We start from the raw sequence: 144,179 nt of genomic DNA, 5'->3' as shown, positions 1-144,179 counted from the left end.
GTATAGTCTTAGGTTTGGTTGGTTGGCTTTCAAGATTTGTGATTTTAGAATCTCCTTTCTGGGGACTCCTGTTTACACAGCTATCTTCTGAGTATTACTGAGTATTAGTGTTCTTTTAGACAATCCTGTGTGATCATAGTTTCCATATATAGAGGGCCTATTATGTTCTGGGGCTTAACATCTGTAGTATTTTGTTGTCACAGCAACCCTGCAGGTAGTTATCATGATCCTCAGTTTACAAATAAGGCTCCGGGTACTAAGTGAGTTTGACTAAAATAATAAGTGCTAGGAAGGATGGGAGTTCACACCCAAGGCTATCCAACTCTCAAGTCCAGGTCTTCTTACTATTCTACGCTACTTTCTTCTCCCTTCAAATTCTTTTTTTTTTAATTTTTTAAATGTTTATTTATTTGAGAGAGAGAGAGAGAGTGACAGAGTGAGAGAGCTGGGGAGGGACTGAGAGAGAGGGAGACACAGAATCCAAAGCAGGCTCCAGGCTCTGAGCTGTCAGCACAGAGCTTGATGTGGGGCCCGAACCCATGAACCATGAGATCATGATCTGAGCTGAAGTCAGATGCTCAACTGACTGAGCCACCCAGGTGCCCCTCCCTTCAAGTTCTGAGCTAGGTGAAGGCATTACTCCTTCATGTGTGGGGAAATAAGATCCTTTATTTCCTGTCCAGTTCCCAGGGATTCAAAGGAATCATGTTTAAGGTTTGAAGCATGTTGAAAGACCTTAGATCTCTAGAGGCCCCAGTGTTATCACTTGACCCAAATGGTACTAGCCTCTACTACACTAGGCTTGAATCGGGGACACCCAGGCAAGGAATTCCTTCTCTGACACACTCATGGTAGAGAGGATCACAGAAGCCTCCCTTCTACTGCAATTGTTACTATGATGGCTGGACTGAGAATCAGCTTGCATGTATTGAACAGGTACTATACATTAGGCTCTCAGCTCATGTCCTTTGACCCAATTTGTTGTCTTTGCACCACGCCTCACAGCTAGCTCCTTGCATCACAGGGCTCCACTTTAGGTGATCACACAGAGGAGGTGCCTCACAGATGGGAATAAAGAAGGATCAAGGCAGCAGGGGGAACTTTGCTTCTAGCCTTAGACCTCAAGGGAATGTGAGCCCTGAGGTAAGGGGAAGGTACCTCTCGGCAACTGTCCATCTTAACCTGGGATTGTAGGTTCAGACCTACAGTCAACTAGCCAGATATTAAATAAATCAGACTGCAGTCAAGAACAGATTTGAGGGAAGTAGGAACTGACATATGGATGTCGGCTTTTTCCTGCTGTTGGTGATTCCTGGCACCAGGCTCTGTTAGCCGAAGGCAGAAGTTGGTGAGCCCTCTGAGGAAAATTAGAAATGTCCACTGCCAGTCACTCTTCACACACTAAGAAACAGCAAGGCCATTTTCTTCTTTGCTGTCAGGAGCAAGGAAAATAACCAGACTAGAACAAATAACCTTCACTGCAATTTAATCTGATGAAAAGCTATTTGTAGGGCATTGGCAATACCTTGTATCTAGAGTGACCATTTATCCCAGTTCAACCAGTTTCACAGTTTTTGCTTGTTGTCTCCATATAATTAGAAAAAACACTCCTCTTTCTACTAACAAGTGTCCTGATTTTGACCATAAATACGGTCACCTTGCTAACACAGGAGGTTTCAACTTCCTGTTCCTTTGGCCTGCACACAATAAAATGGGCTGGATATATTTCCTGTGCTTAAGGAAAAGTTAATCTGCATAGACTTCCATTTTGTGAAAAAGAAGCCAGTGCCACTAAAGAAAATTCCACCCTATCCATCTTCAACCTACTGTGCGAGTGCATACACGCACACAGTGTCTAGTGTCATTCAGCATTCTTTGAACAGTCCTGAATGCTTTTGTGAATCTCAGTTCCATGGCCAAATGTCTATTGGAGTCACAAGAAGGTGCAAATAAGGAAACATTGAGTGGATTTGATATGACATACCAAATCTGGCACTGGGCGGAAGACTATGGGAAGCGAGGTGGGGGGCCTCCAGATGCAAAGTAGTCACAATTCGAGCTGTTTGTTTGTGATATGGGGACAGATTGACCTCTCTTCTACCCCTTCCCATCTTTCCTACCCCCACTCCTGCCCCAGATGACTCATCCCAGGATCCCTTTCCTATTCATTCCAAAACAGGATATTCGATTTCCTCAACCGGCCAAGATAAACTGGCCAGATAAAAACTGAACTGACCAAGACAATGGAGATTCCTTGGCTAGTTGTTGAGGACTTCAGCATGGCAAGAGTCCGCTCTGTCATCAAGATGGCTTTTCATTTTGGATACACACCTACATTCTTAGATCCTATCATTTGCAGCTTTGAAGGCCAATCAAAAGGATTTGGGGGTGCTCCTGTTTTCTTGTAAATGTGAAAAACAGCCCTCCATAGCATCGACTACAACAAACAAGTAACAAAGAAATGATGGGACAAGAGTGTCACCTAGCGGCAAAGGCATGCCTTCATTTATTTCTTTCAATAAAGCTAGTATCAAAAGCCCATAGAATGTGACCAGTGCTTACTGGGGATTATTGTTACTATTTTAATTAAGTATAGTTGACACACAATGTTATATTAGTTTCAGGTGCTCAACATAGTGATTTTTGCAAGTCCATATGTTATGCTATGCTCACCACAAGAATAGCTACCATCTGTCACTATACAATATAATTAGAATACGATTTCCTATGCTGTACATTTTATCCCTGTGACTTACTCATTCCATTACTGGAAGCTTGTATCTGCCACTCCCCTTCACCCTTTTTGCTCATCCCCCTACCTCTTCTCCTCTGGCAACCATCAGTTTATTCTCTGTATTTATGAGTCTGTTTCCACATTTTGTTGTTTATATATTTGTTTTGGTTTTTTAGATTCCACATATCAGTGAAATCATATGTGGAACCTTCTCTGTTGACTTATTTCACTTAGCATAATACCCTCTAAGTCCATCCATGCTGTCCCAGGTGGCATGATCTCATCTTTTCTTATGACTGAGTAATATTCCATTGTATGTATGTATATGTATATATATGTGTGTATATATATATACCATTTCTTTATGCATTCATCTATCAACAGACATTTGGATTGCTTCCATATCTTGGTTATTGTAAATAATGCTGCAGGAAACACACGGGTGCATATATCTTGTTGAATTAGTGTTTTTGTTTTCTTTGGGTAAATCCCCAGTAGTGGAATTACTGGATCATATGGTATTTCTATTTCTAACTTTTTGAGAAAACTCCATGCTGTTTTTTACAGTGGGTGTACCAATTTACATTCCCACTAAGAGTGCACAAGGGCTCCTTTTGCTCCAAAACTCCCCAACATCTGTTGTTTCTTGTGTTGTTGACTTTAGCCACTCTCACTGGTGTGAGGTGATATCTCATTGTGTTTTTGATTTGCATTTCTCTGATGATGAGTGATATTGAGTATTTTTCCTATGTCTGTTGGCCATCTGTATGTCTTCTTTAAAGAAATGTCTATTCAGGGGCGCCTGGGTGGCTCAGTCGGTTAAGTGGCCGACTTCGGCTCAGGTCATGATCTCACGGTCCGTGAGTTCGAGCCCCGCGTCGGGCTCTGTGCTGACAGCTCAGAGCCTGGAGCCTGTTTCAGATTCTGTGTCTCCCTCTCTCTGACCCTCCCCCGTTCATGCTCTGTCTCTCTCTGTCTCAAAAATAAATGTTAAAAAAAAAAAAAAAAAGAAATGTCTATTCAGGCATGTCCTCTACTCATTGTCTAATTGGAATATTTGGGGGTTTTTTGGTTTTGAGTTGTAGAAGTTCTTCGTATATTTTGGATATGAATTCCTTATCAGATATATCATTTGCAAATCTCTTCTTTCATTGCATAGGTTGCCTTTTTGTTTTATTGATGATTTCTTTTGCTGTTCAAAAGTCTTTTAACTTGATGTATTTCTATCAGTTTATTTTTGCTTTTGGTTCCTTTGCCTGAGGAGACATGTCTAGAAAAATGTTGCTAAGTCTGATGTCAAAGAAATTACTGTGTATGTTTTCTTCTAGGATTTTTATGGTTTCATGTCTCACATGTAGGTCTTTTTTTTTTTTTTTTAACATTTATTTATTTTTGAGACAGAGACAGAGCATGAACGGGGGAGGGGCAGAGAGAGAGGGAGACACAGAATCCGAAGCAGGCTCCAGGCTCTGAGCCATCAGCCCAGAGCCCAATGCAGGGCTCGAACTCACAGACCGCGAGATCGTGACCTGAGCTGAAGTCAGATGCTTAACCGACTGAGCCACCCAGGCGCCCCTCACATGTAGGTCTTTAACCCATGTTGAGTTTATTTTTGTGTGTGATGTGAGAAAGTAGTCTAATTGCGTTTTTTGCAAGTGGCTGTCCAGTTTTGCCAGCACCATTTCCTGACAAGACTGTCTTTCCCTCGTTGCATTTCCTTGCCACCTTTGTCAGAGACTAACTGACCATAAAAGCATGGGTTGATTTCTGGGCTTTCCATTCTGTTCCACTGGTTTGTGCCAGTATGATGCTATTTTGAGTATTACTCCTTTGTAGTATATCTTGAAAGCTGGGGTTGTGTAACTCCAGCTTTGTTCTTTCTCAGGATTGCTTTGGCTATTCAGGCTCTTCTTTGGTTCCATACAAATTGTAGGACTATTTGCTTAAGTTTTGTGAAAAATGCCGTTAGTATTTTAATAGAGATTGCATTGAATGTGTGGATTGCTTTGGGTGATGTAGACATTTTAACAATATTTGCTCCTTCGGTCCATGAGCATGGAATGTCTTTCCATTTGTGTCGTCTTCGTTTCTTTCAGCAGTGTCTTATAGTCATCAGAGTGCTGGTCTTTCACTTCTTTGGTTAAGTTTATTCCTAGATATTTTATTCTTTTGGGTGCAATTACAAATGAGATTGTTTTCTTAATTTCTCTTTCTGCTACTTCATTATTAGTGTTTGGAAACACAACCAATTTCTGCAGATTATTTTTGTAACCGGCAACTTTACTGAATTCACTTATTACTTCCAATAGTTTTTTGTGTATAGTATCATGTTGTCTGCAAATAGTAACAGTCTTTTTTTGTTTTTGTTTTTGTGTTTGTTTGTCAAATAGTGACAGATTTACTTCTTCCTTGCCAGTTTGGATGCCTCTTATTTCTTGTCTGATTGCTGTAGCTAGGACTTTTAGGACTAGTTTGAATAAAAGTAGTAGTGAGAGTGAACATCCTTTTCTGATTCCTGGTCTTAAAGGAAAAGCTCTCAGTTTTCACCATTGAATATGATGTTAGCTGTGGTTTTGTTACATGTGGTCTTTACTATGTTGAGGTATGTTCCCTCGAAACCCACTTTGTTGAGAGTTTTTATCATAAACAGATGTTGAATTTTGTCAAGTGCTTTTTCTGCATCTCTTGAGATGATCATATAGTTTTCATCCTTGGTTTTGTTGATGTTGTGTATCACAGTGATTAATTTGTGAATAGTGAACCATATTTGCATCCCTGGAATAAATCCCACTTGATCATGGTGAAAGATCCTTTTAATGTATTGTTGAATGTGGTTTGCTAATATTTTGCTGAGGATTTTTGCATCTATGTTCATCAGGTATATTGGCCTGTGGTTTTATTTTTTTATTTTTTTAGTGTCTTAGGGTAGATTTGGTATCAGGGTAATGCTGGCCTTTGTTGCTGTCTTGGATTGGAACCTAGGGATTATTTAATGTACACAGCACAGAGGTGCTTTAGAATCAGGAATTTTAAAGGAATAGTCCCTGACCTCAAAGAAACCAGCTTTAATAGAGGGACACTGACATGTAAAAACTTTAGAATAGCAGGTGATAACTGATGAGGAGAACAAAGGCAAGAGCAATGCAGTAAAATTAAATTTCCTTACAACTTACAGGCCACTGATGATACCTGAGACCTGCAGAGTGTGACTTCCTCAAGGAACTCATGGCTGCCTTAATGTTAATGTTTTGCTAGAGACTGAAAGCAACCTTATCCTGACAATTAGACCTCTAGACCTTTAAGATCCTACAATTCTTTAACATGAGGACATCCCTTTAGAGACTTAGATGATCTCTACCCAGCCCCCCAAACTTAAAAGTATATGATCAGTTGCTTGTCAGTCGTAAGTGCAGCTCCTGCTGCCCCCGGATTTTGTCCCCATGTATAATAAAAGCACCTTTTTGCACCATAAGATGTCTCAAGAATTATTTCTTGACCATTGTATTCAATGGCCCCACATCATTTTTGGTGGCCCATAAGTACAGGCATTCTTCATCTTCTTTCACTGGACTTGGAGCCTTTGTGGAAATCTGGCAGGTTATTCCCTCTTCTCCTTTTACATTTGTGTATATGTGTATGTAGTAAGTGATATCTATACCCAATGTGGAGTTCAAATTCATGACCCCAAGAGTCCTATGCTCTTCCAACTGAGCCAACCACGTGCTCCTTACAATTATTTTTTATTTACTTTTATTTTGAGACAGCAAGTGAGCACGAGTGAGGGAGAGAGATGGAGGGAGAGAGAGAATCGTTTTCTATTTAAGGTTTTTTTTTTTTTTTTTTTTTTTTAAGGTTAGTTTATTTTGAGAGAGAGAGACCAGGGGTGGTGGGGCAGAGAGAGCAGGGAGGAGAGAGAGAATCCCAAGTAGGCTCCACGCTGCCAGCACGGAGCCCAATGTGGGTCTCAATCCCACAAGCTGTGAGATCATGACCTGAGCCGAAACCAATAGTCAGATGCTTAACCAACTGAGCCACTCAGGTGCCCCGAGACTGAAAGAATCTTAAGCAGGCTCTGCCTGCTCCATCCTTGGAGCCAAGCATGGCTTGGATCATGACCTGAGCCGAAATCAAGACTCAGATGTTCAACTGACTGAACTACCCAGGCGCCCCTAAAATTATTTTTAAAGCCTTTTAAGGTAATCCGTACACATAAAATGGTGCTCGAACTCCCAACCCCGAGATCAAGAGTCACATACTCTTCATACTGAACCAGCCAGATGCTCCTCTCCTTTTATTTCATTTCAGAGTTTATTCAAGGAGTACAGTCTTATTGGGACAGTTTCATGTTGTTTGCTCAGGCTGCAATCCTCTCACCCATGGCTGCTCTCTGGGGAGGAACAAAAAGCCTGCCTTTTGACTGGAAGCTAGTACCTTGGCCCGAATGGTAATCAAGACCCAGAAACTTGATGCTCTCTCTTTTTTCCTGTACTTACACAAAGCTGTCTTTCTTGGGCGTGGGATGGCCACTTAAGTCACTAGGATGGTTGCTAATCTTTTTTTTTTTTTTTAATTTTTTAAAACATGTTTTCAAATTTTTCAAATATTTATTTAAATTCTAATTAGTTAACATACAGTACACTATTGGTGTCAGGAATAGAATTCAGGGATTGATAATTTACATATAATACCCAGTGCTCATCATAACAAGTGCCCTCCTTAATACCCATCCCTGACCTACCCACCCCCCCCCACCCCGCCCCAACAGATTGTTGCTAATCTTAAGACTCCCATGTAAGATTTCCTCCTCATTGGTCTAATGTGATCCCCTCCACATCTCTGGTCTAGCCACTTCTGGCCAAGAGACCTCCACCTGGAGCCAGCCAAAACTCGTACCCAGTTGAACTAAAACCCAACCAGGGACCATTTCCTGGAGAAGTCAGTTATAAAGACTATGTGTGTTGAAATGTCACTTAGACCATAATGGATTTCCATTTTACTATTCTTCATCAGTGTCCCGTACTGACTGCTTAAATTGTAACATTAGGTATGTCCCCCTGCAAATTCTTTACATCTCCATGTATTAAAATAGCAGGCTCTCTTGGTCTGTCTACAGGCACTCAGTGTGTCATGGGAAAAACAATAGGGAAGTGAAGGGATGTTGACATCCTTTTGGTAAACAAGTCAGCATTCATAATGGCTTTTTGAGGGATGCCTCTGGTCTTTGAACACTTAGAACCTTTGACATTATCCTGAGTGGAACACCACTCAGCAATCCAGGAGGGAGTATGGTAATGGACTTTTCCACTTTTATAAGACCATGGGATCTTCCTCTTTAGTCCCCAAGAACTCCCCCTTGGGGTGTCTCTTAACCCAAACTGGAGCCAATTTTGATTGCAAGATTTAAAGAAGAAAAGATTTATCTCCTTCAATAACGCATGGCCTCAGTATTCCTTAGGAAAGGAGGAAAATGGCCTATTAATGGGACAGTAAACTTCAGTATTATATACCAATTTAATCTCTTCTGCAGGAAATAAGGCAAATGGACCAAAGTGTCCCATGTCCAGGCCTTTTGACCTTAAATCAAGATACTGACCTAAGGGTGTCTTGCAGGATATGTTTAGCCACTAAGCAGGCTAATAACCCTCTTCTCAACATATTGGATGATGATTGTTTAAAAAGGCTGCCTCCTTGTAACAAACCTGAACTACTGGAGGAAACACCAGCCGGTTTGGACAAATAAGACAGTGGCTCTGTTACCATCCCTCCTCCTTACAAGCTCGGGACCCTTCTGCTCCCAGCCCAGATGGACATACCAGGAGCAGAACTCCCTATCTTCTAGGAGTTCCTCCTAAATCTGAACAATACTCCTGTAGGGAGGCTGCTAATGGAGAAGTGGGCACTATTAGAGTCCACGTCCCATTCTCTATGGCAGACTTGGCTCAGATAAAACAACAATTAGGATGATACTCAAAAACCCTTCTCAATTTATTGAGGGTTTTCAACGATTATCTGTTATATGTGACTTGACCTGGCAAGTCAAATATATATATATATTTGATCAGCCAGATCTGAGATCATTGTCCTACCAGGGGCCTGCAATCCCACATACCAAACCACACTGGAATTATCAAGAGGATAAGGAAGGGAAAGACAGACCATATGATCACTTGTTTCATGGAAGGAATGGAAAATGTTCCTCTTAACCTGTAAACTTTGATAAAATTCAGCAAGTTACTCAAATTGCAGATGAAAATCCAGCTCTATTTCAGGGTGGTTTGATAGAAACCATCTGTGAATATATAAATCTGGACCCAACCTCACCTGAGGGAACAATTATATTAAGCATGCATTTTATAAGTCAGTTGGCACCTGGTATCCACTGAAAATTGACTAAAATGACTTTAGGCCCTCAATCCCCCACCCAGTGCCTACCAGAGGTAGCTGTTAGAATTTGTAATAATAGAGATAGAGTTTTAAGACAGGAAAAGGACCAGAGAGCTAAATTGCAGGGTAAAATAAAGGCTCAAATATTGGCTTCTGCTATTGCAGATTTACCACAATGCCAGACTAACCAGGGGCCAAAAAAAAGCCGGCATCAGACAAAGGACCAGGTAAAACCCCATGCTGTAGGTATGGCCAGATCGGACATTGGAGCAAGGAATGTCCAAACAAAAGCTCTCCACCAGGGCCATGTCCTGTCTGTAAAGAAGAAGGACATTGGAAGAGAGACTGTCCTCGTCTCCAAAGAGAGAGGAAGACAGGAACTCACTTTGCTGCCCAATAGTGGAAAACAGAGGATATGGCATGATGGGGCCCTGAGGCTGGTCCGGCTCCCTTTGACATCAAGATGACTGAGCCCCAGGTTACCCTGGACGTGGAAGGTAAGTTTGTCCATTTCCTTATTGATAGAGGAGCCACTTTCTCTGTTCTTACTCAGCGCTCAGGCCTTCCTTGTCTTTCTAACTGTAACATTGTTGGCATAGAAGGGGAAACTAAAATGTGCTGTCAGATAATGCCTATAACTTGCAAATACAAAAGTCAGTTGGTTATTCATGTTCTTCTAGTCCTTCCATCTTGTCCCACTCCATTACTTGGATGAGACTTAACATATAAACTAGAGAGCAGATGTGCTCTTACTAAAGAAGAGCATGGCTCATTCTCTTTAATACTTGGAGAATTAAAACTTTGCCTTGATATCCCTTCTAATATCTGGAAAGAAGTGAATCCACTGGTCTGGGATTGCAGTGTCCCAGGACTGGATCCTTTTTTTTTTTTTTTTTTTTTTTTTTAATTTGAGAGGAAGTGTGAAGAGGGGTAGAGGGAGGGAGAGAGAGAGAGAGAGAGAGAGAGAGAATATCTTAAGCAGGATCCATGCTCAGCACACAGCCCAATGTGGGGCTCAATTCCACGACCCTAGGATCATGACCTGAGCCGAAATCAAGAGTCGGATGTCCAACCAACTGAGCCCCCCAGGATGCATCTTAAAGCCCAACCATTAAAGTGACCTTAAAGGACCCAACCACTATACCTCATAAAGAAATATACATCCCTTAAAACCTGAGGCAAAATCTGGGTTACAACCACTTATTGATAAGTTTCTCAAACATGGTATTTTAAGGCCTCATGAATCTCCTTATAATACTCCAATTTTACCAGTAAAAAAGCCAAAGGGAGAATATCAAATGGTACAAGATTTAAGAGCAATAAATTAAGTGGTTGTACCAATTCATCCCATAGTGCCAAATCTATATACTATTCTCACCCAGGTCCCTGGCGATGCTAACTGGTTTACAGTACTTATTTTAAAAGACACCTTCTTTTGCATCCTTCTACGTGAAGAAACACAGCCAGTATTTGCTTTTTTTTGAATGGGCCTCACCTTCAAGCCCATAGACTGCTCAATTAACTTGGACATTCTTGCCATGGGGATTTAGAAAGAGTCCTCACCAATTTGGAGCTGCATTTAGCAAAGACATCTATGATATATCCTTGCCTTAAGGGACTATAATTCAATATGTGGATGATATTAAAAAATTTTTTTAATGTTTATTTTTGACAGAGAGAGAGACAGAACATGAGTGGGGGAGGGGCAGAGAGAGAGGGGGACATGGAATCTGAAACAGGCTCCAGGTTCCGAGCTGTCAGCACAGAGACCAATGCAGGGCTCAAACTCATGGACAGCGAGATCATGACCTGAGCCGAAGTCGGATGTTCAACCGACTGAGCCACCAGGGGCCCCCAATATGTGGATGATATTTAATCTGTAGTCCCACAAAAGAAACGTCTGATAGTAATTCTATAACCTTAATATCTGGGGAAATGGGATATTGCATCTCTCTTAAGAAGGCACAAATTTCCACACAAAAGGTACAATATCTGGGATACGAAATAACAACAAGTCACTGTACCCTGTCTACAAACAAGAAAATGGCTATATTAGATCTTGGACCCTCAACTACAAAGAAATAACTCTGTGCTTTCCTAAGTATGGTAGGATGTTGCTGCCTATGGATTCCTGGATTTTGGCTGTTAGCCAAACCATTGTATGATTCAGGTGAAGCTTGTGGGTTTTACCTGGAAATTAGGGAACAAAACAAGACTGGTGGGCTGCTTCTTCAAAGACACCTGATAATGTAGCTCAGAGGTGGCCAGCTTGTCTTTGAGCAGTGGCCAGAATAATCCTTCTGGTAGAAGAAGCTTCAAAAACTCACCACAGGACAGTCCTTGACTGTAATGACTCCACATCAGGTCCAGCATGTCCTAGAGACCAAAGGCCACCATTGGATGATAGGAGGTTGACTTTCTAAATACCAGGCTATGCTTTTAGATATGCCTGAAATAATACTTAAAACCTGTCAAACTTTAAACCCAGTTACCCTGATGCCTAGACCTGACCATCATACTTCTATGTTAGGACATGACCTCTCAGAAATGATCAATCTTGATTATTCTAGCAGACCAAACATAAAAGATTCCCATATTGAAAATGCACATGACAGTGGGTTTACTGATGGTAGTAGCTTCATGGATAAGGGAGAAAGGAAAGCTGGATGTGCCATAGTTAGCCTACTTAAGACCACTGAGGTAAAAGCCCTTCCAGTAAATACTTCTGCCTGAAAGGTTATATTACTAGCACTTACTCATGCTCTTCAATTAGCAAAGACCCAAAAATTATATTTATACTGACTCCAAATAAACTTTCCTGGTGCTACATGCCCATGGAGCAATTTGGAAGGAAGAGTGACTATTATCAAATCGTAATTCTCCAAATATGGGCCTGAAATCATTACCCTTCTTGAGGCTGTGAATCTACCTATGGAGATGGCTGTAACTCATTCAAAGGACATCAAAAGAACATGACCTTGGAATCTAAAGGAAACAATTTGGCCGACCATGCAGCCAAACAGGCAGCACAAAATAAATATTAAGCCTTATACCAGTTTTAACTCCAATAAGTCCGTATCTCCAGTATATTGAGATCAAGAAATTTACACAGCCCAGAAATGGAGGTATTCAAAAAATACACAGGACTATCTTGTTAATGATGAGGGAAAAATCTTCACACCCAAAAATAACCAATGGAAGGTAACACAGGTTTACACTAAGCTAAGCATTTGAGCAAAATGCTTTAGAACATTTGATTAAAAATATATTTGGTGGAATACATTTAACAACTATAAAACAGGTATATCAGCCCTATATTGTTTGTGTACAAGTAAATCTGGAAGGTACAATCCATCCCCCTCCCCCCCAACTTTTGAAATCAGTCCAAAGAGGTGGAACATATCCAGGAGAGGACTGGCAGCTTGATTTCACACAAATGCCTCCTTGCAAAGGCTCTAAGTTCCTACTAGTGTCTGTAATACTTTCACTGGATGGATTGAAGCCTTTCCATGTAAAACTTGAAAGAGCCACAGAAGTAACCAAGGTCCTGTTGTGAGAAATTATGCCTAGATTAGGCTTTCCGTGATCCCTTCAAACTGACAGTGGACCTTCTCTTACTGCACAAGTAACTCAACAAATAGCACAAGCTTTAAAAATTAAATATTTTCTACCTTTACCCTGGCGTCCACAATCCTCTAGAAAGTTAAAGAAAGCTAATCATACTTGAAAATGACACTTTCCTAAACTTAGTCTAGAGACCCAAGAAAATTGGGTTACTGTCTTACCATGAAGACTTCTCAGAATGAGAATTGCTCCAGAAGAACCTACAGGCTATGAGTTATTATATGAAAAGCCATTTTTTACAATGGACATGTTATTAGATAAAGATTATAATACTTCATTAAATTATTCACTCAAGGCCAGTTTAATTCATAAGTTACTTAATGACTATGCTGATCACATGCTCCCAAAACCTGATTGAACTATAACTGAATGTCCACCCCATGTAAGCCCTGGAGACATGGTTTACTTAAAAGGTTGGAATTCAAATATGGGGGAGGGAGGGTACCTAAATTCAAAATGTAAAGGACCTCATCAGGTCATATTAGGTACTCTTACTGCAGTAAAATTAGAGAGATATTCTTTCTGGACTCATATCTAAAATAAAACCTGCACCTCTTTCACAGGAAACCAATGAACAAACTAATATGCCTTCTTACTCTTGTGAACCTGTGGAAGGCCTCAAACTCCTCTTCAAACGACAATGAAGGTTGTATATTTTCTCTTTGTTCTCTGTTCACACATTATGACAGTTCCTTTCTACAATGGACACAGTATTATACTGAACTTCAAAATGAAACAGCTTGTTGGATATGTAGAATTTTTCCCATGTCAAGTACTTCCAGGTTACCCTGATGGGTTTCTCCTTTACAAAGCACTGATTGACATCCTTTAGGTACTTATATTTTAGATGTGATACCTAATTCTAACACTAGCATATATCGTGGTAATTCTGTCACTAGACAAAATGTTTCTTCTTGTCCTATGATCCATATGACTTGGAACGTTCCAAGCCATAACGAGAATTTTTCATTTTTCAAACTATTAGGGTTTTAAACTGAACTCACAAGCCTACAAATTAATGCCTGCCAATGAGTGTAATCTTAAAAACCCTACATATCGATATCTCCAGGATGGAATATACCAAATCTGGGATGAATATTTATGGCTCACACCAAACATTGGACAACTCAATCAACAGATGAGTTTATGCTGGGAACAAAGAAATCATACATGTGATACCTGGACAAATAGCACATGACATTTGGGATGGCTATCACTAGAAGTATATTCTCAAACCATTGTACTCCAGGTTACTGATTGGTTTGCTACTGATTGGGCAGAGAAACCCAGAATTAGATGGCTCACTCCAAATGGAACCCAATGGTTACTTGGGTCCAACATATGGCCCTGGCTTCCTCTAGGATGGATAGGTCATTGCACCTTGGGTTTTGCTTGGGTTTTGGTTTTGGTTTGGGATTCATGGGTGCATTACCAAAACCATCACTATTCTGCTAATCTTCTAAATTTAAGACAACGATGGACACAATCAGTATTCCACTGGTATGATCATTTAACGTCCATCTTTGTTCCATCAGTGGGTCTGAAGGATGTCATCTGGCATATGGAATCCTTTAACAAATACACTATAAAAACATAAAATGACTCAAAAAAACACTATTTCCTTACCTAATGCTGAAGTTACACAGATGTTCAAAGCAGTTCTACAAAATCAAATGCCTTAGGTGTTTTAACAGCTGCACAGGGTGGTACATACGCTACTATTAAATGGGATGTTGTGAATATATTCCACATTATGAAACAGGATTGTGAAAAGATATGAATACTCAAATTGGCACTTTACATTATCCCTCCCTCTCCTTTAATGATTGTTTAAACTCCTGGGCTGGAGAAGGATTTTGGTCAACTATCAAAGGTCTTTTTCTCAGGTTTATTTTTATCATAATAATCTTATTTTGTTGTTTTCTCTGGTGTCTCCCCACCTGGTGCTGAGACTCCTTCAGTGCCATAAATTCAAGCCGACAGATGGTTCTCTCTACTTGAGATTCATACATGTTGTCTACCTTGGATTCAGCTGTCTCTGCCTTCTGTAACTCCTATATAAAAATTCCCCAACTGACCAATGTTGACCCATAGGTAGGGACATCTCTTCACCCCTGTTCAGCAGGAAGAAGTTACAGAAGAGAAGACCTTCCACCTTCAGCAACCTTAAAGATTTAAGGGTCAAAATTGTTCAGGGGGGAAAAGATGAGGACAACCAAGGCAAGACAAATGCAGTAAAATTAAATTTCCTTACAACTTGCAGCCCAGTGGTAAATACCTGAGACCTGCAGAGACTGATATTCCTCAGAGAATTCATGGCTGCCTTAATGGTTTCCTACAGACTATGAGCAACCTTACCTTGACAATAATAGCCGGATCTACAGGCTCCTAGTAGTCTTCTTTAACATATCTATTCTCCCTCCCCCCAAACTTAAAAGTATGTAATCGGTCGCTCCTCACCATCAGAAGAACATCTCCTTCTGCCTATAGGGGTCCTGTCCCCATGACATAATAAAAGCACATGTTTGCACCGTAAGATGTCTCAAGAATTCTTTCTTAACCATTGCGCTCCATGGCCCCACCTCAATAACTGCTAGGATAGAGACATTATGGGGGATTTAGGAAACACAGGAAGGGGTATGTTCTGGTAGAGTCTCGGAATCTATCACAGAGTTGCTGAGCCCGTTAAGAGGGCATTCATCAGCTCCATGATGGGCTCATTGACCTCTGCCGCCAGTTGCTCAAGTGGAGAAGCTGTGGGGATTGAGCTCAGCCCAGATCACCCTCTTGCTCTCATTGTTTTACCATGTGCCTATCCGTTAGTGTAGCCCCCCACCCCCTGCCTCAGGTAGGTATTGAGCATTTGAAATACAGCTAATTGGAACTGAGATATGTGGCAAATGTAAATTATATTGCAGATTTTGGAAATTAATAAAAAACAAAGTGTAAAAAAATTCCATTAATGTTTTTGTATTACATGTAGAAATGATACTATTTTGGATATATTGAATTAAAGTATACTATTGAAATTAATTTTACTTGTTTCTTTTTTTTTTTTTTTTTTTTGTTAGTGTTGCTCTAGAAAACTTAAAATTATATGGGGCTGGCTCGGTCAGTTGAGCGTCTGACTCTTGATTTTGGCTCAGGTCATGATCCCAGGGTCATGGGATCCCAGGCTCAGCAAGGAGCCTGCTTGGGATTCTCTCTCTCTCACTCTTCCTCTGCCCCTCCTCTCTCTTGCTCTCTGTCTAAAATAATAAAAAACTTAAAATTATATATATATATATATATAGTTTAATTATATTTAGTTTATATATATAGTTTAATTATATATATATAGTTTAATTATATATATATAGTTTAATTATATATATATAGTTTATATATATATAGTTTAATTATATATATATATATATATATATATATATATATATATAGTTTAAATTATACTTGAATTAGGCAATACTAGTCTAAGTCATTGGTTCAACTCCAGTGGGAATTCTAGCATGTTTGAGTTTTGATGTGAGTCCTTTAGAACTGGGCTCCTGGCTCTGCTACAAGTAGGTGTTCTGGAGTCAGGCTTACTTCACTACTCAGTAGCTAGGGTAAGCTTGAAGAAGTTTAAATAAACTCTTTTAATGTCAGGGTTCTTAAAATTTGTAAAGTGGGAACAGTAATACCTACGAATTATGAGCATAAACACGATAACCCCTATCAACCAAAGCTTTTTGCTCCATACCTAACACATTTAAGTTCTTAAGAAAATTTAAAAAAAAATTTTTTTTAACGTTTATTTATTTTTGAGACAGAGAGAGAGGGAGACACAGAATCTGAAACAGGCTCCAGGCTCTGAGCTGTCAGCACAGAGCCCGATGCAGGGCTTGAACTCACAGACAGTGAGATCATGACCTGAGCCAGTCGGACGCTTAACCGACTGAGCCACCCAGGTGCCCCTTAAGAAAATTTTTAATGTTTATTTTTGAGAGAGATAGAGCATGAGTTGGGGAGGGGCAGAAGGAGAGAGGGAGACAGAGGATCAGAAGGAGGCTCTGTGCTGACAGCAAAGAGCCCAATGCAGGGACTGAACTCCCAAACCATGAGATCATGACCTAAGCCAAAGTCAGATGCTTAAGCAACTGAGCCACCCAGGTACCCCTAAGCTCTAAAAATTTTTAAACAGCTTTATTGAGGCTTCATTTACAAATAATATTCTTAATACTCTTAGTGAACAATATTAAGACTAAAATTTTGTCTAGTGCTTCCTACTGCTAAGCCCTTTGTATGAATTCCCTCTAATTTGTGCGAATTCTACTTTTACCACCTTAGGCAAACCAGGTCACCTTGCTAGATCCCCATTTCCTCGCCTCTACACTGGGATGATCAATAAATGATTTCTAAGATCAATTCCAGGTTGTTCTTATTTCCTGGTTCTATTTCTTCTTTCATCTCCCGAAGATGTGTAATTTTGGTTTGTTTTTAAAATTTTCTTCTACTACCCATACTTTTCTGTTTCCTCTGTGTTCCTCTTCTCTGTTGAGTAAGTTTGCTTCTCTATCTTTTGTGTTAGACTTTCCCTTCACATGTCTGGTCTCCCCGGCTTGTCCGTTGATATTTGAGAATGAGACACTGAATGCTAACTGGAATCTCTGTGTGTTGGGTGGGGTGTGGAGGGTGGTGTTGACTGAGCAGTGAGGGATGAACATATTTTGTTGAGGCAGCTCAGTGTCAGTATCTATAGGTCTTCATATGGAGGATATTTATCAAAGAGGAAGCCTCCACATTCCTGCTTGATGGGGGTAAGCCTGGTAATTTGAATTCTAGGGGCTAACTAGGGATCCTTCCTGCCAGGTCAAACCGTTTCAGTGTGCTGCTTTACCTTCCATTGGAGGTCAGTTGAGTTGGTTTGCTCTTTTTAGCTTCCCCTACTTCCAGCCAAGGTCTCGAGTCTCTGTGGAACAACAGCAGTAATAATAGTACATACAATGGCTGCCACTTATTAAGTACCAACTCCATCAGGCATTGTCTTAAGTGGTTAACATGGAGTGTATCATTTATTCCCCTCCACTCTCTGGGTAGGTACTATTTTTTGTTCGGATATGGAGAGTTTAAGTGGCTTGCTCAAGGTCACAAAGCCATGGATCTAACACTTCTACCCGGAGCCCATGCTCAAAGCCACTATGTCATTTGTCCACCTGCTTTCTATTTCCCAAATACTACCCTCTCTTGTCCATTGATGGTGCCTCTCCTGTTCTTGTCTTTGAAATGTATGCTTTATTTCCTTACTGTCACTTTAGGAGGGTTTCAGAAAAGAGTGGGGACAAATGTGCAGGTTCATTCATCATATATAACCCGAGACGGAAATCCCTTTTTTGGATATAGGCAGCTATCACAATTGGTCACACTGACTGATGGATGGCCAGTGTGAGACTAAGGCCAAACCTGCTGTCCCAGCTTCTGCTTCTGACCCCAATTAGACTTTGTAGCCACAGATGCCTCAGGGAGCCCTGGCTCATATATATATTGGTATCATGGTCAAGTTATCTGGAACTGTTGCTGACAGAATCCGCCACTGAGGAAATGATTGCTAGGTTGCAAGATTCAGAGCATGAGACCATCAGCTAAAGAAGACAGAACTGGAAGTATTTTACTGTGGGAGTGAAAAATCACACATATATATTAGAGGCCAGAACAATTAACACCAAAAGGTAAATAGTAGATTTTGTTGGGTGATGTGACTATAGGTGATTTATATTTTTGTCTTTGTGTTCATCTATTTTCCAGATTTTTATGCTGCATGTGTTATTTAACAAGAAATGATTAAGATATTTAAACACATTCTCCCTTTGATTTAGCATTTCTACTTCTTGGAAGTATCCTAAGGAAATAATTAAGGATGTGTGTTAAGATTTAGCCACAGGAATGTTCATTCCAGAAACATTTATACCAGCATTAAGTTAGAAAACAGAAATGTTTAAGGGGAGATTAAAGTTGGATTATATAGCCATTAAGAATATATAATGAAATGTACATGATATTACTATGTGAAGAAAGCAAGCCTACAAAGCATTATGTACAATACAGTCCCAGTTTTTTATTGAAGTATATTTAAGATACAATGATATATTAGTTTCAGGTATACAGCATTGACTCAACAGTTCTATACATTACTCAGCACTCACTGTGGTAAGTGTAGTCCCTCACCATCTGTCACCTTTTGATATTATTACAATACTATTGACTATATTCCCTATGCTGTACTTTTCATCTCCATGAGTGGTTTATAACTGGAAGTTTGTACCTCTTAATCCCCTTTATCTATTTTACTCAAACCCCTCCCCCCACTTACCTCCCCTGTGGCATCCACCAGTTCTCTGTATTTAAGAATCTTTCTTGTTTGTTGGCTGGTTTGGCTTTTTTTGTTGTTGTTGTTTATCTGTTTTGTTTTTTTAGATTCCATATATGAGTGAAATCATATAGTATTTGTCTATCTCTGACTTATTTCACGTATCATAATAACCTCGTGTTCATCCATGTTGTGGCAAAGGATTAGATGCCATTCTTTTTTATGGCTGAGTAATATTCCATCATGTGTCTATAACACTTCTTTATTATCCATTAATCTATTGACAGACTCCAGTTGCTTCCACATCTTGTCTATTAAAAACAATGCTGCAGGGGCAAATGAGTGGCTCAGTCGATTAAGTGTCTGAGTCTTGATTTCGGCTCGGGTTATGGTATCACGGTTCATAAGATTGAGCTCCACCTTGGGCTCTGTGCTGACAGCATAAAGCCTGCTTGGGATTCTCTCCCACTCTCTCTCTCTTCCCCTCAACCTCCCCCACTCTCATGCGCTCACATGCTCTCTCTCAAAATAAACAAATAAAAATGCTGCAGTAAACCTAGAGGTGCATATATCTTTTCTAATTAGTGTTTTTGTTTTCATTGGGTAAATATCCACTGGTAAAGTCATTGGATTATATGACATTTCTATTTTTAATTTTTTGAGAAACCTCCATGCTGTTTTCCACAGGGGCTGCACCAATTTGCATTCCCATCAACAGTTCATGGGGGTTCCCTTTTCTTCACATTCTTGTCAACACTTGTTTCTTGTCTTTTGGATTATAGCCATCTGACTGGTGTGAGGGGATATCTCATTGTGGTTTTGATTTGTATTTCCCTGATGATGAGTAATGCTGAGCATCTTTTCATGTGTCTGGTGGCCATCTCTATGTCTTCTTTGGAGAAATGTCTATTCAGGAAGATCCTCTGCCCATTGTCTAACTGGATTATTTGGGGTTTTTTGGTGTTGAGTTTTAAAAGTTCTATATATATTTTGGATATGAACCCTTTACCTGATATATCATTTTCAAATCTCTTCTCCCATCCCATAGGTTGCCTTTTTGTTTTGTTGATGGATCCCTTTGCTGTGCAAAAGCTTTTTAGTTTGATGTAGTTCCATCAGGTTATTTTTTGCTTTTCACCCCCTTGGCTGAGAAGACATATTTAGAAAAATGTTGCAAGACTGATGTCAAAGAAATTACTGCCTGTTTTCTTCTAGGATTTTTATAGTTTCATGTCTCACATTTAGGTCCTTAATCCAGGTTGAGTTTATTTTTGTGTGTGGTGTGAGAAAGTTGTCTACTTTCATTCTTTTGCATGTGGCTGTCCAGTTGTCCCAGCACCATTTATTGAAAAGACTGTCTTTTCCCATTGTATATTCTTGCCTCCTTTGTCATAGACTAATTGAACATAAAAGTATGGGTTTATTTCTGGGCTCTTTATTCTGTTCCACTGGTCTGTGTGTCTACTTTTGTGCCAGTACAATATTGCTTTGATTATTAAAGCTTTGTAGTAGATCTTGAGATCTGGGGTTGTGATACTTACATCTTTGTTCTTCTTTTCATGATTGCTTTGGCTATTTAGAGTCTTCTTTGGTTCCATACAAATTTTAGAATTATTTGTTCTAGTTCTGTGAAAAATACTATTGGTATTTTGATAGGAATTTCATTGAATCTATAGATTTCTTTGGGTAGTATGAACATTTCAACAATACTAATTCTTCTAATCCATGAGCATGGGATATCTTTCCATTTGTGTCATCTTTAATTTCTTTCATCAGTGCTTTACAGTTTTCAGAGTACAGGACTTTTACCTCCTTGGTTAAGTTTATTCCTAGGTATTTATTATTTTGGGTGTAGTTGTGAATTAAATTGTTTTCTTAATTTCTCTTTCTGCTACTTCATTATTAGTATATGGAAACACAAGCAATTTCTGTGTGTTAATTTTGTATCCTGCAACTTTACTGAATTCATTTATTAACTCTAATAGTTATTTGGTGGAGTCTTTTGTTTTATTATGTATAGTATCATATCATGTGCAAATAGTGACAGTTTTTGTTGTTGTCATTTTAAATGGTGACAGTTTCACTTCTTCTTTGTCAATTTGGATGACTCCTTTTTTCTTTTTCTTGTCTGATTGCTATGCTAGGACTTTAAGTACTATGCTGGATAAAATTACCAAGGGTGAATGTCCTTGTCTTGTTCCTGTTCTTAGAGAAAAAGCTCTCATTTTTCACTATTGAACATGATGTTAACTTTGGGTTTGTTACATGTGGCCTTTATTATGTTGAGATGTGTTACCTCTAAACCCACTTTGGTGAGAGTTTTTATCATAAACAGATGTCGAATTTTGTCAAGTACTTTTTCTGCATCCACTGAGATGATCATGTGGTTTCATTCTTGGTTTTGTTGATGTTGTGTATCACATTGATTAATTTGTGAATATTGAACCATCTTTGCATCCCCAGAATAAATCCCATTTGATCATGGTGAAAGATCCATTTAATGTATTGTCGAATGTGGTTTGCTAATATTTTGCTGGGGATTTTTGCATCTATGTTCATCAGGGATATTGGCTTTTATTTTCTTTTCTTTTTTTTTTAGTGTCTTTGGTTTTGGTTCTAGGGTAATGCTGGCCTCATAGAATGCATTTGGAAGCTTTTCTTTCTTCTTCTTTTTTTTTCAATAGTTTGAGGAGAATAGATGTTAACTCTCCCTTAAATGTTTGGTAGAATTCACTTGTGGATCCATTTAGTCCTGGACTTTTGTTTGTTGGGAGCTTTTTGATAACCAATTCAATTTCATTACTGATAACCAGCCTGTTTAGATTTCCTATTTCTTCCTGATTCAATTTTGGAAGATTGTATGTTTCTAGGAATTTATCCATTTCTTAAGTTTTCCAATTTGTTGGCATATAATTTTTCATAGTAGTGTCACAATCCTTTGTATTTCTGTGGTGTCAGTTTTACCTTCCCTCTTTTGTTTCTGAGTTCATTTTTTTTGTATCCTCTCTTTTTCTTGATGAATCTAGCTAAAGGTTTTTCAATTTTGTTTCTTTTGAAAGAGCCAGCTCTTGGTTTCATTGATCTTTTCTATTGTTTGTTTGTTTGTTAATTTAATTTTATTTTTAATAAATTTTCATTTTTTTAATTTTTTTTTAAATTTTTTTTAACGTTTATTTGTTTTTGAGACAGAGAAAGACAGAGCATGAACAGGGGAGGAGCAGAGAGAGAGGGAGACACAGAATCTGAAACAGGCTCCAGGCTCTGAGCTGTCAGCACAGAGCCCGACGTGGGGCTCGAACTCACGGACCGTGAGATCATGACCTGAGCCGAAGTCGGACACTTAACCGACCAAGCCACCCAGGCGCCCCTCATTTTTTAAATTTTTAATGTTTTTTATTTATTTTTGAGAGAGAGATTGAAAAAGACAGACAGCATGAGCAGGGGAGGGGCAGAGAGAGAGGGAGACACAGAATTTGAAGACAGGCTCCAGGCTCTGAGCTGTCAGCACAGAGCCCATCACGGGTCTGGAACTCATGAACCATGAGATCATGACCTGAGCAGAAGTCAGACACTTAACTGACTGAGCCACCCAGGCACCCCTGTTTTTTTAATTTTAGAGAGAGAACACGTGTGAACAGGGGAGAGGGACAGAGAGGGAGAGAGAGAGAGAATCTTAAGCAGACTCCACACCCAGCATCACGCCCAACGCGGGGCTCAACCCCATGACCCCAAGATCATGACCTGAGCCAAAATTAAGAGTTGGAGGTTCAGCTGACTGAGCCACCCAGATGCCCCTCTGTTGTTTGTTTTTTTGGTCTCTATTTCATGTACTTCTGCTCTGATCTTTATTATTCTCTTCCTTCTACTAACCCTGGGTTTTGTTTATTCTCCCTTTTCTAGTTCCTTTAGGTATGAAGTTAGATTGAGATTTTTCTTGTTTCTTTTTGCCCTTTAAAATTTTTTTATGTTTATTTTTGAGAAAGAGAGCAAGACAGAGTGCAAGTGGGGGAGGGGGGCAGAAAGAGTAGGAGACACAGAATCTGAAGCATGCTCTAGGCTCTGAGCTGACAGCATAGAGCCTGATGTGGGGCTCGAACCCACAAACTGCAAGATCATACCTGAGCTAAAGTCAGACGCTTAACCAACTGAGCCACACAGGAGCCCCAGATTTTTCTTGTTTCTTGAGGTAAGCCTGTATCACTATAAATTTTTCTCTTATAACTGCTTTAACAAAGATTTTGGAGAGTTGTGTTTTCATTTTCATTTTTCACTGGGTATTTTTTAAATTTCCTCTTTGATATTTTCATTGGCTATTGGCTATTTAGTAGCATGTTGTTCAGTCTCCATGTATTTGTGCCTTTTTTTAAAAAAAAAGTTTTTTTTTAAGACAGTCTCTTTAGCAAATGGTGCTGGGAGAACTGGACAGCAACGTGCAGAAGAATGAAACTAGACCACTTTCTTACATCATACACAAAAATAAACTCAAAATGGATGAAAGACCTAGATGTGAGACAGGAAACCATCAAAACCCTAGAGGAGAAAGCAGGGCAACAACCTCTTTGACCTCATCCGCAGCAATTTCTTACTCGACCATATCCAAAGGCAAGGGATTTAAAAGCAAAAATGAATTATTGGGACCTCATCAAGATAAAAAGCTTCTGCACTGTGAAGGAAACAATCAACAAAACTAAAAGGCAACCAATGGAATGGGAAAGGATATTTGCAAATGACATATCAGATAAAGGGCTAGTATCCAGAATCTATAAAGAACTCACCAAACTCAATACCCGAAAAACAAATAATCCAGTGAAGAAATGGGCAGAAGACATGTATAGATACTTTTCCAAAGAAGACATCCAGATGGCCAACAAACACAAGAAAAGATGCTCAAAGTTACTCATCATCAGGGAAATACAAATCAAAACCACAATGAGATACCACCTCACACCAGTCAGAGTGGCTAAAATTAACAACTCAAGAAACAACAGATGCTGGCAAGGATGTGGAGAAATGGGAACCCTCTTGCACTGTTGGTGAGAATGCAACCTGGTGCAGCCTGCAATGATGTGGAGGTTCCTCAAAAAATTAAAAATAGATCTACCCCATGACCCAGCATTAGCACTCCTAGGAATTTACCCAAGGGATACAGGAGTGCTGATGCATAGGGGCACTTGTACCCCAATGTTTATAGCAGCACTTTCAACAATAGCCAAATTATGGAAAGAGTTAAATGCCCATCAAATGATGAATGGATAAAGAAGATGTGGTTTATATATACAATGGAACACTACTTGACAATGAGAAAGAATGAAATCATGCCATTTACAGCAACGTGGATAGCACTGGAAGGTATTATGCTGAGTGAAATAAGTCAGAAAAGGACCGATATCATATGTTTTCCCTCATACGTGGATCTTCTTAACAGAAGACCATGGGGGAAGGGAAGGGGTAAAAATAGTTAAAAACAGAGAGGGAGGGAGGCAAACCACAAGAGACTCTTAAATACAAAGAACAAACTGAGGGTGGATGGTGGGGAGAGGAGAAAACGGGTGATGGGCATTGAGGAGGGTACCTGTTGGGATGAGCACTGGGTGTTGTACGTAAGCCAGTTTGACAATAAATTATATTAAAAAATAAAAAAATAAAAATAAAAATAAAAGGTTTTTTTAGTGTTTATCATTTTTGAAAGACAGAGACAGAGCCTGAACGGGGGGGGGGGGGGGTGGGGGGGGGGGTGGGGGGGGCAGAGAGAGAGGGAGACACAGGATCTGAAGCAGACTCCAGGCTCTGAGCTGTCATCACAGAGCCCAACATGGGGCTCGAACCCACGAACCGTGAGATCATGACCTGAGCTGAAGTCGGATGCTTAACCGACTGAGCCACCCAGGCACCCCTGTATTTATGTTTTTTAATTTTTTTCTTGTGATTCATTTCTTGCAATTCATTATGTTATATGAAAAGATGTATATGAGGGGCTCTCTCTGCTGTCAGCATGGAGCTCGCTTCAGAGCTCTTTCTCTCTCTGCCCCTCCCCTACTTGTGTGCACACATCTCTCTCTCTCTCAGAAATAAACATTAAAATTTTTTTAAAAGATGCATACAGTTTCAATCTTCTGAAACTTATTTACTTAATTAAATTTTTATTTTAGAGCACATGAGTGGGGGAGAAAGGCAGAGGGAGGGAGGGAGAGGGAAAGACCGAGAGAGAGAGAGAGAGAGAGAGAGAGAGAGAGAGAGAGAGAGAGAGAGAATCCTAAGCAGGGTCCACACTCAGCACAGAGTTTAACACAGAGCTCTATTCCACTACCCGGGATCATGACCTGAGCCCAAATCAAGAGTCAGACATTCAACAGACTTAGCCACCCACGCACTTCAGTCTACTTAAATTTATTAAGACTTGTTTTGTGACCCAACATGTGACCTATCCTGGAGAATGGTCCATGTGCACTTGAAAAGAACATGTATTCTATTGGTATTGGATGGAATGTACATCTCTGTTAAGGCCTTCTGGTTTAATGTGTCATTCAAAGACACTGTTTCCTTATTGATTTTCTGCTGGATGCTCTAGCCATTGAAGTAAGTGGAGTGTTAAAGCCCCCTACTTTTATTATATTACTGTCAGTTTCTCCCTTTATTTCTGTTGACATTTCCATTATGTACTCAGGTGCTCCAATGTGGGGTGGACAGTTATTCACAATTGTTCTATCTTCTTGTTGGAAGAGCCCTTTATCATTATGTAATAATGCCCTTCTTTGTCTCTTGTTACAAAGTAATTTTGTCTGATCTAAGTATTGTTACATTGATTCCTGCCTCCCCATCCACTTCTATTTACATATATTTTTCCATGCTTTCACTTTCAGTCTGTATGTGTCTTTAGTTATAAAGTGAATCTTTTGTAGGCAACATATAGATGGGTCTTTTTTTTTTTTAATCCATTTAGTCACCCTGTTTCTTTTGATTGGAGCATTCAGTCTTTTTCCATGGAATTATTGATAAGTATGAACTTATTATATTATTATTATTATTATTATTGTTATTATTAATTTGCAGGTACTTTCTGTTCCTTTATTCTCCTCTTGCTCTCTTTCCTTGTGGTTTGATGGCTTACTTTAGTGTTATGCTTGGGTTCCTTTCTCTTTTTTGTGTATCTATGATATGGTTTGATTCGTGGTTACCATTTCATTCATATATAATGTCTCATGTGTACATCAATTTATATTATGTTAATGGTCACTTAATTTCAAGCACATTCTAAATTTTTATTTGTGTATCCCCTAACTGAATTTTGTGTAAATAACCAATTTTACTACTTTTTGTTTTAAACTCCATACTGACTTTATAAGTGATTTTATCTGTTACCTTTACTGCATGCTTTAACAGTGATTTTTTTTTTTTCTTTCATCATTTCCTTCTAGCTATGGCCTTTTCTTTCCAAAGGATTCTCTTTAATGTTTCTTGTCAGGATATTCTAGTGATGATTTATTCCTTTACCTTTTGTTTGGGAAGTTCTTTCTCTCTCCTTTTATTCTAAGTGATGGCCTGCTAGATAGAATATTCTCAGTTACAAGGTTTTGTTTTTTTTTCCTTTCAGCACTTTGAATATATCATTCTACTCCCTTCTGGCCTGCAAAGTTGCTGCTGAAAACCAGCTGATAGCCTTACAGGGTTTCTCTTGTACGTAATTTTTTTTTTCTTGCTGCTTTTGAAATTCTCTCTTTACCATTACTTTTTGCCATTTTAATTATTATGTGTCTTGGTGTGGACCTCCTGTGGTTCATCTTTTTTTTTTTTTTTTTTTTATGTTTATTCATTTGTTTTTGAGAGACAAAGAGTGGAGCACAAGCAAGGGAGGGGCAGAAAGAGAGGGAGAGAGAGAGGATCTGAAGCGCTGCACTGGGAACACAGAGTCTGATGCGGGGCTTGAACCCACGAGCCACAGGATCATGACCTGAGCCAAAGTCAGATACTTAACTGACTGAGCCACCCAGGTGCCCCTCCTGGGTTCATCTTGCAAGGGGCTCTCTGTCTTTCCTGGACCTGGAAGTCTGTTTCCCTCTCCAGATTAGGTAAGTTTTCAGCTATTATTTCTTCAAGTAAATTTTGTCGCCTTCTGTTTCTTCTCCTTCTGGGATCCCTATAATGCAAATGTTATTATATTTGATGATGTTGAGTTCCCTTAACCTATTCTCATTTTTTATTTTTATTTTTTATTTATTTATTCTGTTTAGCTTGGTTGCTTTCCATTACCACCTTCCAATTACTGATATGTTCTGCATTCTCTAATCTGCTGTCAGTTCCCGCTGGTGTAATTTTTATTTTGGTTATTGAATTCCTCACCTCTGGTTCTTTTTTATTATTTTTATTCTTTTTGTTTAAGTTCTTCCTGAGTTTATCTGCTCTTTTCTCAAGTCTAATGAGTATCTGTATGACCATTACTTTGAATTTTTTATCAGGCATATTGCTCATCTGTGTCATTTAGCGCTTTTGCTGTGATTTCCTACTATTCTTTCCTTTCAGCCATATTCCTCTGCCTCCCCATTTTATCTTAGTCTTTGTGTTTATGGATTAGGGACGTCAGCTGTGTCACCTGGTCTTCATAGTAGTGGCCTTGTGTAGAAGATGTCCTGTGGGGTCCTGGAGCACAGTGTCCCCAGTCACCAAAACCAGGTGCTCCAGGGGTGCCCCTTGTGGGGGCTGAGTGCACTGTGCTGTCGTGGCTGAGTGGTGTTTACCTTCTCCTAGTCAGCAGCAATGAGCCACTTTGCCGTGGGCACACGGCAGAGTTTGGTTCTTGCACTGTTGAGGGGCCTAATACCGGTTTGGGACTTGCAGGTGATGTGCTCAGTAATCAGGTGTCTGCATTCAGCCTTTCTGCTGCGGCTGCGGGCCCTCAGAAGGCCGGGTTTTCTCCCTGTGGTCCACAGAGGCTCTCATTCACCAGCAGGGCCGGACGTCAGAATAAATGTCTGCAGTTCATCCGTCTGCTGCAGTTACGGGTGCACCAAGCAGCAGCGCTTTTGCCTTGCACAGCCAGCCAAAAGGCTCTGCTAATGGAACTGTAGGCACACCGGCATGTGGGGTTCTCTCTCCCTCTCCCCGTGCCAAGAGTCACTTTCGAGTGGTGCCAGTCCCTGCCAGAGCTGCTTCGGTGGGCACCTGCTGAGGCAAGAGGGTTAGGTGATGCAAGGTTTGCAGGGGAATTCAATTCAGGGGTGGCACACAGGGGGCCAGCGAGGTAGGTGGGGAGTTAGTGCTGGTTCCCACCAGTGTCTATCTAGTCTAGGGGAGGGAGAGCCCCTAGCACTCCTACCTTGTCCTCCACTAAGGTGTGAGAAGGGGGCTGTGGAGGAAACACAAGAGGGAGAGAAGCTGTCTCCACAGTTAGTTCTTAGGCCAGATTCCCTAGAAGGGCATCTGGACATCTGAGCAGTTCAAGCAGGATATAAATGCAATTTCTGGAAAATGTTTTGATTTTTTAGGAGTCGACATACTGCTCTGTCAGCTTTCCATAGTATTATTGGTTTGTCCAAATAGAGCAAAGGAAGGACATTCCTGAAGTTGAAAGGCTTCTGCGACAGGACTTGCAGAGAATAGGAGGAAAAGGTTACACAGCAAAAATTCCTCCTGGTTAGTTTTCTTTGGGTGGTAGGATTGCTTTTTGATTCTCTGTATATATTTTTTTATTTTAATTTTTGTTTTAATAAAGCACAGGAGCAGGGGAGAGGGGGCAGAGGGAGAGAATCTTAGGCAGGCTCCACACTCAGTGCAGAGCCTGGCGTGGGGCTGATTCCTACAACCCTGGGATCGTGACCTGAGCCAAAATCCAGAATTGAACGCTCAACTGACGGAGCCACCCAGGTGCCCCATTGTTTGTACATTCTAATATTCTCACAATACAGGTATATTGCTTTTGTATTGAAAACCTATGTACATAAAATTTGAAAAAATAGTATTTTCAGCTGCAAGGTAAATACGTAAAAGTTGCTTTAGTGGTCACCAGAGGGAAGCTTTGAACTTGGTATCCACTGGCTATATGCAGCAGGTCTTCTAATCCAGGCATGGGTGGCAAAGCAGAATCGACTCCCACTCTCCTTAGGAATCTATTTTCCTAGCTCTATTTGATTACGTCCAAATCAGATGTCCTCTTAACCTGTATGTCAAAACTAGTAGTCACATCATAAAGAGCTGCCTTCTCTAAGGCATTTTGCTTCTCTCTCTCTTTTCTACCTTGAGGAAAACATCATTTCTCAGATTGTTACACAAAGCCAACCTAAGCAGAAGTCTCTTCTCACACACACGCTGGATGCTTGGTTTTCATCTTTAACATAACACGTAGTAACTTTCTCCCACACCGAATTGTAGGAACTTGGGAAGCATCTCTTAATGTCAACATGAACTTGAAAGCAACTGGCTGCAGATGCTGATTTCTGAAAGGACGGGAGTCTTCAACCCCAGCTGTGTCTGAATGTCCAACAACAAAGCTGAGTCCAGGAGAGTTCTGCCACACACAAACTCTGAGACCACACAGCAATGGCATCATCATCAGGGAGGTAACACAGCACAGTGGCTGACTCTCTCCCCACTTTAATTCTGGACAGAGTTGGGCGTGGGTTGATATGATCATCTGCTGCTCTTTTAGGAACAAAGGTGCCCAGCTGAGTTTGTTGAAGGGCTCCAGGCCAGAGTTCAGTCTTTCTCAATGTCACACATCTGTAAGGTGCCTAGATGAGGCTGGAGTATGGAGAGTGACAATCTGTGGCCACATACGGAGACCACAGATACAAGGAGGCAGATTCCTAGACCTTCGCTGGCTACCCAGGGCTATGTTTTATTCCAACATTTAAAAAAGGCCATCTAAATACATTTTCTTGAAAGAAATGTTTATTATGTTTATTGGTCAAACAGTTTCAAACAAATCCAGAACAAGTTTTCACATTTTGAGCCTTTAGTGCAGAGAGACTATGTCATGCGTGAAAGAAATGCTGGTCCAGTGGAGCCCTTCCCTGATGCAATTAATATTGGGATGATCAGGCAGAAAGAGAATTATGTGACAGAGCTCTGCTCAGAAATCCTCTTGAAAAAGAACAGGATTTAAAGCTCATTTTAAGGTTTGTCACAACATAAATGTGCTTAAACAACTTGTAATCTCAACTTCTTAATTTCAAAACAAAATACCCCAGGTATCAACTATCCCTTTAAATAAAAAAAATAATCAATTTATACTCTTCTTAAAAGAACTCTAACAATGTAAAATAAGTTCCAATTCCATATATATATATATGTACATTTATAACTTAGGTGCTCTTTTGCTCTATATACTTTGATTCATGCAACAGTGACAGAGGACTGGACGGGAGGCCCTAGAGAGGCCTCTCCGAGAAAGCAGTGTAGCTCCTCACTCTGGCGAAGAACAAAGGGGTGTACATCTTGTCAATCTCAAAAGCAGTGACTGCAGTCTCACCAGTTGATCTGCAAGAAAGCACAAAAACACCAGTTACAAGGAAGTTGCAACTTATTTAAAATTCTTCCATCTTTATAGGGGAGGGCTTATCTTATATTTTAGTATTTTTAATTCATCTCAGTAAATTCTACATAACAGAGGCATGATAAAAGAAAACCACAGGCCCCAAATGGTGTCACTTAGACCGAGTTCCCAAACCAGGGCCTAATACATAAGCGAAATGCAATTTCAAATCAGTCAGGAATTTTATGATGGGCGCCCATGCGTCTGCCACATGGGCCCTCTCCATCCCCCAGAGGACGAGGTAATCTGCATGGGAAGACTCCCTGTTCTTTCCCTCTAAGTGAAAGCAGCATTGCCTGGGACAAGCCTTTTCCTTTGTTAATAACCTTCTTGTCCCCACCCTCCTACAAAAACCTTCCATTTTGTGCAACTCCTCCGACCTCCCCTCTACTTGTTAGATGGGATGCTGCCCAATTCGTAACTTATTTAAATAAAGCCAATTAGACATTTAAAGTGTACTTGGTTGAATTTTTGTCATTTAACACATTTGGTGGCAGCAACAGGATCCCAGGTGAATTTCCAGCAGCACTTGGGGACAATGAGAAACAGGTATGGTACCTGTGACCCTTTGAGTTCACTGCCTTTCTCACCATTTTCAGGGCTGTGGGTAAGTTCCTCTCAGTTCTGAGTTTTTTGTTGTTGATGTTCAAGCTCCCCATCTAGCTGGTTTTCCTTTACAGGGCAGGTCAGCTTGAGGTGGCAGAAGGGTCTGCCTGAGCCAAGCCCCTAGCCTTGCAGACCGCAATTTCCTGGTAGAAAAGCAAGGTTCCTCAGGAATTGGTGGTGGTGTGCACAGGGCCTTCTTACAGGCCGAAACACTGAGGTGCACGTTTGCCAGGATGGTTTTGTGCAGAAAAGGCTATCAATAGTGGGGATCTTGGAGGCCAAAAAGCCGCACGAATTGGTGGGTATGGGTGGAGCATTTAAAGGCTGTTAGAGGGCTCCCCACCTCAAGAAGTCTCCTGGGATAGAAGTTGGTCATGGAACAGGTTAGACAGGCACTAGGTCACCTACCAACCTCAAGAAACCTTCCAGGCAACAAAGTAGACTGTAAAACACACAGTTCCCAACCCCATGGTGCATCCCTTTTAGGTGTTGTTTCAACTTGGAGAAACCCAAAGTCCTAGCTAATGGGATCCTTAAATCCTACTAAGTCAAGCGTGCCATGTTCCAGCACACCTGCTTATTCCCTAAGAACTCTAGTCCCAGAAGTTTTAGATATCCAGCAAAAATGGCAAAATCCTCCTAAGCTTGTTTTGTATCTGAGGAACTTGGCTTGGTAACCATCAGGTTGGGTGCCCCAAAAGGCAGCTGAACACAAATGTGGGTTAACTCCGTGGCTAGGGTCCTACCAAACTGCCACCAGCCCTCAGAGGAATTACAACCTAGAACTACAATGGCCAGTATGGGGAACATGCCTATTAGATAAGATCATTTAAGAAGTACACTTGCAAGCAAGGGTTTCCAAATTAAACAGGATGGGAGACCTGTTTTCTGGCATGCAGAGGCTTTCAAAAGGTTTTAAAATTCCAAAATAGTTTCACTGAAAGATTTTATCACAGGAAGTTAATGAAAAATTAAACACAGAAAAGGTAACTATCTAAAACAAGACTTTTAAGACTGACATGACTCCTACTGCTTCCTCTCTGTCTTCCTTTGGGTACTCACTCTAGTCTGAATTTTTTCTTCCACTCTGAGAAGGCTAATAAAACCATAAACAAAATTCTGCCAAGTTAATGGCCTTACAGGTTCCCTGTTATCTACCTTCAATATCTACCTTCAAAGAAGGGCCCTCATGTGAACCTCTCTCAGAGTTGATGAAGCTGAGGGATTTTTCTCATAAGCTGCTACATTATTCTTTAAACAGTCAAGGGTAAACTGGCAGATACAGATACAGATCTTGCCAAAGTGATCCTAGAAAAACTGGCAGAAGCCAGCAAAAGGTGAAAATTCTTACTGGAACCAGCTCTTCCAAATCTGTCTGCCCAATTAAAGAGAAATAAAATCACACTGTCCCTTCCCTTCTAAATCCAGACCCATTGGTTATTGATCCCTTCTCTCCCAGGGACGGCTATTGCCTCCTTGCTGGTCTTGTTTTGTGTAACTGGTCTTGGTTTTCTGCCTGCCTGGAACATACAGGTTGTTGGTTCTTTCTTTTGGCCATCACTGTGAGTGGTTCTAGATTTGGGAAAGTTGATATCCCCTGCACTCTCTTTGGTGACCCATCTTATACCCGAGGGAGGCTGTTCAGTATTGCCAAAAATACTTAGAATTATGTACCGAGAGGGGAAAAAAAGCAAATTGAGGGCACTGTAGTTGGATAGATGGAGCAACCTATGATTTCATTTAAATTACAATCCAATTCTTTGAAGAACTGAAAGCAACTGGTCCTGATGTTACAAATCTTTACAAAACCAGAAATGTAGCTCTATAGGCAATCATGAGTTCACCTATGCCTCTAGCAATCCCCAAACTTGCCCTGTTTATCTCAAACAGCTTGTACATTATTGGCCTTAAGAAACCGAAGTTCCTCTAAAAGGAGCTTGCATTTTCCCCTGTACCTTTTAAATCTAAATGTTCAATGTTCTACCTGGTCTTCTCCAGAAACTCTTTAGTCCATCTCGTTAAAATGAAAATTTAAGGGAGATAATTCTTATCAAGAAAAAAATAAAACAAAGATTTTTTGGAATTTTAATTACCAAGGACAAGCACAAAACTTAATATCCAAAGACAGATATTAAAAAAAAAAAAAAAGCTTTACCCCCTAACCGGGTAACCTTAACCTATTCATCATCTACCAGAAAAACAAACTCACATCCAACTTTCATTAACTAGTAAATCCTGTACTGATTTCATAGCAGAAATTTCAAAACCAGCTCTAAGTCCCTGAGCCTGTCTGTTCACATGTGTCTACAAGTGTGTTATGTGTTACTTTCTATCTCCACATGGTATTGCTAAAATGAATTTCTTTTTTTTTTTTTTTTTTTTTTTTAATTTTTTTTTTTTATGTTTTATTTTATTTTTGAGACAGAGAGAGACAGAGCATGAGTGGGGGAGGGTTAGAGAGAGAGGGAGACACAGAATCCGAAGCAGGCTCCAGGCTCTGAGCGGTCAGCACAGAGCCCGACGCGGGGCTCGAACTCACAGACGGTGAGATCGTGACCTGGGCCGAAGTCGGAAGCGCAACCGACTGAGCCACCCAGGCGCCCCGCTAAAATGAATTTCTAAAAAAGCTCTACGTAGTTGGTTTGAAGGCAAGTGCCTGTAAGGATGGGTAGTCTGAAACTCAGAAAGAAACCCAAATGTTTAAGTTCACAGGTTTTGGGAAAATATTTGATACAAAAACTAGATTATGGTTGATGGCTTAATTAAAACAAACATGTTTTTAGTTATCAACATTAAATATAAAACTTACTCTACCTGAGTTTACTAGCTATTTTAAGTTCACGTTCTCTCTTATAAGATGTAGCCACACAAAACATAATAGCTTAGGATAATGGCTGACTTTAATGTCTAATGTTTAATAAAGTTCTTGTAGGTAATCTAAACATAATTCAGGATATTTCAAAAATAAAGACAAAAGTTTACAAATGAGCTTTTCAGCAATATTTTCCCTAAGTTTTTTATTTTTTATTTGGATAGTCTAAAACCTTGAAGTTTTACTGAGTTAGGTTAAATAAGTTAAAGTCATTAAATATGTAGGTCATTTCTAAATAAGAGAAAATTCTAAAACAATTAGTAAACATAGGCTTATCTACTTTTGGCTTCCTATTACAGAGAAACAAAAAGATATTTAAACAAGCTAATGCTACATTAAAAAATTTAAAAAGGTACATGCTTATAGAAATTCTAAAATATATTCATAAATATGCAAATTAAAAAAATCTAAGCTCACTTCTTAGTTTTCACTAGAAATTAAGGTTTCTTAAGGGTTAAGAATTCTAATATACGTAATTAAAGCCACTAAAAATAATTAGGGAAACATCTGTATATGCCAGGAAAAGTAGGATGTGTTTTTAGTAACAAAAGGTATGAGAAATGGAGATGTGTTTTTTGTTGAGGAAAAAGAAGTTTTATCCTAAAATGAAGCTGGTTGTTTAAAGGGAAAAAAAAATTTTAAAAAGGACAAAAAGTGTACAAAGAAGTGGTGGGGCCCTTGGGTAGCTCAGTCAGTTAAGCGTCCAACTTGGGCTTAGGTCATGATCTCACAGTTCATGGGTTCAAGCCCCGCGTCGGGCTCTGTGCTGACAGCTCAGAGCCTATAGCCTGCTTCGGATTCTGTGTCTCCTCTTCTCTCTGCCCCTCCCCTGCTCCTGCTATGTCTCTCTCTCTCTCTCAAAAATAAATAAAAAACATTAAAAAAAAAAAAAGTTTGTAAAAGGTTTGCAGAAAGAATCTTTGAAAAAGAATTTTAATGTGTGGTCAAGCTGGTTAAGATTAAAACTTATTTTAAAAAATGAGTTTTAGGGGTGCCTGGGTGGCACAGTCAGTTGAGTGTCCAACTTGATTTCGGCTCAGGTCATGATCCCAGGCTTGTGGGATCAAGCCCCCTGTCGGGCTCCACTCTGAGTGTGGAGCCTGCTTGGGAGTCTCTCTCCCCCTCTGCCCCTCTGTTCTCATGCTCTCTCCCTTACATAAAAACTAAATAAGTTTTAACACCAAAATAAGATGGTGCAAAATTAGAGTCTGGCTTTCTGTTAAGAAAAACAAAGTTTTCTTGGACTTTGGTCTGCTTTTGATAAGTTGCAAAAATGTCTTTACCTTTTAAATATTAAGTTTCATAATGATTTGTAATCCTATTTAGGCAAGTGCTTTAAAACCCTTTTTAAAAATTTTTGAAAAACTTCCAAAGGACCTGTTAAACTAATGAGGCTTACTTAGTATGTAAATTACATGGAAAGCATTGTCAAATGAGTTAACACTAAGCCTTCTCTATGTTTGTAAAATTGTGGCACATATGGATAAAGTCTACTCTGCTTCCATAAAAATGGCCCCTCATCACGAGACTCTTGTCATCCTGATGTCCTTGTGACATGGCAGCAGCCTGCTTCTAAACTGGAGAAATGGAGCTGAGTAAGCAATGACTGCAAATGAAACCAACACTTGGGCTATGGGAAACCCAAGATGGCCTCGTTCTTTCTGGCTCCCTGGCAAATCCCATTTTTTTTTTTTTTTTTTAAGTTTATCTATTTATTTTGAGAGGAAGACAGCAAAAGCAAAGGAGGAGCAGAGAGAAAGAAACAGAATCCCAAGCAGGCTCTGCGCTGTCAGCACGGAGCCTGATGCAGGGCTCAAGCCCACAGACTGTGAGATCATGACCTGAGCCGAGATCAAGAGTTGGACACTTACCTGACTGCACCACCCAGGTGCCCCACAAATCCCATTTTTCAATTGTTGCATTCCTACCACAGGACATTTAAAAAGACTCAAATTATAAACAGACATTGATAGACTGGTTTTGTAATTTTATAGATGTTTATCAGCAATATTTGACCTGACTGGTCACCACCACTCCCCTCCTCCCAAAAATCTACTTTTGTTCCCAGAAGCCTTAAACCTCCACCCTCTGGACTCAGAATACTTGCAGCTGGACTTCATTCAGTTGCCACTTAGAATGGGTTATCAAGAAATGTGTTTTTGTTATTATACGGGTGGTTTCTAGATGGGTCATGACTGCTGTAAGACAGATGCCCTCGCAGGAAAAAATAAGTAACATTAAAAAATGTGTTTCCCGGGGCGCCTGGGTGGCGCAGTCGGTTAAGCGTCCAACTTCAGCCAGGTCACGATCTCGCAGTCCGTGAGTTCGAGCCCCGCGTCAGGCTCTGGGCTGATGGCTCGGAGCCTGGAGCCTGTTTCTGATTCTGTGTCTCCCTCTCTCTCTGCCCCTCCCCCGTTCATGCTCTGTCTCTCTCTGTCCCAAAAATAAATAAAAAACGTTGAAAAAAAAAAAAATTTAAAAAAAAAAAAAAAAATGTGTTTCCCATTTGGGGTATACCTTCCACTTCATCTCCAGTGATCAAAGCAGCCATTTCACCTGACTAATCATACGAGCCTTAATGAAAACCCTACAAACTTCTTGGAATTCTTAATGAAACCTTACAAACTTCTTGGAATTCTATTAGTACACAACCTTCTGCTGAACCCCTGTTGTCTCATGCTCATATAACCAGCTACTACAAGTCTCTAATGTCTTGTGTTCAAGCCTGACATCAAAAGGTTCAAGAAGCTTCTGGATCCCAGTTCAGAGAAACCTGTTGATCACAGTTTAGAGCTTGGTGACTACATAAACGTCAGAGGAAAACAACCCTCCAGCCCCACTGGAAAAGGACCTTACCAGGAGTACCAGGTGCTCCTGACCACTGACCCTGCTCCAAAACTAAAAAGTATTAAGCCCTGCGTACACATCACACAATTAGAGAAGGCTCCACCTGACACCTGGTCCTGTACAGATGCTGGAGACCTCTGTATCAAATTGACAAGGAAAAGACGTAGCTGACATCAAGGTAGACTCCTTCCTTCCCAGATGATGGATCAACACCTCATATGCTAACTAAACGTAAACGCCTTTCTCCTCTTCGCCTTTCCTTCACTCTGGCATTGGCCTGGAAAGTTAACACCCTCATCTGTATCTCCTAGGCCATTGCTAAGGGAGATGGGGTGTATAACCTCTGGAATTTCTCTAAATTTACACTGTTGAATTAAAGAAGACCTATGAAGAGACATTCATGATTCAGATTCACTCCTTTTCACAGGTCCCTATTTTCTTGGTTAGGGATAAATATAAATGAGGCTATGATCAAGAACTTCTTAATTCTCAAAAGTATTGCAAAATCTGCTGCTAAAGCAGTAGCACAACAGAGATCCTTAGACTCTCTAGCCAAAATTGTCCTTGATTATCTTTTAGCTGAACATCTTGTGTTGTGGCCAACACCACCCACTGTGACTGGATTAAGAACACTTAGGGGGAAGTTAAAACTCAATTATATAAGATCACTGAGCAAGCCCCTGGGCTTAAAAAGATGACTCCTTCAGCAGGGTCTCTGACTTGTTTTTTCTTGGTTTGAGTCTTGGAGACCATGGCTCTAAAGTATACTCCCACTATTGGGTATTATCCTTATAGTAATAATCCCTTTGATGCATTATCTTCTCTCAAAATCTTTGAATGTATGTTCACAGCCACTGATCAGCAAGCAAATAATCTCCTAAGACTGGAATGTGAACCTGAAGCTGTGACCTAGCAACATCACAGAGATTAAGGAAAAGAATCAGGAGCTATAGGTACCACACAAAGGATCTACAAAAGCTGTGAGAAGTACAGAATGGTAATTGACAGTTGGTGCTAATGCCTTAAATTTTTAATCACATCTCTCAGTTAAGCTGAGAGTCTGATCAAAAGGGGGAACTGTTAAAGGGGGAACTATTAAGAAAACCACAGGTCCAAAATGGCATCATCAGAATGAGCTCCCAAACTGGGGCTTAATACGTAATTTAACTGCAGTTTCCACCTCCCTCAGAAATGTAGTCTTAACTGGTCAGTCAGGAATTTTCTGATGGTACCAAGGAGTCTGCCACATGGGCCCTCTGCAATCCCCAAAGTAAGATGAGGTAGTCTGCATAAGACACCTGGCTTTTCCCTCTAAGGGAAAGTGTCCTTGCTTGAAACAATCCTTTTCTTTTGTTAATAACCTTCTTGCTTGGCTCTCCTATAAAACCTTCCATTTTGTACAACTCCTCAGAGCTCCCCATTCATGAATCTTTCAATAAAGCCAATTAAATCTTTAAAATTTACTTGGTTATCTAATAGGCATATTATTAAAAAATTGATAAATTTAGGGGCACCTGTGTGGCTCAGTTAAGCAGCCAACTTCACAGCTCAGGTCATGATCTCACGGTTTGTGAGTTCAAGCCCCATGTCGGGCTCTGTGCTGACAGCTTAGAGCCTGGAGCCTGCTTCAGATTCTGTGTCTCCTTCTCTCTCTGCCCCTCCCCTCCTCTTTCTCTCTCCAAAATAAATAAATATTAAAAAAAAATTTTTTTAACTGACAAATTTAGAAAAGTACAAAGAAAAATCACTCATAATTCCATCACCTAGACATAGCATATGAATTACAGTTGACCCTTGAACAACGCAGGGTTAAGGGTGCCAACCTCCCACACAGTCAAAAATCTGCATATAACTTTTGAGTCCCCCAAAACAGAACTATTAATGACCTACTGCTGACTCGAAACCTTTCCAGTTACAAACAGTCGATTAATACATATTATGTATGCTATATGCATTATACACTATAATCTTACAATAAAGTAAGCTAGAGAAGAGGCAAAGTTATTAAGAAAATCATAAGAAAAATACATTTAAAGTACTCTATTTATTGAAAAAAATCCACATATAAGTGGATTCATGCAGCTCAAACCCATGTTGTTCAAGGGTCAACTGTACTTCCTTCCAAGGACCTTAACCTGTCTATTGAGCTTTTCTATTGAGATCATACTGTTAGTAATCCTGCTTCTAATTTAACATTCTGACATATGCATTTCCTCCTATCAATAAATACACTTCAGAAGTCATTTTTAGTTCCTGTGTAATATTTCACTGTCTGCCTATATCACAATTTACTTAATAACAATCCCCTTTTTTTGGAGATTTAGGTTGTTTTCACTGTTTGGTAATTAAAAATAATATGATATTTTTTTATTATATCCTTTGAACAAATTTCTAAGAATAGAAATTCTAAGTTAAAGACTATAGGCATTTTAAGGATCTTGTTAAAATGTAATTTATAAAGAATTATAGTCCTATAATAGAATTTAATGACTTAAATATTTGCATGATCAACAGCATGATCACAGTTCAGAGGGAGAAGAAGCAGGTGACAAGTTAAACTACTATAGCCTTTTATTTGTCTCCAAAAAGGTGAGAAATAAACAAAGGCTGAAAATTCAAGTGACTTTATAAATACTGTAAGGAAATCAATGTTATCATTAGCAGTTATAGATGACACCTATCATGTCCTTTTTCTCCTAAAACGTGATGCTATTTGTTTGGTTTTACTCTGGGTTTGGTATCTTTCTTTAAAAAGAAAAAAAAAATTCCACTGCACAATTTTACTAAGTGAAGCAAAAGAGGAGGTATAGGACTGGTAGGTAAGAATTAAAAGAAAGAAAAATGCTTTCTCAGTTCTCAGGACCTTTCATATGAGTGGGGGGAAAGTTCCTTGTAAGGTGGAAAAAAGACGCAGAAAGTTTTCGACCCTGTGAAAACTCAAGGCTATGAGGTAGGTTAATAGGAGATGACCTCAAAACTTGTCTCTGAGAATTTTGGATTCAATTTTGGAACGGAGAACCCTCGACCACACACCAATATTCCTTTAAACCTAGCAACAGTGAACCTCAACATCCACACAAATTGCTCTTTCTCTTATCTCTGTACGCTCCTTTCTCACACACATTCTTCTGCTCATTAACTATTTCACACAGGTAATCCTAACATGAAGAGCTTTAAATTAGGAATGACCTGATAGTTTTGGCTTTCGAACACAGATCTTTTTAGAAGACTTATTACTCTTCTACCTACCATTTTATTAAAATCAGTGTATAATCCCTGAGAATAAACACAATGGAAATAAGTAAAAAAAATGGTAAGACTGAAACCCAGGGGAAGAAAACAGATCTAGTGTTTTAAAAGTGCCTTGAGTAAGTCAACGAGTAAGTAATGCACGGATGGCTTTGAGTGACTGAGTACCATTCTGCTTGAGGAGCTCGACTTTCACTTCCAAAGTGGCGGCACCGGTTCCCATTCCCAGGGGCAATGGAAAGAGCTCCGCCTCCTGGTCCACTCTCAGTTTATCTCCTTTCAGCAAGTTTCTTGGTTTGCAGTTGTTGTTTTGGTTTTTGAATGCCTGACAGAATAACACTGCCATAGAAAAGACTGTCATTTTCTGGGCAGGTGACCCCCACCCAGAAAACGGAAGAACATGACCAGCTTGAACGAGCAGCACTAACTACCACACTGAGAGTTCTCTAGGTAAGTACAACAGACTTGAGCGCATCTATGGGAGCACGTAACACTCTGTAACGTAATGCTGTTTTACAATGTAATGTCAACTCTGGAGGAACTTGAAAGCTATGTGAGGGTTTTCTAAGCCTGACATGAAGTACACATTTATTGTGTAACTCTAGTATTTGTATCACATTCACCTACTTGTATGTAACATGACAAGAATGATGTATCCAGATGAGTTTGTTGAACCTCTGGTGGCCACTGGAACACAGCTGTAGCCCCACATGAAAACTCTGATCTGCTTCTGGTACGGGGACACGACGGAAGTATCTGTATTTATAGTCAAGTGGTTTCTGTAAAAGAAAAAGTATGTAAGCCATAATGAAACCTCAACTCACTGACACGTAGAAATATCATAGGAATACATTATGCAAGAGTGATGCTAAAAGTAACATGGCATCTGCACAGAGCAGAGGTGTCCTGAGTATCAAATAAGAATGTGTATGAGCGCTCTGACAAATGTTAAAGCACTCTAAAGTAAGGTTTTCTATCATCGACTTAGTTAATCATCACAGTAACCCCAAGTGTTAAATATGATTGTACATTGCTAGTTAATGGCTAAAAGAATGAAGACCTAGGGAGGTCAAACAAGTTAATCAAAATTACACAGCAGTTGCAGCGTTGGAAATGAAAACTGCTATCTTCTACATGTAAGCCCAGTACTTCTTTCTACTGAAAACACAATTTTTAAGGAGGCAAAGGGATGAACTGGTGAAAGATGTAGAAAAAGCATAGAGTAGAACTTAACTTTTGTGGTAAGTCAATGAAGAAATAGATGTGGACAAGGTTCATTAGAATCACACTTTTGCAAATACTATTGCTAATGACACAAGAATGCCATCACTATACATGGTTTCAGTGTATCATATTCTGAAGAGAAAATTGGAACTCAATGTAGGCAGTTCCTAAACTCTTTTATTAGATAAAACCTAAATAACAAGGGCCTCACATTTTGACCTTAGGAAGCTCATGGCCAACATCACAACCATAGCAGCCACCTCTGCCCCTCAGACTGCTGCCCAGATTCCTGTAGCCTACCTGAGGCAGGCAGAGAAGCCGGCAACAGATGGCCACAAGGTGAAGGGACTCCGATGAAACCCTGCCCTAACTATCTCAACACATGATGCCAAGGAAGAGAGGAGGATCTGATGGGAGGAAAACGTTCAAAAACTACATTAATTATAAAAGCATTAGGCAAGTCTTTATTCCAACTACGTCACAACCGACTACTCAGGTGTATGGACTCCTTGGGCATACATTTTTAAAACCAGGACTGAAAAACACATATGGAGAAAAGTTGTGAAAAAAATTAGGCCCTCAATGTATTAAAGACAGTTAAAAGTAATCTGGAATGTAATAATTCAATAGTCACATTTGCTTGGCATTTTTTTCCTTATATAAACACAGGAAGATGGCACAAAAACAGACACATAGACCAATGGAATAGAATAGAAACCCCAGAACTAGACCCACAAACGTATGGCCAACTCATCTTTGACAAAGCAGGAAAGAACATCCAATGGAAAAAAGACAGTCTCTTTAACAAATGGTGCTGGGAGAACTGGACAGCAACATGCAGAAGGTTGAAACTAGACCACTTTCTCACACCATTCACAAAAATAAACTCAAAATGGATAAAGGACCTGAATGTGAGACAGGAAACCATCAAAACCTTAGAGGAGAAAGCAGGAAAAGACCTTTCTGACCTCAGCCGTAGCAATCTCTTACTCGACACATCCCCAAAGGCAAGGGAATTAAAAGCAAAAGTGAATTACTGGGACCTTATGAAGATAAAAAGCTTCTGCACAGCCAAGGAAACAACCAACAAAACTAAAAGGCAACCAACGGAATGGGAAAAGATATTTGCAAATGACATATCGGACAAAGGGTTAGTATCCAAAATCTATAAAGAGCTCACCAAACTCCACACCCGAAAAACAACCCAGTGAAGAAATGGGCAGAAAACATGAATAGACACTTCTCTAAAGAAGACATCCGGATGGCCAACAGGCACATGAAAAGATGTTCAACGTTGCTCCTTATCAGGGAAATACAAATCAAAACCACACTCAGATATCACCTCACGCCAGTCAGAGTGGCCAAAATGAACAAATCAGGACACTATAGATGCTGGAGAGGATGTGGAGAAATGGGAACCCTCTTGCACTGTTGGTGGGAATGCAAATTGGTGCAGCCGCTCTGGAAAGCAGTGTGGAGGTTCCTCAGAAAATTAAAAATAGACCTACCCTATGACCCAGCAATAGCACTGCTAGGAATTTATCCAAGGGATACAGGAGTACTGATGCATAGGGGCACTTGTACCCCAATGTTTATAGTAGCACTCTCAACAATAGCCAAATAATGGAAAGAGCCTAAATGTCCATCAACTGATGAATGGATAAAGAAATTGTGGTTTATATACACAATGGAATACTACGTGGCAATGAGAAAGAATGAAATATGGCCTTTTGTAGCAACGTGGATGGAACTGGAGAGTGTGATGCTAAGTGAAATAAGCCATATAGAGAAAGACAGATACCATATGGTTTCACTCTTATGTGGATCCTGAGAAACTTAACAGAAACCCATGGGGGAGAGAAAGGAAAAAAAAAAAAAAAAAAGAGTTTAGAGTGGGAGAGAGCCAAAGCATAAGAGACTGTTAAAAACTGAGAACAAACTGAGGGTTGATGGGGGGTGGGAGGGAGGGGAGGGTGGGTGATGGGTATTGAGGAGGGCACCTTTTGGGATGAGCACTGGGTGTTGTATGGAAACCAATCTGACAGTAAATTTCATATATTAAAAAAAAAAATAAATAAATAAATAAACATTAAAAGAACAAAAACAAAACAAAACAAAAAAAAAACCACAGGAAGAAGGAAATTATCTTTAGCTTATTTCCAGTATAAACTGATTGATTCTCGGGGTTCCTGGGTGGCTGAGATAGTTTCGCATCCAACTTTTGATTTTGGCTCTGGTCACAATCTTATGGTTCATGAGTTTGAGCACTGCAACAGGCTCTGCGCCGACAGTGAGGAGCCTTCTTGGGATGCTCCTCCTCTCCCTCTCTCTGCCCCTCCCCTGCTCATGTTCTCTGTCTCTCAAAATAAATAAACTTAAAAAATTGAATTCTCTGTAAACGTATCCTTGAGAAAGAATCATCTGTGTGAGCTAACTTAAGAACAAAATCCCTTATGATTCAAAATGAGAACAGCTAAAAACATATTCAGGTATGATTTTACTAGTTATTTCATAGGATATTTTGGGTTTACATTTTCATGTGTAAAAAGCCTGGACTAGAACAAGAAATCATTTAGAGAAAAACAAGCGAATCCATAATTCAAAATACCCCACATTTTAGAAAACCTTCCAGCTCTGTTTAAAGAGATGCTATAAGTCAACATACATTTTGTGAAACGTATAAATTATAAAACACAATTTTGTTATCCTTTCTAATCAAGAATTCTTAAATGAGTAGGGTACTGAAATGAAGAGAGAACTGCCAATTCCACCTTGTATACTCACTTCTTCTTTTTTCTTAGTTATCACAGCAAATACTTTGGTCTGATTGTCTGTATCTTGTGACAAGCGGTAATGACCCAGTAGAATTGCATCAGTTCTAAAAATTAAAAAATACAAGTTAAGTCCATTAATCAGTTATTGTATGTATTTAAATAACCTAGGAAGTAATATATTACAATAGTAGTTACTCAACTTGCCCGAGAAGAATCAACTAGGATGTGAATAAAGCTAGTTTGGTAAGGTTCCAAAGACCTACTGAACTGTCCTCTCTAGAGCGATGCCCAGGAATTAGTATTGTTCACAAGGGCTCTTGCGGAGTGCTGTTTTAATCATGCAGTACTAACTTAAGGAAGCACTGGATGACATTAACCTGCAGGTATCCATATAAAATGTGGGCTGGATAGAGAACTACAGAAAAATACTACCTGGTATTCCTAGTTCTTAAACGAGGAACAATGGACTGAGGCTCCTCAGGGGTTGTCAACATCATCATGTGGCCATCAGGGAAGAACCTTATGTACCTGTGTAAAAAGAAAAAGAACACCAAAAAACACCACACACACACAAAGTATAAAACATGTCCTTGTTTTCTAGCCCTAAACCTGTTCTCTGCTGTGAAATCAAAACAGAAATACCATGGGTCAAAAACTGACAAAACATCATTAAAACAAACACTATTGACAACCTGTGAGGCCAGCACAATAGAAGTGAAGGCATTTTATTATCTTTCTCAGAGGGAACTGTTTAACTTTCAGTTTTACTCCTGAATAAAAATATTCCTCTATTAAAGCACTTTTCCTAAAGCACTAATTAATATAAAAAGTGAGCTCTAATGATAATACACAGTAGTTAACAGGTCTACTTATTCCTCTTTTTTATGTTTATTTATTTTTAAGAGAGTGAGATAGTGCGAGGTGGGGGACAGAGAGAGAGAGGGGGACAGAGGATCCAAAGCAGGCTCTGCACTGACAGCAGAGAGCTCGATGTGAGGCTCAAACTCATGAACCACGAGATCATGACCTGGGCTAAAGTCGGACGGTTAACCAACTGAGTCACCCAGGTGCCCCATGTCTACTTATTTCTCAATGATGATAACATCTGATGGATAGTAAAGATGAATAATAGCAAAAGCTATGTGAAAGGCAAATGAATGAGTACACCAAAAGCAAAAAACAAGAACTCTAGAACATAAAACAATTCTGGGGCACCTGGGTAGCTCAGTCCGTTAAGTGCCTGACTCTTGATTTCAGCTCAGGTCATGATCTCACGGTTTCTTGAGTTCAAGCTCCACATCGGGCTCTGTGCTGTGTAGAGTCTGCTTGAGATTGTCTGTCTGTCTGTCTGTCTGTCTCTCTCTCTCTCTCCCCCCTAACACTGTCTCTGTCTCTCTCAAAATAAATAAATAAACTTTAAAAAATTTAAGAAAAGAAAAACATAAAACGATTCTTAGATTTAGAGGCTAGGAGGAATTAAATCATGTGCATTAACCTATTAGTTCTTCAAGTGCAGGTCCTATTATAATACTGGATAAAAAAATACTGAGGGTCATTCTATAGATAAATGCAAAAGCCACAGAGAACAGCTTCCTACTAATGAACTAATACTTGGAGAGAGAGAATTTTTCACTCACTCAGTTTACTACAGTTGTACCTGTAATATTCCACTTGGTGCCAGGCTCTATAGAAACCATCAAGAGACTGTTCCCCTTGACGAATATATGTCGTTTTGCTGATATACACTCCTATAAAAAAGAAAGTTGTTTTTTTTTTAAGTAGGAACACAAACAAAAATTTTATAGTTACAAGCACATAACATGTTTCTAGTTTTAATTTTACTGTGGTTTCCTTTAAATATGATCAGAGGACTAACGTCTGTTACAGAAAATGAAGACTATGTATTTATCAAAATCAGCAGGACAGACCACTATTTCTTCTCAGTTCTAAAGAGTTCAACTTACCATCAAACCGGACACGGGGCCTTTCTAAAAACATCTCTCTCCAGGATGTGTATGGAACAAGTTTAACACAGCTTCTGCCCCAAACTTTCAAGCAGGCCAAACGCCATATTTCAGGGTCTCTAGGTGATAAAACATAACATCAATTTATAAAAAAGGCTAAGTCCATCTATGCAGATACAAGAAATATCTCTGCTACTAGCAATCATCTTCTATTCAGCAAGAACTTGTTGAGCTCCTACAAGTCACTGTCTGGGTTCTGGAGATAGACTGATAGACATGGCTAAGGCCCTGCTGGTTTATTGGTGGGAAAGCAAACAAAACTAAGAAAACAGAAAAGTTTCAGGTAGTGTGCCCAGTGTAAGAAAAAATGAAGCAGGGTAAACAGACAAGAAATGCAGTGGGGAAATAGAGACAATTTCAGATATAGTGGCCGGGAAAGAACCCTGGGCAGAAGCCATAGCAAGTGCAAGGCCCTTGGGTAGGAGTGTGACTGGCACACTCAACAAGGACCATGAGGTTGCAGCAAACTAAGCAAGGTTAACAGACTACATGATTAGAGAGGCAGTCAAGGGCAGGGGAGGTAACAGCTTGCAGGCTATTTAGGTGAGACAGATGCCACTGAAGAGCTCTGAGTATGATTTAATGCTTTTACCGGGTTTTGGGGTTTTTTTCCAATTTAAGTTTATTTATTTTGAGGGAGAGAAAGCATGGGCAGGGGGCAGAGAGATGGGGGAGAGAGAGAAGCACTAGCAGGCTCCACACTGTCAGTGCAGAGCCTGATGTGGGGCTCAAAGTCACAACCCGTGAGATCATGACCCTAGCTGTAACCAAGAGTTGGATGCTTAATCAACTGAGCCACCCAGGCGCCCAGACTTATGCTTTTAAAAGATCACTCTGGTAGTCTGGAAAATATGCTCTAGGGGTGTCACAGTGGAAGCAGGCCACTGCCGTAACTCAGACCAGGTATAACTGTGGCTGACCAAGAAGGGTACTTGGAGAAGGGTGAAATGGTCAGACTGGAGGTCTACTTTTAAGGCAGCACCAACAAGACTGTTATGGGGTTAGTGTAGAAAAACTAAGCAAAAGATATACTGAATATCGACAGGATTCCGATACAGCTCAAAATACTTTTAACTCTATCTGTAACTTGAAATATTCAGTTTTAAAGATGTAAAAAACTACTTGTATCTGAGCCGGGCTGCAAAAAAGGATTAACTACCTCCCCAATTTTTTCTTTTTATGATTATTTTTATTTTATGAAAACACACAGAAGTTTTATCCCTGAAAATTCCCTTTATAATTTTTTTAATGTTTATTTATTTTTGAGAGAGAGAGCGACAATACGTATGGGAGAGGCAGGGAGAGAGGGAGACACAGAATCCAAGGCAGGCTCCAGGCTCCAAGCTGCCAGCACAGGGCCCCATATGGGGCTCGAACCCACGAACTGTGAGATCATGACCTGAGCTGAAGTTGGATGCTTAACCGACTGAGCCAACCAGGTGCCCCTATAATATAATTTTTAAAAAAGTTAATAGATTAACAGTTCTAGAGACTCCAATTTCAAAACTGAAATCTACTTGTTTAATAAGAATTTGTTAAATGGAATAGCACACAGAATCACCAAAAAACAAAGGCATCAGGCAATTCAAATATTTTACCCAAAATACAAGACTCCAAATGAAATTAGGTTGTTAAAAAATAATAAAGTTTAAGAAGTTATAAAAAACTTCTAGATGCTAAGGACAAAGTATGTATTTTTATGTAAGATATCCATGAAAGATGACCAATCTCAAATAATTTTATACTAAGCTAGGATTATTCTTTATGTAGCAATATTTTAAAAGTATAGGATGGGGGTGCCTGGTGGCTCAGTACATTGAGCGTCCGATTCTTCTTTTATTTTGAGAAGAGAGACTGCGCGAAGGGGAGTGGCAGAGGGAGAGAAGGAGAGAGAGAATTCCAAACAGTCTCCATGTTCAGGGTGGAGCCGGTGAGCATCAGACTCTCAATATTGGCTTGGGTCATGATCTCAACATCATGAGATGGAGTCCCACATAGCATCACAGAGTGGAGCCTGCTTGGGATTCTCTCTCTCCCTGTCTGCCCCTCCCCCACCTCAAAATTAATAAACATTAAAAAATAAAAGTATAGAATAACTTTTAATGGGCCAAAAGAAAGTTCTAGTGCAATCTAAGTTTAAATCATTACTTAAAAAAATTTTTTTTTAATTTTTTTATTTATTTTTGAGAGAGAGAGAGAGAGAGAGAGAGAGAGCGAGCGCGCGCGCCAGCAGGGGAGGTGCAGAGAGAGGGAGACACAGAATCCAAAGCAGGCTCCAGACTGAGCTGTCAGAACAGAGCCTGACACAGGACTCGAACCTGTGAACTACAAGATCATGACCTGAGTCAAAGTCAGACATTCAACCAACTGAGCCACCCAGGTACCCCTAAATCATTATCACTTAATGGGTTTAGAGTTATTCTGAAAATGACTTGAGTTTATTTTTCTAGTGCAATTTCTTTTCCAAATCAGCGAGACTAGCATGCAAACTACCCTGTGGAAGTAATGTGTGTGACTACCTCTGTTCTACGTAATAGTCTATACTCTGGAAACCTAGTGCATTCTACCTTTAAATGCTAAGTGGTTTGAGAAAATCACACAAATACAACTTAGGCCAAACTGTTCATTCTAAATTTTTACCCAGAACATCAATCAAGTTTTTTATCAAAACCAGCAAAAGACCATAATTTTTTTTCACCACTGCCCAAGTTGTTTTAAAACAGGTGAAGTACCTGGCACAGATATAGAATCCTCTGCACACCTGTGACAGCTGCTCTAATGATCTGAGATCCAAGTCACTAGACACCACCCATCGGAAGATGTACATCAGGACCTCCATTGGCAGCACTGCAAAAGAAACCAACCGTTCGGCGACTCTGTTATTTTACCATCTCATTCTCGGTGCAGGTAGCTCTCTGTACTCCCACACATTTGTGAATCACACCCTTAGTACTGCTCAGAGCTGTGCACGCGTGTATTTAATTATCCAAAAGTAATAATGGTTTCTAACATCAAGACACAAATCTTTGTTTTTTTCACTATAGAGCGAATCAGAAGTCACCTTTATAGAGCACCCTTTCCCTCAAAGGATCATTTTACCACCAAGATATATTAAAATACAAGTGTTAGAAAAATAGTCTGATACACACACACACACACACACATAAAATCCATATTCCATTCGCTAACACTAAAAACTTATTTTCATCTCCTTGAATCTGGAAAATCCCATAACTAATTAAATAACATTTAACATATGAAAAGAAAAACATTCATTTTTGAACATGTGCCTATCTCAGGCTAAAATGCCTGGTGACACCAATATTCCTCTAATTTTCTTGGACTGCTTCAACACCCTCTTAGATCTTCACTGAACCAAGTTGGACCTCCTTGAATTGTGCTACAAACTGCTTTCTACTTGAGGTTTTGCAAACAGTAATTGTAACTAGCTCTCCCAACATATCTTGAACTAAAGCAATTACCTGGCAAGTTATCTGACCTTGTAAGTCAGGAAACCTTAAATCTCTGGTGAAAGTGTGCCTCGCCGAGTTCTAACAACCTTGAACTCATACCTGATATGTGAGTCTGACTGCTCTCCAGCTCAGGCTGGCACAGTTTGAGCAGAGACTCCTGAAACGTGAGCTGCTGCTGGAAGCAGGACAAGAGGTCTGCCATCTTGCTGTCGTCATCATTATCTTCCATGCTGAAAAAGGAGGGAGGTGAATAAACTAAGTGCCTCAGTCCACAACAGAGCTCAGAAACTGAGTTTTCATAGTAGTTTTAAAATCTGCTTCAGAAAAAGTCATCTAAAAGTAAACTATCTTTACTTTTTTGATTTGAAAAAAGTTTATTCTGCCTTGCAAAGGAGTATCATACCCAGTCTTTTGAAGGAAAAAGCAATTTTCATTCTCACCCAGGAAGAACTAGAATTCAGAGGGGCAGGGGCGTGCATGGGTGGCTCAGTCGGCTAAACGTCTGCTTGGTTTCAGCTCAAGTCATGGTCTCACAGTTTCGTGAGTTCGAGCCCATGATGGGCTCTGCTCTGACAGTGCAGAGGCTGCTTGGGATTCTCTGTCTCCCTCTCTCTCTGCCCCTCCCCAACTCATGCTGTCTCCATCTCTCTCTCAAAATAAATAAATAAAAAGAAAAAAAAAAAGAACTAGAATTTGGGATACAATTACTGACATTTAGTCCATTTTATTGTAGAGATTTCTTGAATTAGTGAAAAAGATCATTTCAAATGATTTAAAAAAACTTGTGTAAATATATTCCATACTAGTATGACTATACTCCATTCTAACTGGATAAAAATCAAACATACAGATGTCATCTGTGGTACTTACTTACCAAGGGTTTTGTAACAGATGTGCCTTATCACCCTACCTTAAGAGAGGAAAATATGTAATTTAAAAAAATCTTAGCAGGGTCCACAAATCATCTACCAACATAAACAAATGTGCAGTTTAGAGTTCTGGGAAAAGAAAAAAAAAACCTCTAGCTTTCCATTTTTGCTGAAATTAACCTTAAAAGTGATCAGACTACAAAAAGGCCTAGAGGAAGAGTGAAGTCAAAAGACCAGGAAAGGTTTATTATAATACAACAAAGGCACGTGTGGTTGAGGCCAGATGGACTCAAAGGCTTCTCTACTGACATTTCAGGGAAGGCAAGAAACCAAAACAAAGCCAGGAAAGAGACTTTCAGGGATTACTAGATCAGTAAGAAAACAAAAAAACAAAAGAACAGCTGTATCTTTAAAAAACCTTCATTGCATATGGGCTTGCAGAAAGGGATGGGACAGAAAAGAAATGCTTCTTTCATGTTTTAAGGCAACCTTTCTTAACAGTACCTATATCTATTCATAAAACTGGCTAAGAGCTAGGTCTAAATGACCACCTGAGTTTAAAGACGGTTTAAAAAAGTCCAAATGACTCATTTTGAATATGAACTATTTCACACTGGTAACTCTCACTTGGTGAACAATATACTATTAGCTTCAAAGTTCAAACACACAATTAAGACTGACTTCATTTGGATGTTTTTAATATCCAAAGCCTGTGTGTTAATACTGTAAGCAGTTAAAAAAACAGTGGCAATAAGTACATCATCCATAAGGGGAACTTAATTATTTCATGACAGAGGTAATATAATAATCATTACCAAAACATGATTTTCCTGTGTATTGCTCATTTTAAAAACCTGACATTCCCTGGAAATGCAAGCTGGTGCAGCCACTCTGGAAAATAGTATGGAGGTTCCTCAAAAAACTAAAAATAGGGGCGCCTGGGTGGCTCAGTCGGTTAAGCGTCCGACTTCAGCTCAGGTCATGATCTCGCAGTCCATGAGTTCAAGCCCCGCGTCGGGCTCTGTGCTGACTGCTCAGAGCCTGGAGCCTGTTTCAGATTCTGTGTCTCCCTCTCTCTGACCCTCCCCTGTTCATGCTCTGTCTCTGTCTCAAAAATAAATAAACGTTAAAAAAAAAAAAAAAAAAAAAAAAAAAAAACAACTAAAAATAGAACTACCCAGGACCCAGCAATGGCACTACTAGGCATTTATCCAAGGGATACAGGTGTGCTGTTTGAAAGGGACACGTGCACCCCCATGTTTATAGCAGCACTATCAACAATAGCCAAAGTATGGAAAGAGCCCAAATGTCCATCGATGGATGAACGGATAAAGAAGATGTGATATATATATACAATGGAGCATTACTCGGCAATCAAAAAGAATGACATCTTGCCATATGCAACTACGTGGATGGAACTGGAGGGTATTATGCTAAGTGAAATTAGTCAGAGAAAGACAAAAATCATGACTTCACTCATATGAGGACTTTAAGAGGTAAAACAGATGAACATAAGGGAAGGGAAACAAAAAGAATATAAAAACAGGGAGGGGGACAAAACAGAAGAGATTTATAAATATGGAGAACAAACAGAGGGTTACTGGAGGGGTTGTGCATGGGGGGATGGGCTAAATGGGTAAGGGGCACTAAGGAATCTACTCCTGAAATCATTGTTGCACTAGATGCTAACTAATTTGGATGTAAATTTAAAAAATAAAAAAATAAAACAAGTTAAAAAAAAAAAACGAAAACCTGCCATTCTCTAATGGGTACAGACACTCCTCCCTTCTCATTTCAGCAAATTAAGCTTTTAATGATGGATTAAGCCAAAAACAGTTTTATAGAATTGTTTTGCAAATAGCTTCAAAAGTACTGGTTTAAAATTCTCTTGAGCTCTGTCCATATAAAACTATCAATGCCACTTCATGACTTTCCTGCAAGTGGCATCTGTCCAAAGAAACAGTTTCTTTCCTGTACCTGTGCTTTTAAGCAAATGTTACAGTCTCAATGTCCTCCTAGACACCTTAAAAGAATAATAAAGTCCTGTTATAATTCAGCATTTTCTTAATAAAATGAAAAACCTTTTTTTAAAAAAATGTATAGCTTCTAACATATAAAAAAGGAGAAAGACTAGTTTGATGAAACCCCGTGTACACATCACCCAATTTCGATGATTATTAACATTTTGTCAACTTTGGCCTATTACATTTTAAATAGGTTTGACTTTTTAAAACAGGTTTCAGAAAGCTGAAATGTGTCTTTTAATTTACTTTCAATAATCACTGGTTTTACTTAAAAAACAAAACAAAAAACTCTTGTTACCTTGTCTTCGTTATATCTGCCTAAAATGTGCATTTCTATATTTTAATCTTAGTATTTCCCTAACTAAAAAAAATTCTACAACTGTATAAACAAGTCTTTACACTAAAGACTATATAATTCAACAGAATTACCACCATCTTCTTATCATGTTAAGAGTCAACAGGGCAAAGATGCTTAACTTTAACAAACTCTATGTATTACTGTCTATCGAATTATATACGCACTAGCTGTTTCCAACGCCATCACCATCTGGAGACCGGGTATAAGTAATCTTGAACTCTATATCAGGTACAAGTTGCATAGCCCTACGATAAAACTTGATGGCTAAAAGAAGAAATAAAGCTAAATTAGCTATGACCGCACATTTTTGTCATTTCCTTTACCTGTAACTGTGGTTTAATTTGGTAACTTTCTTTACAAAGAGCCAAATTCCTTTTTTTCTGTATGCAATAGTTCAATGAACAAACTTATTTCCAAACCTCACTACTCAGAAGTAACCTTTCCTTTTTCTAAAGCTAACACATTATACAGGCTTAAGGATGCTGTATTTCATTCACTCTTCGCTTTTTCCCACATTTTCCCTCAGCCTCTTAAGCATTGTTAGAAGTGATCTTTAAGTGGTTGTCTTTCTTGGGCTTTGAAAAAGCAATTGTTGTAGCCCCAAGAAAAACACTTTTAAGCAACCTTTTCTTTCTAGGTTGCAGAGTTGAGGATAATCAAATGCTTCCTACTAGGTAGAATAAAGAGGTTTTTTTTAATTTAACCTTCAAATCCAACTTCCTTTAATCAAGCTATTATTTAGCTAAATAACCTTTAAAAGCTACTTTTTTATGAAGTTCCTGGCCAGGTGGTTTAGAGCTGTAATACTTAGTAATCTCTCCCACAAAGCTATACCAACAGAACTTGAGACTTCAAAAGCCTACCAGCTCTTTTTCCCTTAGATGGAGTCTATTCAATTCAATATATTCTGCTGTGTTCTATCACTCTGGGTGAATTACTATACACTAAGTGGAAATGGGACTCTCACAAACTAATGAAGACTGTAGAGGGCTTTCACCATTTGGGCTCTTTTAATATCTCAGGGTAAAAATATCGCTAGAAGAAATGTGCAAATAAAATGCAGTAATCCTGAAAATGTTATTTTTGGGGCATTTTCAAATAATTAAAGCAAAGCATCTTTCCCACACCCCAATTATCAGCTTTACTTTCACAAAATGGAAGCCTACTTACATGCCTAATACAGTAAAATGCCCCATCACTTTATTTATGCATTTCTAATGGATTAATAAGAGACAATTAAAGCTGACAATTATTCCTTTGTGTAAATGTAAATTAGAAGATAGGTTCTTGAAACTATCTTTTATATTCTCCTCCTCTGAAGTCATTTTCATCCATAAAAGAATACCCTATTTTTAAATGAGAAACAATTATTTTTAAGACTTTAATAATGAAGAATTAATAAATAGTAAAACCTAAATGTAGACCAATATGATGATGTGTCACAGCAATATTCTGGAAAATGTTACACAGAAATATAATTTTTAGTTTTGATTTGTTAAAAAACAATTTCAAATATAAGGTGACTGATGTTTATATACCAAATATAGTCTAGTTAAAAAAAGAATTGGTCAATAAGAGCTGTTATTCAGAAATGTCATGACCATATGATCCTGGGCCCTGAGTTTTACCTTCATAGAGAGCTCCATTCTGTTCTTCTTCTACTGCTTTTAGGAAGAGTTCTCGAGCCTATAAAAATAGTGAAATGCAATTTTTGAAAGTCTGTATTAAAAATGAGTATGCATGTGGGAATGCAAGCTGATGCAGCCACTCTGGAAAACAGTATGGAGGTTCCTCCAAAAACTAAAAATAGAACTACCCAGAACCCAGCAATGGCACTACTAGGTACTTATCCAAGGGATACAGGTGTGCTGTTTCGAAGGGACAGAGGCACGCCCATGTTTATAGCAGCACTATCAACAACAGCCAAAGAATGGAAAGAGCCCAAATGTCCATCAGTGGATGAATGGGTAAAGAAGATGTGGTATATATATACAATGCAGTATTACTCGGCAATCAAAAAGAAGGAAATCTTGCCATTTGCAAATATATGGATGGAACTGGAGGGTATTATGCTAAGCGAAATTAGTCAGAGAAAGACAAATATCCTACGACTTCACTCATATGAGGACTTTAAGAGACAAAACAGATGAACATAAGGGAAGGGAAACAAAAATAATATAAAAACAGGGAGGGTTGGGGCACCTGGGTGGTTTGGTCGGTTAAGCGTCCGACTTCGGCTCAGGTCATGATCTCACGGTCCGTGAGTTCGAGCCCCGCATTGGGCTCTGTGCTGACAGCTCAGAGCCTGGAGCCTGTTTCGGATTCTGTGTCTCCCTCTCTCTCTGCCCCTCCCCTGTTCATGCTCTGTCTCTGTCTCAAAAATAAATAAACATTTAAAAAAAAAATTAAAAAGAAAAAAAAAACAGGGAGGGGGACAAAACAGAAGAGACTCATAAATATGGGGAACAGGGTTATGGGAGGGCTTGTGGGAGGGGGGATGGGCTAAACGGGTAAGGGGCACTAAGGAATCTACTCCTGAAATCTTTGTTGCACTAGATGCTAACTAATCTGGATGTAAATCTAAAAAAATAAAAAATAAAACAAATTAAAAGATAATAAATTAATTAAAGCCACTTTATTTAATAATAAAAAAAATGAGTATGCATGGCAGAAGGGCAGTCTTGCCAACAAATAGTGCCAGAACAATTGGACATCCACAGGCAAAGTAATGAACTGTGACTTAAACCTCACATCTTACATAAGAATTAACTCAAGGGGTGCCTGGGTGGCTCAGTCAGTTGAGCGTCCGACTTCAGCTCGGGTCATGATCTCACGCTCTGTGAGTTCAAGCTCCGCGTCGGGCTCTGTGCTGATAGCTCAGAGCCTGGAGCCGGCTTCAGATTCTGTGTCTCCCCCTCTCTCTGCCCCTCCCCTGCTCATGCTCTGTCTCTGTCTCAAAAAAAAATTTTTTTAATTAAAAAAAAAAAAAAAAGAATTAACTCAAAAATGGATCACAGACTTAAATGTAAAATATAAAACTTTCAACTTTTAGGGAAAAAAAAATCTTGGAGATTTATGGCTGGGCAGACAGTTCTTATACTCAATTCCCAAAGCATAATCCATAAAAGGAAAGGATGATAAACTGGATCTCATCAAAATTAAAAACTTTTGCTCTGTGAAATACCCTGAGGATGCAAATACAAGCTACAAGCTGAGAGAAAGCATTTAAAAGCCACGTATTCAACAAAGGACTGTATTTAGAATGCATAAAGAACCCGCAAAAACTTAACAGTCAAAACACAAGCAATACAATTAGAAAAGACAACATATTGTACAGAGAGGATATAAAGATGGCAAACAGCACATGAAAAGGTATTCAACATCATTAGCCATCAGGGAAATACAAATTAAGATCACAATGAAGTATCACTACATACTTATCAGAATAGCTAAAACTAAAAAGTAACGACAACACCAAGGGCTGACAAGGATGTGGAGACCGTGGGCCACTCATACATTGCTGCAGGGAACATAAAATGGTACAGACACCCTAGAAAACAACTGGGCAGTTCCTTTTAATCAAACAGGCACTTACCATACAACCCAGCAATTGCACTGTTAGGCCAGAAAAATGAAAACTTACATTCATGCAAAAACCTGTACATGAATATTCATAGCTGCTCTATTAATAGCCAAAAACTAGAAACAACCCAAATGTCCTTCAGCCGATGAATAACCAAATTGGGGTATACCATACCGTGCAATACTACTGAGCAAAAAAAGGGAACAAACTACCATTACACACAAACATGGATAGATCTCAGGGGAATTATGCTGAGTGAAAAAAGCCCACCTCAGAAGGTTATACACTAGATGATTCCATTTATACAATATCTTTTGAGTATCAAAATGATAGGAATGGAGATTAGTGATTGCCAGGGGTTATGAATGGTCAGGGGAGGGGGGAAGGGTACAACTATAAAGGTGTTGACAGAGAGAGCCCTGTGGTGCCAACAGTTCTTTATCTTGATCATGGTGGTGGTTAAAGGAAGCTACACATGTAATAAAACTGCATAGAACTATTTACATACATACATACATACAAAGAAGTGCTTATAAATTTGAGAGGTCTGAATAAGCTCTGTGCATTGAACCAACGTCTATTTCCTAGTTTTTGATGTTGTACTATAGCTATGTAAGATGTTGCCAACACGGGACCTCCCTATACCTGTTTCTGTAACTGTTTCAAAATAAAAAAACAAAACAAATATGGAAGTTTTTAGTTATCATGGTAATTTCAATTATTTACTGGCAAATCACTTGTAAGAAAAATTGATGTAAAGATGATAGCCTCTATGGAATAGGAAAAATGGAAAGCGTGCTGTGCCTAGTTCACGTAAGTAGCAGCATTCAAAATTTTTTCAGTGTGAGCACTTTCAAAATTTTCCAGAATAAGGAAATAATTAATGCATCATTATACATCTGTTCAACACAAATTTTAACAAAATACTGCATTAAGACCTTTGCAAAGGTATTAACATTTGAACAAGTTTTTTCTCTTTTAGTGCTTCTGCTAATAAATTCAGAGGCATCAATCTTTTAGAAACCAAATGGATCTCAGGGATCTATAAATTGCCAACGACAGTTCCACGAACATAGTGTACCTCCAGAAAGAAGCCCATGAATGGTGGTATCATCCAAAGTACCTAGAAGCAGAAGTGAAGGATGGACATACTGGTATACTTTCACACATGAGGAAAAGTTTTGTTATAATTATAAGTTATGTGCTTATTTCACCAGAATACAACTATAATGATCACTTGCTTAAGACCACGCAAATTCTCATGTGCAACTGGAAAAAAAGTTACTTTGTCACAATGTCCATAATACTTAACTTTTCTTCCTTTGCCAGTTCTTGCTTTCCTTTGGTGTCTGCTTTCAGTAAAGAGCCTTTTGCTGCTGCTCTACAAGGCCGAGTTTCTAAATTGCTAGAGCCTACACCTGGAGCAAGTTCAAACATCCACTGAGCTCGAAACATCTGGAGTTGTGCCTAAGGAAGGAAAAAGTACTTTAGGATTCATTAAGGAAGAGTAGCTTAGCTCTGAACAATTTATCAACAGGTCCAACATCAATTTCCATATAAATAATAGAAGACTAGAAAACATGGTCTTTTAAGTTACTAATATCCATTCGACACGTTATTTTCTAAGATAATGTTCTGCTTAAATCTTTAAAAAAATTATGAAGAGTCACCTAAGTTTGTCTATATAGGAAAAATCTAATGGTATCAGAAAACCAAATTCTGTTGAGCTGAAAAGAGAGGCCATCACCTAGGGGCTGAACTTAGAAGCTTTCAAACATTTGTTACCTGGAATACATCATCTACTAGATATGAAAAGTGCTGTTAAAAATTCTCTAGTTGAACCTAAAACCTTTCTTTCAATAGCCATTCTCTTTTTTAAAAAGGAACTATTGGGGCGCCTGGGTGGCGCAGTCGGTTAAGCGTCCGACTTCAGCCAGGTCACGATCTCGCGGTCCGTGAGTTCGAGCCCCGCGTCAGGCTCTGGGCTGATGGCTCGGAGCCTGGAGCCTGTTTCCGACTCTGTGTCTCCCTCTCTCTCTGCCCCTCCCCCGTTCATGCTCTGTCTCTCTCTGTCCCAAAAATAAATAAAAAACGTTGAAAAAAAAAAAAAAAGGAACTATTTTCTCTTATATATGTAATAGGAATTTTTAAATACAGAAAAAAAGTGAAGTTCCCATTTGTGGTAGACTGCTGTGCTGCCCAGATCCCTTTAGGAATGAAGGCACTGATGAGCCCACCTGCTGGGACTAATACTGGGACTAATACAGAAACAGCCCCCAGCTAGCTGTCAGCCCTTTCAGGTATTGCCTCAGCAAGATTACACCCCTTCCCAGGCAATCCCTACCCAATGACTACCAATGGCTATTAAGTCTGAAAGGCTCTGGTTCCTCCATTCTGAGAACTACAGAATTGACTAAGGCCAATTCTTCCCTCCCTCTCCCTTCCATAGGTGTTGATCCCAAAAGCACTCCCCAGTAAACCTCCCTCATCATAATCTCCACCTTCAAGTCTGCTCTCTGGGAACCCAACTGGCAATGTCCCTCGTCCCAAAGAAGACCATTATCAACAGGACTGTGTATACTATTCCTAGTTTTTTTTGAAGAGGCATATATAAAATACATGTTTTTAAAATAATTTTTCTTGCCATTCTGTTTTAGTTCCCACCCTCCTACTTCTAATCCAAAACACATATACCTCTAACCTATAGAGTCTTTAGTAGCACTGAATGTCTATTAGATGACACATTTCATATAAGTTATCACAAAGTTTTAAATTCAGTAAGATATATTTATCTAATTACAATGAACATTTTTCTATTTCAGTGCACAAGGATTTACCCCATCCTTTTCAATGACTCCAGTGTATTTCACTGTTTGAATTCACCATTACTTAACACAAGCGATGGATATTTATGGTTTTATTCAATTTTTTCATAAAACTGTTGTAAAAAAACATTTTTGTACATATGTATGTACTCAGTTTACTCATTATTTTCTTAAGATTAATTTTCTGCAATGTATGTTTTTCATTTTGTTCCATCTTGCTAGTCTGTCCCCCCAAAAAGTTGTAGCAGCTTATACATCATGTGCACTGGTTAAGTGTTCTCCAAGACTGAACAACAATGGGCATTGTTCACCAATCTGATTGTTTTAAGAAAACACCAGTGTAGATCCAATTTGTATTTTAAAAACTATGAGACCAATAATCTCTTCAAATATTTAATAGCTATTTGTATTATTTTTCCATTAGCTATCCATTCATATCTATCTTGTGTCCCTCTTACTAATTTATAAGGATGTTCCATATACTGAGAGTGGGTATCAATCATCTGCCTATATGTGGTAAATAGTTTTTCTAGCTGATCATTTCTCTTGAATATATGTTTCTTCTACATATAGGTTTTAACTTTTAGGTGGTCAAATCCATCAATCTTTATAAGGTGATGGGTTTTGAGTTATGCCTTATATTTTGTTGTTTTTTTGTTTCTATTTTTAAGTAGGCTCCACACCCAGCATGAAGCCCAATGCAGGGCTGGAGCTCACAACCTTGAGATCAAGACCTGAGCTGAGATCAAGAGTCAGACACTTAACTGACTGAGCCACCCAGGCACCATGAGTTATGCCTTATTTTGAACACTTTAAACTCATAAATCAAACTATGTAACAGCAATTATTGTCATTTTCAACATGAGTACTCAGAATTTTCCAGAAGGAAATAATTAATGTATTATATATTTTGTTCAATGCAGAATATTATAAAATACTGCATTAAGATCCTTGCAAATGTTAACATTTGAACAAGTTTTCCTCTCTTGGGTTTCTGTTAATAAACTGAGAGGCCAAGTGAAACTCCAGGGTCCATAAATTACCAACAAGATAGTGTACCTATAGGAAAGAAGCCCATGAGGAGTGGGGGTATCATCCAAAGTACCTAGAAGTAGCAGTAAGGGATGGATAAACTGGTTCTGCTGTTTGTGGACGATGGTAAGTGGGAGGATCCTGAGCTCACCTCCTCTAATGGACACACCAAGACAACAAGTATATCTACTGCAATTAATTCTAAAAATGACCTGAAGATGCAGAACAGATCTTCCACAGCTAGTTGGAGAGAGAAGGACACATTGAAAAGGGTAGGAAGAACAGAGACACAGTTGGAAACCAAATCCCCAGGGTAATTAACCTCTAACAGGAGGGATATCGCAAGCACAGAGGAGCAAGGGGATCACCCCACAGCAAGCACTCCCAGCCCTGGGAAGATGAGTCCTCATAACATCTGGCTTTAAAAATCCTGAGGCCTAACTCCTGGAGAGTTAAGAGAGCTACTGGATGAGTCTCCACCCTTAAAGGGCCAGCACACTAAAAACCCTACCAGCAAATCGCACAGAAGCAGCACTTTGAAAGTGCCTAGGGTATGCATGAAAGTATTTATTAATTAATGCCAGGACATGTGCCAAAGATGCAGGTACCTGCAGGAGAGTTCTCCTGGAACAAAAGTGCTAATGGGTGCCATTTTTCTTCCCTCCCCCAGTCTGAAGAGCTAGAGACATGCAAGAAGCAAATTCTAACACTATCCGTCTCCCTTGCTAACACTTGTGTGCCCGGCAGCTGCATTTCCCTGTAGACCTCCCGTCGAAAATAGAAAATAGTTACATTTTTCTCCCGTTGAAAATAGCTACAGCCAGCAGGCAGCCCTGGGCAGGACCAGCACTCCTCCAAAGTGACTCCTTTCGTGGGAATGGAGGGAGATACCCCACAAAAATAACACTTCAATTCCTGCAGCCAGGATCTTAGCTGGCTGTGCTGCGAGAAGCCGTGCCCTTTGGTGTGCCTGCAGCTGTCAGTAGCAGTTAATTGCAGACAGCCAACATGAGGACTGACTCCACCAACTGTAAAGTCTATAGCAGCTACAGTCGGGCATCTAACAGCACCAAGAGCAAAACCCGTCCAGTGCACCTATAGCAAACAGCAGATTACTGAAACCAGCTGGACCTGGAACACTCCAACCTATCAGTATGCCCATATCAATCACAGCTCAGCCACAACAGGAGGGCACAAACAGCCCACACAGAGGACACTCATGGGACTGCCTGGTTCTGGTGACCAGGGGATTGAGCTACAGAGCATCTCAGAACCTCTTCTATACAAGGCCACTACTTTAATGTTTTTTTTTTGAGAGAGAGCGCACGCGCGCACACACACACACACACACACAAGCAGGGGACGGGCAGAGAGAGGGAGACAGAGGATCCAAAGCAGGCTCTGAGCTGTCAGCACAGAGCCAGACACAGGGGTTTAAGCCCGCGAATTGCGAGATCATGACCTAAGGCAAAGTTGGATGCTCAACCGACTGAGCCACTCAGACTTCCCAAGGCCACTACTTCAAGACTAGGACATGTAGCTGACCTACCTAACACAGAGAAACAGAGACAAAACGAGGAGACAGAGAAAAATGTCCCAAATGAAAGAACAAGACAAAAATCACCAAAAAAAAGAGCTAAATGAAACCAAGATAAGCAATATGCCTAATAAAGAGTTCAAAGTAATGGTCATAAAGATACTCAACAGGGGCACCTCAACTAAGCGTCCGACTTCAACTCAGGTCATGATCTCACAGCTTGTGAGTTTAAGCCTCGCGTTGGGCTCTGTGCTGACAGCTCAGAGCCTAGAGCCTGCTTTGGATTCCGTCTCTGTCTCTCTCTGTCCCTCCCCTGCCCATGCACCATCTATCTGTCTGTCTCTCTCTCATATAAATACTTAGAAAATAAATAAATAAAGATACTCAACAGACTTATAAGTGTATGAACTCAGTGAGAACTTCAACCAAGAGATAGAAAATATAAAAAAGAATGAATCAGGGGTGCCTGGATGGCTCAGTCGGTTAAGCGTCCGACTTCAGCTCAGGACATGATTTCATGGTTCATGGGTTTGAGCCCTGCAGTGGGCTCTCTGCTGTCAGTGCAGAGCCTACTTCGGATCCTCTGCCTTCCTCTCTCTCTGTAGCCCCCACTGCTTGCGTGCGCTCTCTCAAAAATAAATAAACATTAAAAAAAAAAAAAAGAACCAAAAAGAGCTGAAAAACTCAGTAACTGAAATGCAAAATACATTAGAGGGAATAGCAGATTAGAGGACACAGAAGAATGGGTCAGTGATGTAATGAAAAGCAACCAAGCCAAACGGAAAAAAAGAGAAATATTAAAAAATGAGAATAGTTAAGGGACCTTTGTAACATCATCAAGTGTAACATTATTTGCATTATAGGGGTCCCAGAAGGAGACAGAGAGACACAAAACTTACTTGAAGAATAATAGCTGAAAAGTTCCCGAATCTGGAATGGGAAACAGATATCCAAGTCGAGAAAGCACATATTGCCCCAACAAGATGAACCCAAGGAGGTCCACACAAAGACACATATTAAAAACGGCAAAAAGTAATGATGAAGAGAGAATCTTAAAAACGTCAAAACAAAACAGTTACATACAAGAGAAACCCCATAAGGTTATCAACTGATTTTTCAGCAGAAACTTTACTAGAGGCTAGAAGGGAGTGGTATGCTCTATTCAAAGTGCTGAAAGCAGGGGGGCCTGGGTGGCTCAGTCAACTAAGCCTCCAGCTCTTGATTTTGGCTCAAGTCATGATCTTGTGGTCATGAGATTGAGCCTCTTATCAGGCTCTGCACTGGGTGTAGAGTCTTCTCGAGATTCTCTCTCTCTCACTCGTCCTTTGCCTCTCCTGCACTCGTGCTCTCTCTCAAAAAAATAAAAAAATTAATTAATTAATTAAAAATTTAAAAAAAAGTGCTAAAAGGGAAAAACCTACAACCAAGAATACTCTACTCAGCAAGGCTATTACTCAGAATAGAAGAGATAAAGAGTTTTCCAGACCAAAAAAAGAGTTAAAGAAATTCATCACCACTAAACCAGCCTTACAACAAATGTTAAAGAGAATCCTTTAAGTGAAAAGGAAAGGCCATAACTAGAAGATACTGATAGAAAAAAAATGCACCAGTAAAAGCAAACATAGTTAAGGCAGTAGATGAATCACTTATGAAGCCAGAATGGAGATTAAACAATAAAAGTGATAAAATCAATCGTACCTATAAAAAAAATTAGTCATGGGATACACAAACTAAAAAGATGTAAAATATGGCATCATATGCAAAAAGCAGGGGACAGGGAATGAAGATTTAGTGCTTTTAGAAAGTGTTTGAACTTGGGGGGCCTGGGTGGCTCAGTCGGTTAAGGATCTGACTTTGGCTCAGGTCATGATCTTGCGGTTTGTGAATTCGAGCCCAACGTCAGGCTCTTTGCTGACAGTCACAGCCTGCAGCCTGCTTCAGATGCTGTGTCTCTCCCTCTCTCTACTCCTCCCATGCTTATGCTCTGTCTCTCAATAATAAATAAATATTAAAAAAATAATAATAATTTTTTAAGTATTTGAATTTATATAACTATCAATTTAATATAGACTGGCACAAACATAGGATATGATATACAAACCCCCTGGTAACCACAAATGAAAAAACCATAATAGACACACAAAAAATAAAGAGTAAGGAATCCAAACATAACATTAAAGAAAGCCATCAATCACAAGAGAGCAAGAAAACAGGAAAAAAGAGAGAAAATACAAAAACCCCAAAACAATTAACAAAATGGCAATAAGAATATACCTAACAACAAGTACTTTAAATGTAAATGGACTAAATGCTCTACCGAAAATACAGGGTGGTGAATGGTAAAAGACCCACCACCTATATGCTGCCTACAAGAGACTGACTTACAAGAGACTCACTTCAGAGTCTGGAAGATGGCAGCAGAGTGGGAGGACTCTAGGATCACCTCATCCCACAAATACAACTAGATAACTATCAAATCATCCTAAATACTCCAGAAATTGAGCCGAAGACTGGCAGAACAAGCTCCACAACTATGAAGAAGAAGCCACACAGAAGAAAGTAGGAAGTGCTACAGACACAGTGTGGAAGATAAACAGATGGTGGCCACTGCAGTGGGGAGGGAGCCCCGGTTGTGGAGAAGGGCAAGAGGCAGAGTAACAAACAGGGGAGAGCACAGAGTGGACACCTACTACCTAACTTGCTTATACCAAACCCCAGCACCCCATGCTCCAGAGAAATGGGTTCAAAATCAAATGGCCATCAACTTAATATAGACTGCTATATGCAGAAGAGGTTATAAACAAACCTAATGGTAATCAAAGATCAAAAACCACTAATAAATATATAAAGAATAAAGAGAAAGAAATCTAATGTATCATTAAGAAAACCAACAAACCATCAGACAGACAAAAAAGGATCTGAAAAAAATCTTCAGAAACCACCAAAGAAAATATAAAATGGCAATAAATACTTATCAATAATTACTTTGAATGTAATAAACACTCCAATCAAAATGCACAGGGTGACAGAATGGATAAAAAAACTAGACCCATCAATATGCTGCCTACAAGAGATGCATTTGACACCTAAAGACACCTGCAGATTAAAAGCGAGGGGATGGAGAAACATCTATCATGCTAACAAACGTCAAAAGAAAGCTGGAGTAGCAATACTTCTGTAGGACAAAGTAGACATTAAAACAAAGACTATCACAACAGCAAAAGACGGACAGTGCATGATATTAAAGGGAGAATCCAAAAAGAAGATATAACAATTGTAAATATCTATGCACCCAACGCAGAACACCCAAATACATAAAACAGATAATAACAAACATAAAGGAACGAATCAATAATAGAATACTAGGAGGGGACTTTAACACTCCATTTACACCAATGGACAGATTTAAACAGAAAATCAAAAAGATGGTTTTGAATGACACACTGGAACAGATAGACTTAACAGATATACCCTAATATTCCATCCTAAAACAGCAGAATACAGATTCTTTTCAAGTGCACAAGGAACATTTTCTGGAAAGATCACATATTAGCCCACAAGACTCAACAAATGCAAGAAGAGTGAAGCCATACTGTTTCTGACCATAACACTACGAAACTAGAAGTCAACCACAAGAAAAAATCTGGAAAGACCAAAATACAGGGAGGTTAAATAACATAATACCAAACAATGAATGAATCAACCTGGAAATAAAAGAAGAAATTAAAAAGTATATGGAAACAAATGAAAATTAAAACACAACAGTCCAAAACCTTTGGAAAACAGCAAAAACAGTTCTAAGAGGGAAGTTTATAGCAATACAGGTCACCTCAAGATCTCAAATAAACAACCCAACCTTATACATAAAGGAGCTAGAAAAAGAACAAACAAAACCTAAAACCAGAAGGAAGGAAATAATAAAGATTAAAGCAGAAATAAATGTTATAGAAACTAAAAAAAAATAGAACAGATCAAGGAAACCAAGAGCTGCTTCTTTGAAAACAAAATCCATACAGTTGATAAACCTGTAGCCAGACTTATCAAAGAGAGAGAGAAAGAGAGAGAAAGGACTCAAATAAATACAACTGCAAATTGAAGGAAAGCTGAAAGAAATTTAATCAGTAATGAAAACCTTTCAACAAAAGTCCCAGAGCAGATGGCTTCATAGGCAAATTCTACCAAACATTTAAAGAAGAGTTAATATCCATCCTTCTCAAACTGTTCCAAAAAATAGAAGAGGAAGAAAAACTTCCAAATTCATTCTATGAGGCCAGCATTACCCTGATAACACCACCACTAAAAAAGAGAAGTACAGGCCAATATCCCTGATGAACATAGATGCAAAAATCCTCAACAAAATACTAGCAAACTGAATCCAACAATACATTTAAAAAAAATAATTCACCATGATCAAGTACAATTAATTCTGGGTTGCAAGCGTGGTTTAATACTTGCAAGTCAATCAACATAATACATAATATCAATAAGAACCATGTAATCATTTCAATTGATGCAGAAAAAGCATTTGACAAAGTACCACACCCATTCATGATAAAAACCCCAACAAAATAGGTATAGAGGGAACATACATCAACATAATAAAGGCCATATATTTAAAACGCACAGCTATATGTATATGGTCAACTGATCTTTGACAAAGCAGGAAAGAATAGCCAATGGGAAAAAGACTCTTCAATAAATGGTTTTGGGAAAACTGGACAGCAACATGCAAAAGAATGAAAATGGACCACTTTCTTACATCATACACAAAAATAAATTCAGAATAAAGACCTAATGTGAGACCAAAACCATAAAAACCCTAGAAAAGAGCACAGACAGTAATTTCTCTGACACTGGCCATAGCAACTTTTCTAGATAGGTCTCCTGAGGCAAGGGAAACAAAAGCAAAAATAAACTATTGGAAGACTCTGTCAAAATAAAAACCTGCACAGCAAAGGAAACAATCAAACTAAAAGGCAACCTACTGAATAGAGAAGATATCTGCAAATGACATGTTTGATTAAGGGCAAGTATCCAAAATCTATAAAGAACTGATACAATTCAACATCTAAAAACTAATCTAACTAAAAATGCGCAGAAGACATGAACAGACATTTTTCGAAAGACACACAAATGGCCAACAAACACATGAAAAGATGCTCAACATCACTCATCATCAGGGAAATGCAAATCAAAACCACGATGAGATATCACCTCATACCTGTCAGAATGGCTCAAATCAACAACACAAGGTGTTGGCAAGGATGTGGAGAAAAAGGAATCCTCCTGCATTTCTGGTGGGAATACAAATTGGTATAGCCAATATGGAACACAGTATGCAGGTTCCTCAAAAAATTAAAAATATAACTACCCTATGATCCAGTAATTGCACTACTGGTTATTTAACCAAAGAATACAAAAGTACTAATTCAAAGGGACACATGCACCCCTATGTTTATAGAAGCATCATTTACAACAGCAAAGATATGGAAGTAGCCCAAGTGTCTATAGATAGATGAATGGATAAGGAAGAAGTGCCATATATATACAATGGAATGTTATTCAGTCATAAAAAGAATGAAATCTTGCCATTTGCAATGACATGGGTAGAGCTGGAGAGTATAATGCCAAGCAAAATAAGTCAGTCAGAGAAAGACAAATGCCATATAACTTCACTCATAAGTGGAATTTAAGAAACAAATGAGCAAGGGGGGAAAAAAAGAAAGGGAGACAAGCCCATAGAGAACTCTGAATATACAAAATAAAGTGATGGTTAACTGTTAACTATAGAGAACTGATGGTTACCAGAAGGGAGGTGGGTGGGGCAGAGGTCTTGAGTACACTTGTCATATGGTGAGCAAAGGGTGATGTATGGAATGGTACACCCGAAACTAATATAACACTGTATGTTACCTTACTGGAATTAAAATAAAAACTGAAAAAAAAAAAAAAAAAAAAAAAAAAAAACCTATTTGTATTTTCCAAAGTTTACTTTATGTAATGGGACTAAACTGAGACTTTTTATGGGACTAAACCATAAAAAAAAAATTTATTCAGCTATGAAACTGGTGACAAAACATAGCAGCCAAGGTCCGAGAGCATTATCAGGTTTTAACTTTTGCATACAGTATTTAATGCACAGTAAATTTTTTTTGTAATTTGTGTGACAGAAATATTTAGAGATAAACCAATCAAATGTAGTTTTAGTCAGAAAAAAAAAAAAGACTTGCTTCAAATCTAACAACACATACAGACTGAAAGTGAAGACAGAAAAATATATACCATGTAAACAGAAGCAGAAAAAAAAGCAATGCTTGTATCAGACAAAATAGACTTTGAAATAAAGATCGCAGCAAGAGACAAAGACACTACATAATAGTGTAAAAGGGATAAAAGAATCACTCTAAAAGGAGGACGTAACAATTATAAATACCTATGCACCCAATACAGGAGAACTTAAATACATAAAGCAAACATTAACAAAGAAAAAAATGGATGGTAACACAATAGTAGGAGACATGAAAAATTCATTTATACCAATGGACAAATCATCCAGACAGAAAATCAGTAAGAAAACCAACAAAAATCTATCAACACACTAGACCAGATGGATGTAACAAATATACACAGAATGTTCCAACCAAAATCAACAGAATACACGTTTTTCAAGTGTAAATGAAACATTCTCCAGGACAGAGGACATGTTAGGCCACAAAACAAGTCCCAATTTTAAAAGTTTGAGATGGTTACCAGAGAGGAGGCGAGTGAGAGGATGGGTGAAACAGGTGATGGGGATTAAGGAGTGCACCTGCTGTAATGAGCATCGGGTAATGTATAGAATTGAATCACTATATTGTACACCGGAAAACTATTACTGTATGTTAGAATTAAAAAACTAAAAAGTTTGAGATCATATCAAGCATCTTCTCTGATCACAACACTATGAAACTAGAAATCCATTAAAAGAAAAACACTGGGCAAACTACAAACACACAAAACGGCTAAATAACACCTTACTAGACAACCAATAAATCAACAAAGAAATCAAAGAGGAAATAAAAAAAATACATGGAGACAAATGCAAATGGAAAACACAATGGTCCAAATTCTTTGGGATGCAGTGAAAGTAGTTCTAAGAGGAAAATTCACAGTGATACAGGCTTACTTCAAGAAACAAGAAAAATCTCAAACAATCTAACCTTACATGTAAAGGAACTAGGAGAACAAAGCCCAAAGCCAGTACAAAGGAGGATATAATAAAGATCAGAGCAGACATAAATGAAATAGAGACTTAAAAAACAATAGAAATGATCAATGAAACCAAGAGCTGGTCCTTTGGGAAAAAAAAAAAAGCGAGCAAGAGAGGGATAAACATTTAGCCAAACCCAAAAAGACACAAAGAGTCGTCAAGTAAGTAAATGCACAAAAGGAGAAGATATTACAACTGACACCACAGAAATACAAAGAATTCCAAGACAATATTTGAAAAGGCATATGCCAACAAATGGACAACATAGAAGAAATGGATAAATTCCTAGAAACATATAATCCTCCAAAACTGAATCAAGAATAGAAAATTTGAACAGATCAAATACCTTAACAAAATTGAACTGGTAATCAAAACACTCCAATGAACAAAAGTCCAGGACTAGATGACTTCACAGGTGAGTTCTAGCAAACATTTAAAGAAGAGTTAATATTTAGTCTTCTCAAACCATTTCAAAAAACAAAGAGGAAGGAAAACTTCCAAATTTATTCTACAAGGCCAGCATTACCCTGATACCAAAACCAGACAAAGACACCATCTCTGATGACCATAGATGTACAAATCCTCAACAAAATATTAACAAACTGAATTCAGTAATACATTGAAAGGATCATTCACCACAATCAAGTGGAATTTATTCCAGGAATGCAAGCGTGGTTCAATATATGCCAATCAATCAATGTGAAACTTTACCCTAACAGGTATAAAAACCATATGATCATCTCAACAGATGCAGAAAAAACATTTGACTAAATTCAATATCCATTCATGATAAAAACTCAAGTGGGTTTAGAAGGAAGATATCTCAACATAAAAAAGGTCATATATGACAAACCCACAGCTAATATCATACTCAACGGTGAAAAACTGAAAGATTTTCCTTTAAAGGAAAATCAGGAACAGGACAAGGACACCCACTCACCACTTTTACTCAACATAATACTGGAAGTGCTAGTGGCAGCAATCAGACAAGAAATAAAAGGCATCCAGACTGGTAAGGAAGTAAAAAACTGTCACTATTTCCAGATACATATAGAAAATCCTAAGACTCCACAAAAAATTTTTTTTGAAAAATGAATTCAGTAAAGCTGCCGGACACAAAACGAATATACAGAAATCTGTCACATTTCTGTACACTGAGAACAAAGTAGTAGAAAGAGAAATTAAGAAAATAATCCTAAATGGGATTATTATCATTAATTGACAGAATACTAGGAATAAATTTAATCAAGGAGGTGAAAGAGCTATACTTTAAATTTTTTTTTAATGTTTATTTTTGAGACAGAGAGAGACAGAGCATGAACAGGGGAGGGGCAGAGAGAGAGGGAGACACAGAATCTGAAACAGGCTCCAGGCTCTGAGCGGTCAGCACAGAGCCCGACGCAGGGCTCGAACTCACGGACTGTGAGATCATGACCCGAGCCGAAGTCGGACGCTTAACCGACTGAGCCACCCAGGCGCCCCAGAAAGAGCTATACTTTAAAAACTGTAAGACATTGATGAAAAAAATGGAAAACAACACACATAACTGGAAAGATATCCCATGCTTGCATAAAGAATTAATATTGTTAAAGTGTCCATACTACCCAAATCAAATCTACAGATTCAATGCAATCCCTATCAAAATACTAACAGTAGTTTTCACAGAACTAGTACAAATAATCTCAAGATTTGTATGGAACCACAAAGACCCTAAGGAGCCAAAGCAATCTTGAGAAAGAACAAAGCTGGAAGTTATCACAACTCCGAATTTCAAGATATACTACAAAGCTACAGTAATCAAAACAGTATGGTACTGGAACAAAAATACACATAAAGATCAAAAGAACAAAGAGCACAGAAATAAACCCACACTTATATGGTTAATTAATCTACAAGAAAGGAGGCAAGAATACACAATGGGGGAAAGACAGTCTCTGTAATAAATGGTGCCAGGAAAACTGGACAGCTACATGCAAAAGAATGAAAGTGGACCACCTTCTTACACCATACACTAAAATAAAATCAACATGAATTAAAGACCTAAATGTAGGTCCTGAAACCGTAATAGTCCTAGAAGAAAACATAGGGAGTAATCTCTTGGACATTGGTCTCAGCAACATATATATGCATATGTCTCCTCAGGCAAGGGAAACAAAAGCAAAAATAAACTATTGGGACTACATCAAAATAAAAAGCTTTGCGCAGCAAAGGAAATCATCAACAAAACAAAAAAGGAATCTGCTGAATGGGAAAAGACATTTGCAGATGATAATCCAAAATATATAAAGAATTTATACAACTCAATAATAAATAATCCTATTTATAATGGTCAGAGGACCTGAATAGACATTTTTCTAAAAAAGACAATAGCCAAGAGACTCATGGAAAGATGTTCAACCTCACTAATCATCAGGGAAATGCAAATCAAAATCACAGTGAGATACTGCCCTACCCTTGTCAAAATGGCTAGAATCAAAAAAAGATAAGGAATAACAAGCACTGGCTAAGATGAGGAGAAAAGGGCACCTTTGTGGTGGGAATGTAAATTGTACCAACCACTGTGGCAAACAGCATGGAAGTTTCTCAAAAAATTAAAAATTGAAATAGTGTAACAGTCCAGTAATTCCACTACTGGTTATTTATCCAAAGAAAACAAAAACACTAATTTGAAAAGACATATGTACTTAAAAAGAAAAGTTAAAAAATAAATAGATAAGATATATGTACCTCTATGTTTATTCCAGCATTATTTGCAATAGCCAAGAAAGGGAAGTAATCTAAAGTATCTAGTGATAGACAAATGGATAAAGAAGATATGGGGTATGTGTGTGTCTATGTGTGTGTGTATACATACATACACAATGGAATATTAATCATAAAAAAAGAATGCGATCTTGCTATTTCTTTTAAAAAAAAAATTTTTTTTTTAATGTTTATTTATTTTTGAGACAGAGACAGAGCATGAACGGGGGAGGGCCACAGAGAGAGGGAGACACAGAATCCGAAGCAGGCTCCAGGCTCTGAGCTGTCAGCACAGAGCCCGACGCGGGGCTCAAACTCACGGACCGTGAGATCATGACCTGAGCCGAAGTCGGACGCTTAACCGACTGAGCCACCCAGGTGCCCAGCGATCTTGCTATTTCTGACAACATGAAATGGACCTAGGGAGTATAATGCTAAAAGAAATCACAGAAAGATAAATACTATATGATTTCGCTTATATGTAGAATCTAAAAACAAAACAAATGAAAAGACAAGCAAACAAAGCACAGAAACAGATTCATAAATACAGAAAAGAAACTGGTGGTTGGCAAAGGAGACATGGGACAATGGGTGAAATGGGGATTTAGTACAAACTTCCAGGGTTGCCTGGCTGGCTTTGTTGGTAGAGCATGAGACTCCTGATCTGGGGGTCGTAAATTCATGCCCCACACTGGGTATGGAGATTACGTAAAAATAAAATCTTAAAAAAAGAAAAAACAGAAGTACAAACTTCCAGTTAAAAAATAAGTAAGACACAGAGATGAAAAGTACAGTATAGGAAATACAGCCAATAATACTGCAACAACATATGGTGATAAATGATTTAAAAAAAAAATCTGTAAGATAGCTTTAATTTGCTTATTCTGTAAACCAGTACGAAGGTACAGTTAAATTCAATGCAAATAAAAACCGATATATCTTTGTAAGCATGACCAATTTTTGCTCATGTATGGAAAGTAATGGAATAAGAATTAAATATACACTTGAAGAAACATGCCTGCAGATCTGTTTCAGCAGGGCTTTCATTTTCATCATCTCCTGCTCTGACAGTATCAGAATGACAATCTTCCTCAGCTTCTGCCTGAAGGGGAAAACAAAATAATCATCAGGAATATGCAAACATCAGTTTCCCTTTGTAATCCACATCTCCTTGAGCTACTTGCCCAGTGAAATATTTAGTTGCTTCTCTCTCATCTCCTTCACAGTTAAGTTTAATGATTCCAGTAGAATAAAATTCCATACTTTTTTTTTTTAACAGTGCAGAATAAACAACTTTACTGGACTCCAGTTAAAATGTTATGGTAGATGATTTAAAACAGCTCTGCTTCAGAAAATAACATTTAGTTGTAGCATAGAGTTCAGCAAATAGTTTTCTTTTCATCCAGCACTTTTAGTCCATAGGTAGATGCCCTTCCTTTTACACCACTGGCATGTTACTAATATGTGAATGCGACTTTTCTCTTATTTTAAATGTCCTGGGAAAGGTCATTAATTAAAGACATGTAATAGTGAATGTTTCTGTAAAGAAGCCTGTTCTGTCTTATAAACCCAGATTTATATATACTGGATTGATTTAAGTGGAAAAAAAATGGGCTGGAATTACTGTGCAATGGTTTGGGGCTTAACAAGGGTCTCAGGTCAGTTTCCTTGCATTTTATCCTTTTATTCTCAATATGTGTTTGCTAAGTTAAACTGAATCCTACTTTCCAGTGAAAATGAAATGCTTCCTCAGTTCAGTCTGTTAGCTAACAGGCTCAGTAGCAAATGGGACTTGCTCAACACTTCATGTGTTCAGTCCCACAATGTGGTAATAGGGGAAATGACCAGAGGATTAGAAATTAGAATAAAACCTACTTAATTTCACTCGTTTCCAAGATGCAAGCTTTATAATTGTAAATTTTCACTGTAATTTGTTTCTAGGACAAAACACATTAACACAAATTTTTGAACTTGGCAACCTGACAGACTTGTACTACTTTACAGCACAACATAAATAAGCCTCATTTCATATCTTATCTCTGGCAACCAGACTCAAAGCAGAGGTGACTTTAAGACTTGAACTAGTTAGTATATTGGAAAGTGCTGGGCACACCGCAAAGGATAAATTAACGAAGATATCAATGAAAGAGGCCAAGATTCTGAATTAATTTCCAGAAAAATGGAAAATGGAAGCATTAATGTATTATCAAATATATTTTTTGGTCTCTTTAAGCTGGGAGCTTTTGTACTAATAGGAAAACCCATAATGAAGGACTTTGAATTTTTTTTTTAATTTAAAAAAATATTTTTATTTATTTTTTAAATTTACTTATTTTGAGAGAGACCGTGCAAGTGGGAAGGGACAGAGAAGGAGACAGCAAGGATCCCAGGCAGGCTCTGTGCTGCCAATACAGAGCCAAATGCAGGGCTTAAACTGAAGAAACTGTGAGATCATGACCTGAGGAGAACCAAGAGTCAGACACTTAACTGATTGAGCTACCCAGGTACCCCAGGACTTTGAATTTATAGACCCCATTGAGGAGCATCTTTCTATCCTTAAATAAGAGGCTGCTTTGTCACTGTAAACACTAAGTGCAGCTAATGGGAGGGGACCTGAGCTCCCTCTGACATCCTCTTAGTACCTCAGCCTTCTAACTCTGGCCTAGCAGTCTTACTAAAGTGACTTCATTCCAGAGCTTCCCCTGCTCTCTCCAGCTCCATGCTCTTGCACATGTTGCTTGCTCTCTCCATATGGAATAACTTCTTCCTCACTTGGTAACTTCTCATCCTTCAAGGTTCAGTTCAGGGATCATCCCAGTAAGTCTAATCATTTGAACTGCCTTTGTTTCCCTACAACATTCGTGCTTGTATCATAGCATTTAACAGCTGTATTGAGATTATTTTTGTCTCTTTGCTAGAGTCAGTGCATTGGGAACAGGATCAGTCATATTAGTAACCTTAGAGGGCCAAACACATTGCTTAAGTTGTAGAAAAAGCCTGTCCAGGCTTCACCTTTCACATCTGTGAAGAGAGGGTTGTTGGATTTGATAACCTCTGAGGTACTTTTTCATATGTGACATTTTATGATTAACAGTTTACCATAAATCGGGGCACCTGGGTGGCTCAGTTGGTTGGCCGTCCGACTTTGGCTCAGGTCATGATCTCACAGTCCATGAGTTCGAGCCCCACATCAGGCTCTGTGCTGACACCTCAGAGCCTGGAGCCTGCTTCAGATTCTGTGTCCCTCTCTTGCTCTGCCCTTCTCTCACTAGTGCTCGGTCTCTCTAAAAATGAATAAACATTAAAAATAAATAAATAAAAATTTTTACCATAAATCACCTTACAGGTCTGGTTATATTGGAGATCTAGTATTCGTTGGGGTCTAGCACCAATAGGAGCTCAAAAAAAATTGTTTGAATTAACAAAAAATGTCATGTGGACATACAGAGCATGTCTAAAGAATGAGGAAAAGAAACAGGAAATCTTTAATACAGAAAGCATCTTCTCCCCTGAGTTCCTGCTTTGTTCTTGAATTCCAGTCCTTTATTACTTTGATATTGACAGTATGATGACTATCAAATTTGGGGTTTTACTACATTTTGTCAACTCAAATACTACTTGAAATAAGTAGGTCCCCAGCTGTCACCCAGAGATTTTCATTTTATTTTTCATAATTGAATCGAGCTAAACATCACCTTTGACTTGAGTTGCTTATGTCTTCATCATTTTACTCCTGTTTTGCAGATGGGATTAATGAAATATAAAAAGTTAAGTGCTTGGGGCGCCTGGGGGCTCAGTTGGTTGGGTGTCCGACTTCCGCTCAGGGCGTGATCTCACGGTCCGTGAGTTTGAGCCCCGCGTCGGGCTCTGTGCTGACAGCTCAGAGCCTGGAGCCTGCTTCAGATTCTGTGTCTCCCTCTCTCTCTATCCCTCCCCTGCTCACACTGTCTCTCTCTCAAAAATAAATAAACATTTAAAAAAAAAAAAAAAGTTAAGTGCTTAATCCTGGTCGGTCAGAGAACTATTCTGAAAGCTTAAGGGCGTAATCAATTACTGCTTTTTCTATCATTCTGGTTAATTTAACAAAATAAATTCACCCATCCATTTATTTAATAAAACATCTGAGTGTCAGCTCATTGGTTTAGTATCATTTCACACCTGATTCATTCAATCCTAGTTAGTCTCTCAGATGGAAAATGTACTCAAAGCCAAAGAAAGGCAGTTCAGGATAGAGACTACACATTCCAGCATGCAACAGTCCCATGGAATTTGCGTTGTCAATTTCTGGAGCTTAAGCCAGTCTCTCCATTTGGACCGCACTGACGCTGCTCAGGCCCTCACCGCTACGAAGAGAGACATAATCTCTCTGAACCCACACCGCCAGGACCGCCTGCCAACATCCTACCCATGGCACTTGATGCGTCACGGGGCAGGTGCGTCCTAAACCCAGGACTCCTTAAAGGACCTGAACGGCTTCTCCGTGGGTACTGCTTGCCGGAGGGGTAACAATCAACAAGTTGTCTCCGTTTCCCAAGGTTCCCTCAGCCAATTTCAGATGCTGCAACGGCTCACCTGAACCTACCCTCACTGCTTTTGATAAAATCCCTCGAGGGGCACATCCTGAGCAAACCAAAAAGAGTCATTCTTTTCTGTTGTCCTGCAAACCCGCTCTTTCTCACACCGGATCCCGGCTGCGGGGGTTCAAGCAGGAGGGAACGCAAGGGAGCGGTCGGGGATGGTACCCGCTCCACTCCCTCTCAGGCCAAAGGCCCCACAATGGGTGGCGGCCGAGCAGCTCCTACTCCTCCCAGTCTCCACTTCCCGCTCTCTCGGGGCTCCTCCCAGGCCTAGCCCCTCCTTCACACCGCACTCCCACCTCGCAGTGTCCCTGCGAGCCCCCTCCCGGGTTACCATGCTGGCGAGGCGGCCGGCCGCCGTCGAGGGGCTCTCCGCACCCCCTCTGCACCGCTCCCCCGAGGAGGTGTGCTGGGTGTCCGGGTGTCTACTCCTGTCCGTCTGCTTCAACAGGGCTTAGCAGAGTTCTCGGTCGGAGAAGCGCACCAGGCAGCGGCAGTAACTGCGGGCCCGGCGTACGGCAGCCATCTTCGCAGGGCAGGGGGCCAGATCCGGGCGCGCTAGAGCGACGGCCGGGAACTCGCGGAGCGGAGGGACGCCCGCTGCCAGCGGAGGCCGAGGACCAAGCGAGCACCAGAGCGTCGACGCTGCTGAAAACCCCGGACGCCGCGGAGGAGCTGCCCCCTCTACTGCGGAAACCTGTGCGGACGCACCGAGCATGCGCAGTGCCGCTGCCGCTTGCGTGCGCCTCACGGCTCCCTGGCCTCGAGCGCGCTCCCTAGTGGAGGGGTAGGAGGTGTGCGCGAGGTCGCCTTGGCAGATCACCAATTTGCCGACTTCGAATTCAACCTATGTATTCGTCTCAGTGACCACTTATGCAAACTTGAACAAGCATTATATCAAAAATGTTTATAACTCAAATCTAGGGTTGAGACCCTAAGGTAAACATTCCTTCAGGAACATCGAACTTCGTGCTCAGGAAAGTCGCTACACGCTTTTCGGGGACTCTGGTTCGAGTCCTACGCCAGGATTTCAGGGAAACGGAGAAACCCCACTGCAGTCACAGGCTGTTATAATGGCTAAACTTTTTGCAAGTACGTACTTGGAAGTTCAGGAAAAGATAAGCTTAGTATAGAAGCAGGGCGAAAGAATGCCACGGCAAGATTTGCCTTACTACAAGTGTCTCCGTTTGCATCCCATCATGCAAGGGGGGAGAAAGACGTTGAGACTCCTAAGGCCCTGAAACCCGAGTCCAGAGGAGACGGAGCCCGCAATGTACTCTGGGGTTTGTAGTCCGCTGTTCCGCGTAGAGCGCCGGAACTTATCCGCAATACGAGCCCCACCTCTTAAAGCCCAAACACCTGACTTTGTTTCCTCACAAGACACTCCTTTATCGGGCGATTTATTATTTTGCCGCACTTTACATTGTTTTAAATACGGAAGTTTGCATGCTTTGTAAAAACCTACACTCTTACAGCCCCTTACCTTCATTTGGCAAATGTCTAGTTTCTACTAGTTAGATAACTAACAGTTATCAGGTTTCCAAGAAGCTAGTTCAACGAACCCACAGTTTAAATCTCTTATCCATTATTTTATTCTGGAGATCTTAGACATGCAGTACATCTTTGGCAGAAAAATAGGGGCAAAAAAAGGGAGGGGGTGGCAGAATGGTGAGCTACAATAAGGAAGACCAACGGCTATCTTTTAATATTAGGATCTATCATCCTTTGGATGTGTAAGTTTTTATTTCCACCCTAAATCAGCTACCTAGAAAAAGTACCTTCATGTTTAACGAAGGCCAAAAATTTTAATAGTTTTTAATTTTTAAAGGAAACTTAAATCTTTTAAAGATGACTTTCTTCTCAATGACTTCTTTAAATTGATTTTGCAGTTTAAATAGGAAGGGGGGAGAGCAGATGTAAGGATTTGTAATCAGAGAAAGTGATATATGTGACTCATGAATGCAAAAGATTAGTTTCACAAATGAAAAATGAGGCATTGAAATATTTTCAGAACTAGTCTATTTCACCAAACATGATGAATGCTAATTTAAGATCTCTTGGTCAATTAATTCAGATTTCTATTCTAGCTAATAAATAAAGCTTAATAAAATATACCATTTGTAACGATAAATTAAGCAGCTATTTTATTAAAATGCTGTTGTTTCAGTTACTAAATTTTCTATTTTATATCAGTATCCACTGTATCCATTAGACCTCAGATTTGTATTATCTTATACTTACAGGGTTATAATTTTCCTGACCCAAACCATTTACTAGCTCAGTGGACCCTTGTTAAAGGTAGATCAAGACTGTCTCTCTTTTTTGCTGGGTAGACTTGCTTGGACAACTGAACTTGACTAAAACGGGTAATTTTAGGTATTTTAAAAATCACTTTTCATGGGAGCAGCATACAGTTTGTTAGGCTACCCTTTTTAGCCCCCTATCTTTTCATTGATAATGACTTTCAATTTTCATTTGCCATATGGTTTGGGTATTATATAGGTAAACACAAAGATAGATAAATGTTACAGGTTTTCCAAGTGGCCAGTTGGGATAGGAAGTCTTGTATCTTGTGGGTTTTTCTTCAATAGGAGGAAGAAGAGAGAGGGATTCAGACCTTTGTTATAGATTCTATTAGGAAAAAAAAATGCCTTGAGTTCTTAGAATTCAAACATAAAAAGAGAAAATTGATATGAAGATGAGCTGGAGAATTTAAAACTCAGAGAAAGATCCACAATGTGTAAATGGGTTATTGCTGTATTGATTAAAATTGTGTTGCTCAGGGCAGTATGGTTCCCTGGACCAGCAGCATCAGCACCAGAATTCTGGGGATGAGCCCAGCAATCTGTTTTCACAAGCCTGCCAGGTGATTCTGATGCCTCCAACTAAAGTTGCTCCCTCCTGCAGTCGACTAGTTCTGAAAAATGTAGTCTTGGGGCAATTATGTAACTTTAAATTGGGAAGGGGGGAGGAGAAGGCTTGAAGCAGTTTCTTTTTTCAAGTCGCGTCAGAACCAGCCTTTATATGGATGATTTAAGGTAATGTCTACAATATAATTTATGACACAAGTGACTGTGTTTAACACACAAGTGTGTTAGATTACATATAACTAGTTACACGCAGAATACAATTGTTGTATGAATCATATCTAGTGTTTCCCACCTGGATAACAATCCAGTCTTTCAAAGTAAAGTTGCTAACCGTATAAAAGCTCTCCAAGTTCAAATGAATGCTAACAAGCAACCCGTTGCGTTTTTATTTCAAAACATTTTTTATTGATGTAAAGTATAACACAATCTTCCATCTTAAGCATTTTGGAGTGTACATTTCAGTGGCACTGATTTCATTCACAATGTCGTGCATCCCCAGTTATGTTTTTTTAAACCGGGCAAACGTTTTCACCATGATTACCTGTAATGAAGTGTTCTCAGAACCTCTGTCCACGGCCTTCGTTTCTAAATCTTGATCCCTGATGCACAGACGTGCAACAAGGAGAGCGTGTGGAGCTGGGGGGGACGCACGGGTGGTCAGCGGACCGCAGGGATCCCTGGGCTTGGTCCGCCCCGGCGAAGAGCGCGGCGCGGCACCTCGGCGCCCCCGGGCTGCCTGGACGCGGCGGTGCAGGGACGCGCAGGGCCAGCGAGGGGAGCTGCAGGGTAACTTTTCCCAGGGAAAGCGGCCGGTCGTCCCCACTAGAAGCCTCCCTGCCTTTTGTTTGTTTTCCAGCCGGAGGCTGGAGAGCGGCCGGGTTCCTGCTGCTCCACCATGCGCCGCGCGGCCCGTTCGACTCGCCGGACCTCCCGGGCGTCCCTATACGGACCGCTCGGGCTGTCCTAGCAGGGATCGCCCCTACCCCCAGTTCCCGATCCGGCTGCTGCGCCCCAGTCGCCGAGGAACTGCGCTCACCGCAGGGGCGGGCCCCCGCCTGTGTTCGCGGCGCCAGTAAGTGGGGCCGGGGATTTAGGGGCTTCTGCTAGGCGACCTGTCACTGGGGATGAAGGAGTGGAACTGCGGAGGGACCCCGGCGCCGGGGCCTCCGCGAGGGGCTGGAAGGAGAGGGAGAGGCTAATGGGCTGTAGTTTCTCTCCGCGGTCATGTGGCTCTTTCCCTCTTGGCATGGAAACTCCGGGTTGCTCCGACTCTGGAAGATTTTGATGGGTGTTTACCTTTCGGTGTTAAAGAGAGAAAAGACCTTGCCCGATTTTAAGCCTCTTTAGTAGGATGTGGGGGACTTGCTGTTGGAATTTTCCTGACTAGGCCTGTGGCTGTCCCACAAGGGGGTCTGAGCCAGAATCTTCACACATTTATGTGCAACCATTTTTCACCGGGTTTCTTTCTGCTCTGATTTCTTCTTACTAACCTGAGTAGATATTAGGAGAGTGATGTTGAAGGATTTTCCAGAGCAACCGTTTCTTTTGGAATATACCTTTTAAAGTCTGACTTTGACACTAACATAGAGGGCTTTTACTTTAAATATAAAAGTAGTTGAAAACGTCATTCTGCAGAAAAGAGTACTCATTTCTACTTATAATTAAGTAAAGATCTGCTTTTGCTAAAGCTGGGCCAGGCTGAGAAAATACTGCCTTGAATTTTGCATGCAAGTCTAGATTTCTCCAAGGTATTGTTTTTTTATTTTGGCCTGTAACACTCTTTGTAGCAATAGAAGTTTGATAGCTACAGTTTTCATGTCTCATTTTCCAGTGAGTAGGCTTTCAGGATGTGCCCCAACAGTGAATTGTACTCTTGCTGAATGTACAATTAAAATGAGCTTGAAATTTGTGTAGTCAACATGTAAATTATTAAGAAGAATTTGTGTCTGAACCATATGCTAGCTGTACTAGGAGTTAATGTATGCATAAATATGCACATTTGAAATAGTTTCTGGACAAAGCGCTGTGATTTGGTAAAGAATCTTTAATGCCTTCCTATCTATTTGAGGATCACTAATTGTAAAATACTAGGAAGTGGGTATAGAAATGAAAGCATTGCTGTGATCCTCTATTTAAAATGATATCCTGTACCACTGCCCCCTCCGTAAGATATATGGCCCCCTACAGTGACCTTGCCCACTTTTTGTTTTCCTCTGTCCACTTTGCCTTGCCCTCCTCCAAAGTCAGGAGTGGGCAGCCACATTTCTTAATGAGATCAGTTTCGTTTTAGATGCTGGAGGGATGTGTTGGAGGGTTGATGGAGCCTGTCTGAGGAGGCAGAGGTCTCTGCTCCTTGCCAAGGGAACTCAGCATTTAGCCAGAGAAGTGGTTTTTCTCACTGAAATTTCTTACCTACAGTCAATTCATAAACGAGTTGCCAGGATAAAGAACAGGTCTTTTGGAGTTTTGTTGACTGTTCAACATCATCAAAGCTCTTTTTATACTTTCATTGTTTGTTTTATTCGTAGCACTTTTTGAGGTTCCCAGTAAAGGTGGAAATCATGTCAGTCTTGAACCTTTGGAATTATCTTTATCTTTTCCTTCATTTCCTTCAGCCTCTGTATCAATGAGTCACCAAGACCTTTGAAATATGATTTGTTCAGATCCCTCCCTCCATGTTGTTATCCAGAACCTCACCCTTCCTCTCCTGCAGACTGGAGCAGTCACTTAACTGGCAGTCCAAGCAAGCCTGGCTCTTAGTAAGTCCTCAGTAAATGTTTGCTGAATAAACCAATGAATGAATGAATGAGATGTTCCCCTTTCTGGTCTCTTCAGCGTTTGCTGTCCATCTAATTTTTTTTAACTATCACTTCGACTCTCTCCTTGTCTTGCAACCTTCAGTTCCTCTCCATTTGCTATCTCAAATAATTTGCCTGATTTCTCAAGGCTTTCATAATCAGGCCTCACCCCTCCTATCTGAATCCTATTTTCAGTTCACTGTAGATCCATGTGCTCTATGCAGTTTGGTCTTGCTGCCCTGCTAAGGGGGCCAGGCTCATTCCCACTGCAGTGTCAAGGCTCACACTGCTCTCCTAGAAACTCCCTCCTCCCCACTCTCCCATGCAAATCTTACCCACCCTCTGAGGAGGAGACCAGCTCTCCTTCTTACCTAATGTCTTCTCTAGCTACTCACTCCTCTTCTCTTTCTTTAAAGTCTTAAGATTCTTGTTTGTTAATTCTTCATTATATCGGCTGTATTGATCTCTAATTGGTTTAGGTTATTTTAAGCCTCTTTAGGGCAGAAGCCATAGTTTATGCGTGGTGATGTGGTGTCCTGGGCTTTGGAGTCAGGCAGAATTGAGGTCAGGGCCTGACTCCACTTATTACTCACGTGGCCTTGTGGGATACTCCTAGCATTTGAAAGGGGAAATGCCTTCCCCAGCATGTGGTGGTGCAAAGATGCCCTATGGTGCCTCAACAGTGCCTGACATACACTTAACTAAAATCTGCCCATCCCTCACAGTGACTCAAAGGGGCCTGAACATGTAGCACCTATTTGGTAGGTATTTGTTGACTGGCTTGTAGTAGACTACAAGTCATGGCTCAGAGGACACGGCGACCACGCGGTGAATCCTCCGTGAGTGTTATCCTGCCCTTACTTAACATGGCTTGAGCTGAGGTTATCCCTGGCTGCAGCTCTGCTTCTGGGATCTGTTGCTGTTTTTCCATCTGAACCTTGCCAGGAACACTACTGCCTTCTCGTTTGTTTGTTTGTTTTTCTCTCACAGCGTCTCTTGCGGAAAGCGCCTCCGTTTCATTTTGCAGGACCTTGCTGAGTTGGAGTGTATCTAGCCCTTCTTTGTTTCTGTATGTGGGGTATGTGTGAGTGTCTCTATTTACGGCAGGACTGCTTGCATGGTGCTTTCTTGGCAGAATTCTGGGTACAGTGACCCTTCTGTGGATGTTGACCCCTCAGCCTGTGAGTAGGGTCTCACTGAACTGTAAATTCTCTCATTGGCAGGCTTTGCCAACCACAGCATCCTGAGAGGGGCCCTATGAGTAGAGAATTAGAAGGACCTCAGATGTGGTTGATGTGGTTGGCTGGGATTATGCACAGAGGTGTGCACAGGATGACTGACACACACACACGTGTTGTTTGGGGGTACGGTGCAACTGTATCATAGGTTGTGACTGTGCTCACCTTGAAACAGTTCTGACTTTCTTATCAATACACAGGTGTTCTAGAAAGTTACGTTATAAAAACAGTTGGGTAAAGCAAACTATTTTGTGGGGCGAATTGCATTCAAATGCTGTGTGTTTATGGCAGGAAGAAATCAGAAATGTCTTTACTTGCAGCCAAAGAAATGAAAGAAGAAACACAGGTCTTCTCAAGATGGTAAGGAAAGTTGATGTGGGCATTCACGCTCAATCCCTCTGCTCCTGGTGAGGTGCTGTGTGATGCTGGGAAAATACTACTATTCATCTGATCCTAGGGAATTACTCAGTCCAAGCGGAAAGCTTCCATTCCTGATTTCCTTGCAGGGAAACTGAAATGTCCTTGCACAGTGAGTAAGTGCCTGACTCGCTGCTTTGTAAGTCGGGAACCTTCATAGAAAGAGTGCTTGTGGTGGGGCTCACCTGTGCAGGTAGAATCAAACCCTATGTGTGTTGACCTGTGAGGTTGTCTCAGAGTTTGAAGAAACTACATCTTTGGAAGTCTGCCTCCTTTTTTTAAATATGTGGTTCAGGATTAACAATATATACTTTCTACAAAAGGGGAAATGGGGAGCATTTGATATATCATTAATAAATTCTTAAAACACTTCTTATATTCACACATTAAAAAGTATGCTAGTCTGGAGCACCTGGATGAGTCAGTCAGTTGAGCATCCGACTCGATTTTGGCTTATGTCATGATCCCATGGTTGTGGGATCAAGCCCCACATCGGGCTCTGCAGTGAGCATGGAGCCTGCTGTAGATTCTCTCTCTTTCCCTTTGCCCCTGTCCCCTGCTCACTCTCTCTCTCTCTCAAATGAAGGTGAAAAAAAAAGTTATAAAAGTATGCTACTCTGAAGATAACCAAGATTCTATTCGTAGTAATGAGGTCTCAAGATCTCATTGGTAAAGTGAGAGTATTGCATAATCATTAAGGTCCCATATAGGAAAAAGAAAATCTAACTCTGTAGTCTAAAGTTCCCTCAACCTTAAGCTGTGTCTATGATCTTAGCATTCAATCTATAGTAATTAGTATTGGGTTATATATTATCTTACTTTAAATTTTTCCTGAATTTTAAGTTTGTCACCTTAACTCAATTTTTTTAAGTGAAAGGACCATGACGGTACCTCACATTTCCTTTGATATGTTTTCCCCCACACCTGGGGCTGTGAGTAGCCACTTGATAAATGTGCAGTGATGGCCAGGAACTTGTGAGAGCCCCATATTTCTGAGGAAAGATCAATGTGAGTCATATTTTACCTTGTAGGTGTAATACGACCTGTGAGGAAGCGCTGATAACATGTGACTGCCCTCATGGTTACTATGAAAGATAATGGCCCAGAGCCAGAAGGTAAAGTATTATGGTATAACGTCCCACTACTATTTGACAATATTGTGAAAGTTACTCACTGCATGAGTAATAATAATAATAAGTAATAATTAATGATTTTGGCCTCTTGGACACTGCCTTTGCTCTGAAAGCCAATTTATTAAATTTTGATTTAACATAGGCAAAACTGAGAAAATAAAGATAACATATTTCTACGTGTTATCTTAGCTGTTAAAAAGCAAATGTTTTCTCAAATTTGTGTAAAAATTTTTAGGAGGATTCATAATTTTCATGCCCTGGCCCCCATGTTATTGTCCAATTTTTCAAAGAAGGAGGGGCACAAGGGGATGGGACAGCCGTGGACGTGGGGTTGGTGGTACAGGAAAATCACCAATAGTCACAATTACCCTTTACAGACCCATCATGTGCTCATTTCATTAATTTATTCATTCAACAAATGTTTGTTGTGAGCAGCTGTTTGTGCCAGCTGCATGCCAGGTACACGTCTAGGTGCTGGGCATGTAGTTATGAACATAATAAAACTTCTGCCCACAAAGTGCTTATATTCTCGGATATGTGGATCTTGAGAAACTTAACAGAAGACCATGGGGGAGGGGAAGGGGAAAAATAAAGTTACAAACAGAGAGGGAGGGAGCAAACCATAAGAGACTCTTAAATACAGAGAACAAACTGAGGGTTGATGGGGGGTGGGGGAGAGGGGAAAGTGGGTGATGGGCCTTGAGGAGGGCACTTGTTGGGATGAGCACTGGGTGTTGTATGGAAACCAATCTGACAATAAATTATATTTAAAAAAATTTTTTTAATTAAAAAAAAAAGCGCTTATATTCTCAGGATGAACACAATTTGTGTGAGCCACCCTGTAATCCAAGGGTACTCGAGGCGTTATTGGGGAGAGTACTTAAAATGTTTATGTGCAGATTTCCTGTTTCAGGGATAGAGAAGCTGTGCCTTGTAGTCATAGTCTGTCTGCTGCCTATTTTTTTAAATAGACTTTACTAGAACACAGCCCATTCATTTATGTATTGTCTGTGACCGCTTTGGTGCTACCTGGGCAGAGTTGAGTGGTTGTGGCAGAGACAGCCCTCAACGCCTAAAATATTTACCAGCCCTTCACAGAAAACGTTTGCTGACCCCTGCTCTATTTTATTTTTATATTAAGCCTTTACCTCTTTCATCTGTGTTACTGATTGGTTTGTTGTGTATGACAGCGTAGCATCTTCTGTGGACTGAGGTCAGCTCCTGAGTTAAAGGTGCTGTAATATCTGCACAATACCTGACATATGTGACTTGTTCTCGTTCACTGCCCCCATCTGCTCCTCACCCTACCTCGCCCACCCTTCCATCCTGAGGTGGCAATCAGGCAGGCAGCTGGGGCCCGACTATCGCCACCCTCGATGGCCTTCTTGATTAAGCTTTGGGGACCATCCCCCAGCTCATCCACAGTGTCACACGAGTCAGGGTACAGTGATTCTTCCTCCAGCTCTTCAACATTTCACTCTTCCTTCAGTTCTTCACGGTCTGCATGAGCCACACACAACGACTTGTCCCAGTTTGAAAGTAACCTACAAGTGACTGAAGACTTTTTTTGGTTCAGGGCAGGGGCGCCCTTTGGTACCCTAGGAGAAGCAATGGGAAGTCATGGATCCTACTCGTGGTGTTAAGGACCCTGGTGCGTGAGAAGTTTTTTGCTCAGAAGTGGGATTGAAGGAGGAGACGGAGGGCGAGACTGGAATAGTTTCTGGGGAATAGCAGAGATACACCAGGTAGCTGATTTTCTTCTCCCTTCACTCCAGGTGATGCAGTAGCCAAAAGCATCTTTAATGCATTCCTTTGTCGAGGTAAAGGCAAGGCGGATTCCACGTAAAGAAGGCTCTTTTGGTCTTCTGGCTGCTGTCCCCAATGCAGAAAAAAGCACTATTCCAAGAGGCAAAGTACTTAGAAGACATTTTTGCTAAAATGAATATGAGCAGAAAGATTAGGCCCCAGAAAGAAAAATATAAACACAAATGTACTATTTTTAGTACCCTTTTAAAGTAAATTGACAACATTAACTCTTGTGAAGTTATGACACGTTTGAATATCAATACAATGTGTAATTACCTGAAGGATGAGGTAAAATGGAATTCCAAAGTGCCATGAGAAGGGCCATTTAATGATTTTGCACGTTATTCTGTTTTCCTCTGAGGATAGAAAGTTTTGGTGTAAAACGATTAAGGCTGAGGGAGAAAAGCTGCTCGGAGGGGTCTGAATTTAACATGGCTGGTAAACCACAACTGCCAGACAAGGCCAAGTTTGTGTACCGTTTTCTGTCTTCTTTCTTAAAAGAAAAAAAATAGTAATTATTACATCAATTCAATGACTCTCAAAGTTTAAGAATAAAGAATGGACTACTATTGTCCCTGCACCTATATTGTTTTCCAGGCTGTGAATGAGCAGGGTACATGGTATGAGCTGCTGGCCACAAGCAGATGTTCTTGGCCTCCGCTGAGGATTGAAGCTGGAGGGAGGGAGGGAATTGGGGCGGATTGCAGGAAGGTTTTCCCCAATGTCACCTAACCAGAGAAACCATAACATTTGTTTCAGAGATTTGCTGGAACTCTGAAAGCAAAATAAAGCTGCATGTCTGTGTTAGTGGAGTACAGCCTCTCCCAAAGGCCGAAGGCCTGATCTGATGACACTGAGGGGGCCTTTCTGTGATTCTCTGAGAAGCAGTGATTCCAGCATTGTGGTGGGAAAGCCCTGCCTTAGCCTTTCCATGGTATTTACTATTCTCCATTTCAGAATTTCACAGCATTTGTGGTCAGGTCAATTTGATTATCATTAATTTGCACATGAAGAAATAGCACTATGTTTGGAGATACTTACCAAGGGTGGTACAGGAAATAAATAGCAAAGACTAAAATTAAACTTTTGACCAAACAATGAGTACCTACTGTATGCAAGTGGAATGTGAGGTGTGAGGCCACAGAGATGAAGGAAGCATGGTGAGTGTCCCAGCTGATGCAGAGGGCAGGCTTGCATGTCACAGATCCCAGGGAGAGGCTAGCAATGAGGTGGGGACAGGATGCTGTTGTAGCTGGGGGAAAGAGCCATTAGCTGTGTCTCTTGTTGCAGGTTGGGACAGGAGGCTCTTGAGGTGCTGTTTGAGCTGGACTGAGAGGGAAGGAAAGGAGTAGATTCTGATTTGGGGGGCCTGGCTGAGTCAGTAGAGCACTGTCTTCTGAAAGAGATGTCATGTAGCATGCAGGGTCCCTCTGGTCTACTACCTTCCCTTTGCTAGCTTTTACATGGGTGACAGGAAACATGGAAACATTGGTCATTTTTTTAAAGTTTATTTATTTTTGAGAGAGAGAGAGAGAGAGAGAGAGAGAGACCACAAGTGGGGGAGGGGTAAAGAGAGCGAGGGAGACAGAGGATCCAAAGCGGGCTCCATGCTGACAGCAGAGAGCCTGACACAGGGCTCTCCCGATGTGAGGCTTAAACTCATGAGAGGTGAGGTTAGGACCTAAGCCAAAGTCAGACACTCAACCAACTGAGCCACTCAGGCGCCCCAGTCCTTTTTTTTCTAAGACAAAAACTAACTTGAATCCTTACACAGAGTCACAGAATCACTGATCATTAGAGAGGGAAAACCACCTCATTTCATCATGAGTCAGTTCAACATCCCGATTTCACAGAAGGTAAACCCAAGGATCAAGAGGTACTCCAAGTCACAGGGTTGGTGCCTGTGACCCTACCCATGTGATCTGGACGAGGTGGAGGAAATCCTAACTGAGAGCACTAATCTAAGTGATTAAACAGCTGTCTTACAGATGATGTATACTTCATACACCATTCTCTTTGTGTACTCTTCTCCTTTATTATGTATTCTGTAAAAGAAAACCAAGAAATCGGACTCAGAAGATACTGGGCCTGCATCAAATAGTGTTATGGGAAAAAGACTTCTGTTTAGTGTTCATTAGAAGACTGGATGTGTTGCAAAAAAATGAGGGTGTCAAGGGCATCTCAGCTTTAGCCAGAATAATGGTTTGGGGCAATCTACAATATGTGACATAGTCACAGAAAAATTATTCTGTTTGAGTTAAAAAGACGATTTTTAAATAGAGCACTAAATGATCCCAACAACAGTGACTTTGACTAAGTGGTGTGAGCATGGTTAAGTGGTCAAGGTTTCTTATCCCAGGTGGGTCCCAAGATAAAAGCAAAGGATGACTCCTGATACCAGGTTTAAAAACCCAAGGAGGGAGTGCCTGGCTGGCTTAGTGGAGCATCTAACTCTTGATTTGGGGGTCATGAGTTCAAGCCCCATGTTTGCTGTAAAGATTACATACGTACAGCTACACATACATTCAATAATAATAATAATAAAAACCTTTCCTTAAAAAAAAACAAAAACAAGACACAAAACCCCAAGGAGAAGGTGATTATTCTGCAGGACAGGTGAAGACATTCAAACATTATTACATCATTTGCTATTTAAAAGCATTCAACAAGCCTGTGAGCCCAGAGTCTATGTGACGATGCATTTGAGTTGAAAGTGGGATCCAGTCCCTCTTTATCTGCATCCACTTTGCCTCCATTGTAGACAGTTGGTGCTGGGGAGGTCCCTGCTGGGTTCGCTGATGTTTGATTGCAGAATGAGGCCACCTAGAGCATGGCGACATCACTGGTTTCCGTATTCGGACTTTGAGCTACAAAGTACTTCTAATTCCTCCCATTCTCAGATCCTCAAAAGGTTTCATGATCTTTAGATCTTCTGCAACCTTACTTTTGAGTTTGGTACAGTCAGCCTGGGTTCCTATCTTAGTTCTATCACTTACCAGTTACATAACCTTGGACAAGTCACTTACGTCTCAGTTTCCTGATCTAGAAAATTGGGGGGAGAGAGAATGATGGTAATAGTACTATGGACAAGTTGCTTGTGCCTCAGTTTCCTTATCTGTAAAATAGGGATAATAATAATAGTGTCTATGGATAGAGTTGTGAGATTTGAATGCATTAATATATGTAAAGCACTCATAATAGTACTATACACATGCTAAGTATTTAAATTATTATTGTTACTGCCCTTTTGGCTTCATTGATATATTAAGAGGCTAAGTGTGGCTTAGTTACAAGTGCTTTATCCAAATTAATTCTTGGAGTCCGAGCAGTATTTGGAGCACTGCTCATCATCAGGTTAGCCGATTCCCACGTTAAAGATGCGTGGCTGCATTCCTTTCACTACTACGGCAGTCAGTACTGGGAGCTGTGAATTCAAATTCCGTCAGAGGCAGAGGAAGAAATGTAGAAGACTCAGGAAAGCTGGGTATGTGCTTGTTAAACAGGAAAGGAATTGCTCTTCTCTTTTTAAAAAAAAAAAATTTTTTTTCTTCTCCAGTTTTTCTTCAAACGTGGCAGTTCGGGGCGGGGTGCCGCATGTGTTTCAGGCTAGTTTTTACTTTGTCTCTTTCAATAGAGGTACAGGAACAGAGAAATATTTTTCTACCAGTAACCGAGTGGTGTGAAGTTACAAAAATATATGACAACTAAAAATATTGGCGATCTATGTGGTATCCATTTTAGGGACAACAGGCAAGATGGGGACTGTGATGAGCATGGGGACCCTTGTCAAGTCTAAAAGGATGGTGACATTTCTCTAGCTACTTATTACCATAGAAGGCTAAGGATCCCGTGTTATTAGCTCTTCAGTTTTTCCAGAGAAACCCCAAATCTCATTTTTATATTAGAATTCCTACTTTTATTATTATTTTTTAATGTTTATTTATTTGGAGAGAGAGAGAGAGAGAGTGCATGTATATGAGGTGTGGAGGGGCAGAGAAGGGGGGAGGTGAATCCCAAGCAGGCTCCAGCCCCAGCATGGAGCTCCACGTGGGGCTTAATCTCACAACCCTGGGATCCAAGATCTGAACCAAAATCAAGGGTCAGACGTTAACCGATTGAGCCCCCAGGCGCCCGTAGAGCTCCTATTTTTATTTTTATTTTCAAAGTTTATTTACTTTGAGAGAGACAGAGAAAGCGAAAGTACAGGATAGGGGGAGAGAGAGAAAAAGAGACTACTGTCAGCACTGAGCCTGACTCAGAGCTCAAACCCACCAACCACAAGATCCTGACCTGAGCCAAAATCAAGAATCGGACGCTTAACCAACTAGCGGCCCAGGCCCCCCCCCCCCCCATTTTTAAATGTAGCCTCAAAGCATACCTCTGAATTCAGTTCTCAGGCTGCTAGTTGGCAACCCCTGGTCCACACTTAGAAATCACCATATGCTAATGTCATATATTCAGGGATTTCAGTCAGCATTGTCAAGTCTTGTCCACTGTGCAAAATTAAAGAGAAATCCTCTCTGTATTTCAAAAAGGAACTCGTTGGGTAAGTAAGCACAGATTTCTCATCCCATTCCTAAAACATTCAACTTTGAATGAATGAAAAGCACTGCTCCATAATTCAGGTGATTGTTTGAAAGGCTTGGAGACTTTTGTTGGAGAGTAGTAGACTAAATAAGATCCCCCAAAGATACCAGGTCTGTGAATGTTACCTTATATGGTAAAATAGACTGCAGATGTGTATTAAATTAAGGAATTTGAGGTGAGGGGGGTACCCTCAATGATCTGGGTGGGCGTAAATGCAAATACAAGTTCTTAAAGAAGCAGAGGGAGATTTGACACCACCCAGATGAGAAGGCAACATGACCACAGACTGGAGTGATGCATCCACAGCCAAGGAAGGCCAGCAGCCACCAGAAGCTGGAAGAAACCAGGAAGGGATTTCCCCTAGAGCTTCTGAAGGAAGTGCCTACACCTTCATCTCAGCCCACTGAGAAGCCCAGTACTGGTTTCAGACTCTGACATCCAGAACTGTAAGAGAATAAATTTCTGTTGCTTTAAGCCACCAGGGTACTATTATAGTAGTTTGTTACAACAGCCATGGGAAACTAATTCAGCTGATAAGGAAGAGTTTATATATATATATATTTTTATATATATATATATTTTTTTAAACCTTTTTTAAGTTTATTTATGAGAGAGAGAGAGAGAGCATAAGCAGGGGAGGGGCAGAGAGAGAGGGAGACACAGAACCCGGAGGCTCCAGGCTCTGAGCTGTCAGCACAGAGCCTGACACCGGGCTTGAACTCACAAACCGGGAGATCATGACCTGAGCCGAAGTTGGACGCCCAACCGACCGAGCCACCCAGGCACCCCTATATATATTTTTAAAGGTTATTTTTTGTCAGCATATGGGTAAATGGCATGTCCTCAACAAGAGAAATTAGCCATTATTTAGAGATCAGTCGCCCAAAGCCTTAAGATTCCTTACCTGTGGTTCGCGGAGTGACTTCTTGTGCACCTATAGCATTCTTGTTGTCTCCACACTCCTCCTGGGAACCTACCCCAACCGCCATGTCTCCTGGTCATTGTGTACGTTCCACCTCCTAGTTACATGGGAAGGTCCTACAGGCCAGATCCTCCTCCCACAGCTCTTTGGATCTTATGTCTCAGAACTGAGCATAGTCCCTTGTGCATAATTTTTCACATGTGTGGTATTTTGTTGCTACTTTAACTTTTTGAGCATATTTCAGATATTCCTGTATATCTGAAATATTTGTATACTTCTTTATTTCTTAAGTTTATTTATTTATTTTGATAAATAAGTTTATTTATTTTTTTATTTCATTTATTTATTTGAGAGAGAGAGGCAGAGAGAGAATCCTGAGCAGGCTGCATGCTGCCAGCACAGACCCCAATGTGGGGCTTGATCCCACAAACACTGAGGTCATGACCTGAGCTGAAACCAAGAGGTGGACACTCAACCAACTGAGCCACCCAGGGGCCCCAATATGTGTATACTTCTATAAAAATATATATCTCATATATTTCTATGTTGTGCAACATAAATGTGGGTAAACCTCACAACCATGGAAAAGACAGTACTTTGCGTTTTTATCAAGTTGTAAAAAATTGTAAAATTTTTACCAGTTGTAAAGAACTCAAAAGTAGAAACTGTCTTCTCCTTATGTACTGAGATCTCAATGGAATGACTTACAGACACTATGTTGTGGAGAGGAGCAGACATGATGGGCTTGAGGGGAACCAGAATGGTACGACCATGATTTGTTTTCATACTGAGTTGAGTCAACTTGAGTTAGCTACAGTTTAAAAACATAGAGTAGTGCATAGTGGCTTTTGTTCTAAATGAGCATTCCAAAACACTCAGTTAATAAAATACACTGAAGTACCAAACTTTTTATTTCACATATGCATTTTACACATTTGATGGTTGTCTTCTTTTTGTCACTTAATTTTTGTCAAGAACTGACTCTGTAGATGTAGCTGTCTCTCAAGCATCAAAGAGGAGTGTACAATACAAGCAGTCATTAGTATGTTGAAACTTCTTTCCTGTTAAGACTCAGACTGAGAGTTCTTGGATTTCCTTGGTTGCCTTTCACTTAAGCTCTGTTGTTCCATGCGGTAAGTTTCACTATTGGTAACATCCAGAGTGGGTCCCAAGTGGGCATCAGAACGGTGTTGTCCATTGGGCCCTTATTAGAGGATTTACAGAATCTAGGTTTAGTTGCCAGCTATAGAGAATATTTATCTGGGAGCGCCATCTACCTAACTTGGAGGGACCTTCAAGGTCCAAGAGAAGTTGGGTTTGGATAAATCCTGGGGAGAAGAATCCTCAGTCCCAGCTGGCTAGTTGTGCAGGCAACTCTGAGTGACACCCAGGGCCATGTTTGGACAGTCATGTTTGTTTCACCACAAGATTTGTAGTCATTTGTTCTTCCAGAATGGAAGCAGATCATGGTCGATGGAAAATAAACCTTAGGCTAGCAGAGAATTACTTCTTCTAATTTGTCTCCAGCTATATTCCTCTTTTAGTCTTCAAAACCATGCTAGCCACAGAAGTTCAAACTGTTGATTGATTAATCTACCACCTTCTGTATAGATAGAATTTTGTATTTGGCCTCTTAAGTCAGGGTAGCCTTAGTCTACTGTATCCAGAATGCTTTCGGCTGTACTCAATAGAATATCTAACATTGGCTTCAGCAACAAAGACCTTTAATTAGGTCATATAACAAGAAATCTAAAGCTGATATTTTCAGAGATCATATCATCATGGACTCAGCCTCCTCTTTCTTTCTTTTTATCCATTCTCAGCAGATTGGATTCTCATCTTTAGAGCTGATTTTTCATAGTCACTAGAAGGCTGTCTCAGCCCTAAACATTACAGTTTTATGCAACCATGTTAAAGGCAGAAACATAGGCCAGCCTCTTTGTCAATTGTCTTTTATCTTTCCTTCTCAGAAGCCTTTCTGTTTCCCTTACCAGCTCACTTTCCTTTCCATCTTCTAAGTGGGAGCCATAGTTCCATTCCTAAACAAATTTTAGTGAGAAGTGGAACTGCTTTGCTTGGCTTAGACTGATCAGAGTTCATGCCCTGGGGCTGTGGTAGGTGGCTGCCATCCCTGATTATGTTGGATCCTGAATAAAATCAGGGTTTTGTAAATTAAGCAAGAAGGGGAACATTGCTATTGGGTAGATCAGCAATGGCATCTGCTGTCTCTCCCTTCTTTTTTCTACTGCATTGTCCATTGCCCTGTTGTTTTCCCAGAGCAGCAGTGGGGTTTTGTTTGGTTTCAGATTATGACATGAGTCATCATATTTGGGCCACCACAAAAATGGTGAACTGAAAATACTGATCTCAAATGTATTTAACCAGTTCCTGCTGGGGTGTGCTCAGAATAGACTTTGGGTTGACTGATGCTTCTTGTGTGATGCTAATTTGAATAATACCACTGCATTTTTTTTAGTATGGGAAATAATCCACTAGAGTAGAGACTAGAAGGCCAAGAGAATGGCCATGGTTCTGTTCTATGGATCCAGACATAGCGTAACTAATCCTTCTCTCTTATACCCCTTTGTACACTTGAAACTATGATCATGGCTTCCTAAGTCTCTTTCACTTCAAGTATTCTTTCTTCAACTACTCTTCTTGTGTGTTTATTTAGGCCCTTGATTGTGTTCTTCAATATCTCTCAAAGTTTGTCATCCAGAGTTGTGCAATGTATCAACCTTGTCTGAATGCTGTGCTCCTAATAAGAGCTCCAATAATGCATTGTCTTTGGAAAAAATAAAACCGCTTGTAGCTATCTATGGAGCATCTCCAGTGAGAGGTTTTGTACATACATCAAATTCAACACCTTAGAAAACAGACCCATTATTTCTGCACCTTGTCTGAGTAACACAAACACACATTCCCTACTCCAAACCTGTATCTCCTGTATCTGAGATTCATCCAGTCAGGGACCTTCGTTCAGGCCTTCAGCAGGTATCACCTGGACTACTGCAGACCCTCCAAACTAGTCTCTATGCTTCTAGTGTCTCTATCCTAACATCTGTTTGTTCTCCAGAGGGATCTTTCTCCAATCATTTCCCTGCTTGAAAGCCCTGGAGAGCTCCCCCCTGCAGAGTAAAGACCAAATTCCTGCATGACAAATATACCCCTTCTCTGCTGGGTCCTACCCTGAGTTTCTAGGCATTTCCTGCCATTTCCTTTACTGCCCTCCATGGTCTTTATGTCCTAACCCTATACTTCACAGCCTAGTTCCACATTAGAATCACCTGGAGAGCTTTCTTAACTACTGAAACTCATCCCCCCGACCTCATTCCCTAGAGGTGGGGCCTGGGCATCAGTTATTTGTTAAAAGGTGATTCTAGGGGCGCCTGGGTGGCTCAGTCAATTGAGCGTCTGACTTCGGCTCAGGTCATGATCTTGTGGTTCGTGAGTTTGAGCCCCGCGTCGAGCTCTGTGGTGACAGCTCAGAGCCTGGAGCCTGCTTCGGATTCTGTGTCTCCCTCTCTCTCTGCCCCTACCCTGCTCGCATTCTCTCTCTCAAAAATAAACATTAATTAAAAAAAATTTTTAAAAGGTGATTCTAATGTTCAGCCAGGGATGGAACCACTAGGCATTTGCCCTCCTGTGAACACACCAAGGTCCCATACCACCGACATTTCACACATAGCTTCCGCCATCTGTAATTCCTTTTTCTCCCTTTTCTGTATAACAAAACTTTGCTCATTCTTCAATATCTCCATACTACCTCTTCTCCAAAGGTTTGTCAGATCCCTCCCTCCACCCAGGAGTTGGTTGCTCTCTGTACCATATTCTCATGGTACTTTCTACATTTTTTTGGATCGTGTCTGTTGTTATTTAAGGAAAGACCCTTATCTTATCCATAATGTGCCCCTAAAGCTTTGCATAATGCTTAGCATCTTAGTAAAGGTTCAGTAAAATTATACACTGTCAACCTGACATCAGTGCCTGAAGAGACACTAGTTTGACCCATTGTACAATCATTTATGTAATTACCTGAAATAATGTAAGATTAAAAAGCAGCTATCATGGCATGGTGAGAGTCAAATTTTGCTAGAGTAATTGAATTTTGTTCTATGATAATATGACAAACTATAACAAAGAGAAATTGTTAGGGTGGCCATGTTAAATAAATGACTCTATCTTAACTTCACTCAAGTTCTTAATTCTTTCACAAACAGCTTTCTCAACGATAATCTAGGAAAGCACTATCCCAATCATACAATTTAATTGGATGAGGAAGTAATAGGACACTAACTACCAAAGAAGGGCTTCTATGATTAATAATTTATAGATATGCATCAGTAGTATGACGCCATTGCAAAAAAAAAAGTGGGGGAGAGCCCACGTGGTACTGGAATGTACATCATTATTAAGATTGGTCACCACAACTCATCAAGGGGATGGAGAAATGTGTGAGGATTCAGAGATGAATGCCAAAGATAATTAAAGGAGTGGAAAAAGGTCCTATGAGGAAAGGTTGCATAATTAAAGCACAAGAAGGCTGAGAGACACACATTGGATTACTAATTTCATGTCCACACATATTTTTGTGAGTTTCTTTATATCTGCAAAAAAACAAAGCATGAGGAAATTAGCTTAAATTAGAACAGGCAAGTTTTAGTTGGACATTAAGAAAAATATTCTATTTAATTGGATTATAAAATACAAATCTGATCATGTTATTCTCAAGTTAAAAAAAAAAAATAACTAACGCCCCACTGCCTCTAACTCAAAGCCTCCTTTTTTCTTTCTTTCTTTTTTTTAATAGAGCATGTGATTTATTAGCTGATATGTGACAAATCAAGGTACCAGTGATTTTTAGGAAGATGACATACAACAATGGTTTAGGAATTTTTATTTGTTGGAAATGAAATTATGAATGATGTAGAAATCATATATGTCATCAAAAATAGATGGAGATAAATATGAAAAAGGGGAAAACAAATGCAGAGTCAAAAATTGCCTATGTTGTGGTTCAAGTACTCTTTCTGTGTTATGTTGAGACACAGCCATGGTGTATGATAGTGTTCTAATAGGGGTTTTGTTTTTAATTTTTTTAGTGTTTATTTATTTTTGAGACAGAGAAAGACAGAGCGTGAACGGGGGAGGGTCAGAGAGAGGGAGACATAGAATCTGAAGCAGGCTCCAGGCTCCAAGCTGTCAGCACAGAGCCCAGCGCGGGGCTTGAACTCATGGAGTGTGAGATCATGCCCTGAGCCGAAGTTGGATGCTTAACCGACTGAGCCACCCAGGCGCCCCTCTAATAGTAAGTTTTATTGAATAAATCTACATTTGTATGTTTTAAGCTGAAATAAAATGATTCCCTTCCTCTACCATTTTGAAGAGCACTTTTAAGCTCCTAATGTAGAGTAATTTAAAACATACAGGAAGAAACTTGCAAGAATCGTACAAAGAAAACCCATATACCTTTACCCCAGTTTACCTATTATTCACATTTTACCCCATTTGTTCCCTCTCTATACTCACACCCTTCCCTCTCACACACATAATATTTTTGTTCTACCCAGTGGAGAAGAAATTGCATACATCGTGGTCCTTTACTTATATATCCTTCAGGATGTATTTTCTAAAACTAACACTGTTCTTATAGAACCTCAGGACAAGCATCAACTTCAGGAAATGTAATACAGATGCAGTACTTTTACCTAATCTGTCATCTGTATTCCAGTCGTTTCCACTGATCCAATGACGTCCTTTGTAGTGCTTCCTTCTCCCCTAGTACAGAATCCAGTCGAAGCCTCTGTTTTTCAAAATGGCATCTGAGGCCCTCCACAAATAAAACTCTGGGGTTCTGTCTCTCCAGTTCCAAGCTCCCCACCCCCTCCCTCCCAGGTTGAAGCCCCTATGCCTTTGTTTCAGCTCCTTGGACTGCTAGAATGTCTTACCTAACAGAACACCTACTTTTCTTGTTTTTTTTTCAAGCTCCATCTTTTATCAAGACTTTGCTTATGCCCTCCTCAGCCCAGATGGAATTGACCTAGCTGGAAGCCAGGGGCAGGCTTTCTCTTTAACCCCTCCCACGTCCTGTACCTCAAATCTAAGTGTTTTTGAAATACCTTAGTGCATATTCATGAGTATATATCTGGGCCCACCCACCAGCCTCATCCCCTGCCATGAGACTAGGATCTTTGAGAAAAGGAACGATATTGTATATTCTTTGTATCCCCAGGCTTTAACATAGGGTCTATCATACAGAAGGTGCTTTATAAATATTTATCAATCAGCAATGGAATACATCACTATAAAGAGCTGCTGCAGGAGGTTGCAGGGAGTTTGATCCTGTAGCGCTTCAAGATGAAGGAAAATGCCCCTTTAACCAGGGGCCTTAAAATGGCTCTAGAGGGAGGGAAATGAGTTTGCGATGAGGGAAGCTTAATCTCAGAAAGCTCTCCAGTTATATGATAGAGTGTGGTGAAGTCAGACATAACCTTTACATGTAAAGCTTCCTGAGGTCTTGCACAACCTTCACAAGAACATAGACTGGTTTTTTTGGTTTTTTGTTTTTTTAACCCATCCCTTCATCTACCTCCCCTCTGGCAACCACAGTTTGTTCTCTATACTTAACAGTCTTTTTTGTTTGTCTCCTTTGTTTTGTTTTGTTTCTTAAACTCCACATGTGAGTGAAATCATATGGTATTTGTCTTTCCCTGACTGACTTATTTCACTTAACATACTCTCTCGGTCCATCTATGTTGTTGCAAATGGCAAGGTTCATTCTTTTTTATGGCTGAGTACTATTCGTGTGTGTGTGTGTGTGTGTGTGTGTGTGTGTGTGTGTGTCACATCTTCTTTATCCATCAATCTATCAATGGACACTTGGGTTGCTTCCATATCTTGACTATTCTAAATAATGCTGCAATAAACATAGAGGTGCATATATGTTTTTGAATTAGTGTTTTCTTTTTCTTTGGGTAAATACCCAATAGTGCAGTTACTGGATCACATGGTAATTATATTTTTAATTTTTTGAGGAACCTCCATGCCACAGTGGCTACACCAGTTTGCATTCTCACTAATAGTGCACAGGGGTTCCTTTTTCTCCACATCCTCACTAACACTTGTTGTTTCTTTATTTTAGCCATCCTGACAGGTGTGAGGTGATATCTTGTATTTTTGACTTACAGGTCCCTGATGATGAGTGATACTGAGTATCTTTTCATGTGTCTGTTGGCCATCTGTAGGTCTTTTTTGGAAAAATGTCTATTCAGGCCCCTGCACATTTTTAATTGAATTATTTGTTTCTTTGGGGTTCAGTTGTATCAGTTCTTTATATATTTTGAACATTAACCCCTTATCAGATACATCATTTGCAAATATCTCCTCCCATTCAGTAGGTTGTAACCAGATTTATTTTTTAATATTTTATTTTATTAAAAAAAATTTTTAATGTAATCTCTACTCCCAACATAGGGCTCAAACTCACAATCCTCAGATCATGTGTCACATGCTCCACCAGCTGAGCCACCCAGGTGCCCCTGGATTTATTTTTAATTCTGAACTAATTTTAGATTTCCAGAAGAGTTGCAAAAAATACTGCAGAGAATTCCTAGAAATCCTTCACTCATCTTCCCCTGATATTAATATCTTCCATAACCATAAAACAATGATCAAAACTAGGAAATTAGCATTGGCACTATGCTATTAACTAAACTACAGACCTTATTCAAATTTCACCAACTTTTCCACTAATGTCTTTTTTCTGTTCCAGGATCCAATTCAGGATCCCATATTGCATTTAGGTGTCATGTCTCTTTAATTGCCTCCAATCTGTGACAGTTCTTCAGCCTATCCCTGCCTTTTATGATCTTGACACTTTTGAAGACTATTAGTCATTTGTTTGTAGAATGTCCCTCATTTTGGGTTTGTCTGAAGTTTTCCTATGAATAGATTGAAGTTCTGCATTTTTGATAAGAATGCCACGGAAGCGATATGCCCTTCTCAAAGCATCATATCCAGAGTTCATGATGTCATAAGTTTTATTAATGGTTACATTGAATTTGATCACTTGGACAAGGAAGTTTTTGCTGGATTTTTCCTTATGGAGTTAATCGTCTTTCCTTTTGGAGTTAGTGTCTTAAGAGATACTTTGAAACTATGCAAATATCCAGTTTCTCCTCAACCTTTCATTCATTAATAGTTGCATCCATCAGTGAATGTTGTCTGTAACAAATCTTACTGTGGTATTTACCTAATAGTGAATTTTTTATTTTCCTCTTTCCATCAGCATTTATTCACTGGAATTCTTCTGGAAGGAGAAGCTGCATAGACTGGATTTAGGTGCAGAATGTCACATACTTCTAATCAGTATTCTCTGATCTTTTGGCTTCTCACTAATTAGTTTGACAGCTATAGGTTTTTTTGTTTGTTTGTTTGTTTTTTAATACCTTTATTTTCAAGGTGCCTGGCTGGCTCAGTTGGTAGAGCATGTGACTCTTGATCTCAGGGTCATAAGTTCAAGCCCCATGTTGGGTGTAGAGCTTATATTAAAAAAACAACTTATTTTTATTTTGGCTTTTATATTTTATTAATGTTTACATAAAAGCATTGCAATCACTTAAGTTATTACTACATATTCTCTCTTACCAGGCAGACTGAATGACTCAATTTTATAAATTGAAAAATCAGTGATTTATTAAAGAAAACACAACTGAATGACTTTTTTTTTAAGTTTATTTATTTTGAGAGAGAGAGTGAGCCAGCATGAGCAAGGGAGGGACAGAGAGAGAGGGAGGGAGAGAATCCCAAGCAGGCTCCATGCTGTCAGCACAGAGCCCTGTGCAGGGCTCTATCTCACAGACTGAGATCATGACCTGAGCTGAGATCAAGAATCAGATGCTTAACTGACTGAGCCACCCAGGTGCCCCACAACTCAATGACTTTAAAAGGGCATACCCTACATATAGACCTTAAGAAATTAGTTGTTCTTTGTTTAGCTTCTGTACGTCTAGTAGTAAAAATAATACTGTTGATGCCTAGCCACAAATAGTTCGTGGAGCACATGTAAGTTCCGTATCAGGAGAGCTTTAATTTTAGCATTTCTTGGCTTTGTTACATTGGAAATCGTAGCAGAATTACACAGAACACAGTATATTTAGTACTAAATCTGGACTAAATATACAGATTCTTGTAGCTCGGCAATTTTTGTCGACCATAGTTTTCATGCAGTGTTTGCCCACAGTGGCTGGTCAGCAGAAAAGCATTGAATTGGAACGGATTCATTTCTGAGTCAGTGACGAATTCACTTTCCAAGAATGGTATCTCTCATTTTGTAAAAATTGGAAAAGAGCATTATTTAGGCCAGAGGTTGGCAAACTTTTTCTGTAAAGGGCCAGATGATAAATAGGTTTTGTAGGTTTTTGTAGGTTTAGGTTTTGTAGGCCATATGGTCTTTGTCACAACCACTCACCTCTGTTCTTGTGTGAATGCAGCTGTCGACAGTATGCAAGTAGGTGGCCATAACTGTGTTCCGATAAAACTTTATTTACAACAACAGGTGGCGGCCTGGGGGGTTATAGTTTGCTGACTCCTGATTTAGATGATAAAAATACCCAAACTTAAAATGTACCTTAGCAATTACCCTTGTCTCTCATTTTTCTCTCCAGGCAGAAGACTGATCTTTGAAAATATGTATTTGGGAGATAGTCACGTTCTGTTGAATACCTTGTGCTGGTGCTGCCATCGAAAAATCTGGTTACACTCCGGGGAGGCCTGCTGCCTCTGCAGGACTGCACCGCCTCGGCCCTGAGATGAGTGTCCGGCCTGAGCGGGCACACCATGAATAGATACACAACGATCAAGCAACTTGGGGATGGAACCTATGGTTCCGTCCTACTGGGACGAAGCATTGAGTCTGGGGAGCTGATTGCTATTAAAAAGTAAGTTTTATTCTTCACTCGCATCAATTCATCCTCAACTATACATTGTCAACATCGTTTTAACTCCACCTTCTGCATTTCTCATCATTGCAAATTTTCTAAAGGTACGTGGATGGGAGGCATGGAGGAAAGTCTTAGACACTGATTTCTGTGGGCTCGATGACTGTTGGCCCTGGAATGCTCATGTCAAAGGTCTTAAACACATTCCTACTTTAGATTTGCATATGATGTGAGTACTTTTCCAGAGTGTCTTATATTGTGACATAGTAATGAGCAGGGTAAGAAAGATTTTATTGGAAAGGAAACTGAAACCCTGAGAAGGACTTAATTTGGATCATTTACACAGGTAGCAGTCTGGGGACTACTGTCTTCACCTCCCCACCCCACTTGCCTTTTGCAATCTGAGTCCAGTCTCACTGTCTTAGTTATCTGTTGCTGCATAACAATTTACCCCAAGGATTCATGGTTTAAAACTATACACATTTATTATCTCACAGTTTCTGTGAGTCAGGAGTCTTGGCATGGTTTAGGTGAGTTCTTTAGAGTCTCTCATGAAGCTGCAATCAAGGTGTTGGCCAGTGCTGGGGTCTTATCTGAAGGCTGGGCTGGGAATGGATCCACTTCTAGGCTTACTCACTCACGTGATTACGGGCAGCATTCAATACCTACTGGGTGGTTGCACCAAGGGCCTCAGTTCCCTGCTGGCTATTGGCTAGAGGCTGTTCTCTGTCCTTTACCATGTGGGCCTCCCCAGAGAGCCGCTTACACCATGATACCTTGCTTCAAGACATGGGGGCCACAAAGGCAATGAGAGAGGCTTCTACCAAGATGGAAGTTACATCTTTTTGCTTTTGTAAACTAATCACAGAAGTGACATCCTCTCACAGATTGCTGATTCCATTGGTTAGAAGCAAGTCATTAAAGGAGAGGTGTTATGCAATACCAGGAGGTGGGAGGCTTCGGGGACAATTTTAAGGCCTTCCTGCTACACCCATCTCTATATCCAGTCACTTTCTCAACATCTCCATTTTGGATACCTGCAGATACGTCAGACTCGTTATATCCCAAACTGAGCTTATATCCGACGTTTTCCCTCTCTCGCCCCAAACCTGTTTCTCTGTCAGTGTTTCCTATCTTGATAAATGACACTGCCATCCCCTCAAAACCTGCATATCCTCCTGACTTCCCTCCATAGGCCCAGCATTGGCCGTCTAGACCCATAGATTCCAACTACCATATATTTATCTGATCCACCTACTTCTCTGTATTCTCCCTGCTAACCTCCCATTCAACCCATTATCATTTACCACCTCTGCCACTAGAGGAATTTCCCCTATAGGGATCCTGGCTTCCATTCTACCCCTTCTCTATTCCAGTCTGAAAGAATTACTTTAAACACATGAATCTAATTGTCTAAAACCATTTGTGCCAAACGCTGTGTCCCCTCCGCCCCGTAAAGTTGCCTTGTCCTACCTGAATTCAGCATGCTATGTGTACAGTTCTGTGCCTACTACCAGCACCCCCTCCCCAAGTGCACTTGAGAGACTCTCAACCAGGGCACCTTCCACACAGGTCTTTAGAAGGTCCCCAGCAGGACTGAGCCCCAGTTGCCCACCTTGTTATCAGCTCAGTAACGCACCCTTAAGTGGGTTTCCCATCCCTCCATTCCCAGTTTCTCTGTTCCTTGCCCTGGCTTTCTGGAATCTCGTCCCGAATAAACTACCTGCACCCAAGTCCTTGCCTCAGGCTCTGCTTTCAGAGGAACCCAAACTACAGCAGTTTGCAGTATCTTCCTAGCAATTTTAGGATCAAGCTCCCGGTTTTTAATGGGACCTAAAACTTGCCATATCACTTGGCCACTGCCTGATTTCTTCAGCTTTCTCTCCTGTCACTACCCCACTGTCGATTTTGTTCTAGCCACTCTGGCCTTTCAGCTTCTTGAACTCACCAAATATCTTTCTGCCCCAGTCTTCACATGATATTCCCTACCTCCCACCTTCATAGGCCAATTGATCTTTCAGGTCTTAATTGAAACATCACCTCATTCCACAAGTGCTTCCTGACACACCAGGCTAAATTAGGTCACTTTGGGGTCCACTCTCACCATGTCCTGTGCCTTTCCTTCCTAGCACTCAGCACAGAAAGTGATTAAATGCCTGCCTTCCCACTGCAATGTCAGTTCCATGAGGGATGCCCCTTTCATTATATCTCCAGTGCAGACAAAGCCCCTGCCACGTGGTTGGGGGCTAAATAATATTTGGGGCATGAACAAAGGAACTGGTTACTATGCTAGCAGACGGTATGATGCTGGGGACAGAGTATGAGAATGAGGTGGAGAGATGGAAGTTGGTTTCTTATTGGCCAACAGTGAGACCTTGAGAAAAATGACATGACTTTTCTGTTTCTTCATTTCCTCACTTGCCCCATCTATTTCCTGGGGCTGCTGGAAGAGCCAAAGGAGACCATGTGATTGCAGTGCAATGAAAGATATAACCTTGAAACTTGGATTTCTGGTTGGCCCATAGAGTTCTCTCTCTCTCCCCTCAGGCTGTAGGCCGGGGTTGGCAAACTTTTTCTGTACACGGCTATGCAGTAAATATTTCAGGCTTTGTAGGCCATATGGTCTCTATCACAACTCAGTTCTGCTATCGTGTAAAAGCAGCCATAGGCTATGTATAAATGAATGAGTGTGGTTGTATTCCAATAAAACTCTTTATGGAAGCTGAAATTTGAATTTCATAAAATTATTACCTATCATGAGATCTTATTTTTCTTTTGATTTTTTTTCCCCACCCATTTAAAAATATGATAAATTGGGGCACCTGGGTGGCTCAGTTGGTTGGGCGACTGACTTCGGCTCAGGTCATGATCTCACGGTTCATGGGTTCGAGCCCCACAGCGGGCTCTTTGCTGACAGCTCAGAGCCTGGAGCCTGCTTCCGATTCTGTGTCTCCCTCTCTCTGCACCTCCCCTGCTCGTGCTCTGTCTCTCTCTGACTCTCAAAAAATAAATAAATTTTAATAAAAAAAATTTTTTTTAATAAAAATATGATAAATCATTCTTAGCTCACAGGCTGCATGAAAACAGATGGTGGGGTGCAGTTGGCTCATGGGCCATCATTTGCCAACCCCTATACCAGAGGGTCTAGAACTGTGTTGTCCAACAGGGTGGCAAGTAACCAAATGGCATTTAAATTTAAATGTTATTAAAAATGAAGTTCCTATATTGTGCTAGCCATATTCCACTACACAGTACCCATATGTGTCTAGTCCAGTGGCTACCATACTGGATAGTACAGAGCATTCCCATCAGTACAGAAAGTTCTATTGGAGAGCTCTATTATAGATCAAATAAGCCTGAGGGATTTGCCTCCAGGGCAAGGTTAGCCAATTAGTGATAGAACAAGACAGCAGGTGAAGCCTCCTTGGACTGCACTGTACCATCCCTTTGGGGAAGCTTTGTGATGTAGCATCAATCGCACTGCCAAACTGTCAAATAGAACGCTGTTTTGGATAGTGTAATATTTGGTAGAAATTGAAACCAACTCTAAGCACTATTCACTGGATTTAGAATGGAAACATTTTTGAACAAGAAAGTTTAGCCTGTTACTGGGAATAAGCATGCTATTTGTTTCTTTGTTCTCTTTTAGAATGAAAAGAAAGTTTTATTCCTGGGAGGAATGCATGAACCTTCGGGAGGTTAAGGTATTTATTAATACACCAGGGGATAATTTATGTATGGTTGATTAAAATAGCTTTATACATGCTTAGATTTGTGATTGATTGGAGTTAGTCATGCTGTTTGAATTGTTTCATTGATGCCAACAAAAGGGGGCAAATGACAACATTATACAGCTAATAGCTCAAGGGAGAAGGTTGCCATGCCATTATATTGGTGAATATACTTTTTTAAACTTTGGTATTAGAGAAACCACGGATTTATTTTGATCTCACTAGTTTCCCACTAATGTCCTTTTTCTTTCAAATTGTGATGAAACACACATATGTAAAATGTACCCTATTACCAGTTTGTAAGTGTACATTTGCTGGTATCACATACGTTCATACTGCTATGCAGCCTTCACCTCCATGCACCTCTAAAACTCCCTTCATCTTGTAAACCTGAAACTCTTTACCTACAAAACAGTAACTTCTCGTGACCAATCCCCCAACCCTTGGCAACTGCCATTCTACTCTCTGTCTCTATGACTTTGACCACTCTGGGTACCTCATGTAAGTGGAATCATTACAGCATTTGTCTTTTTGTGACTGGCTTATTTCACTTAGCATAAAGTCTTCAAGCTTCTTCAAGGTTCATATCTTAGTGTGTGTCAGAATTTCCTTCCTTTTTAAGGCAGAATCATGTTCCACTGTAGGTATAGACCACATTTTGTTTATCCATTCATCCGTTGGTGGACACTTGGGTTGCTCCCCACCTTCTGGCTATTGTGAATCATCCCATTTCTTTTATTTTTTTTAAGTTTGTCTGTTTTGAGAAAGAAAGAGAAAGAGAGAGAGAAAGAGAGAGAGAGAGAGAGAATCTCAAGCAGGCTCCAAACTCAGCACGGATCCTGACATCGGACTCAATCCCACGACCATGAGATCATGACATGAGCTGAAATCAAGAGCCTGCTGCCTAACCGACGGAGCCACCCAAGCGTCCCTGGACCTTCCCATTTCTTTAAGCTCTTCCTTTCCACTGGCTCCTTCTCTTCAGCCTATAAATAAATATATGTGCCTGCCATTCTCCCTAATCAGCCTCAGCCTTCTCTCTCCGGGAGCTTCCACCCTTTCCCTTTCCTTGCTTAGTCTTCCAGACTTTTCCCTTTGCCATCATTTCCCCACCTGCCATGGACTTTCCATGTAATTGAATCAGGCATCTGCCCCTGCAACTCTACTGAAGCTGCTGTCCTAAAAGTCACCTGTTGCCAAATCCAGTTCATTTTTTCAGACATTTTTATGCCTGTGGTGTTGGATGCTGTCCTCTCCCAGGACTGTGTAACTCTGCTTTTGTCCAGCTGTCCCACCTCTTTCTTGCCTCACCAAGTGCTCCGTGGTTCACCCTTTAAATAGTGATGATTTCTTACATTCCATCCTTAGCAATTTTCTTCTTTGCTCTGAACCTCCTCCTGAGTAATTTCATATCTTTGCCTTGCTTCAGTGGTCTCACCAAATCTCTTATCCTGTGTACGCATTAGACCAAGGGTTGATGAGTGGCCACGTCCTGTTCCTGTAAATACAATTTTATTGGAACACAGCCATGCCCACTTGTTTCTGTAGTGCCTATGGCTGATTTCACGCTTTGATGGCAAGGTTGAGTAGTTGCAGCAGGGACTACATAGCCTCGAAAGCCTAAAATATTTATTCTCAGTCCCTTTAAGGAAAGCTTGCTGACACCTGTTTCAGCCCCATATATCCAGCTGCTTAGTGGATATCAGTGCCTAAATTTTCTAGAATGTCTGTTTCCCCAGTTGTCCTGTTTTCCCCCCTCTTCTGTTAATTATCATTTACTCCTTCACGCACAAACTGCAGCTCATTGCAGGTGGCCTGTGTGACCTCACTCCCTCCATATCTCACCCCTCCTGTGTGCTGCTCCCAGAAAGATCTCCGTTACATTCAGCTGTTCACACACTACGTACCGTTTACTGAGAAGCTATTATGAGCCAGGAAGCACCTTAGGTGCTTTACATGCACTGTCTTATTTTATCGTCACAACTACCCCATGAGGAAAATTTTAGTATCTTGAGTTTGCTGCTGAGAATAGCTCAGGCCCAGAGACTCAGTAACTTGGCTTGAGGTAAATACAACTCTAAGCTACAGAGCTTTGTTTCAAACCCACATTTGTTAGCTTCAGTGGGTGTATACCTGGCATCCAAACAGTGCCTTCCCTGCCCACTTCCCCAGTTGAAGTCTTCTGGGTGAGCCTCCTTCAGAACCTAACTGGGGTAGTTCTCATCCCTCAGGCATAGCCGACTGCCCCTCCACTCCCCCGCCCATACCTAAGAAGGGCTTCTTTCAGGACTCACTCTTTCCCTTCCACTGACTTCTTTATCTGGATGCTACTCTTCCTTCAAGTCACATTTCAGATGACATACTCACTGACCGCTCAGAGTTTGCTGATTACTCCTTCTTGAAATGTTTCTGATGTTCCTTGTCTCTGTCATTCTCTTGACCCTAAGAAGATCTCCCTTATTCTGTTTTATGGATTTTGTATTCGTGTCCTCTCTTCCCTATTAGGCTGTTTGCCTCATCTAGTCAAGGACTGTGTCTTCTGCCCCAGGGTACCTTTGGGGAGCAATACATTGCAGTTTTGTTAATAGTTAAGAACCGTCACCCAAACGGGGATAAATAATCTCTATTAGGACTGCTGACCTGGGTTTAATTTGCTATTTCTGCTTCTCTGCTCTAATTGTCCTGTCTTTTCCTCTCCTTGTAAACTCTTCCTGGGCCAAAATAAGATGCCTTCTATCTGTAAAATGAGTCATATGAAATTCCCCCCACACAATTAATCCCTTTTATATTAAACTAATGTAGACTTTAACTTGCCTGTGATCCTTGCTCAGAAAAAAACTGCAAGGGGCACGGGGGTGGCTCAGTCGGTTAAGTGTCTGACTCTTGGTTTCGGCTCAGGTCATGAACTCACAGTTCGTGGGCTTGAACCCTGCATTGGGCTCTATGCTGACAGCATGGAGCCTGCTCAGGATTCTCTCATTCTCCCTCTCTCTCTGCCCCTCCTCCACTCGACCTCTCAAGCTCTCTTTCTCTCTCAAAATAAACATTAAAAGAAGAAGAAGAAACAAACAAACAAACAAACAAACAAGAACTGCTAGCTCTTCTTAGACTTCTTAGCCAGCAATTTGTGCTCAAAACATATATCAGGCCAAGCATGGAAGGTACCCTACTCCTTGCCTAGAATCCCCTTCTCGAAAAGCTTAAAAACCTACTTCATTTTCCCCTGAATTAATTTGCCCCATTCATTCTGCTTATCCACTGGGTATCTCAGCCATTGCAGTGATGCGTTTTAAGCAAATAGGTAGAAAAGAAGGCCACAGGGTGAATACTTACAAGCCAAGCAATGTTTGTGCTTGTTACTTTTGGAGAACCTGGAAGCCAACTTAACTGAAACAGGTAATCAGCCACGTTGGGTGATTCTAGAAGGATCTGTCCTTTGGCTGAGGATTTCCTGCCAGAGGGGCTCCTTGGTGGGAGCTTGTCTTTCAGGGAAGAACCTCCTGAAGAGTTTTATTTTGTTCTCATTCACTGGCCACATTTCCTCTCCCTTCCCAGCTGCTTGAAGTTACTCTATCATATTATAGCACTCCCAACCTCTGATTCTTTGGGTGCGTTATTACTGACTGTCTTTCTAGATTTGGATATTCGCAGGGGCACCTGGGTGACTCAGTCGGTTGAGCGTCCAACTTTGGCTCAGGTCATGATCTCGCGATTTGTGAGTTTGAGCCCCCCATCGGGCTCTGTGCTGATAGTTCAGAGCCTGGAGCCTGCATCAGATTCTGTGTCTCCCTCTCTCTCTGCTGGACCCCTACTCATGCTATGTCAAACATAAGGAGGGCTTTACAGTGTATTATTATTGGAGTCACTACTGTGAGGAAAAGCCTTTTGGAATTGAAGAGCTCATCCCACTGTCCAGCGGCCCTTTGAGGCTCCCTTGAAGGAGACTGTCAATCACGTTCTGACCATCTGGTGAGCAAACCAGCAGTTTCTCTAGCTGTCGTACATGAACAGGATTGCTGCTCACAAATACAAAAGTGTACTATTTCCCCATCAACAAAATTAATAATGCAAACAGAAAATAGTTTACGCGTGGCTGTACTCACATGGATGTGCCAGGAACAGGAAAACTGCATGTGCGCCAAGATGAAGAATCAGGTCACGCCCCGTCTTCTGAGCCACCCTCTTCTTTCTCATCCCCTGCCTGACGTTTTCGCCTTTGCTGTTCTTAGAAGCGGAGCTATTTCTCCCATCTCACTTCAGGGTCTTTGCAGTGAGATTTCTCCTCCTCCTTTCTCCTTTAAAACTCACATCGTAAGGAGTGCTGTGTGCCTCATGGACACATATGAGTCAGAGGGAAATTGAGAGCCTTGGGCTATGAGCCTCTTGTCTATTTGAACAATTTCCTGTCCAAAGGGTCTGCAGACTGTTGGCTGGTCATCTCAGCCCAGAGCAGCTGCCTTCTCTAATATGAACAACCAAAGCTTCAGCTTCCAGTTGGTTCCCTTCTGGCCATTTTCATGGCATGAATTCCATCATCTGGAGGGACTGCACCTAAAATAGTTCTGGCCCCTTGCCTGGCGCAGGATGCAGCCAGAAATACCAGTAATAATCAAGTGCTTACTTTCTAGTCAGCTAATCAAAACAGTTTTCTACATAAAGTTGTTATTGACTTCAGAGAAATACCATTTGTTAAATTGTCAATAAAATAGGAATTGCGGCATTTCTGAGGTTCTGGAATTAGATGTTTCTTCCTAAGTATATGTGGGATTACTTTTCTTTCTCAACAGCAGATTTCCTCCAATTTTTTGTGTTTTCCCCCTTGCCTTTCAGTCTTTAAAGAAGCTCAACCACGCCAATGTTGTAAAATTAAAAGAAGTTATCAGGGAAAATGATCATCTTTATTTTATCTTCGAGTACATGAAGGAAAATCTTTACCAGCTCATTAAAGAAAGGTACAGTCTGGTCATCATGACTTTAGAAATAAATATTGCAAAGTGGATGGGTTTTCTTTTTGTTTTTGTTTGTTGCAGTCGTGCTACTTAGGCTTCACTGTTTAAAGCTGCCCGTTAGATGAGGGGCCCAACCCACATTCCTGCTTTGGAGGCCTCATGATAGCATCACAGAAGCTACTTTCAATGCAGCCGTTTTCATGTTTCGGTGGGTTATTCACGCAGAGAAGCTCAGATTGAACAGGTCCTCTGCAGCCCTCGTTCCCACAAGGAAACATGGGCAGAACCATTACAGGTCAGGGTGTGACAGCTTTGTTTATTTTGAGACCTCCACTGAAAACTTGTAGGTTGACTGCACTTCCTTTCTTGCTATAGTGCTCAGGGGCTTGTGTGTTGGGAAGAGGACACTAATAAAAAACTCACCTGCTATGGTCATTTTTAACTCTGAAAGTGAACCATGTAGAACCCTGGGGGTATATTTTTCTAGTGGCAAGTGAGTGCCGTTCACAGCTTCTCTGCGTGGATTTGGTGAACAAATACTATCCTCATTGTCACTAGCAACACTGAAGCTGTAAGGTTTGCCCAACCAAGGGAATATGGCAGGATCCACTATGTTTCATAAGGACTTTATCTGGAAGGCCTCAGATTGTCCCCATTAAAATTTTTGAAGTTTTGTTTTATATTATGAAGAGAGAAGATTTTTATATGATAGATTGGAGGGATTTGGGGGTGGTGGTTACTATGATTTTTAATCTTCTTTGTAACATAACTGAATATACTAATTACCAATATACCAATACACCAGTGTTTACAAGGTAGCCATCTTGTGTGGACAAATGGTTGTTTCTCTTTGGTCTTTATTATCAGAGGATCTGGTCAGATTAGTGTCTGAACAAATGTTTTCTTAAAATCTTACTATATAACCAAAAGAACATGAACACAGGGTATTCAGATTCATATGTAAATCTAGACTTACAATTTTTTTCCTCCTCTGCCCCATACAGAAATAAGTTGTTTCCTGAATCTGCTATAAGGAATATCATGTATCAGATATTACAAGGACTTGCATTTATTCACAAACACGGTAGGTGATTTGGAGTACTGTGTTTTTTAATAGCAGTGAAATGTTGTCATCAGGGAGAAGATACAGGAAGCATCAGGGCCTTTTGTAATGGACTCCCAGAAAACGCTGAAAGAGTTGAGAGGCTGACAGTGGGTTTTGGAATACATTATCTTTCATAACTTGATTTCTGAATTTCTCTCATTATTTATCATGTCTGTGTGTTCTTATTCTTTAGGCTTTAACATTAAGCTTGTCATAGATCTAAAATTTATTCCTGCTCATTATCTGGTGTATTAATGAGAAACCTAAGATTAGAATTCAGAGAAATTTCACGTGTTATGTTTAATCTGCTGTTTTGCTGTGGCTTCTCATTTTCCTAATATATTTCAGTTTGTTCAAAAGCATTAAAAAATGGTCTAACAAAATTTATTCAACACAGGAAAATAAAATCAATTAAAAATGAGCAAAGAAAGACAAAGACAAAACAAGGTGTAGATATAGCTGGGGGGAGCGGGGGAGTTAATCAGCAAAATGCACGTCAGCAAGTTCTGATTAGTAAAAGAAGCAGGCTACAGATTTAATTCTGAGCATTCTGAGCAAAATGGGAAACATGACCAACTGCATCCAACATAGTTACCCACTCCCCCCGCCCCAATCCGGTAAAAACAGTCCAGTTGCCCAAGAGAAGCGGAACTGTTCTTAGAACTAAGACCAGAGAGGTTTCTCTCGTGGATCCTTATAGACGTGACAGTATGTAATGTGACTTCATGGCAAAAATGAAGTGACAAGTTACATAGAGCAGTTTCATGTTGTATCCCTCTTTCTAGGCCAGTTACATCACCTGATCAGAGAAAACAGTTCTAATGGGGCCCAGTATGATTCATTGTAGGGATGGTCTGGATAGTTCAAGGAGAGATTTAGAATATCTAGAGGAATGGATGGCCACATGCCCTTCAGGAAATTCTCCAATAAATACTATTGTTCTTGGTTGAGCTTTTGAAAGGTATTGAGTAGCAATGACTTTGAGGCTATATTTTCTAGCAAATACCTGGGGTGTTACTACATCTCTGCCACTAACTGGACGCAGACCCACCTTCTTATAAACACAGAGCCATGGGATGGACGTGTCCATTGGTGTAGCCAAGAGTTCTGTAGGGGGTCATCTGAAGTCACTTTAACTTTATAGACAGATGCGCCAAGCGTTTGATCTTGCATAGGCAGAAAGCCACTCACCCCCAGCCTAAGGATATTGTTGCCATTGCAAATATTGCGCCAGCAGATGAGTTTCATTACCCAATAAGGAACCTGGGTGGAAGCCCTTTGATAATACAGTCGGTACAGATTTGACACAAATTGGCAGTGAGTAGAAAAGACATTGTGTCACAGCTGGTGGCATAGGTCACCTGGGATCCTTCCCAGCCTCCCTCTTCCCCTCTAAGTAGTCCTTTGGTTAGAGACTAAATTAAACACACAGAGAGGCTATCTGTGCAAATCCATGTCAGCCTTGGCACATACTGAATAATCGAGTAATATGCAAGACTGAGTCCACTTGTGAACCAATTCCAGTGAAAAGTTTTTAGTAAAAGGTCAGCCTCCACAGGCTCACCAAAAGACTGAGACCTAATCATAGGACCCCAGAGCTTCTTCATTCTCCTCAAACCTCACCAACACATTAATAAAGGCCCATTTAGAGCACTTCCATCTACCCAGCACAACATGTCTGGCTCTGAAGAAAAAAACAGAAGGCATACTAAAAGGCAAAAAATTAAGGTTGAAGAGACAGGCAAGCATCAGAACCAGTCTCAGTATGACAGTGTTGTTGAAACTGTCAGACCAGGAATTTAAGACACCTATGATTAAAATACTCAGGGCTCTAATGGATAGAGTAGACAGCATGCAAGAACACACAGGCAATTTGAGCAGAGAGATGGAAATTCTTAGAAAGGATTAAAAAAATGCTAGAGATCTAACACATTGTAATAGAAATGAAGAATGTCATTGATGGGCTTATTGGTAGACTGGATACAGATGAGGAAAAGAATCTCTGAGCTTGAGGCTATCTCAGTAAACACCTCCAAAACTGAAAAACAAGGAGAAAAAATATGGGGGGAAAAAAAACCCAGAACAGAATACTCAAGACCTGTGGGGCAACTACATAGGTGAAACATACATGTAATGGGAATACCAGAAGGAGAAGAGAGAAAAGAACGGAAAAAATATTTGAAACAATAATGACTGAGAATTTCTCACACAATGTTATAGGTTAATTATAATTGATAATACTTGGATGGACCCAAGGACATCATGTTCAAATGAAACAAGTCAGAGAAAGACAAATACAGCATGATATCACTTATGTGTGAAATCTGAAAAAGTCAAATTTGCAGAGACAGAGAATAGAAGGGTAGTTAACAGGGGCTGGGGGGTAGGGAGAGTAGGGAGATGTTGGTCAAAAAGTACAAACTTTCAGTTAGAAGATGAATAAGGATATAATGTATGGTGTTGTGATTATAACTAATAATACTGTGGTATATACTTGAAAGTTGCTAAGAGAGTAAACCTTAAATATTCTTACTACAATAGAGAAATAATTATGTGTGTGTGTGGCGGGGGGGAAGGTCAGCCTGATCTGCTGGCATTGATAGAACCTTCAGTTACCAGGATTCATGAAGGATGGCATGAATTTGCAAAACATGAAAAACTTCTGGTGTGGTGTCTGAGGGACAAATAGGGGGAGAAGGGTAACTTACGAGGTTTAAGAGCCTGGGAAAAGAATATGATGAGAGATCAAAGTTCTCACTTTGGTTCTTACTATAAATTAGATTCTCAAAAGAGAAAGGTCAACCAGAATGTTTTCACACAGGGACAGTCATAGCATCTGAGTTACTGGGCTGTTTGCTCAGTACTGGAAACTGAGAAGTAGACCTAAAAGAAAGTTAATATTCATTGGCTTTCCCTTCTTTTCCTTTCGGTTGCTTTTCATGAGATTCAGGTATTTGTTGCCAGAAAGAACTTGTAGCCTTCTACCTGGGTCTCTATCTAATCCCATCAAATGAACACACACACACACACACTCACACATGCGCACATCCACACCCACAAATGCCCATGAATGTGTGCACATGCAATACATATTTGTATCCTGTAATTTAGCATCCAGATACTATTGTGACACAACAGCTCTTTGAAGCTCTGCACTCTCAGTTTCTCTCACACTCCTTGGACACTTGGATTGCATATGAAGACAGTGCAAGGGAAGGCTCAGTTCATGCAGCAAGTCAGAATACCTTTGCTCTTAGCACCACTGCTGCTACCAAATATTCTTGTGGACACTTCTCCCCAGCTGTTGAGTGCCCAGTTCTAGTTTAAGCTTAATAACATTTCATCTGTCACCTTTCTTATTTCCTTGCCAACTTCTTAGAAAGGACAGATGGTAGCTATTCCTTCCAAAGAAGAAGAAACTGAGGTTCAGAGAGGTTTGAAGCCCTGTCAAAGACTCCACTGCAACAAAGCAGGGAGGAGATTAGCTCAGATATCTGTGCCCATTTGCCATGCTCCACTAGAAAAACCCATCTTCTCTCAAGGAAAACAAAGGAATAAGAGGTGAAAAAAATAACAATAATAATTGTAGGTGGGATGGATATTAATTTTACAGGTCTGATTTCGTTTTTATTGATACATGATTTTCAGAAACTGTATAATGGTTTTTATGTGGTATTGACTTGACTCTGGTTAAGTGCACATGTAACTCCGTAGTATCTATCCCTTTCCTCCAGTAATGGGGAAAAAAAATCATCTAAATCAGCTGTAAGATTTGTCTTGTTAGCTTGTTCTCACTGTGAGAAGGTGCATTCTGCCCCTAGAGAGTAGACTCCTTTGAGAGGGGAGAAGAGCGCTGCAGGTAGTTGCTATGGCCATAGTTCATGTCACTGAGTACTTACCCCCCCCCCCCCCCGCCCCAGGGAATGAAAACATGACTCCACTTGGTACTGATTGAGCAATGCCAAAGCATATGTACTTTGTCAGAATTAAATAATTAATGCAAGCCTTGCTTCATCCTTGACCTGCCCTTACAAATATCCAGCTCACACTTACCTGTGCAAGCAATCAAGAATGCCTTAGCTGGCTTGGACGACAGTGTTTTGCCCTAAGAAGTGGTTCTCTGCTTCTGTGTTTCACTACTGCCTTGCATTGCATGACCTTGAGTCAGCCCTTGGCCTTTCTGTATGTTGCCGTCCTAATGGCCTTCTTGAGGAAAACATTGTAGGTTTAAATCAGTAATATCTGTGAAGCTACAACTTCCACAGCAGGAAGGCGCACTGCATAAATTCAGAGTGCTTAGGTATTCACTGGTTATTTCCATATATTCATATCAGGTTCATCATTAACAGAATGTGGCGGAGGAGAGAAAGCCTTCTTTGTGGCTGGATGTTTTCCCTTGCCCAAGGGTTGTTAATGAAAAGTAAGCACAACACAGTTTCTGCCAGGATGAAAGGGAAAAATCCCTCTTTTATTCGACTGGCATGGGGTACCCTGAAATTAAATCGAAGGTCTGTTCCTGTCTTCTGGAAGCCAAGCAGTTTTGAACAGGAAGATTCTTATCTAGATAGCACTTGGCCTTTGCATGATGTCTGAATGACCCAGTTGTAAGCGTTTCCATTGTGAATCAGAAGCCCAGAGGAAGAAGTGGGCTTATTGTTGCAAGCTCCAGTGCACACATCAGCAGAACACGTACCTGGCTAAGAACTGGATCAGAGCTTAGCACTAGCTCCTCACAGGTGAAGTGCATGACTAGCTTCATAAGCCTTCATTCTTCTGTGCAAAAAATGCAGCTGTGTCTGCCCACCCCCCTGTTGGGGGGTAAAATGAAAGGATTCATACTACTAATAATGACAAGGTCTTGCAAGGTGCCAGCGTGCCAAGCACACCTCTAAGAGCTTTGCAAAATTAACGAATTTGGTCCTGCAAAACAAGCCCTTAAGGTAGATGCTATTTTTTCCTATTTTACAGATTAGGAAAATAAGGCACAGAGAGCCTAAGTGATCTGCCAGACAGTGAACAGAATTGGGATTTGAAACTGGGCAACCTGATTGGTCTCCACACTTAACCACTATGCTGTATTGCCTCTCATATGGAAATTATAATGTTTTGTCAAAATAGAGATGAATAATAAATGTACATGACACGAGGGTCTTATAATTTTAGTTACCAAGGAATAGAAATCATCGGTATAGGGGCGCCTGGGTGGCTCAGTCGGTTAAGCGGCCGACTTTGGCTCAGGTCATGATCTCACGGTCTGTGAGTTCGAGCCCCGCGTCGGGCTCTGTGCTGACAGCTCAGAGCCTGGAGCCTGTTTCAGATTCTGTGTCTCCCTCTCTCTGACCTTCCCCTGTTCATGCTCTGTCTCTCTCTGTCTCAAAAATAAATAAACATTAAAAAAAAAAAAAAAGAAATCATCGGTATAAGGCTAATAATAGCTAATTTAGTAATGGAAAGAACAGGAGGCTAGGTCTTCTACAGATATATTCACAAATGCTTTCTAGTTATAAAAGGCTTATACTCAAATACAGTCTAACAAACAGCATATGTCAGCTGACAAATACAGTTTTCGTTAGTCATTTTTAAAAGTCTGTTTGCAGTTAATTTTTTTCCTAGCCGTTGTTCCTCTGATTGTTTTGGGCCTGAAGTATGATCTATAGAACTTGAAGCTGCTTAGATACACGGGGGACCAGAATCTTCATGCTCCTCATTTTATTAGTGCATCTGTTCTAGTAGGATTAAAGAGGAGTTAGCAGTGAGGGACCGGATAAAGCTTGACTGATGGGAGGAGGTAGTTAGTGCTCACAGGAGCATGACCTATAGTGGAAGCAAGTTACAAGGTCCAGAGTGCAAGAGGTTAGGTGTATCCCAGTACAAGTCGATGTAATGGGATGAACTGAGCAAGGATAAGGTGCAGCTTTGTTGAGGTGGGTGTTACACGTGAGTGCAGAGGGAGCTTGCCATGGGGCTTGGAGGCTGGAGGAAAAATGACTCACTATAAGGGAAATGCCACATAAGTTTGGAAATAATAATTTCACCCAAATAGAGGAGAAACAGGGAGTCTAAGAGGAGAAACAGCGTCCATCTGGACTTGAAAGGACTAGAACCACAAACCAAGATTTAACTGTGTGGATTGAGAGGGACAGAGTAGAGCAGAGTAGTACATTAGCTCTAGTACATTCTTATAAGATTGTGAATAATTAACCACCGCCCCACCTTCACCAGCTCCGGTGACTCACTTTTCCCATCTGTTCAGTAAGAAAATGATGTTTGTTATTTCTTTTTTTCACTGGTGTGTTTTTAAGGCTCTGAATGTTTAGGAAGAGAGGACCCACAGTTCATATATTTTCAGGGTGACATAAGTCTTCCTGTGTGCACTGACGAAAGGTCACTCTCTGATAACTGCTTGTGCCTTTGCACATTCTTAAGCCGGTTCCAAGATGGGAGCATACAATCAGGCCTTCTGGGAGCTGGAGCGTGCTCTGAAGAACAGAGGGTCCGAACACGATGACTCAGTTATGCTGAGTCTTAGAAACTGCCCACTCTAGTGTGCGTTAACAATCTTTAATTTGTCTGATAAGCCATCCAAACTTATCCGCATCACAAATTGTTTTTGGGGCATCAGGGTGACTCAGTTAAGCGTCTGACTTCGGCTCAGGTCATGACCTCACAGTTCGTGGGTTTGAGCCCCACATCAGGCTCTGTGCTGCCAGCTCAGAGCCTGGAGCCTTCTTCAGATTCTGTGTCTCTCTCTCTCTTTCTGTCCCTCCCCTGCTTGCACTCTCTCTCTCTCAAAAATAAATAAACATTTAAAAAAAATTGTTTTCTTCCATTTTAAAGGCCATCTTTGACAAATACTGCATTACCCTTTGAATATACTGATAGCCTCAAGTTTGGTTCTTACTATAAATTAGGTTTAATTTACTATTACTTTGGTTAGGATACTTAAGGAACTGGTGTGAAGAAGGCCATAAGGCATACATTGGTATAATGGCAGGATAAAGAATGAAGCAATGGAATATATACATGTATTTTTTTTCTTCCCATACAAACAAGGCACATATGCATATGCATACACATATGCAAATAGCCAACTCCCTGTGCCTATCTCTGGTCTAACCCAGGTAGGACTCCTTTGATCTTCTCTATGCCTTGGATAATGGAAAACAGAAGCAGCCATTTGGTGCAAAAGAGGTACTTCCTCTTCTCACTTGTGGCCCTCTTGAATATATATGATCCCTTCTGCACTTTCAGCCTCTTCTGTGTGCTCTGTACTTATATTTATTTTGTGCATCTTAGCCATTTGCCTGCAGATGCATCATTATGCCATAATACCATCCATTTGGAGTGTGACCTGATACCAAGCTCTGGTGTCTTCACCAGGTGAACAGAGAGGAGTGTCTTTTGATTAAAAAACACTATTGCTTTCCATAGTGCATGACATCTAGTGCATGTTCAAGTATGACTACATCACAGTTACCCTCCCCTTCCTCTAGAGCAGAGAGGGTTTTGGAGAAATAGCCTTGACTCGTAGATTTAGTCCTGCTGGAACTCTCCCCATGCTGAGGACTTCCTGCTCTGAGCCCTCAATGTCTCCCACACTACTTCAGGGTCACTGCTCTTCTCAGTTCTCAGTTGCTATCTTGTGAGACTTCCTGCCTCCTGGTCTTCCCTCTGTTGTCCCTGTCTACTTGACCAAGATAGATTTGTCTCCGTTAAGCTCCTTCATGTTCCCTACAAACCTACTGAAGTCCTTTGTTCTGTCAATAAGACTACCTTATGAAACCATCATGCTCCTGCCACAGTGCTAGGCATTCAGAAGAAATAGATCTGTAGCCTCTACCCTTAAAGTGCTCCATCTAATTATAGAGAGATGGTCAATATACTTGAAAATGGTAGAGTCTGCTCAAGTTCAGAAGGGAGAGCCTGTCATGTCCACCAGGGCAAGAACTATGCCCATTGAAGTTGCTTCTGAATCCACGGAGCCTCACATAGTACCTGGGCTGGAGTGGGCCCTCAGTGAATATTTATTGGTAGGATGAATGAGTGAAGAAGGCTAGCATAGTTTGAATCGCTTCCTGGAAGAAGGGAAACTCAAAACAGGTCTCAAAGGATGGCAAAGATTGGGATTGACACAGATAAAAAGGAACAAGGGTACAACATTGTTAATGGGAATAGACACAGTGACCCTGAAGGAAATGAGGGATTTTATGTGATTGGAACACACTTTACACATACTGGTGATAAGTATTAGAAAAGAAGTCTATCTCTGTAGGTAGACTGAAAGGAGTTCAAGCTTCTTAAATAACTTAAAGGAGTCATGGATGCGTGTGTGTGTGTGTGTGTGTGTCAGTGACAAGGGAAAGACAGTGTTTAAATTATCAGGAAGTGTAGTAATCCAGAGAAGCTGGAGTGAGAAAGGCCTACCAGAAAGTGGCAGTGTAGGGATGGATGAGGAAAGCAAAGATTTAGGAGGAAGGAGTATAAAGGGGCAGGAGGGGTCACATGGAGATATTTGGGTGAGAAACAGAACATATTTCCATGGCTGTTTGGAAAGGATCCAATATAACTACAAGAAACTGGGATACCTTATCGAAAGGTTTGGGAAGGAGAGATGATTGGGGAGAGGAGAAAAGTGGTTTGGAACAGGTTAATGGGGGGAGACAGTGACATACCCTGTTGGAGACGCAGGTCCAGAGAAGGGTAGGAAAGGCACATCTGAGATGTAGATCTGAGCGTTTTCAGCATAGAAGTTGTCAAGGAATAATGTGGCTCTTCCGTGCTGGCTGGTGATTACTCCCATAATGTGCTAGTTGGGATCCACCTTTCACAACATTGATAATGACAGCACAGGACAAATAACACCATCAGCGGCATTCACGGAGTTGTATTTCCAGTTTTTGTGTTCCAGTGAGATTTAGAGTCACATAGAATGATGTCTCTGTCAGTGATGCTCTGTACAAGTGGAAGGTTTTAGGTTTTCAGAGGCATTTATCACCGATCAGTGGGTGTTAGAGTGCAACAGTTGGAGGTTCGTGTGTTGAATGACCTGCCCACACCCCCAAAACTCTGCTGCAACTGAGACAGGATTCCCATTTGATGAGCTGTCTTTGCCTTTCACAATGTATGCTGCAGATACACCTTTTCTCCTTCGTTAGGCAAATAATAAGCATTTAACACTTAAACATTTGTTGCAACACACCAGAATCTCAGATATGAGTAGGTCATATTCTCAGATCTCTTGTTCCTTAATCAAAAATTGCATTTGTGGTTTTCTTGTGACATAAACTCTCAGAACTCGTAAGACTTTTGTCTTTTGAAACGGTTTTAATCTCAAATTCTTTCTGGCTGACTTGGCCAGGGTAGGCATGATTTTTTTTTTTCCTTGAGTGACAATTTCTTTTTGCAAAGTTCTCTCAGCCCACAACTGAGTTTTGATCATTTAAAAGTTGTTTTCTCTCTGGGAGAAAAAAAAAAAGAAATTATGAAGATCAGCTTTTGAACTGTTTTACATTTTGAATTCATCAGTGGGAAATGAAAGAAGTCCTGTGCATAGAGCCTTCAGTGTCATTCCAGGCTACTTTTCAAGTTACACCTGTTACAAAAAGAGAAATACAGCTGCAAAGAGCAATGTAGGAGCAAACGTGCATTTGGATTCCTTCTCCACTGTCTCCACAGGCTTCTTTCATAGGGACTTAAAGCCTGAGAACCTCCTCTGCATGGGCCCAGAACTTGTGAAAATTGCAGACTTCGGGTTGGCCCGAGAGATCCGATCAAGACCCCCATACACAGACTATGTATCCACCAGATGGTAAATACTCTTTCCTCAAAATTATTTAATTGCACTTCTTTAAAAATATACCATTATAGGGCGCCTGGGTGGCTCATTTGGTTAAGCGTCAGACCTTGTTTGGCTCAGGTCATGATTTCACAGTTTGTGAGTTCAAGCCCCATGTCAGGCTTTGCAATGACAGCTCAGAGCCTGGAGCCTGCCTCAGATTCTGTGTCTCCCTCTTTCTCTGCCCCTCCCCTGCTCATTCTCTCTCTCTCCCTCTCCCTCTCTCTCTCTCTCTCTCTCTCAAAAATAAAAAATAAAACATTTTTTAAAAATTTAAAAAATATATACTATTATGTTGAGGATAATTTGAATGTCACAAATATTAAATCTTCACTAACAAAAACAGTACAATTTGAAACACATATTTGTAGGTATATTGGTGTTGTACCAGGTTTAAAAGCTTGTGCTGTAAGTAATTCCCCCTGATATAAATAATATTTTATATATAGCCCTTACTAAAGACTATTTCCTGGAAGAGTTGTGTAGAAGATTCTCCAAAGACCTGTCCGAAAAAAGCAGCTAATTGCTATTGTTAAAACTTTCAGACCCCAAGAATTTAAGCAGCTGGCCATGACCAGAAGTGGCCTACAGACAACAAGTTTTATGTTATCTCTTCTCTCTTCCTCACTCTTACTGTTTCTTAAGGATGCTGTACAGAAGAGTCATGGAGAGAAATGCTCAGTGAAAATACCATGAAACAGAGAAGCCCTAGTATATGACAGCATCCACAGCAGCCACCAAGTCTTCCTGAGTCCACCCAGCACACTGAGCTAGACAGAAATTAGAAACAAGGTCGGGGCGCCTGGGTGGCTCAGTCTGTTAAGTGTGTCCAACTCAGTTCAGGTCATGATCGCTCGGTTCCTGAGTTGGAGCCCCACATCGGGCTCTGCACTGAGAATGCAGAGCCTGCTTGGAATTCTCGCTCTCCCATCTTTCTCTGCCCCTCCCCTGCTTGCACTGTCTCTCTCAAATAAATAAAGACTTAAAAAAGGAAATATAGAATGCTTTTCACTGAGAATTGATTGTAGTGTGTCATTGAACTTCTGACCTGGAGAAGCAATAACCAGCAGTTCCTTTGTCCCTCCAGGTACAGGGCTCCAGAAGTGCTCCTGAGGTCTACCAACTACAGCTCCCCCATTGACATCTGGGCAGTGGGCTGCATCATGGCAGAAGTGTACACCCTCAGGCCACTCTTCCCTGGGGCCAGTGAAATTGACACCATCTTCAAAATTTGCCAACTGTTGGGGACACCGAAAAAGGTAATGCTAGGGAACAAAGGCCTGTTGGCTAAAGCCAGCAGCTTTTCCTGCTCCTTCAACTGCACCCGGGAGAGCTCTGGCCCCGTGGATCACCTGCTGGTCTTGCAGTCTTTCCCTCCACCTCAGTGATCCTTCCCTGCCCTTGTTTGCAGAAGCAGCTGCCTCCCTCCCTCCTGCTCTTCAGTGTATGTGTTTTGGTTCCCTCTGCTCTTCTTTCCACCATCTCTTATCATCATGGCTATGACTCCTGCATCTGTTCTGAAGTCTCCTGAGTGAAATCCCTCCTTTTAGGGGCATTCACGTATTTACCCGACTGTGAGATTTCCTCCCGCCCTCGCCGTCACCTTGGACTCAACACATCCGACACAGATTGTGTTTTGCCTACTCCCGGCTATCTTCCTTCCCCCATTGACCGTTTGTGCCCGCGGTCCCACGTAATCCCAGCACGCCGGCCTTCGGTCTGAGTTTCTTTCTCTCTCTCTCTCTCTCTCTCTTACACTCCTCTTCCCCTCATGCAAGCAGCCGCCGCATAATGCCTAGCTCTCACCTGGGAGCCCCACTACCGCCAGCGCAGGCCAGCCGTGACTGCCCCACTGCCTGTGTTTGCATCTTCGCCGCAAGCCCTGCCCCCAGTTTATCTTGCAGCTAGATTCCCTAGCTAAACGTCAGCCCTGGTCCCGGCCTCCCTGCTAAAAATATCTGCTGAGTCCCCACCTCACAGCCTTCTTCACTCTTATGGCCTCTCTCCCATGTGGTACCTGTGCCCTCTGGGCTCTGCTCTTGTGGCGCCCCACTTCCGAGCTCTGCGCAGGCGCGCTCTGCACGCGGGCGTGAATGTCTCACCTGACCTAATTTCACTCTTTTTTCCAGGCTCCTCAGTAACTTACGTCCTCTCTGCTGCTGTAGTCTCCTCTCCATTTCAGCTGTATTCCATGTTGTAATATCATTGTCTGTGTACATCTCTGTGCCCTGGACCATAGGCTTACCCAGGGCTAGGCTTTGCCTTGTGTTTATTTTCCCAGGTCCTAGCACCATTACTGGTACAAACCAGACCCTCAAAAATTTTTTGATCGTTTGAACAAATCATTAGTGCCACGTCTTCAAGATTTCCAGAGTCTCCTGCTAGAATCTCTCCCTTTTCTGCATGCCTGTACCTCGCTTGTGACCGTGATCACTTTTTTCTCTGAATTATTGTGTTTTTAAATAAATGTTTCATTTTCTCTTTTTGGACAGTGGCATCCTTAAGGGCAGGATTTATATTGGATTATTTTTGGATACCCAACAAGGGCTAAGCATGTAGTAAGCACCCAGTAACTATCTAAGTGAATAAATCATATAATCTAGCCTTAGTGCCACTTTACCTTACAAAAAATAAAAGCAATTATATCAGAATGTGTTTTCTAAAATAGTAGAGTGTTTGAACTAGAAGGGACCTTAAAGATTATTTGTTCATCACTTTCTGTCATATCCTCCAAAATTTAGTGTCCCATGGGAATGATGCATGATGCAGTGGAGACCTTTAGACTGAGTGAAACAGCTTTTTTTACTGTTGGACTTCTTAGCATATTTATTTTGAATCCTCAAGATGGGGATATTGTAATATGTAGGGTATCACAAATTTATTTAATTAGAGACAAGGTGTTTTGTTTTATTATCCACCCCCCCCCTTGCAAAATTTCTCATTAGCAGTTTCTAAAACCTCTGTTTCATGGAACACAATTAGGAAAATACTAATTTGAACCATCTCGTGTTAAGGTTATAAAACAAGTTGGTGGCAAATTCAGTGTCTTTTCCACTGTTGTCCAGACTTCATGTTCTTTGTAGTCTCTCCATTAGCATCCCCCTGGGTTTCATCACACACAGTGCTGCACTGTATGAACATGATAATGATATGATTGCTTTTCCATTATGGCTACATGTACCGGAATGTAAACTATCACAACACGTCAGCTAAGCAACATTTTTTATCTCTTCCTTGTTTCAGACCGACTGGCCTGAAGGCTACCAACTTTCAAGTGCAATGAACTTCCGCTGGCCCCAGTGCGTACCCAATAACTTAAAGACCCTGATTCCAAATGCTAGCAGTGAAGCCATTCAACTCCTGAGAGACATGCTTCAGTGGGATCCCAAGAAACGGCCAACAGCTAGTCAGGTTTTCTTCCATTTCCTTGTTTGATGCATTTCTTATTAAGTTCGTATCTGACTCTGAATAATTCTTATCAATCTCATAGGAAATATTTTATTTGGTATTATGGGTGGAAAATAATATTGAATGTCATTAATGATGTATAATACATAAAAACATAAAATAGTTTGAAACTCACTGTATATAGTTAATGGTTTAAGCAATATAGTGGCCTTGAAAGTTGGCATAGCTCTATGCCACATACATTCATTTTCACCACATACATGGAAATGAAAATAAACAGATATATTTACCTTTCTTTGGAGAATGTTTTCAAATATATTCTCTCTCAGTTAAGATTATGTAGCACTTTGCTTGTAAGGCAGTACTGGTCGTTGAAAGGGAATTTGAAAATATCTTGTAAAATCCAACTTGCTCCTTTTACAGATGACACAGAACAACAGATGAGATAGAACTGGGATGATAACCACCATGAGCATTTTATAGCACTTTAGAGTTTGTGGATGCTTTAGTTTTTACGTGATTCTGACCCTATGAAGATTCCATGAAATAAGTGTTATTGTTTTCACTGTGTAAGTGAGAAAACTGAGTCTCAGAAAGTATAAGCAGTTTGCCCTAGTCACTCATCCAGTAACTAGTACAGATAGTACAACCAACTGCAGTTCCTTCATGCAGATGGTAGGTCTTGGCCTCATACCTCCTGTTTTCTCAATCTGCCTTCCCCCAGGCCACTTTGTCTTAGATTGTAAAATGCATCCAGAGGGGCGTGGTAATGCTGTGGCTTCAACCACTCCCGTGCCTCTTGCAAGGCTCAAGTTTGCTAATTGTCTCATTGGCGGGTTACATTGCTCAGAATGACGAAGGTGACCAGTTCTAATAGAGAGGATGATTTGGCCAAACAAAAGTGACAGGGACATGTGAAGATAGGACCAATGTGACAGTAGAATTCACTGGAGAGATGATATTTGGGGGTTAAAGAATTATAGAAAAGCACGTTTCCAAAGGCTCAGAAAAGAAAGAGGCATAATTTGGTACCATAAAACTTTGGGTGGCTGGGGTTGGAAAGCTCTCAGAAGTGCACTTCAGGGGATAAAATTCACAAATATTCTGAGGGCAGAAGAAAAGCTTTCTGATGAACCCAGTTTTTTAAAGCTTGTACCCAAGAGATCAAAAAATTCTGGAGCGCCTGGGTGGCTCATTTGTTAAGAATCTGACCCTTGATTTCAGCTGAGGTCATGATCTCATGGTTCGTGAGATCCAGCCCCACATCAGGCTCTCTGCACTAACAGAGCAGAGCCTTTTTGGGATTCTCTCTTTCCCCCCCTTCTCTTTCCAGGTCACTTGTGCTCACTCTCTCTCTCTCTTTCTCTCAAAATAAATAACCTTAAAAGAAAAAAGAAAAGAAATTCTGTAACAAGGAACCAAGAGAACAATGTGTACTTTTAAGAATAGTGTCATTGGCACCTGGGTGGCCCAATTGGTTGAGCTTTTTTTCAAGTTAGATGCCAGGGTTTAAGATCAGTACCAGAGTATCTGTATTATCGGCCTCTGTATCTACACTTACATATAATAATTGCAAATGTTTATAACTATGTCCCAGAGTCATCAAGAAGGGTTATGTTATGTTCAGTGATTTCCATTCAAAAAAACTAGGGCATACAGGAAATATTTCAGAAAGAATTATCAACCCCAGCACTTTAAGATTTATCCCTTGACTATCTAGAAAACTGGATTGTTCAGAAGAACAAGGTTTGTCCATGATTCTTGAGAGGCAAGTTTTAACTATATCTGTATTACATTTTTGGCATTCCTGGGGTAATGTACCTGCTTATTTTACACTTGATTCTTCAATCTTCCAGGATTATTGGCTCTCTCTGTTTTATATTATTTTTTTCTTTTTGTGAGCTGAGCAAATTGGCTCAGAAAGGTGAAACATTATATTTAAGGCACATAGTAAATAAATTACCAAGCCAGTATCTGTGTTGAGCAAGAATACTTTTCAGAAGTAGCAAAGGTAATGGCAGTATAACTGGCTGCTTTATCCAAATAATTTTAAGTGTATACATTTTATATTTTAGATAAGGAAAATCATAAAGAATGTCACACATTCGAGATGCTGTTTTCTGGTTGGGTTAGGCTAAGAAACTGTAGTAAAATGGTCCCATGAAATGTAGCTCAGTGAGCCTGATGCTGTCAGTCCTCCCGGCTAGACTTTCCTCCTAAAGCAGCCCTATGTGTTATTCCAGGCGCTTCGATATCCTTACTTCCAGATTGGGCATCCGCTGGGCAGCACCACACAGACCCTTCAGGATTCAGGAAAACCACAGAAGGATGTCCTGGAAAAGGCGGGCCCCCCTCCTCACATTAAGCTGATCCCACCTGCCCAGCCCCCAACCAAGCCACACACACGGATTTCTTCGAGACAGCATCAGGCCAGCCAGCCCCCTCAGCATCTCATGTACCCCTACAAAACAGAGGCTTCCAGGACAGACCACCTGAACCATCTTCCAGAGGACAAGCCAAGCCCGTTGCTCTTCCCGTCCCTCCATACCAAGAATCCTCAGTCGGTGAGCGATTTGCTAGTGAGCCTTGTCTGACCTGTTCCTCCTCTGACCCCATTTATTGTGTGGAAGGTTTTCTTTTTCAGCATAGAGTCTAATTATAATAAATGTATCTTTGTAATACCATGGGATAGTGAAAAGAGCTTTGGCCTTGGAGTTGAAGTTCTAAATTCAGGTTCTGGCTGTGCCTGTCAATAGCAGTGTGCGTGGTAGGCAACCATAGCGTCAGGGTTGAGAGCCACACAGCGCACTCACACTGCCAGAGGCTCCAGTCTCCGCTGTGCTGTTTCCTAGCTCTGTGACCCTGCGCAGTTTCCTTGGCCTTCCTGCTCCTCAGTTCCTTGCCTGTGAAACAAAGATAACAATTGCTGTCTACCTGATAACAATTCTTTTGGGGACTAAATGAGTTAATACTTAAAAGAATTTAAAATCGTAGCTAGCACTTTGTTAGAACTTGATAAATGTTAGTCACTGTTATTATTAATCCCTGAGGACTCAGTTTCCTCATCTGTAAGAGGAAGATCATCATGCCTATCTTGTCCACCAGACCAGGCATGAGGATCAAATATCCTGCTGCTTGTGAAGATGTTTTGAAAAACCACAAAGTGCTATAATAGAATTTGTATACTATTATTCCTATTAATGCCATCAAGTAATGCTGTTAATGCTGGGCTGTTAATTGAGTCCAGATCTTTCTCCTCTTGGGCTGGTGCTCAAAAGAAAACAGTTTGGGTTAGATTCAATAATAACCCAGGGCATCAGGTGATTGGTTAGCTTTATAATGCTGTCTGCCAGTCTGATTTTCTTTCTTTCTTTCTTTCTTTCTTTCTTTCTTTCTTTCTTTCTTTCTTTTTCTTTCTTTTTTAATGTGTATTTATTTTTGAGAATGAGAGACAGAGCATGAGCAGGAGAGGGACAGAGAGAGAGGGAGACACAGAGTCCGAAGCAGGCTCCAGGCTCCAAGCTGTCGGCACAGAGCCTGACTCGGGGCTCAAACTCACAAACTGTGAGATCATGACCTGGGCCAAAGTCAGACGCTTAACTGACTGGGCTCCCCAGGCACCCCTGCGAGTCTAATTTTCTAACCCTTTATGCAAAAGTAGTATTTTTTTCTGTTAACTAGTGTTCATTCACTGAGTGCTGGCTCCCAACCAACGCTGTGAGATACTGAGGCTGTTTGCTTTACCCTAGCCCACAACTTTGGAAGCAGCATGTATTTAGAAATTTCTTGTTGTAGCTAATTCTGTGATTAAATAGTATCCAGGTCTACTAAAAGGCAAAGAAGGCCTATTTGCAGTGTTTTCTGTTAAAGAGCAGGATGACTGATGTCTGAGCTGAGCTGTAATTCTCCTGCATCTCTAGGACAGACTAAAGCATGTTAATGCTTTCAGGGATGAGGCCCAGATGACAACCCAGCCATCTTCCCCGTGTGTGAGGAGTACCTTATATTCTTTTCTAAAATCCTTATCTTGTACAACAGTTGTCCCCCATAGGATGCAAACTGATGTGACCGGCGCAGGGTATGTGAGAGACAGAGGTCTGGGAACATGCTTTCTGTGGTTACCTTTTCAGAAGCAGTGCATGTTGGGAATGATATGCCCCCCGGATCCTCCTTTTCATAAGCGAAGAAGTTTGGAATAGGCATTCCTTATGGGTGAGCTCCATTAATGCCAAGTATTACTTTGTCCCCCCAATGCTTGGATACGCAGAAAATGCTGGCTGGCCTGGAACACAAAAATGGGGAGATCAAGCCAAAGAGTAGGAGAAGGTGGGGTCTTGTGTCCCGGTCCACAAAGGATTCCGATGACTGGGCTGACTTGGATGACTTGGATTTCAGTCCATCCCTCAGCAGGATGGACCTGAAAAACAAGAAGAGACAGAGCGAAGAGACCCTCTGCAGGCAAGTGTACACCTGACGTCTGTAAACAGATCAGATCTGGGACTTGTGAAATGATCTGTGCCTTTCTGATGATGCTGTCGATCTCATGCTGACCTAAGTCACCTTCCCTTGCTTCAGATTTGAGAGTGTTTTGGACCTGAAGCCCTCTGAGCCCATCGGTACAGGAAATAGCGCCCCCACCCAGACCTCTTATCAGAGGCGAGACACCCCGACCCTGAGGTCCGCGGCCAAGCAGCACTACTTGAAGCACTCCCGATACTTGCCCGGTAATGGAAATACTTGCCTTTGCTCTTGTCATTGCTAACAAACCATTTGCCTGGAGTCATATTCATAAAGATTCTGTTTTGGAAGGCAAGTGCTTAGGGGCTTCTAGAACCTCGGAACTGGTGGGAACATCATAAAAATACTTGCTGAGGCCTCACGTTTTTATGTTCTAGAGTTGCCTAAGATAAAAAAATGTAGTGGAAACTGGGTCCAGCCCCTGGGAGCAAGGAACTGGTGAGAGCCAGGCGGCATGCCCGAGGCCCCGGCAGCAGACCAGGTTTAGGAAAAATTTGCAGCCCTGTGTGCTCTCAGGAGACCAGAGTAAGAGCTCAGTCACACTCTCTGGCGGTATTACAGGGGGTAAGCATAAATGCTATAGTTTGATGGGTGCCCGAGCCTCTCCAGATTCTCCAGATTCCAAGCTTACAGCCTACCGTTCATTCATAAGTTCATTCTGTCAGTAAATACGTGCTGAGAACCTGATGTGTGCTAGGCACTCAGGAAATTACGGGGACCACAGTCTGCAGTGGTATCACAGTCCATGCAGTGACTGCATACAGCAGCCCTGCAGACAATACTTTCGCCCCCATGTAGGTTGTATCCTAGTGGGGGGGAGACAGACCCTAAACAAGTAGACAACCAGTAGTTCAGGTGGTGATAAGTCACATTAAGAGTGATATAAGGCAGGGAGGAGGCACAACTGTAGATAGAGGGCTCAGGAAGGGCCTCTCTGAGCAACTGGGCCCCAAAGAATGGGGAAGAAAAAATGAGCAGAACAATCCAGGCAGAGGAAGCAGCAAGTGCAAAGTCCGGGGAGGCAAGAAAGGGCGTGGCTTGTGAGGGGAAGGGCAGAGAGGCCAGTGTGGCCAGAGCATTGTAAGGGGGTGATAGTGTGAGGCATGAGGCATCTTTGGGAGTCTTGTAAGACATTTGGAATTTATTTCATAAGCAGCAAGAAGCTGTCAAAGGGTTTTAGTTGGGGAGCATGCTGGGTTTATGTCTATCTGTGTGCTGAGTGGATGAGGGCAGGCCATAGCTCTCATGCAGGTGAGGGGCATGGTGACTCGGAGCTGGGACTGTGGGTCCCAGGGACAAGAGGTGGGAACGGCAGGCCCTGCTGATGTGTTGACTCCTCGCCCTTGGTTGGCCTCCCAGGATGACCTGGAAGAAGAGAGAGCAGGTGGCAGGGTCTAGCAGTGGTCCAGGTGTCAGGTGCAAAGACTCAAGCTACAGTGACCACAGGCCCAAGGGAGCAGGGAGGGAATTAGAGAGTTATTTCTTTTTGGCTCTAGGAGAGGAAAGAGGATAAAAGATGAATTCAGTCTTTCAGTTCTGAAAAATAGCTGCAGTGCTTGACATAAATGGGAAAGTGGGCGGTCTAGTGGGTGGTTTGGCTTAAAGTTGAGGTGATTGATTAAGGTCAAGGCAGCCTTGGAAACGAGGGAGTCAGTGAGGGTCACCAGTGCAGACCCGAGTCACCAGCACTTGATGGCGCTAATGGTCCAGGTCAGGGGAAAAGATGGATGTGGGGGACTGGATACAGAGAGGAGAGCAGGGGCTGCAGAGCTGGTGGGGTGGAAGGGGGTGGAAAAAAACCTTGGGAAGGTGACAGAAAGGCAGTGGCCCTTGAACGGGTACAGGTAGGGATGTCAGGACAGCACGAGACAGGCCAGGACAGGAGACGTGAGACACGCCTGTCGGGAGAAGCTTAGGAGACCTCTCTCAGGCTGCCCACCAGTGAGACAGGATGCTAAACCCAAGGATTGCATCTTTCCTCTGCCATCTATCAGAAAACAGCCTGGTCGGTTCTTGCTCCAATTGTTGAACCACAGGAAGTTTGGACAAATTGGGTTCTGTGAGAACTTCGTCACAAAATCTGGTGCAAGATTTAAGATGTACTTTTTTTGCATTTGAAAATCATTTCTTCCCCTCTAGGAATAAATATAAGAAATGGCATACTTCCAAATCCAGGCAAGGATTTCATTCCATCTAACCCATGGTCTAGTTCTGGTTTGTCTGGAAAATCTTCAGGGACAGTATCGGTAATCAGCAAAATAAATTCAGGTGAGTAGTGATTATTACTTCCTAAATGACAAGAGGCAAATTCTCTGAATGTGGCAGGGCGGGTACAGAGAGACAAGCTGTGGAAACGAAAGTTTTCTGGTGTGGAAACCCAGGGCCCCTTTTCCAGGCCTTTAATCCTGTCTCTTTCTTGGCAGCAGGCTCTGGGGACCCAGCCAGCTGCTTCAGGGTCTGCCTTCAGGAGGGGGGGGGGGGGGGGGGGGCTCGTCTGACTTCCCGAGGCCCTGCCCTGCTGGCCATCCACCTCAGCCCCATCCGCCTTGATCCAGCTCGTCCCCTCCCTCTGATGACCCAGAGCCCCCCAGCCCCTTCTGGTTGGAAGGTGGACAGCTCAGAAGGCCATCCTCATTTTTTTTTTAAATGAGTAAGTGAATTTCATAAGCCTTCCAGGCTGGCTAACCCCGTTCCCAGCAGACCAGTCCACCAAGTCATTTTCTCTCACTCAGGCAACCCTGCCACGTGCTGCTTCCCTTTCCACATTGTCAGGTAAACATCTGGGCATCACTTCTCCTGGCTTTATCCGTTATGTGTTCATTTATTTTGAGAAACCCAAAAAAGAACAAAATGATGCATCAACCTCCACATACTCCCCACCAACTCAAGGAATCAAAGTTGGCAAATACACACGAAGCCCACTCTCTAGGCCTTCTTACCCTTTCTCTCTTCCCCTCTCCTGATTTGGGTGTTAATTGTTTCTATGCATTTTTAAAAGATACATGAAATACATAGTATGTTTTTGCATGTTCAAAAATTAATGTGAACATAATTCTGGATGTATATTGTGATGTAGCAATCACACATATATGTAAGATACATAACATTATATACTGTATAACATATATAATATATATAACTGTGCCACACCATGATTTTATTACTTTTACTGGATCATAATTTATTTACTCTTTTCTTCTTGATGAGTGTGTAAACTGTGAACAATCTTTGCTATTAGAGCGCCGAAGGAACCTTGTTGGACCCCATTGTTGTGCACCTGTGTGAAGGTTCCTCTGGGTATAAATGTAAACATGTTCAGTTAAAGGGTGTGCTCATCTTTGACTTTACAGATGTTGCCAAATTGCTCTCCAGCAGGGTCTGGGAGTTGTGCTGTATCCTTGATGCCACTTGGTACTGTCAAGATTGCAAAATGTGTGCTGATGTGATGGGCGTGAAATGGCATCTTGTGGCGTAAACTTGCATGCCTCGTGTACTAATGAAGTTGAGCATCTTCTCTTGTGTTTATTGGCTATACGCTTTTTCCCTTTTGGGACCTGTTCAAATTCTCTTCCCACTTTTTTTTTTTTCCATATCTATTCACCAAAAATGCAAAATGTGCTCTAGCATAATACAACTCCTCACACCTGCATTGCCACTCTGGCTTAACTAAGCAGTTGCTAGGAACACTGAGTTGTGAAGACACACAGCAACTCTACCACAAATTCCCTCTTTTCCTACTGGCTGTAACTCCCATTTGTATAATGGCCCATAATAACATTTGTCATTGTTCTGTGTGTACCTTAAGTCTTAGTGATAAGGCTTCTAGATATCCATTCATCCATCTGATGTGTATTGATTACTGGCTATCTATAAAGCATCCTGTTGAGCTCCTAGAATAACTAAGATGAGTAGCATACAGTTCCAGCCGTTAAAGCAGTCTCAATAGAAAAGCACCATAAGAAGTGAATATATTTAATATAATATAATAATCATTAACTTTTCTGATTACAGACAATAACGTTTACTGTAGAATTACTTGTAATTGCTAAATAATTAAGACAATCTGTGTGCCGATCAGTAAGAGGCTGGCTAAATTAATTATCGCTTAGCTGTATTCTAGAATTTGTATATACTGAGGAAGGATAACTGTTCTGTGTTATGGAATGAAAAAAACACAGATTTCAGAACAGGCTAAACTTATTATCCCAAAAGAGAAAGAAAACTTTGCATTTCCTTTTTCTTTTTTTTTTTTTTTTTTTTTTTTTAAATTTTTTTTTCAACGTTTTTTATTTATTTTTGGGACAGAGAGAGACAGAGCATGAACGGGGGAGGGGCAGAGAGAGAGGGAGACACAGAATCGGAAACAGGCTCCAGGCTCCGAGCCATCAGCCCAGAGCCTGACGCGGGGCTCGAACTCACGGACCGCGAGATCGTGACCTGGCTGAAGTCGGACGCTTAACCGACTGCGCCACCCAGGCGCCCCTGCATTTCCTTTTTCTTAACCGACCAGCCAACCAACTGGACTTGGTGTGGGTGCAGGCTATAGGAGAGGCACTGTCTTTGCTGTCCCTCTCCCCAGTCTTTCCAACAGTGTGCTGTGGAGGAGTGCTCTGCTCGGAATTCACTGTTCTTATCATACTTCCCCTGTAAAAGTAAGGTCCCGGTTCTGTATTGTTCCGCACCTGTTTAACCCTGTTGATGTTACATGCACGTGTCTTTGTGTAGTAATGAGCTTTTGCTTTTGTGTATCAGTTGGTTCCGGCTCTACAAGTTCTAGTGGACTGACTGGAAACTATATCCCCTCCTTTCTAAAAAAAGAAGTTGGTTCTGCTATGCAGAGGGTACACTTGGCACCTATTCCAGACCCTTCCCCTGGTAAGTTCTATTTCAGATCATTCATGACTCAATGCAGCAGGTGGTTATGGAGTAGCTGCTTTGTGCCAGGCCCGGTGTCTGCTGCCATGGTGCCAGGATCCACCAGTGAAGGAGACAGACAGGATGCCCTGTCCCATGAACTTGCACTCTACAGACAACCGAATCAGATGCTCACCAATGCTAGGGAGAAAAATAAAGTTAGGCAGGGTATAGGGAATGTGGAGGTTGGAGTGTGCATTTTTTTTTTTTTTTTTTTTTTTTGAGAGAGAACATGAGCCGGGGAGAGGGGCAGAGTGGGGGAGAGAGACAGAGACAGAGAAGGAGAGAGAGAGAATGTTAAGCAGACTCCATACTCAGGGGCTCAATCCACTACCCTGGGATCATGACCCGAGCCAAAATCAAGAGTCAGACTCTCAACCAGCTGAGCCACCCTGGCACCTCTGGAGTCTGTATTTTTTAAAGAGCATAGCCCAAAGAAGACCTCACTGCAAAGGAGATGTTGAGTGAAGGTGTGAAAGAGGTGAGTGAGCCACCCAGTCAGTGAGGGTGAGATTGTCCCCAGCACGGGGTTCCTAGTGCATGGGCCTGGAGGCAGGAGAGCCCAGGCCTGTTCAAGCAAGAGCAAGGAGGCAGAGGATAGGGGTGACATGAATGATGGAGGGGAGTGGGCAAGAGAGAGGGGTGACAGGAGACCGGGTGGTATGAGGCCCTGCAGGCTACCATAAGCGTTCTGTCATTCACCGTGAATGACATGGAAGAGCCACTGGAGGGTCTCGAGCAGAGGCGTGGGATGATCGGACTTCCATCTTCCAGCCTCACTGCAGTGCTGGCTGTCACTAGACTGAAAGTGGGAAACAAGTTTGGAAGCAGGGAAGCAAACCGGCTGCTGCCATGATCCAGGCAAGGAATGGTGGGCCAGAGTGCTAGGAGCTGAGCTGGTCTGGCTCGGAGTACATATGGAAGGTAGAGCCAGGAGCATTTGCTGACCAATGACAAGTGGGATGTGAAAAAAAGGGAGGGGTCAGGATTGACACCAGTATTTTTGGCCTGACAACTATAGAGTGTTGTCGTCCTTGACTGAGAGAGGGAAGACTGTAAGACGCAGGCCGGTGCTTCTCTTGAACTCTCATTTTCCGATATTTTGTCGCCAAGATGCACTTACTTGCTTTGTTTGTTTGCATGAGTCCCCACATCAGTCAGACCTGCCTTCCTCTCTATTGCAGGCTATTCTTCCCTGAAGGCCGTGAGACCTCATCCTGGGCGACCTTTTTTCCACACCCAGCCTAGAAGCACTCCCGGGTTGATGCCCCGGCCTCCGGCTGCCCAGCCAGTGCATGGCCGGACGGACTGGGCTTCTAAGTACGCGTCTCGGCGATGACTGTGCCGAAGCTTCTGGGGGTGCAGGAAAGCAGGACACGGTCCTTCCACCAACTGGTGTTCTGCTGGCAAGAAGCTTGCGGATGGTGTAAAAGCAAACCAACACTTTATAGTTGTTCTTCTGAACGAAGACATTTCAATATTCTTTAAAAAAATTTTTTTTAAATATTGATTTGAACGCAGTACCCTTTTTTTGTACAAAATTATTTTATTCTAAAACTGGGTCCCATTATTTTCTTAAACAGCGGCATTTTGTATATATGGATTATGTTTTAGCATTTTATACAGTCAACTTTGTAATGAACTTTTTAAAAATTAATTGACTTTCCTTTGGGGTTCCAGATAATATTTTATACAGATTTTTAAAAATTTAATAATATTGATGCAGTATTGCAACAGGGGTGCAATTTAAGGCTACATGATAGAGGGTTATTTACTCAATGCGTGCAGATATTTGTGAAGTGGTTAAATTTTAAATGTGGCACATTGGCACTTCAGGCTCTCTTGGACCAGTGTCAGCCCTAGAGAAATGATCTTCTGCTTTTCTCAATATCATGTTATTCGTTTGACTTTTTTGATACCACTGTGCTGTTCTGAAAGTACCATTATGCAGTTCATTTCATTTTGTGTTTCCCAAATGAAAGAACTCTTAAGTAAATATTTTTTGAAATGTTTACAACAACGCTTTACGGTGGTTGGAGATAAGCGAATGAAACCGAGCTTTACCACACTAGGCCGTCATATTCTATTTTTCTTCTATTTTTGAAATCAAACTGTGTAAGTTCCCACAGAAGGGAAGCTTTTCAGGCCAACAGGTTTTTAACATAAAGGTTAACACAGTCAGTTAAACTTAGATCCCTGCCAGGATGCATGACCAAAAAGCTAAGTTTCAAAGCAGCAGAAGGGTTTTTTATTATAATAAGTGATCAGATTTTGCATTCAGCTTAGTTCTCCAGGCCTGGCTAGGAACAAACAATGAATAATCTTCTGTCCTAGCTAAACTCTCAGGGCACGTTGGGGAGCAGGAACTTACCTGGGAAGTCACGGTTACCATGATGTTAGTGTCCATAGCGTGCCACATTTGAACTCTTAACCCTTGTGTAGCTTCTTCACACAGTGGGAACTCTATTTGTTGGGCAGAGGCTGTTCCATTGAGAGGAATGTTTACAGCAATTTTGAAAATGACAAAGCTAGTTTGGAGACAGAAAAAGACAAAAGGTCCACTCTTCATCCATCTCTGTAGGGCATTGTGCCTCCACCCATGGTTACCTGAAAGGCAGGAGGGAAGGTCTCCGCCGGTGAACAAGATACAAACTCAATAGTGCATTGACTCACATTCCGCCAAGCTACTCTTATTTGGTTCCAGGTTCCAACGTATAGCAAATTGAGCCACATGAAGTTGTCATTTCTGTAGGTTAAAAAGATACATTGCAGTGAATATTGGCACTTTGATTTGATTCAACCCAATAAGTTGGTAAATGACTGCTTTGACGTATTAGTAACGTGTTGCAGCCTGAACAAATTGCCATGGCTCCCGAAGAGCCCTAATCTAAATCACGGAGTAATTTTTGCTTTGGAGAATCTGGCTCAAAAATGTACTTGACCAAGCACTATGATCCCTAGGGGCACAAGAAAAGCACATGATGGATGTGGATTTGGTAGGTAATATTTTCTGTTCACAAACTGGCAGCAAAGCTTCAGAAAACAAATATGTATATGTAAGCACAACTTGAAGCTGAATTCACTTCTGTATTATATGCTCAATTCATTATCTAAAGCAACAGAAAGTGTGTTTTCAGAGATGAGTCCTTTACTGCAATTAATATTTATTTTCCCTTTCTGTATTATGTATAAAAAGTAAGTGAATCTGTAACCTGACCCAGCTTGCTGGAAAGCTGGTTTTAAATTGTACATACCTCTTAGAGAAGCTAATGGATTGTGAATATCATATGTGTGGCCCTCTAGCTTATGTGAAGGTCATTACATTTTTTAAATTAAAAAACCTAGTTACCTGGTTGTTACACATTATAAACTTGTTTTTCTAATACTTTTGTGGGCCCAAACTCAGAAAATATCTCCGTTTTCATCCTCTTACGTTTTCCTTTATTTGTGAGTAAACAACTCCCCTTAGGAAGCTGAACATGTTTATCCACGCGAAAGTTGAGCAGCAGATGTGCGGTTTAGAAAAACAGAAGACTGAAAAAGCAATGTGAATTCTAAAGAACTAGCAAAATCCTAGGAAGTTCTCTTTTTTTCCCCCTGAAATGGATAAAGGGCAGATGTGTATACAAGCTGTTTACTATAAAAGGGAATAGTGACCATTTTTTGGTAAGTGAAAATCACATGCTACCTGGTACATCTATTTTTTTTCACTGTACCTATTCGTGACTATACCTCATTTCCAGTCAGAAAGCTTTTTGGGATGTTAGGAAATGGTACAAGGACAGCTCTCACTCCAAGCCCAAAGGTCCAGTGATGGTGGTATGCCAAGGGGTACATGTGTAAACTGCAAGGCAAGCTTCCTGGGCATAAAAACTAATCTTGGTATGATTGTTCATCTGACAATAAAATTCCATTAATCACTAAGCACTCACCCAGCTTATGTATGATAGGGTTTAAGTAGGAATAAAATTGATTTTCAAACAGTTTTTTAGACACATCTCATATATAAAGCCTAAAGGACTATATACTTCTAACAAATTAACACTGTGTCATCTTCTGACGTTATCAAAAATTGAATAAAATCAAGGTAATGCCTAAGTACAAACACCAGTACCACTAGAGTTCATGGGCACCACCTTTTCTCATGAAGTAGCATTTCCCTACCATCAAGCCATTGTTCTGTGCCATTTAGGAGAGAAAAAGAGTGCAGCCTGTATGTTCCAGCTCAGTGTATGACCAAAAGCAATATGTTTATAAGAAAATGTTTGACATGCTAATTATTTTATATCATTTAAAGCATACTGTAGCAAATTGTTTGTTTAATATATGTGGTTAATTTTTAGAATGATTTTTACAATATCCAACCAAAGTACTGTATTTTATATAACTTATTGTGAGGACCTTCTCATGGAAACCATTCAGAAGACAAACTGGAGGCAAGCATCGCATTAATCTGTATTATCAGTTTCTTATGGACACTGTGCTAATGTGAATTTGAGATGACCCAAACAGTCTTCTGATCTCAGATATCTTAGTACCGATAGCAGTTTAGTCACCTGATTTGATTACAAGGGAATCACTGAGAATATATTTATTTATAAAGCAAATATTCATAATGATGAGAAGATAGAAGGACAGAAAACCACTGAAACAAGCCCCTTCTGAAATAAAATGTTGCTTTTTGAATAGTTTGTCCTAAAGTGTTTAAAAATGTTAACTTTATGTAAGGAAAATTCTCCAAATAAAGTTACAGTTTAAGAAAAAAAAAATGAATGTTCTGTTTTTATTTTCGTTATTCTTCCATCAAAGGATAACATTAGGGGGCGCCTGGGTGGCTCAGTCATTTGAGCGTCCCACTCTTGATTTTGGCTCAGGTCATGATCCCAGGGTCAGGAGATTGAGCCCCAAATCGGGCTCTGCACGGAGCTTGGAGCCTGCTTGGGATTCTCTCTCTTGCTCTCTCTCTACCCCTCCCCCGCTTCTAAAATTGAAAAAAATAAAAAATAAAAAAAATAAGTGTTTCCTAATGTGGAATTTTGACATTTTATAACTTCTCCTTAATGCTTAGCACGGTGTTCCTGCCATGAAATTGGAAGCATACACTTAGAGCAGCAGTGTGCAGAGTTATCCTACAATCTGGAGACTTTCATTTTTGTATTTATTTTTTTGGAGGCTTTTAAATTTAGCATTTAGCAAGTTAGGTGAGTAGGAATATATATATATATAAAAAAGGAGGTGGAAACAATTTCTTGTTGCCGATTTTGTCATTCAGCATGATTAATTCAGCATGATAATTAATTTACCTTGTATGATTTTAGCTTTTCACAGCATACTCCTATGTACAATATAAACTTTCCAGAGAAACTCATCACTTTGTGAATTACGTACCAGATTCCACTGGGAATTCATTTCCCAAACACTCTTTGAATCCTTGAAAGAATTTTTTAAGAACGTGGTTTACAAAACATGAATTGCTGAATCCCAGAGCGTGCCCCTCCCATCAGAACACTGCTAACCAGTGGAGCTCAACTGACACTGAGCTCAGCTGGTCCATGCCCAGGCAAGAAGCTGAATCACAGCCCTATCTGCTGTGGACCATCTCCCAGCGCCATCTGCCCAGGAGGGCTGGCAATGACTCTTGGAGGCTGTGTGGCCCAGCAGCATCCAAGCTAAGAGGTGGCTGAATAGAGCTGATCCCCTACAAGAGCAAAGCCAGTATCAGGTGCAGAGTATTATGCTAGCACAGGCAGGGGGATTGATTCACAGCCAAGGCTGAGGGTAGCTCCTGGCTCCTCCTAACCTGAGAGCCAGTTTGGGGAAATTGACTGTAGCCTGGAGCAGTCCCTCCCCCTCCCACCCAGGCACGAGAGCTGAGACCTGGCCCTACTAGCTGTAGAGAGTGTCTTCTGGCCCCATCTGACCATAAGGGCTGGCAAAAACACCTGGAAGCCAGCAGTACACAAGCCTAGAAGCAGACAGAGCCTACAGTTTGCAGAGCAAAGCCAGTGGACCTGTTTGGTCAGGGAACTGGGGTGTGGGTGGGCTTGAATTAAGACGACAATAAAGAGCTTTACCAGCTTTATTTATTTGTTTTTTAATGTTTTTATTTATTTTTGAGACAGGGAGAGACAGAGCATGAACAGGGGAGGGGCAGAGAGAGGGAGACACAGAATCTGAAACAGGCTCCAGCCTCTGAGCTGTCAGCACAGAGCCTGACGCGGGGCTTGAACTCACGGACCGCAAGATCATGACCTGAGCCGAAGTCGGCCGCTCAACTGACTGAGCCACCCAGGCACCCTTAGCTTTACCAGCTTTAGATGTGCTTCTCCTTGCTGTACCCAGGCAGGGAATCTGATTCATAGTTCTGCTCATCACTGAATACAGGCTTCAGGGTATCCAATGAGGGAACATAACCAGAGCACACACGGAGAACTGTGTCGCCCATTCAACAGTCCCACGTATGGTGACACTTGAGCACAGAGCACAGCCATGGTTTTCTGCATCTGCAGAACAAAACCAATGGCCTTACTTAACCACAAAATTCAGTGCACATTCTGGCTTGATTTGGGTCCGCAAACAATGAGATATAGATCCTGGTTCTGTCCTGCTATCCTGCTAAGGCAAGGAAGTTAATTCATAGACACATCTATTACTGAATATAGTCCCCAGTCCTGACCATCTAGCAAGCCTCACCAGAGAAGTCAGGCAACTGCGGAGCCCATCCTACAGCCTCACTTAGGGAGGGAACCAAGCCAGCAGTCCTAGCCAACTGTTCACAGCCAGTGGCACATTCTCCCATCCCCATCCTCAGAGCTTGAACAGTTGCCTCACCCAAAAATAGACCATAATAGTAGGCCTCTTCTGTCCAAAGACATTACCAGCAGATACACCCAGAAACCCAAACTGAGCTGACTGGTGAAGAACTGTCTCTCCTAAGGAAAATCTATAAAGTCTGGAAGAGGAGCCCCATTACTCAAATACACAGATACCAATGTAAGGAATCAAGGGTCCCAAAAAAGTCAAGTAAATATGAAACCACCAAAGGAAACTAATAAAGCTTCGAGTACTGACCCTAAGGAAATGGAAAACTATGAACTGTCCGATGAAGAATTCAGAATAATACTCTTAAGAAATTTTAGTGAACTCTAAGAAAACACAGACAACTAAACGAAATTAGGAAAACAATACATGAAAAATAATGAGAAGTTCAACAAGGAAATAGCAACCATCAAAAAAAAAAAAAAAAAAAAAAGAAAAGAAAACCCACAAAAAAACCCCACCAAACCCTAGAAATCCTAGAGTTGAAAAATACAATAACTGAACTGAAGAATTCATCAGTTTCAAAAGTAGACTTGACCATGTAGAAGAATCAGCGACCTGGAGGATGAAACACTGGAAATAACCCAGTCAGAGGAGCAAAAGGAAAAAAAGAATGAAAGAGTGAAGAAAGCCTACCAGGATTATGGGACACCATGAGTTATGGGACACACTATGAAACAGTATTCATACTATGGGATTTCTAGAAGGAGAAGAGAAAGAGAAAGGGACAGAAAGTATATTTAAAGCAATAATGCTGGAAACTTCCCAAACCTGGGGAGAGAAGTAGACATCCAGATCCATTAGGACCAAAAGACTCTAAATAGGTTAAACCCAAAAAGGGCTACACCAAGACACATTATAATTAAATTGTCAAAAGTTAAAGACAAAGAAAGAATTAAAGAGAGGTTACATATGAGAGAACCCTGATAAGACTACTGGTGGATTTCTCAATAGAAATTCTTCAGGCTAGGAGAGAACGAGATGACATATCCAAAATATTGGAAGAAAATAACTGTCAGCCCCAAATTCTCTAGTTAGGGAAGCTGTCCTTTGGAAATGAAGGGGGGGATAAAGACTTCGCCGAACAAACTAAAGCAGAGGGATTCATTATCATCAGACCTGCCTTATGAAGGAAGCTAAGATTTCTTTGAGTGAAAGTAAAAGAACCCTAATTAACATCATAAAAACATGAAAAGAGAGCATAAATCTCACTGGTAATGATAAATATGTAGTCATAGTTAGATTCTGCTATATAATCATAGTGATGCATAATTCACATAAATCTCTAGTTTAAAAGTTAAAAACAAAAACAAATGTAATCAAAATAACCGTAACTGCAATAATCTGCTATTAGTCGCACAATATAAAAAAACATGTAAATTGTAACAACAATAACCTAAAATGTGAAGGCGGGAGAAAAGTACTAGTGTAAAGCTTAAAGATTCTATTAATTAGATAATAGATAATATCTATTAATTAGATAAGCACCCAACTCTTGATTTCAGCTAAGGTTATGATCTCACAGTTCGAACTGTGAGGTTGAGCTCTGCGTCAGGCTCTGGGCTGACCTCACAGAGTTGGCTTGGGATTCTCTCTCCTCTTTCTCTCTCCAAATAAATAAATAAACTCAGGAAAAAAAGAATTCTATTGGTTAGCTGTTATCGGCTTAAGATATGTAAGTTACCAGTTTGTGTAAGCTTCCTGGTAACCACAAGGGAAAATCCTGCTGTCATTCCACAAAAGAAAAAGATAAAGAAGTCAAAACATACTGATACCAAAGACATCAAAGCACAAAAACAGACAGCAGGATAAGAAACAAGGAATAATGGATCTATAAAACAATCTGAAAACAATGAACAAAATGGCAATTAGTAAGTCCTTAACTATCAACAGCTACTTTACTGTAGAGGGGATAAATTCTCCAGTTAAAGGAGACATAGCATGACTGAATGGGTAAACACACACACACACACACACACACACACACACACACACACACCCCAATTCAATAATACGCTGCCTGCAATAGACTTACTTCAGCCTTAAAGACACACAGAGGCTGAGAGTGAAGGGATGGAAAAAGACATTCCAAGTGAATGGTAACAACAATAAACGACAAAAATCAGAGGTAGCTACACTTATATCAGACAAAATGGACCTTGAACTAAAAATGGTAAAAAGAGAAAAAAGGTCATTATATAATAATAAAGGGGTCAATACATCAAGAAGATATAACAAATGTAAATATTTATGCACCCAGCATAGGAACACCTAAATATATAAGGCAAAAACTAATGTTGCAGGATTCTTTACCACAATACCCTGGATTCATTGTCTTGCCACTTCGAAGAATGAAGGGTGGACACAAAATGAGCAGCAGGCAAAAGTTTATTAGAGTATAAATTAGAAAGTAAGAATAGTAGGAAAGTTCTCTTTACAGAGAGGGGACACTAGAAAGTGAATGCCTGCTGACAATAAGCTAGGGTCCTTGTTTTATAAGGTTCTGGTCGTGCCCCACCCCCCATCCCTCCCCCTGTTCCTTCTCAGGTTCCACCCTTATTGACCTTATAGTTCTAGGTGCTGGGTTGTCCATTCCTGATTGGCTCATTTCCATTGGTGGTCTATGCCATACTTAGGTCTTTTGTCAAATTCCTGAGGGAAACCTGAGGGGAAGTGGGTGGGTCTGTTACATTCTTAAGAGGAACCTTATGCTTGAG

General features: G+C 40.7%; 2 protein-coding genes and 1 long non-coding RNA gene across 5 annotated transcripts; 1 reads left to right on the top strand and 2 right to left on the bottom strand.

Moving 5' to 3' along the window:
- Positions 1-29,948: 29,948 nt before the first annotated feature.
- Positions 29,949-77,016, bottom strand: FBXO9 (F-box protein 9). The gene is made up of 13 exons (XM_042939053.1): positions 76,809-77,016; positions 72,916-72,999; positions 57,824-57,979; positions 54,558-54,615; positions 53,094-53,193; positions 49,778-49,908; positions 48,938-49,052; positions 46,146-46,264; positions 45,839-45,929; positions 44,614-44,709; positions 44,192-44,285; positions 40,811-40,962; positions 29,949-30,554 (listed from the first exon to the last, which is right to left on the bottom strand). Exons 1-13 carry the CDS (start codon positions 76,809-76,811, stop codon positions 30,446-30,448), a joined length of 1,308 nt encoding a protein of 435 aa, XP_042794987.1. The 5' UTR covers positions 76,812-77,016; the 3' UTR covers positions 29,949-30,445.
- Positions 77,017-80,205: 3,189 nt separating this feature from the next.
- CILK1 (ciliogenesis associated kinase 1) lies at positions 80,206-136,338 on the top strand. Of its 2 annotated transcripts, none has more exons than XM_042939050.1 (14): positions 80,206-80,416; positions 101,911-102,183; positions 105,833-105,887; positions 110,745-110,866; positions 111,868-111,947; positions 121,644-121,776; positions 122,891-123,062; positions 125,047-125,214; positions 127,455-127,775; positions 129,479-129,669; positions 129,787-129,935; positions 131,869-131,997; positions 134,482-134,604; positions 135,828-136,338. In XM_042939050.1, the coding sequence occupies exons 2-14, from the start codon at positions 102,083-102,085 to the stop codon at positions 135,980-135,982; spliced, it is 1,899 nt and encodes a 632-aa protein (XP_042794984.1). In that variant the 5' UTR covers positions 80,206-80,416; positions 101,911-102,082; the 3' UTR covers positions 135,983-136,338. The 2 variants fall into 2 exon arrangements, with proteins under 2 accessions (XP_042794984.1, XP_042794985.1); XM_042939051.1 differs by lacking the exon at positions 80,206-80,416 and adding an exon at positions 84,882-84,912.
- On the bottom strand, positions 121,350-129,493 carry LOC122220029. Of its 2 annotated transcripts, none has more exons than XR_006202647.1 (4): positions 129,334-129,493; positions 127,894-128,114; positions 125,502-125,625; positions 121,350-121,425 (listed from the first exon to the last, which is right to left on the bottom strand). It is a non-coding gene; the product is annotated as an uncharacterized LOC122220029 (long non-coding RNA). The 2 variants fall into 2 exon arrangements; XR_006202646.1 differs by having other exon boundaries at positions 128,025-128,114.
- Positions 136,339-144,179: the final 7,841 nt, after the last annotated feature.

Source organism: Panthera leo, chromosome B2, assembly GCF_018350215.1.
Source record: "Panthera leo isolate Ple1 chromosome B2, P.leo_Ple1_pat1.1, whole genome shotgun sequence".
Lineage (NCBI taxonomy): Eukaryota > Metazoa > Chordata > Mammalia > Carnivora > Felidae > Panthera > Panthera leo.
This window is presented reverse-complemented; position numbering and strand designations above follow the sequence as displayed.

Coding starts and splice junctions, on each gene's coding strand:
- CILK1 (XM_042939050.1), top strand. CDS start 102,083: ATGAATAGATACACAACGATCAAGCAACTTGGGGATGGAACCTATGGT. Junction 123,063..125,046: donor TGTTGGGGACACCGAAAAAG/GTAATGCTAGGG, acceptor TCCTTGTTTCAG/ACCGACTGGCCTGAAGGCTA. Junction 125,215..127,454: donor AACGGCCAACAGCTAGTCAG/GTTTTCTTCCAT, acceptor GTGTTATTCCAG/GCGCTTCGATATCCTTACTT.
- FBXO9 (XM_042939053.1), bottom strand. Junction 57,980..72,915: donor CTGCTGAAACAGATCTGCAG/GCATGTTTCTTC, acceptor TTCCTTCCTTAG/GCACAACTCCAGATGTTTCG. Junction 44,286..44,613: donor TTAAGAACTAGGAATACCAG/GTAGTATTTTTC, acceptor TTTAATTTTTAG/AACTGATGCAATTCTACTGG.